General features: G+C 39.3%; 7 protein-coding genes across 10 annotated transcripts; 3 read left to right on the top strand and 4 right to left on the bottom strand.

The window, feature by feature from the left end:
• Positions 1–9,649: 9,649 nt before the first annotated feature.
• Positions 9,650–20,347, bottom strand: LOC131949286 (cyclic nucleotide-binding domain-containing protein 1-like). Its single transcript, XM_059311110.1, has 14 exons — positions 20,143–20,347; positions 19,148–19,226; positions 18,828–18,944; positions 18,035–18,081; positions 17,572–17,734; positions 17,255–17,403; positions 16,939–17,078; positions 16,741–16,796; positions 16,504–16,582; positions 16,210–16,342; positions 15,894–16,003; positions 15,435–15,585; positions 14,691–14,758; positions 9,650–9,959 (listed from the first exon to the last, which is right to left on the bottom strand). The coding sequence occupies exons 1-14, from the start codon at positions 20,228–20,230 to the stop codon at positions 9,831–9,833; spliced, it is 1,509 nt and encodes a 502-aa protein (XP_059167093.1). The 5' UTR covers positions 20,231–20,347; the 3' UTR covers positions 9,650–9,830.
• A 3,458-nt stretch (positions 20,348–23,805) lies between these two features.
• Positions 23,806–27,799, top strand: LOC131949297 (cytochrome P450 3A16). Its single transcript, XM_059311118.1, has 4 exons — positions 23,806–24,004; positions 24,764–24,976; positions 25,310–25,981; positions 26,132–27,799. The coding sequence occupies exons 2-4, from the start codon at positions 24,767–24,769 to the stop codon at positions 26,729–26,731; spliced, it is 1,482 nt and encodes a 493-aa protein (XP_059167101.1). The 5' UTR covers positions 23,806–24,004; positions 24,764–24,766; the 3' UTR covers positions 26,732–27,799.
• Positions 27,800–36,769: 8,970 nt separating this feature from the next.
• On the top strand, positions 36,770–47,085 carry LOC131949324 (cytochrome P450 3A11). 2 transcript variants are annotated; one of them, XM_059311169.1, is made up of 4 exons: positions 36,770–36,990; positions 45,073–45,296; positions 45,575–46,246; positions 46,380–47,085. In XM_059311169.1, exons 2-4 carry the CDS (start codon positions 45,084–45,086, stop codon positions 46,986–46,988), a joined length of 1,494 nt encoding a protein of 497 aa, XP_059167152.1. In that variant the 5' UTR covers positions 36,770–36,990; positions 45,073–45,083; the 3' UTR covers positions 46,989–47,085. The 2 variants fall into 2 exon arrangements, with proteins under 2 accessions (XP_059167152.1, XP_059167143.1); XM_059311160.1 differs by lacking the exon at positions 36,770–36,990 and adding an exon at positions 43,556–43,756.
• Positions 47,086–47,096: 11 nt separating this feature from the next.
• LOC131949307 (interleukin-31 receptor subunit alpha) lies at positions 47,097–64,711 on the bottom strand. 3 transcript variants are annotated; one of them, XM_059311147.1, is made up of 16 exons: positions 64,508–64,711; positions 59,123–59,285; positions 58,535–58,681; positions 57,354–57,509; positions 54,860–54,983; positions 54,520–54,671; positions 53,626–53,774; positions 53,321–53,480; positions 52,784–53,089; positions 52,282–52,424; positions 51,863–52,031; positions 51,614–51,745; positions 51,215–51,376; positions 51,041–51,116; positions 50,500–50,563; positions 47,097–49,869 (listed from the first exon to the last, which is right to left on the bottom strand). In XM_059311147.1, exons 2-16 carry the CDS (start codon positions 59,220–59,222, stop codon positions 49,408–49,410), a joined length of 2,502 nt encoding a protein of 833 aa, XP_059167130.1. In that variant the 5' UTR covers positions 59,223–59,285; positions 64,508–64,711; the 3' UTR covers positions 47,097–49,407. The 3 variants fall into 3 exon arrangements, with proteins under 3 accessions (XP_059167130.1, XP_059167112.1, XP_059167122.1); XM_059311129.1 differs by having other exon boundaries at positions 51,041–51,119; XM_059311139.1 differs by lacking the exon at positions 64,508–64,711 and adding an exon at positions 60,592–61,037 and having other exon boundaries at positions 51,041–51,119.
• A 551-nt stretch (positions 64,712–65,262) lies between these two features.
• On the bottom strand, positions 65,263–86,262 carry LOC131948961 (uncharacterized). Its single transcript, XM_059310701.1, has 11 exons — positions 86,011–86,262; positions 84,622–84,779; positions 82,756–82,918; positions 82,136–82,224; positions 80,803–81,007; positions 80,285–80,448; positions 72,532–72,688; positions 68,783–68,953; positions 67,523–67,660; positions 65,854–65,941; positions 65,263–65,696 (listed from the first exon to the last, which is right to left on the bottom strand). Exons 1-11 carry the CDS (start codon positions 86,240–86,242, stop codon positions 65,672–65,674), a joined length of 1,590 nt encoding a protein of 529 aa, XP_059166684.1. The 5' UTR covers positions 86,243–86,262; the 3' UTR covers positions 65,263–65,671.
• A 1,032-nt stretch (positions 86,263–87,294) lies between these two features.
• On the bottom strand, positions 87,295–89,748 carry LOC131949077 (uncharacterized). The gene is made up of 4 exons (XM_059310844.1): positions 89,632–89,748; positions 89,296–89,396; positions 88,591–88,860; positions 87,295–87,446 (listed from the first exon to the last, which is right to left on the bottom strand). The coding sequence occupies exons 2-4, from the start codon at positions 89,366–89,368 to the stop codon at positions 87,295–87,297; spliced, it is 495 nt and encodes a 164-aa protein (XP_059166827.1). The 5' UTR covers positions 89,369–89,396; positions 89,632–89,748.
• A 17,085-nt stretch (positions 89,749–106,833) lies between these two features.
• On the top strand, positions 106,834–109,610 carry LOC131949438 (cadmium-metallothionein). The gene is made up of 3 exons (XM_059311348.1): positions 106,834–106,989; positions 108,079–108,186; positions 109,078–109,610. The coding sequence occupies exons 1-3, from the start codon at positions 106,977–106,979 to the stop codon at positions 109,155–109,157; spliced, it is 201 nt and encodes a 66-aa protein (XP_059167331.1). The 5' UTR covers positions 106,834–106,976; the 3' UTR covers positions 109,158–109,610.
• The last annotated feature ends 4,591 nt before the right edge of the window (positions 109,611–114,201 follow it).

Here is a 114,201-nt window from a genome sequence, read left to right on the forward strand (position 1 = left end):
TCATGTCCTCACATGGTGGGCTGGTCATGTCCTCATATGGTGGGCTGGTCATGTCCTCTGGTCATGTCCTCACATGGTGGGCTGGTCATGTCCTCACATGGTGGGCTGGTCATGTCCTAATATGGTGGGCTGGTCATGTCCTCTGGTCATGTCCTCACATGGTGGGCTGGTCATGTCCTCATATGGTGGGCTGGTCATGTCCTCACATGGTGGGCTGGTCATGTCCTCACATGGTGGGCTGGTCATGTCCTCTGGTCATGTTCTCACATGGTGGGCTGGTCATGTCCTCACATGGTGGGCTGGTCATGTCCTCACATGGTGGGCTGGTCATGTCCTAATATGGTGGGCTGGTCATGTCCTCTGGTCATGTTCTCACATGGTGGGCTGGTCATGTCCTCACATGGTGGGCTGGTCATGTCCTCACATGGTGGGCTGGTCATGTCCTCACATGGTGGGCTGGTCATGTCCTCACATGGTGGGCTGGTCATGTCCTCACATGGTGGGCTGGTCATGTCCTCACATGGTGGGCTGGTCATGTCCTCACATGGTGGGCTGGTCATGTCCTCACATGGTGGGCTGATCATGTCCTCACATGGTGGGCTGGTCATGTTCTCACATGGTGGGCTGGTCATGTTCTCACATGGTGGGCTGGTCATGTCCTCACATGGTGGGCTGGTCATGTCCTCACATGGTGGGCTGGTCATGTCCTCACATGGTGGGCTGATCATGTCCTCACATGGTGGGCTGGTCATGTTCTCACATGGTGGGCTGGTCATGTCCTCACATGGTGGGCTGGTCATGTCCTCACATGGTGGGCTGGTCATGTCCTCACATGGTGGGCTGGTCATGTCCTCACATGGTGGGCTGGTCATGTCCTCACATGGTGGGCTGGTCATGTCCTCACATGGTGGGCTGGTCATGTCCTCACATGGTGGGCTGATCATGTCCTCACATGGTGGGCTGGTCATGTTCTCACATGGTGGGCTGGTCATGTTCTCATATGGTGGGCTGGTCATGTCCTCACATGGTGGGCTGGTCATGTCCTCACATGGTGGGCTGGTCATGTCCTCACATGGTGGGCTGATCATGTCCTCACATGGTGGGCTGGTCATGTTCTCACATGGTGGGCTGGTCATGTCCTCACATGGTGGGCTGGTCATGTCCTCACATGGTGGGCTGGTCATGTCCTCACATGGTGGGCTGGTCATGTCCTCACATGGTGGGCTGATCATGTCCTCACATGGTGGGCTGGTCATGTTCTCACATGGTGGGCTGGTCATGTTCTCACATGGTGGGCTGGTCATGTCCTCACATGGTGGGCTGGTCATGTCCTCACATGGTGGGCTGGTCATGTCCTCACATGGTGGGCTGATCATGTCCTCACATGGTGGGCTGGTCATGTTCTCACATGGTGGGCTGGTCATGTCCTCACATGGTGGGCTGGTCATGTCCTCACATGGTGGGCTGGTCATGTCCTCACATGGTGGGCTGGTCATGTCCTCACATGGTGGGCTGGTCATGTCCTCACATGGTGGGCTGGTCATGTCCTCACATGGTGGGCTGGTCATGTCCTCACATGGTGGGCTGGTCATGTGGGCTGGTCATGTCCTCACATGGTGGGCTGATCATGTCCTCACATGGTGGGCTGGTCATGTTCTCACATGGTGGGCTGGTCATGTCCTCACAAGGTGGGCTGGTCATGTGGGCTGGTCATGTCCTCACATGTTGGGCTGGTCATGTCCTCACATGGTGGGCTGGTCATGTGGGCTGGTCATGTCCTCATATGGTGGGCTGGTCATGTCCTCACATGGTGGGCTGGTCATGTCCTCACATGGTGGGCTGGTCATGTCCTCACATGTTGGGCTGGTCATGTCCTCACATGGTGGGCTGGTCATGTCCTCACATGGTGGGCTGGTCATGTCCTCACATGGTGGGCTGGTCATGTGGGCTGGTCATGTCCTCACATGGTGGGCTGGTCATGTTCTCACATGGTGGGCTGGTCATGTTCTCACATGGTGGGCTGGTCATGTCCTCACATGGTGGGCTGGTCATGTCCTCACATTGTGGGCTGGTCATGTCCTCACATGGTGGGCTGGTCATGTCCTCTGGTCATGACCTCATATGGTGGGCTGGTCATGTCCTCACATGGTGGGCTGGTCATGTCCTCACATGGTGGGCTGGTCATGTCCTCTGGTCATGACCTCATATGGTGGGCTGGTCACCAACATATGCTTACTAGTTGTGCAGTTTATATCAACATATTTTGGTCCCATATCCTAAGACAACATTGCAGGTGAATCCTTTTAAATTATATAAAAATAGGACTTCACTAACACATTCTTTTCAAAAATAGTAACGTATTATTTTTAACTGTTAACTCTGAAAAATTAAAGAATAATATGTCTGTGTTTTACAGACTGAGGGGACTGAGTGGTCTAGCCAATCCTTAAGTCTCGCGTTCGAATCCGGGTTGACGTCAGTAGACCGTCCCTGAGTCCACCCAACTCTGATGGGTACTACCTCACGTTAGGGAGAGTAACGGCGGCTGGCCATAGCGCTGACCACACTATCGCTTCATATGCCGAGGTCACAGAAACAAGTGAACTCTACGTCAGGTTTGAAAAGGGAACTTTTTACTTTACATCACAGTACCTAGATACTACTAGCTTTTTTGTAGTACAAGATGTTTGTGTATTACCGTTACATAGATACTACTTACTTATTTGTAGTACAAGATGTATGTGTATTACATCACAGTACATAGAAGCTACCATCGTTATTTGTAGTACAAGACGTGAATTTGTATAATAAAGACAAACACTGAGATAATAAAACTAAGATATAAACAGAAAAATAGAACAATGTTAACAGAGTCAGGTCTAAATATTGACACGTACTCTGTTGGGAACTAAACTTTATACAACATTGACAACTCACTCTACATGACTGACGGCTCTCAATTGTTGACCACTGACATCAGATGACTGACGGCTCTCTTGACCACTGACATCAGATGACTGACGGCTCTCTTGACCACTGACATCAGATGACTGACGACTCTCATTTGTTGACCACTGACATCAGATGACTGACGGCTCTCATTTGTTGACCACTGACATCAGATGACTGACGGCTCTCATTTGTTGACCACTGACATCAGATGACTGACGGCTCTCATTTGTTGACCATTGACATCACATGACTGACGGCTCTCATTTGTTGACCACTGACATCAGATGACTGACGGCTCTCATTTGTTGACCACTGACATCAGATGACTGACGGCTCTCATTTGTTGACCACTGCTATCAGATGACTGACGGCTCTCATTTGTTGACCACTGACATCACATGACTGACGGCTCTCATTTGTTGACCACTGACATCAGATGACTGACGGCTCTCATTTGTTGACCACTGCTATCAGATGACTGACGGCTCTCATTTGTTGACCACTGACATCACATGACTGACGGCTCTCATTTGTTGACCACTGACATCAGATGACTGACGGCTCTCATTTGTTGACCACTGACATCAGATGACTGACGGCTCTCATTTGTTGACCACTGACATCACATGACTGACGGCTCTCATTTGTTGACCACTGACATCAGATGACTGACGCTTCTCATTTGTTGACCACTGACATCACATCACTGACGGCTCTCATTTGTTGACCACTGACATCACATGACTGACGGCTCTCATTTGTTGACCACTGACATCAGATGACTGACGCTTCTCATTTGTTGACCACTGACATCACATCACTGACGGCTCTCATTTGTTGACCATTGACATCACATGACTGACGGCTCTCATTTGTTGACCACTGACATCAGATGACTGACGGCTATCATTTGTTGACCATTGACATCAGATGTCCACTGAAACTGATAAAATGAACACGACAAAGCACGAAAATACATTTAAACACGGAAAATGTTTTACCCCGTATAACATTTCCATTTACCTCTCAAATAACATTGCTAGCCTAAACTACTCCTCCCCCTCCCATCTCCCAAACACACCACGCCTACAACAAAAATGACTTTTTAAATCAATAAAACTGTAATAATCAATGTGTTAGCATCTTAATTTACACTCAAATTTTTGGTAGTTTAAACCAAAAAGGGTCTATATATATATAATTCTCTTCATGGATGCCATAGAAAACGCCAAGCTGTGAGCGCGCCTAGCAGCTCCTTCTCTTCCTCTCACGGATCAAAGTATCTGACCCACAACTACAATCTAAGAAGTAAGGTTTGTAATTCAATACGATTGTACAACTACAATCTAAGAAGTAAGGTTTGTAATTCAATACGATTGTACAACTACAATCTAAGAAGTAAGGTTTGTAATTCAATACGATTGTACAACTACAATCTAAGAAGTAAGGTTTGTAATTCAATACGATTGTACAACTGCAATCTAAGAAGTAAGGTTTGTAATTCAATACGATTGTACAACTGCAATCTAAGAAGTAAGGTTTGTAATTCAATACGATTGTACAACTGCAATCTAAGAAGTAAGCTTTGTAATTCAATACGATTGTACAACTACAATCTAAGAAGTAAGATTTGTAATTCAATACGATTGTACAACTGCAATCTAAGAAGTAAGGTTTGTAATTCAATACGATTGTACAACTGCAATCTAAGAAGTAAGGTTTGTAATTCAATACGATTGTACAACTGCAATCTAAGAAGTAAGGTATGTAATTCAATACGATCGTACAAATGTAATCTAAGAAGTAAGGTGTGTAATTCAATACGATCGTACAAATGTAATCTAAGAAGTAAGGTATGTAATTCAATACGATTGTACAACTACAATCTAAGAAGTAAGGTATGTAATTCAATACGCTTGTACAAATACAAAATAATGTAATTGCCGGACGTAGTCAAATAATTTACTAACACTTATTTCCAATCCCTACATCTGTGTTAGGCCACGTTAAAAAATTCGCACGGTATATAACAAATGTATAATCTTCGGCATTTCGGTTGATTAGAACTCTAGTTATTTAAATAACATTTCTGGCATCACAGCTGTAGAGACGCAGGTTGTTTACAGTAGCGTTCAGTGTGAAGACTTACACTGTACAAACTGTAGGGGGAAGTAGAGAAAAAATTCATTTTAAAAACTTCAATTAGGACAAAAGATTTTACAAAACTGTACTGATACCCACACATAGTTCCATATAGTACAACTGGTGAAACAAAAAAGTATCCTAGGTGATAAGATACTGGTAGCAGCACTAATGTGTGTTTTTTTCTATATAGCATTGGTCACTGTGTTACCGCAAACGTGAAGTGGTCGCTTTTATTTAAAAGAATTGACCAATTTTCGCCAACAATTATTTAAGTTTTGTAATAGTTATGTGGCAAGTCGTATTTTTACCAACTAACTGAAAAGTTAACTTGATATCGGATCAAATCTTCATTATGACTGCAAATTAAATGACTGAAGAGCTTTTAGAGAATTCAGACTTTGTAGTGCCCGTTTTCTGAAAGCTAATTAAAGAAATAGGAATGTGCGTGTATAATTTATAATATCGTGTCAAGGTTAAAATATACAAGAAGAAATATCGGAAATAGGAGATTTTAAAATGATAAACTAGACTAAACACATGAGTATAGCTATTTATAACATATCTACTTTTTAAATGATGTCGGTACATCACAGTACAAAGTTGCTACCAGTATTTGTTGTACAAGATGTCTGTACATCACAGTACAAAGATGTCTGTACACCACAGTACACAGATGTTACCATAATTTGTTGTACAAGATATGTCTGTACACCACAGTACAAAAATGTCTGTACACCATAGTACAAAGATGTATGTACACCACAGTACAAAAATGTCTGTACACCAGAGTACAAAGATGTCTGTACACCAGAGTACAAAGATGTCTGTACACCAGAGTACAAAGATGTCTGTACACCACTGTACAAAGATGTCTGTACACCACAGTACAAAGATGTCTGTACACCACAGTACAAAGATGTCTGTACATCACAGTACAAAGATGTCTGTACGTCACAGTACACAGATGTTACCATAATTTGTTGTACAAGATATGTTTGTACACCACAGTACAAAAGATGTCTGTACACCACAGTACAAAAGATGTATGTACACCACAGTAAATGATGTCTGTACACCACAATACAAGATGTCTGTACATCACAGTACAAAGATGTCTGTATACCACAGTACACAGATGTTACCATAATTTGTTGTACAAGATATGTCTGTACACCACAGTACAAAGATGTCTGTACATCACAGTACAAGATGTCTGTACACCACAGTACAAAGATGTCTGTACACCACAGTACAAAGATGTCTGTACACCACAGTACAAAGATGTCTGTACATCACAGTACAAAGATGTCTGTACACCACAGTACAAAAGATGTCTGTACATCACAGTACAAGATGTCTGTACATCACAGTACAAAGATGTCTGTACATCACAGTACACAGATGTTACCATAATTTGTTGAACAAGATATGTTTGTACACCACAGTACAAAAGATGTCTGTACACCACAGTACAAAGATGTATGTACACCACAGTAAAATGATGTCTGTACACCACAATACAAGATGTCTGTACATCACAGTACAAAGATGTCTGTACACCACAGTACACAGATGTTACCATAATTTGTTGTACAAGATATGTCTGTACACCACAGTACAAAGATGTCTGAAAATCACAGTACAAGATGTCTGTACACCACAGTACAAAGATTTCTGTACACCATAGTACAAAGATGTATGTACACCAGTGTACAAAGATGTCTGTACACCACTGTACACAGATGCCTGTACACCACAGTACAAAGATGTCTGTACACCACAGTACAAAGATGTCTGTACACCACAGTACAAAGATGTCTGTACATCACAGTACAAAGATGTCTGTACACCACAGTACAAAGATGTCTGTACACCACAGTACAAAGATGTCTGTACACCACAGTACAAAGATGTCTGTACACCACAGTACAAAAGATGTCTGTACATCACAGTACAAGATGTCTGTACATCACAGTACAAAGATATCTGTACATCACAGTACACAGATGTTACCATAATTTGTTGTACAAGATGTTTGTACACCACAGTACAAAAGATGTATGTACACCACAGTAAAAAGATGTCTGTACACCACAATACAAGATGTCTGTACATCACAGTACAAAGATGTCTGTACACCACAGTACACAGATGTTACCATAATTTGTTGTACAGGATATGTCTGTACACCACAGTACAAAAATGTCTGTACACCATAGTACAAAGATGTATGTACACCACAGTACAAAAATGTCTGTACACCAGAGTACAAAGATGTCTGTACACCAGAGTACAAAGATGTCTGTACACCACTGTACACAGATGCCTGTACACCACAGTACAAAGATGTCTGTACACCACAGTACAAAGATGTATGTACACCACAGTAAAAAGATGTCTGTACACCACAATACAAGATGTCTGTACATCACAGTACAAAGATGTCTGTACACCACAGTACACAGATGTTACCATAATTTGTTGTACAAGATGTTTGTACACCACAGTACAAAAGATGTATGTACACCACAGTACAAAGATGTCTGTACACCATAGTACAAAGATGTATGTACACCACAGTACAAAGATGTCTGTACACCACTGTACACAGATGCCTGTACACCACAGTACAAAGATGTCTGTACACCACAGTACAAAGATGTCTGTACACCACAGTACAAAGATGTCTATACATCACAGTACAAAGATGTCTGTACACCACAGTACAAAGATGTATGTACACCACAGTACAAAGATGTCTGTACATCACAGTACAAAGATGTCTGTACACCACAGTACAAAAGATGTCTGTACATCACAGTACAAGATGTCTGTACATCACAGTACAAAGATGTCTGTACATCACAGTACACAGATGTTACCATAATTTGTTGTACAAGATGTTTGTACACCACAGTACAAAAGATGTCTGTACACCACAGTACAAAGATGTATGTACACCACAGTAAAAAGATGTTTGTACACCACAATACAAGATGTCTGTACATCACAGTACAAAGATGTCTGTACACCACAGTACACAGATGTTACCATAATTTGTTGTACAAGATATGTATGTACACCACAGTACAAAGATGTCAGTACACCACAGTACAAAGATGTATGTACACCACAGTACACAGATGTTACCATTATTTGATATACAAGATTTATCTCTACACCACAGTAGTAATTGAACAAGTTTCCGTTTTAAAAATTCTAACAAACCAAAGGAAACAAACCCTATGTAAATGCTCCTGGTATTTTTTCTCCCTTTTCATATTTATAAAATTACTCTAGATGAGAAAAATTATACAACTATATTTAAACGATGCTACTTATCTTACTGTGGTTTATTTTTTGTGTGTAAACTTGTTGTAAGTTGATGTAAACTTGTTGTAACTTGATATAAACTTAACGGATACAAACTGTTGTAGGCTGGTAACGTCCACAATGGCTGATGTAAAAATGACGTGAACACGAATTCACTGGTTTAAAAAAAAACATCGTAGGCCAAGGGAGTTATCCCCTTGTTGTTTACATACAAACTTATTGCCTAATTGCCTTTTTATAATCTATGCAGTCTGCCAAAAATAATAAGGCAGTTTAACACAAGAATGTTTCTGTTACAAACAGAATACATTCCTTCATTGAGAAAGGCCAGACGATTCGAGAGTTTTTGTAATAATAATAATAATAATAATAAGTGATATTATTATACACTGGCATTGCGCTCTTTGTCACTAGTGTATTGTATGAGTGCCCCCCCCCCATCAATGTAGCGAGTAGCACCAGTGTTTCTTCCAGACTTTTTCTCCGGGGGCGGGGGCGGACTAAAATTACCGGGGGGAGAGTTGCGCACACTGTTAAAAGTATATATTTTCTATATAAATTTCATTTCGTTCGGGGGGTAGACTTTCTTCTGGAGGGGGGGCGGAAACGCCAGCCCCCCCAGCCCCCCCCCCCCCCCACCCCGAAGATGCCTGGAAGGAACTTTGAGTGGCACGTGTTTTCCCAAAAGGGGGTGAGGCGTGTCCCAATAAGCGGGGGTGTATCACCCCCACATCAGCGGATGGGGCTGTCCACCTATCTATTGGTGTGGTATGTTCCTCCCTCAGTGGGCATGTCCACCTATCTATTGGTGTGGTATGTTCCTCCCTCAGTGGGCATGTCCACCTATCTATTGGTGTGGTATGTTCTTCCCTCAGTGGGCGTGTCCACCTATCTATTGGTGTGGTATGTTCTTCCCTCAGTGGGCATGTCCACCTATCTATTGGTGTGGTATGTTCTTCCCTCAGTGGGCATGTCCACCTATCTATTATTGGAGCATGTTCCCTTATCAGGCGATGATGACAAGGGTTGGACATGTCCATCCCATTAGTCGGTGAGGGACGTGTCTCCCCCCCCCCCCCCCCCCCCAAAAAAAAAAACCATCAATGTCTTGGGCAGTTGTATTCTTTACCAACTGACCACGCCATAGCTTAACCTGCTTACTTTAAGGATAAGTTTCCTTTACATTTGATTCAGCAAAGTGATTGCACACAAAAAATAATAATGTTGACAATAATATTTTGGTTTTATTTACAGATCCTTACAACACAGTCAATACAACACACTGTTATTTTTGTAACATTGACCTTAGGCTAGAAATTGTTTACATTACTCTGGGATCACATTGAAAACTTGTATCATTCCAACCAATACAAAAAGCCTAGCCAGTATAAAACAGTTGATCACTTGGCCCACTTCCCAAAGCCTGGCCGAATCCCTCGTGTGTTTATTACATCAAGAACTTGTGCGTGCTTGAACTCGTTCCATTCTCTCTTTAACTCCTGCTCCAGATACTCATTCTGGATATCCTCCTGGTTGAGAGTAAATATTTTATACAAGCTTGTTTACACTGAACTAGGTAGCACTGATCACATGTGTAGCCTACAACACTAAACTAGGTAGCACTGATCACATGTGTAGCCTACAACACTAAACTAGGTAGCACTGATACCATGTGTAGGCTACAACAGTAAACTAGGTAGCACTGATACCATGTATAGGCTACAACACTAAACTAGGTAGCACTCATCATGGCCACAACACTAAACTAGGTAGCACTGATACCATGTGTAGCCTACAACACTAAACTAGGTAGCACTGATACCATGTGTAGGCTACAACACTAAACTAGGTAGCACTGATACCATGTGAAGCTTACAACACTAAACTAGGTAGCACTGATACCATGTGTAGGCTACACCACTAAACTAGGTAGCACTGATACCATGTGTAGGCTACAACACTAAACTAGGTAGCACTGATACCATGTGTAGGCTACAACACTAAACTAGGTAGCACTGATACCATGTGTAGCCAACAACACTAAACTAGGTAGCACTGATACCATGTGTAGCCTACAACACTAAACTAGGTAGCACTGATCATGGCTACAACACTAAACTAGGTAGCACTGATACCATGTGTAGCCTATAACACTAAACTAGGTAGCACTGATACCATGTATATGCAACAACACTAAACTAGGTAGCACTGATACCATGTGTAGGAAACAACACTAAACTAGGTAGCACTGATACCATGTGTAGGCTACAACACTAAACTAGGTAGCACTGATACCATGTGTAGGCTACAACACTAAACTAGGTAGCACTGATACCATGTGTAGCCTATAACACTAAACTAGGTAGCACTGATACCATGTGTAGGCTACACCACTAAACTAGGTAGCACTGATACCATGTGTAGGCTACAACACTAAACTAGGTAGCACTGATACCATGTGTAGGCTACAACACTAAACTAGGTAGCACTGATACCATGTGTAGGCTACAACACTAAACTAGGTAGCACTGATACCATGTGTGGGCAACAACACTAAACTAGGTAGCACTGATACCATGTGTAGGCTACAACAGTAAACTAGGTAGCACTGATCATGGCTACAACACTAAACTAGGTAGCACTGATACCATGTGTAGCCTACAACACTAAAATAGATAGCACTGATACCATGTGTAGGCTACAACACTAAACTAGGTAGCACTGATACCATGTGTAGGCTACACCACTAAACTAGGTAGCACTGATCATGGCTACAACACTAAACTAGGTAGCACTGATACCATGTGTAGCCTACAACACTAAAATAGATAGCACTGATACCATGTGTAGGCTACACCACTAAACTAGGTAGCACTGATACCATGTGTAGGCTACAACACTAAACTAGGTAGCACTGATACCATGTGTAGGCTACAACACTAAACTAGGTAGCACTGATACCATGTGTAGCCTACAACACTAAAATAGATAGCACTGATACCATGTGTAGGCTACAACACTAAACTAGGTAGCACTGATACCATGTGTAGCCTACAACACTAAAATAGATAGCACTGATACCATGTGTAGCCTACAACACTAAACTAGGTAGCACTGATACCATGTGTAGGCTACAACACTAAACTAGGTAGCACTGATACCATGTGTAGGCTACAACAGTAAACTAGGTAGCACTGATACCATGTATAGGCTACAACACTAAACTAGGTAGCACTCATCATGGCCACAACACTAAACTAGGTAGCACTGATACCATGTGTAGCCTACAACACTAAACTAGGTAGCACTGATACCATGTGTAGGCTACAACACTAAACTAGGTAGCACTGATACCATGTGAAGCTTACAACACTAAACTAGGTAGCACTGATACCATGTGTAGGCTACACCACTAAACTAGGTAGCACTGATACCATGTGTAGGCTACAACACTAAACTAGGTAGCACTGATACCATGTGTAGGCTACAACACTAAACTAGGTAGCACTGATACCATGTGTAGCCAACAACACTAAACTAGGTAGCACTGATACCATGTGTAGCCTACAACACTAAACTAGGTAGCACTGATCATGGCTACAACACTAAACTAGGTAGCACTGATACCATGTGTAGCCTATAACACTAAACTAGGTAGCACTGATACCATGTATATGCAACAACACTAAACTAGGTAGCACTGATACCATGTGTAGGAAACAACACTAAACTAGGTAGCACTGATACCATGTGTAGGCTACAACACTAAACTAGGTAGCACTGATACCATGTGTAGGCTACAACACTAAACTAGGTAGCACTGATACCATGTGTAGCCTATAACACTAAACTAGGTAGCACTGATACCATGTGTAGGCTACACCACTAAACTAGGTAGCACTGATACCATGTGTAGGCTACAACACTAAACTAGGTAGCACTGATACCATGTGTAGGCTACAACACTAAACTAGGTAGCACTGATACCATGTGTAGGCTACAACACTAAACTAGGTAGCACTGATACCATGTGTGGGCAACAACACTAAACTAGGTAGCACTGATACCATGTGTAGGCTACAACAGTAAACTAGGTAGCACTGATCATGGCTACAACACTAAACTAGGTAGCACTGATACCATGTGTAGCCTACAACACTAAAATAGATAGCACTGATACCATGTGTAGGCTACAACACTAAACTAGGTAGCACTGATACCATGTGTAGGCTACACCACTAAACTAGGTAGCACTGATCATGGCTACAACACTAAACTAGGTAGCACTGATACCATGTGTAGCCTACAACACTAAAATAGATAGCACTGATACCATGTGTAGGCTACACCACTAAACTAGGTAGCACTGATACCATGTGTAGGCTACAACACTAAACTAGGTAGCACTGATACCATGTGTAGGCTACAACACTAAACTAGGTAGCACTGATACCATGTGTAGCCTACAACACTAAAATAGATAGCACTGATACCATGTGTAGGCTACAACACTAAACTAGGTAGCACTGATACCATGTGTAGCCTACAACACTAAAATAGATAGCACTGATACCATGTGTAGCCTACAACACTAAACTAGGTAGCACTGATACCATGTGTAGGCTACAACACTAAACTAGGTAGCACTGATACCATGTGTGGGCAACAACACTAAACTAGGTAGCACTGATACCATGTGTAGGCTACAACAGTAAACTAGGTAGCACTGATCATGGCTACAACACTAAAATAGGTAGCACTGATACCATGTGTAGCCTACAACACTAAAATAGATAGCACTGATACCATGTGTAGGCTACAACACTAAACTAGGTAGCACTGATACCATGTGTAGGCTACACCACTAAACTAGGTAGCACTGATCATGGCTACAACACTAAACTAGGTAGCACTGATACCATGTGTAGCCTACAACACTAAAATAGATAGCACTGATACCATGTGTAGGATACAACACTAAACTAGGTAGCACTGATACCATGTGTAGGCTACAACACTAAACTAGGTAGCACTGATACCATGTGTAGGCTACAACACTAAACTAGGTAGCACTGATACCATGTGTAGCCTACATTACTAAAATAGATAGCACTTATACCATGTGTAGGCTACAACACTAAACTAGGTAGCACTGATACCATGTGTAGCCTACAACACTAAAATAGATAGCACTGATACCATGTGTAGGCTACAACACTAAACTAGGTAGCACTGATACCATGTGTAGCCTACAACACTAAAATAGATAGCACTGATACCATGTGTAGGCTACAACACTAAACTAGGTAGCACTGATACCATGTGTAGCCTACAACACTAAAATAGATAGCACTGATACCATGTGTAGCCTACAACACTAAACTAGGTAGCACTGATACCATGTGTAGGCTACAACACTAAAATAGATAGCACTGATACCATGTGTAGCCTACAACACTAAACTAGGTAGCACTGATACCATGTGTAGGCTACAACACTAAACTAGGTAGCACTGATACCATGTGTAGGCTACAACACTAAACTAGGTAGCACTGATACCATGTGTAGGCTACAACACTAAACTAGGTAGCACTGATACCATGTGTAGGCTACAACACTAAAATAGATAGCACTGATACCATGTGTAGCCTACAACACTAAACTAGGTAGCACTGATACCATGTGTAGGCTACAACACTAAACTAGGTAGCACTGATACCATGTGTAGGCTACAACACTAAACTAGGTAGCACTGATACCATGTGTAGGCTACAACACTAAACTAGGTAGCACTGATACCATGTGTAGGCTACAACACTAAACTAGGTAGCACTGATACCATGTGTAGGCTACAACACTAAACAAGGTAGCACTGATACCATGTGTAGGCTACAACGTTGTACATGACTGTTCACTTGTGTACTAGACTAAACAGCATTGATGACATGTACTGCACTAAACAGTTAACTTTGTTTTATGATCATTTTGATTAAATCATGTCATTGTAAGTTTGTTTTAGTTAGAGACTTTCTGGTTAAAGTAAACTATAGGCCCTGTTAAGTTAGTTTTGTTTCATGACCTATAGACTTTCTGAATAAATCATATCAATGTTGGTCTTTAATCACCATAGACTTTCTGCTTAAATCATATCACAGTTAGTTTTGTTTAATGAGTTATTGACTTTTGGATTAGATCATATCAAATTTAGTTGTTTTATCACTTTAGACTTTCTGTCCTAAAAAGAAATGTGTTTTATATACCTTGGTGAGGTCTCCATATGTTTTTTTATTGGACTGTCTCAACAACTGTTTTGTTACTTCATCCAGCTCTAGGGGTTTAATGGATAGAATAAAGTAAACAATTTTAGGACAGTTCAGTTCAGGAAACATTACAACAACACACTAGTACAAAATGTATTTAATCAATAACAAAGTGCATCCAACCCATGACTATATGATGACTTCTTAACAAATTGGAGTTATATCCACATCCTAGTTACAGATCAAATATCTTGTTTCCATCCGTCCTAAAATTTCTACTAAAATGTCTTTGTAGCATTACTTATACCACTATGGCACAACCATCAATTATATAAACTCTAAACTTTGATGTTGTATATTGTCATCATTTCCCAGTTGTGCCCAAATATCTGCCTCAGAGACCTCAGCCTATGATAGTGTGGTCAGCACCATGCCAAGCCACCTTTGTTTACTAAACGTATGTTAGGCACCCATCAGAGCTCAGTGGACTCAGGGATTTTGAACTTGGATTTGAACTCAGTTAGCAGTCTAGCTCTCTACCGCTAGGCCAGGCTGTCCCTGATGTTGAATATGTGTATCAGAAATCCTCAGTTCTCACTCTTATAGCATAAGTACTAATTTTTTTATTTTATTAATAAAAATTGGAAGATATGTGTCAAATTACAAAAGATTTATAATAGTTGTATGACTTATAGGATTAAATCGAAATGAATAAACTTGACAGTAAAAATAATTGCAACTTACTATTTAATTTTTCTGGTCTTATAACACCTAGTTGTAGTTTAGTTGCTGTTACAATTGAACACGTGATTGGCTCATCTAAAAGTAAACTTATTTCAGCAAATGAATTGTAGGGACCCAACTTTCCCATTACTACCTGTTTGGTGCGTTTTTCCTAAAAGAAAACAAATGGTGTCTTTTTATATATGTAATAGGCTATATTTATGTGTCTAGGTTATTTTGGATGAACATAAAGCTAATAGAATATGCCATAACTAAATGACAGTTTATTATACTGGTTTTGAAAGTCAAATCAAACAAAAGTAGGTAAGTAGAAAATGAATTGGGATGTAAACAATAAATATAACATTTGAATTGGCAGCAGGGAGTCACCAAGATGATTATTTTAGACTAGTTATTTGAAAAAAATAATTGCAGGTAGAAGTTTAGAAATCTCTTTGACTGTAACGAGCATGGACAAACCTTCTTTCCATTTTTGAATGTGTGTAGAACTTCAATCTGCCTCAATACATGACACTCCCCACTCAAGATGAAGCCAATAAATGGAGATTTATAGCCCTCACTCATCAGAACTGAAATTGAGAGGAATACTAGAGTAAATACTTTTAGATATGGATGCATTTTTCTAAATTCTAACAAGAAATTTTTTTTCATATTTTCACACAAAAAATGATGGATATCAAAGTGGATTTCCAATAATATGTTGTGTTTTTAAGGATAAAAACAATGTATGCAAGTGTTTCAAACTTTTATATTGAAGAGCTTATAGATATATCACCAGTGTTGGGAGGGTAGGTCATCCATTCAATGGTCTCAGCTAATGAGGTCAAAGGTTGTTTGGGCCACTTCATGTACTGCTCACAAGAGAGTAGCAAGTTCATCTTCTCCTTATGCTCACGCTGTTGAATTTGCTGAAAAATGTGTCACATTCACTGTTAGGTATTGCTTAGACAGAACTAAACTCATAATATGGACAACTGGTGTAAACAAAAGCCGTGTATATTGACTTGATTCACTTTATTCATGTCTTAATTAGTTTCTTAAGCTTAAAAAATAGAGTAATTAAGTTTACCTCTTTGACACGCTTGTAATCATTAGTAGTAATCTTAAGGAACTCACAATTACATTCAGCTGTAACCACACTCAGTTCTCTGAAGTAAGTCCGAGCAATGATTTTTTAAAATCATTAAATAATTTTAATGCAAGGCTATCTTATGTTACCAATATTTAACAGTGAGTAGGAAAAAATTCAAAGCTTTTGAAACATTATGTTATTGAGATGGTAAGTCAGTAATTTATCTTTACTTACGGTATGTAAGCATCATCTAAAGATAACCAAGTACCAAAGAAGTCACCAACTGAAAGCTGAACATCACAAAAAAACAACTATCATTGTATATAGTTAATTATCTTAACAGGCTTATATTTGTAAAATAAAATTCTTTAAAAAATTAATTGTTATTAAATTGCAATCAAATACTAAATGGTTGTGTATTTTGTTTTATACCTTTTTAGGCTTTGTAGTAGAGTTAACAGTAGATTGAAAATGAGGGCTGCCAAAACCTTCACTGTCAGCAATCAGATATGGTGTAAACTGGGCCAAAACTGATCCTTTCAGAATCATGTGAATTCCTGTTTTACCATACACTGGAGGAAAAAACTAACATATTTAATCAACTATATTGGTAAAAAAAAAAGGTGTTTACATTACCTACTGTATCTAAAACTTTAAAGATATTACTAGAATGAGGATAGTAAACTTGAACCAAATAATTCTGACAAGAGTGAAATAAGTGAGCTGACTAAACAAAAAACTTCATCACCTGCAAAATTTTCTTCATTCCATGTTTCCAGCTGAGCCAGCACTGACAACTCTTTCAACACTGGAGCCTCAACATTCTCTTTGAAAAAGTCAAATGTTTTCAATATAGAGTAGATTTTCTCATTTTCAGCAGCATTTCTTTCAAAAGGGCTGAAAAATGAAGTTATAAAAGTAAAAATTTACTTTTGGTTAATTAACTTAAATTTTATTGTCGATTTACAATAATTTTCTCCTATATAATTAGATGGACATTTTCTTAAGAAATTAATATAACTAGTTGATGACAATAAAGTAGCCTATTTGTTGTAGGCATCTTACTATTTCTTTAAGAGCTGACGTAATGTTCTGATATTTTCTTCCTGAACAGCTTTTGTGTTTTCTGTTTTCTTCACTTTGTGAACAAGAGGTAGGTAGTCCTTGATGTTGTGTGTGTACACGTCTTCAGCTGGCAGCTTTCTATCCAGTATCTCACTTGAACTGCCTAGAGAAATTATAATTAAATCTTCAGTTTTTACTGAATAGGCCAACCAACAAAAGAAGCTTAATCTGAAGATGAACATAAATGCTCCTAGTTAAAATCTCAAACAGATGAAAAAAGCAATAAATAGTTTAAGTCATAAGGTCAGCAGAAATTAGTTCTATGACTGAAACAATAAAAATAGAATAAACTAACTTTCTGTTAAAAAACCTTTACATTTTCAAAGTATGTCTTCTCATTTCTAACACTGAGTTCAAACAGTGTTTTAACCTAAAACTAGTTAAGAACAACTACAATGCTTACTTCTCACAGCAAGATTACTTAGATTTGATAATGATCCAGATTGAGTCCTAGTTTAAAATTTAATAAAAACAACATGTCATTGTTTGAAAATTTAAAAACGAAAAAAAAAAAATTTCTAAATATTTGTCTAAAAATACTTTTTTAGCGCAATTTCCATTCTGGAGAATTGCGTTTATTAACTCGTCATTTCTGGGAATGGATGGATGGATGAATGAATGTATGGATGAATGTGTGTCCGGGCTTTAAGTCGTATCTCCTCCTCAACGAAGCAATATCGATGACTGGTTCCAAAAGCAATTATGTTAAGCAAGTTACGAGAATGAGCATAGGCCATAAAAATTCCGGGTTTCTTTCATGTATTTCCCGGAAAAGCCAAAAAACCTCAAAAAAATTCAGTTTTTGGCCCATATCTCGGCAATCAGACCACTTAGCGACTTGAAACATGTACCAATCGATTCCTGCCATAATTTAGAACAATATTGCCGAAGAAAGTTTTCAAAAATATCCTCTCGTTCGGTCACAAATTTTAAAATTACATAAACACCTACAAACCGATCGTTCTTCTAGCTTGAACGCACCCCAGCAATATACGTCAGAGCTATTTTTAGATAACATAAGGAAATTGCGCATAAATGTCACTAGACTTTTTTATTAACTTGTTTATAAAAGAGATCAGGTAAAACAGTAAAAATAAAACATTTTTTTTTTAAATTAGAGATTTTAAAAGATTTTTCTAGATTATATAAATTATTAATTACAGAAATTATAAAAATATAATCATGACTATTTATACTCATTCTCAATAGCTTTTGGGATGTGATATCCTGTTCTCTTTGGTTTTTGTACAAACATATGTTTGTAATTTTGCATGAATATCTCATGAGCTTCTTTAGTTGACTCAGCTTTGTCTCTGTTAAAAAAATAAAATTCCAATTAAAAACTTATCTTCCACATGAAGAATATAGCAATTATTATAGGCCTGCTATTCTTTTATTTGTTATATTTTATATATATCTTAAAAACTGAGAAAACTATGGATAGTTTATCTAGTTAAAGAAGAGTAGCCATCTGCATTGATCTATACACAAACAGATTTAATCACAAAAAGTCTACCTTGACTTCAAGCCATCTATATCACACAGTTTAGTCAGCCAGTCATAATTTATGGTGGGAGCCTCTATTTGCTCTGGAACTGTTAAATCAATTATTTAGTACATAATCACATTTAACACTATGTTTCAATATGCAAAAACGTCTACTAGACTGCAAAAGTAAACTTTTCCAATCATTTGTAGCATGAACATTGTTTCAACAAAAGTTATGCAATGGATCTGATATAGAATCCAGTTATCCATTTAGCTTATTTAGTTGAATACTTTTAGGGCATTGATTAGCCTTTGTTTAGTTTATGCTATCAACCCTAACCCAAAGGCTCTGGTCTAATCTCAGTGTGTAATTTCTGTGCCTCAGGCTGAATAGAGAGGTCTGGCTAAAATCTTCAGACAAAAACTGTCCAAATAGCGTAGGCGTAATGTCTTAAATAAACTGGTTACTTTTTTTAAAAATATATGGTTTCTCATATAAGATTCCTCATCAAATTTAAAACTGAAAAGCAAGATTCTTCCAGTTTTTTCATATTATTTCATATTTATTTTTTCATATTATTTCATATTTTCAATAAAAAAAAAATATTTTATAATATTCTATTTGAGAAGTCAACACTTTAAAACATCACATTCATCACTTATTGAAAAAAATTTGTACATATAAATTAGGCCTATTAGAAATCCATTTTTATATTTTCTTTTTAAAGACATCAGGGCATAGTAGCCTTCTCACACTGACCACATTATTACTATACTATAAGTTTAATTTGATTTGAATTATTTAATTATGGTCCCGTCCCGTTCCCCCACCCCCCCCCCCCCCCCACAGGACTCATCTGGCATATCATTCCTGTCAGTGCACAAGACACATTGATGATTGGGCACAGTTTTTTTTTAATGCCCTCAGCCATATATTGAGGAAAAGTAAAATGGATGCCTACCCTAACTAGTCTAGTAACTATAACTAACTAAGACTAAAGTAAAAGTTTTAGGTAAAATTACTTTTGTTTCTGATATCTTGAGTTCCTTTTATATTCCATAATGGCCTATGTTTGGCAAGGTTTTTGTCATGCTTTACAGCTACAGACATAGTCTTAACTTTTGAACAGAACCTACTAGAAAATTAAATAATAGGCCTAATAAATAATAAATGTTGAAATGTAAACAAATTTAAAACGACGCCATCTTGTTTATACAAAGCGTTGTCCAGGACAGCACTCTATAAACTTATTACCGAAAACGTACGCAATGCGCCTAGAGACATTTTAATACCAAGGACATAGGCCTATATTTACATTATATGTTCTAGATCTAGACCCCCGTCCTTTTTAAAACACAACTATTAAGTAGGATGGGATAAATTAATTGAAAGCAACTAACTTGATTATAAATAATAAGTTAAAAATTCATATTCATTTCTTAAAGAAAATCATGTTACCATTCGCACCATGTCCATATTAGGCCTAGATCTATATACCTGAAAAAGATCTATAAAATGGGACTTTTTTGCTTTGCTTACATGAATGATTACACTGCCGAGATGAAGAAATAGATATGCACGCATGTGGGAAGATGAAGTAGAGTTCACGTGTATGCTCAACAGCCTTATTGTTCGCAACAACCATCAGAACTGGTTGGACTCTACCCCGACTTCTTGTTTAGCAGCAACGCCAGTGGCGTAGCTAGGATTTTCGGGCCATTAATGCAAAAATTATCAGTTTCGTCAGCCGTTAGACCACAAAGGACAGCAAAGAAATCGACTCAAACTTATGAGGGGGTGGGGGGGGGTGGGGGGGGGGGAAATAATATAAATATCCTGTACATTTTGTATTTATACGTCCTGATTGTGTATTTATATTATATTATATTATTATGTTGGCCTACTACTCCGTGGTTTTTTAAAAAGTTACAGGCGTACAGTTAAGTTGTTGTTTTGTTTTTTAAGTTACCAAACACAGTAACGTAACAAGGCGGGTCAGGCAACATTTAGTCTTGACACGATGACAAAGCATTGAATAATTTACTGTCAAAACTAAGTTGTATCCAGCTAAAATAATAAAAGATTACTGATCGAGTGGTGAAACTCCACCTAAAATGCTAAACTGTTGAGGCGATGGGATGACACCTTTAGTAAACATGTAGGGTAACACCCGAGCTTTTGACGCCTCTAACCAAGCACAATTTTTTTAAAATGCTCATGATTTATTTAGATCTTCTTTTAATTTTGCAAAATGATTAATATAAAGTTCCTTTAGATCCATTTTAGCCGCTTCTGTATGTTCGATTCTTAGGATGGCCAAGTTATTGACCCAATGGGCGTATCTACAATTTGTTCCATAACAAATTAACAGCACCTAAATGAGCAAATAATGAGATTTAAAAATTCCATCTTAGACATCAAAATCTCCTTCCCGATCACCGTGGCATGTTAAAGAATATCTATACTCAACTAGCGTGCCCGTCCGCGTTGCTGCTCTCTTGTGATCTAGTCCAACATACCAGGGCAACGAACTATTTGTGGTGCTCATGTGGAAACCCCGGGGTCAAACGGTTATATGAGAGCCGGGGCACCGGCTGATGCGCCTTTTGCCATTTGACAGCTGAATCAAGTAGTAACGCTGACCCGCTGCGCCGGAAACCTAATCAAAGACCCCAGGTGCAAAGATAACCGCTGGGAAACTCTGGGTGGCAAACCGTCCCAACTTACTCCGAAATAAAATAAAATTTTAATGTCAGAAACCTTCCCAAAAGACAGATTTTCTTTCAGGCACCTTTTCAAAAATATGTCTATAAAACAATATTACCCTAATTTCTTACGATTATATCAAAACCAAAAACTTATAGTGTTAGCGGCATGTTGATGAAAGATTAATTAGACCAACAAATGAAATTTTATTAAAGAAAAAGTAGTAGAAAAAATTAGACTAAAGTTGGACTTTTATTTTTATGAAAATACTGTCCACGGTTGTTATTTTTTTTTTCAATGGCTCAATTGTTATCATGGATGTTTAGTCGGAAGGAATTTAAAGAGGGCAGATAGGTGCGAGGTGCAGCTCTGTGGGGATGGAGAATTTCCCAGTCAGCTGATTCCAATTTAACAAAAAAGTCAAAGTTCAAGTTTATTTGTAGGCTAATTTTCTGAGTGGCTCACATGACAATGCGACAACTGCCTGTACATTAAGCAGTGATTCTTCTTGTCTTTTTTTCCGCGGGGCACTTGATATTTTCGGGGAAGGGACAACATTTCCCGGGGAGGGGGACACTGGTAAAAGTATGTTTTCTATATAAATTCATTTCGTTCGGGGGGGGGGGGGTACACTGGTAAAATTATGTTTTCTATATAACTTCATTTCGTTCGCGGGAGGGGGGTAGAGTTTCTTCATGGGGAGGGGGGGGGGGGGCTGGAAGAAACTCTGACAGTAAGAATAGGCTGGAGGGCCTTTTTGGAAGTTTTAATTATTTCTATAGTAGAAAATAAGCTAGATTTCCGTTGTTGTTGTTGTTGTTGTTTTTTAAATTATTTATATAAAACAAATATTAAAATTCCATTGTGAAAGTTTTGATGTTCTAAAAATGAAAAAGTGCTCCTGTTTTCCAGGGCCCCTGTGCCTTGCTTTAGTTAGCTTTATAGTAGCTACGCCACTGAGCAATGCGCTCTACTACCCATATAAATATAATATAGCATACAGACCGAGCTCGTAGCAGATAAGAGAATTTTAAGTATGTATTACTGTGTTTATTATAATAAACAGTTTCTATTGAAACAGCTCACACGTGATACGCTTCAACACCCAAAACTAACGACACAATCGCGCAGCGCAGAAAGTTATGGGCTATATAATTTGAATACTGGTTACCAGTTCCTTCTTCAAAAGCCTACTTGACAGCTGCTATTGTTTTGTTTGCCCACGAACTTGGTTCGGCCTTAAGAATGATCAAATTATAAAATATAGCATACTATTGGCAAATTCAAACGATTCCCATGTATAAGCATATAAGATAAAATTAAACTGAATCAAACCATGAAATCATGGTTATCACTAGTCTGCAGGCTACTTTCTGACTTTAGGCAATAATTCGGTTTAAAAGTTCTTTACATGCAAATGAAATGAGATAACAATAATAGCATTTGTTTTGAGTAGGTTTACATTATATTGGAAAGAAAAATCACACAACGTAGTAGGCCTAAAAGTGCGACATCTTGTCTTAATCCAATAGCACGTTTCTCCTCTTTGCCATTTTTATTAATTCGTAAATGTTGTTACACTTCATTTTTTTAAAAATAACATTTAATTTAAATATTTTTTATAAGTGTGGGGCTTCTATTAGGAAGAAACGTATAGAAAGACGAAGGCTATTTTGTCCATGTCAACAGTAATGATCGGATTCATCTTCGCAAACCCTGTCAATGTCAGTTGAAACAAATAATAATGGGAATCACATTAATTTAGAGAAAATAATTATTTAAGCCTTCATCTTCTACGATTACTATATCATTTAATTAAGTACGGCTACCCTAAGAAGACGTATGAATAAACTGACCAAACTACTAAATAATAGATAATGATTCGTTTGGGGACCGTTGACGTGGGTTTTTTTTTCAGATACCAAATAGATCTAGTATCTGTAACATCGTCCTTTGGTCTATATTTCTATAGTGTTACATTGTGAATTATTGGTTGTGTACACTGGCAGTGGGCCAAGATGTGACTTTAAAAAGATCCTGTGACTCTCCACTCCATGAAACACGGTGTTAAAAACCACCGTTAAGAACAGAACCTACTGAAGCGTGTCGCCTGAACCAGAAGAAGCTTCGACAGAGGGTCCAACACAACATCACTTAGAATCTACAATAAACCATAAAGTACGTATACAGCTTTTTCAAAAATAAATTAGCATGCAACTAGAATGTGAAAGTGATTTTCGATATTTATAATAACAGGCTATATTGTTACGAGTTATAAACGTTATTAACTGAAGTATTTATTGAAACATGTAATATATTTTATTAATGATCATGGGCACATAAGCACAAATAAAACCCTAATTATCCAATGACCATAGAATATTAATATTCATTGTATAACAATAATACTCGGCAACACAATTTTTTGTACAAATAATAACAATAGCGTATCAGAGTCACAACATTCAAGACTAAACTTCGCTTACATCTTCATTGCCAGCAAATGCATAGCCTTTTTAGTGTGTTAACTCAGAAATGTATTTAAAAAAAAAGAGAAAAATAAGAAGAAAAAAAAAGAAAAATTGGCAGATTTTGCAAAAAAAAAACAATTTATAAAAAATAAAGAGAATCAACGACAATTTTATATAACATTCTTGTATATAACCACCATTACCACAATATTCCATTTAAACACGATTTAACAATTTGATGGACCACCTCTTTACCCACTTCATGTTGTATGTGCACGACCCCTTAAACATGTATTGCTCTTATCATGAATGGGTCTGCAAGTTTAAGTTTCATTTAAAATAACGTATTTAAAAATGTTATCCTTGAATTCGTAGAGGTTCTATTTTCCAATGATTTCTTAAACGACTTAATGCAGTGTACTTATATTCAATCATTAACAAAATGGTATTGTCTTTAACTTTTCAGAAAATGCTGACAACTCTAGCAATAATTGCCGCCATATTGGCCCTGCTGGCTTACATGTTTGTACGTTACATGTCAGCCACACACAACACGTTTAAAAAGATGGGAATAGACAACCCCGCACCCAACCCCATCATAGGGAACTTTGGGAATGTATTCAAATATGGTATTTTTGAAGTACAGAAAGTTTTCTACAATCAATACATTGATAAAAAGGTAAGATTGGGAGTTTGAAAATATTATGAAATATATTTTAATTTTTGTTCACTGAAATTTCCTTCGACCAAAGTAACCACATGCACTAAGGTAAATGTATTATAGCTGTGCCTTCTGTGTGTTAAAAAATAGTTGAAAGACATGTTAGATTTTAATGTAATTATGGTTACAAGAGGGGGGGGGGGACTTTCTTGTAGCAATTTTTGTCTTTACCCTAAAGAAATCCACATTTAAAATCATATCTGAATTGGGATAATGAGTATTAAAATATAATATATTGCTGCCTCCTATATTAATTGTTTGAACATGAATATTTATTGCAATGTTCCTCAGGTGTACGGATGGTACGACTCTAGAAGGCCAACTATGATCGTCAAAGATCTTGATATGGTCAAAGATATATTTGTCAAAAATTTCAATTGTTTCGTTGATCGCCATTCTCTATTTGAGGTTGATCCACCTTTTAGCGATAATCTGCTCAACCTAAAGGGCGAGCACTGGAAACATGTCAGAAACATCGTGACCCCAACTTTCAGTTCAAGCAGACTCAAGAAAATGGCGCATCATATTGAAAGAAATACGAAGATAATGTTAGAAAATCTCCAGGCTCTACAAGAATCTGGCACAGAAGTTGAGGCTAGAGATTTTTTATCTGCTTTCACTCTTGACGTCATTGCCAGCACTGGCTTTGGGTTAGAGATTAACACACTCAAAAACCCAAACAATCCTTTTGCAACTGAGGCCAAAAAAGTAATTAATCCAAACCCTCTACTGTTTAGTTTAATATTACTGATTCCCTCTCTAACCAAATTATTTTCACGGCTTGGCCTCTCAATACTACCACAAAAATCCCTCCAATATTTCGTCAAAGTTGTGGAGGCGGCAATAGAGGAAAGAAAGAGAGACGGATTAGAAGGGAAAGTCAACGATTTTCTAGATCTGGTAATGAACGCCGAGAAAGAAACCGGAGAACCTCACAAAGAATTGACAAGATCAGAACTTTATGTAAGAAAATGTTTTGAATTTTCTATGTTAATTTACTGATGCTTATTTTTACGTGTGTACTGGTTTACGTAACACTTTATTCAAATATAGAACAATGAGAGCTATACAAATAATAAACGACATTTTAATAATATTATTTTCTACTTTTAGGGCCAAGCTCTAATTTTTATCTTTGCCGGGTACGACACTGTTTCCACGGTATTGTCCTTCACCTTGTTCTTCATCGCCATGCACCCAGACTGCTGCAAACGTGTGCAGGAAGAGATAGACGAAAAATGTGGTCAAACCTCACCAAATTACGATAACGTCCAGTCGCTGGCATACCTAGACATGTGCATCAACGAATCGATTCGACTGGCGCCACCAGCGTTTTTAATCAACCGCGTCTGTGTGAAGGATACGGAGGTCCAAGGTGTGAAGTTCCCTAAGGACATGGTCGTTGCCGTCCCTGTCTACGCTATCCACACCGACCCGGAAATCTGGCCGGAACCGGACAAATTTGACCCAAAGAGATTTACGCCAGAAAACAAAGAATCTCGCCATCCATATGCGCATCTTCCTTTCGGCCAAGGGCCAAGAAATTGTATTGGCATGAGGCTGGCTCTCCTGGAGATAAAAATAGCCTTAGCTACAATCTTTCAGAAGTTTACCCCAACACGCTGTAGTAAATCTGTGTACCCGATCCAGCTGAGTAAAATGGGAGTTAGAGCAAATGATGGCTTATGGATCAAGTTCGCTGCCAGAAAATGAAATAAAAACTAACGTCTTTTTTTGACTGATGAAAAAGCATCAGTTTTGACGGATGTAAAAACGTCGGTTTTACCGATGTAAATACATCAGTTTTGACTGATGTAAAACATCACTTTTGACTGAGGTAAAAACATCAGTTTAGACTGATGTTTTACAGATGATTTCTTAAAAATCGGATTTCTTTTTTTACGATTACTTAAATTAATATTTTGTGATATGTTGCAGTAGTAGTTTTCATAAAATTGTTTAAATTACTCGAGTAGGTTTTATTGTGACTATAGTTTAATTGTAGTATGATTTCTGCTCTCATCAAATACGTTAGGCAACAACACGATACAAAGTTTATACTGTAAAACTGAAATAAATATTTATAGCTTTAAAATGTAATTCTTACAAATATCCCTAGGTTTTAGAGTGTTCAAATATATGTACATTAGATGTATTTTACTTTCTTCTCAGCACGTTAGCAAAAGTTGGTGTCACCAAATGGGTTCGCATGCTTGTATGGTGATTGTCACTAGACAAAACATCATTGTTATACTGTAGTGTCTCCACGTGTATAAGTCACCAAATGGAATGTAGAATGTCATGTTGGTATGGGATGTGTCTCCATGTAGATGTCATGTTGGTATGGGATGTGTCACCATGTAGAATGTCATGTTGTTATGGGATGTGTCACCATTTAATTACGACAACCCTTAAGTACTGTAAACAAATCAACGTGTTGGCTGTACATGGCAACTTACTTCATAACTGTTAGCTCGTCTTACTTTAGCCCTGTCATCACATCATTATGTATCTGTTCACCAGCTGTTGGATATATGAATTGATGTTCATACACAGTAATATGCGGCGTGATCTAACACTGTAACATCTTTATAAAGTTAAATGCACGAGTTGAGGTCCCAGGCTGGGCGGCTGGCAACTTTAGTGCAACAAATCTGTTTGCTATCTGCCTAAAGAGCGTTGTCAAACCAGCTATGCTCGCAGGAGAGCTATTCTATTTTGCCTATTCAGTATTGAAAGAGTTGATAGGTTTTAGCTTTTTGGTGCCCTGTCAAAACGGCCCGGGACAAAACGGCCCCGTCAAAACGGCCCCGTTAATACGACCCCGTCAAATCGACTCCCGACAAACCGACCCCGTCAAAATAGCCCCGTCAAAAGGGCCCCGACTTATTGGCTCCCGTCAAATGGGCTCCCGTCATATTGACTTGCGACATATAGGCTCCCGACAAATGGGCTCCCGATATTTAGGCTCCCGACAAATGGACTCCCGACATATTAACCCCTGACAAATAGGCTCAGGACATATTGGCTCCCGACAAAGCGGCTCCCGACATATTGGCTCCCGACATAAGGGCTAAAGACAAATGGGCTCCCGGCAAATGGGCTCACGACATTTTGGCTCCCGGCAATTGGGCTCCCGACATATAGGCTTTTGACAAAATGACTCCCGACATATTGGCTCCAGAAAAATGAATTATATGACCACTATTGGCATAAAAGTAACCATTGTGTCCTACCTCCAATACCACCATAACCTCTTTTTAATGCCCGAATGAAATTATTTTTTCATGAATCAACATTAATTCACAAACAAATCGAGCCCTTAAGGGCATGGGCGGGTGTACTTTTCGTCATAAATCCACTAAATCATCGATTTCCCACTTTTACTTGATCTATACAGAATAACCATCGTTGAATCTAAAAATGACATTGTTATGACCCTAAAAACAGTATTTAATTATGAAAAACCGGGTTCAATGTAGTGTGTACATGGTCTTTTGTTTAATTTTTTGGTAAAAAAAGCAATTTTTCGACCTAGAAAAGTACTATTAGGCTTCGCGGAAACCTAATGTGTTTCATATCAATGGAAAGGCCGTGACCTCCTTTCTTTATTTGTTCTAAAATTAAATGACCAATCAAAATACATATTTTAATGTGATTATTTTTCTACGTCATAAAGTTGTTTATTTTACTCAGTCGGGTTTTTCCGGTATGCAAATTTTTGACCTCAATTTTTTCATTGGCATACGACGGCGGAAGCTAGTTAGCGATTGGTCGTTTCGCTTCGGGAGTAAACATTCCCTTAGTTTCAGCGCGTTGCTAAGTTTGATCTAGTTTTGTTTCTCTAAGCTTCTGTAAAATACTTACATTATTTTAACATATAATTATTTCAATTAAATATACTATTAACAGTTTAGATTAGTTTGTGTGAATTATCATAAGCAGTGAGACGATTTAATTTGTTTCTCTTTCGATAATGCGTAGAACAAAATACTCGCTAAAAATAGATACACACATCTAACTAATTTACTAAAGCTAGGGCTCGTCCGAATGCAACTGATTGCAGCTACCTCTACTAAATCTAGCACTATTCAGACAAGCACTGGTGCAGATGTAATATGCACATTTACTAAGAAACTGCGGCAATGTAAGACACAGTTTTTACAGACAGAAGAAAGCACTGTTACATCTAGTACTAGTAGTACTAATTGTAAACCACAGCCATGCAGAATTATTGTCGACTGTGATTTGCTTCTTGATGTTATCAATATATCTCCTCGCACACTGTGATGTAGTGGCTACTATTGATGAAAAAAGTGTAAAGGGTTTGCTTCAAGCATGGTGTGGCAGTAATAAAAATGTTGTAAACCGTAAGTATACAACTGCAAAAGAATCCAGAACAAGGCCTTTCACAATAAACAAAGACGTCTTATCATAATTGGCTTTAGACATGAGACCATGCAAAATATACTGCTGTTTCTGTGATAGCATAATTCAATTTTGGGCCCAGGCATGCTATGGCATTGCTGTCAAAAGAAGGAAACCATAGTCGAAGACTCAGTGAAGACGCGAAAAAAGACGCCATGACAACAGCTTTACTACAACTCTAGGTAAAACAAACAGCGCCAGAAAAAAAGAAAACTAACAGCCGAACAAGCTCAGAAGGAATATATTCAGCAGCACCATACTTCAGGCTATAAATGTGGTCGATTTTAGTGACATACAGCGATAAATGTTCATTTTTTGCAACTTTTTGTTAGTTTTTTGCGTTTTTCTCAGTTTGATGTTTTTATGTACAATTGTTGAAATAACTTTGTTAATAATTATCAGAACTGAACTAAATTTGCTCCAGTTACTCTTTATATATGTTCAAAGAAAACTGATAGAACACTTTTGGAATTTTTGTAAAAAAAAAAATTTTGTTGTTGAAATAGTGAAAAAATTGGACGAAATAATGAAATTTTTACAGTAATGTTTTTAAAAAAAAAGTAAAAAAAAAACTATTTTCTTTTTTGAAAATGTAATCTATCAGAAGTCTTAAACACATGTGTCTGCAGACTATATTAAGTTTTCATGAAATTTGAACAAACCATTTTTGAGTTATTTCCATTTAAAAATCGTCAATAAAATCCAATATGGCCGCCGTCACCATGGCAACGGAAGATTTAAAAAATTAAAAAAAATATTTTTATGCTTAACTCTTTGAGTTATAACTATTAGCCAAGTATTACATCTTTAGACTCGGAAATAAGGAAGTAGGTACTCATCACCCGCCCATGCCCTTAACAGCTAAATTCTACCAATTCTAAAGTTTTGATAATGTTTAATTTACAACAGAAAAGATCTGTTGCTTAAAAGCGAGCACAGAAGTGTAAATGTATGATATACATGATGTTAACATGATAACAGCATTTTGTTTTGATAACCTACAAGCACAGTGGCGTAGCGAGGTCGGGTGTCACCCGGTGCAGCACTTAATGGTGTCACCCCCCCCCCCCCCACAGAGGCGTTGCGACCCTTCCCGGGGACAAACTTTCAAGTTTTCGATTTGCACCCCCCCCCACCCAAACTTTCGATTTGCACCCCCACCCCCTCAACTTTTTCTCTATATATTTTGCTATTTTTTGCCTTTGTGTCACCCCCCTATATGGTGTCACCCGGTGCGGTCCGCACCCCCCGCCCCCCCCCCCCTCGCTACGCCCCTGTACAAGCATATTGCAGTTAGGAAGGCACAGCGTGGACCCTTCTCCCCACACAATGAGTTGGAACAGCCTATAACCGACTCAATTATGAATGTTATAGATAGATGACCCTTAAATTAAAACATACTATATTTTATAATAGATAAACTAATATAAAAATAAGGCCTGCCGAACAAGAGATGCATACGTTGTATTACATAAGAGTGTTGGATAAGCTAAATCTAAAGAATATTGATGAAGGGGTCCCACTGGCAGATGTCATATTCAATGAGACCGCTTTGCCGGGAGACTTAGTCTCTACAGAAACGGTATTGTCAGTGCAGGGGCGTAGCTAGGATTTTTGGGCCCCTATGCAAAAATTATCAGTGGGCCCCTTCGTCAGCCGTTAGGCCAGTGGCGTCGCTAGGTCGGGTCTCACCCGGTGCGGCACTTCGTATTGTCACCCCCTCCCAGGAAACAATGCACATATATATATATATATATATATATATATATATATATATATATATATATATATATATATATATATATATATATATATATATATATATGTGTGTGTGTGTGTGTGTGTGTGTCGGCCTACATAGGCCTAAAATTTATATATATGCCACATACTGGTACACGTACGTGTTTAAGCTTTAATCACTGCTGACTTAATAGTAACGATGTTTATCTACAGTCTGTTTATAATACAGTTGGATGTAGCATTGTTTTCTTTATAGTTTACGTTTACGTCGTGGTGTCACACCCCCCCCTCCCCCCCTCTTGATATAATTTTCGATTTGTACTTAGAAGACTATTTAACTTTAACTAATGGATCTGGAAAATGGCATTTCATTCTATAAATTTTACAATTTTTTGCCTTTGGTGTCACCCCCCCCCCTAAATGGTGTCACCCGTTGCGGTCTGCACCCCCCGCCTCGCCTTCGCTACGCCTCTTCGTTAGGCTACAGAGGAGTTAAACGAAGAGATCAACTTCTACTTACGATGGATATTTTTTAATATATAAATATTCTGAAGGCAACATTTTATATTTTATATGTCCTGATTTTGTATTTATACTATATTATTATGCTTGCCTACTACTGCTAAAAAGTTTATTTATAGGCTGATTCTCTCAATGTCTTGCACGACAAAGTGATATAGCCTGTAGTGTTATTATAACGATTGGGCTCTGTTTGACCCACAAACACTGAATCCCACTGCCGAAACACTCCCCCCCCCCTTTTAACCTTTTTCTTTTTTAAAATTATTTATATGTAACAAATATTAAAATTCCATTGTAAAAGTTTTAATTTTTTATGAGGGAAAAGGGCCCCTATGTGCCTTGGGCCCCCATGCCTTGCTTACGCTAGCTTTACGGTAGCTACGCCACTGTGTCAGTGGTCCTTTTGTCTGGAGCCAAATTGACAGGAGCCTTTTTGTCGGGAGCCAAAATGACGCTAGCCTATTTGTCGGGAGTCGTAATGACGGGGGCCGTTTTGTGGAGAAACTAAATGGCGGGAGCCTATTTGTCGGTAGTCGTAATGACGGGGGCCGTTTTGTGGAAAAAACTAAATGACGGGAGCCTAATTGTCGGGAGCCAAAATGACGGGAGCCTATTTGTCAGGAGCCTTATTGACTGGAGCCCTTTTGTCGGGAGCCTATATAACGGGAGCCTATTTGTCGGTAGCCTAAATGACGGGAGCCTATTTGTCGGGAGCCTATATGACGGGGTCCATATGTCGCTGGCCCTTTTGACGGGGCCGATTTGACGGGGTCGTTTTGACGGGGTCGTTTTGTCGGGGTCGTTTTGACGGGGCCGTTTCGTCATTGGCCGAATTGACGCCGCACGAGCTTTTTGTAACCCGATAATCTAATAATTTTCTTTCTATACCATGATTAACAATTGGCACATAGTGAGTGTGTAATGCACCTATTTACAACACATTTTTAGGCTATTATTGAATGAATACAGAACAAAAATGATTACATAATGTAAAATGATAATGTAATCAGAACCTTTATATTTACTGTTGTATTTTATATGTTAAACCATTTCTGCTTTGCTAAAGGATTAAAGTTGTTTCAATTAAACAGTTTTTGGACATGATGCATCATTTAGAATAATAATATCTTAGCTAATGTTGTTTAGACCCTAGAGCAAACCAAACTCTCCACTCAGCTGTAGGCTCTCATAAATCCGAAGACTTGGTCGCTGTCAGCGTTTTACCACCCATTAGTAGCACTATGCTGACTTTGTCTCTCCTAGAAGAGTGGCTGCCCCCAGCTAACGAGCCTCATCTGCCAAAAGGTTCGAACTCGAGACTTTACCGGCTCCACTACGCCGACCCCAGATCTCTAACGTGTAATATTTTCCCTCCCAATGTTTGCTCGTGAAAGGTTACTACACCAGAAAGGAAGATATTTTCCCTCCCCAATGTTTACTAGTGAAATGTTACTACACCAGAAAGGAAGATATTTTCCCTCCCAATGTTTACTAGTGAAAGGTTACTACACCAGAAGGGAAGATATTTTCCCTCCCAATGTTTACTAGTAAAAGGTTACTACACCAGAAGGAAAGATATTTTCCCTCCCAGTGTTTATTAGTGAAAGGTTACTACACCAGAAAGGAAGATATGGGAGGCTACTTCAGAGAATGTATACAGGCCTCCATACTATTTAATACACAATTTTATATTACACAGTACCATTGCAATGGGCAACGATAGCGTTCGATCGATATTATCTGATATTCTAGGGGAGATTATGGACCAAAGTGCTAACACACCCCATATTTGGTGCTTTATGTGTCTGTTATCACGTATGCCTGCCGATCTAAAATTATGGGTCTATAACACAAGTTTTACTATGGCCATTTTCGAATGATTTATTATTTTTACTTCTGTTTCAGTCTAGACCAGAGCACATTCCTTTTGGTATGGGCGACAGTTTCCACTTACGTGTCGTAAATGTATTTTACTATTCCCAAGACTTGACCTAGTCTTGTTTAAGTCTTAAGTTTTTAAATGCTTTTCACAAGATCAAGCTCGCTAGGTTGTTTTGGTCTGTATTAATCGTTAAAATTCGACGCAACCAGATAGAAGGTTTCCTATATTACATTTCAAAAGAGGTGCTAACCTTTAAGCTACAATAAAGTAATTTAAGCCAAAATCTGATTTTTCTTCATTCAGTTCATGTAAAACAGACACTTTTACATCAAGATGTGTAAGTGCATTGAGTTCACCAATCAGCCAACATGTGAGTCAACAACTATAAATACACTAGGGTCACAGGTTCATCCAAACACCAACCAATGGCAACACAGCTAACTGTAACTCCGTGTTCCTGGACCCAGTTCCTAGTAAACGTCGAGTTCGCATACATTCAACGATATAACTCTACCATAAAAGGTCAAACACTTAAGATACTTTTCAGTTTTTGTATATTTTTATTTTAAAGGCATTAAAAAAATAAACATAAAAGAGAAATATTTGGCATATTCTCTTCCAGAGAATTCAGCTTAAAAACAAAAGGCTATCACCAGATGCCGTTCTTGTACAGTTTTTGAAGTTTTTGTACAGTTCAAATAATTTAGAATTGTTTAGTTGTATTTCTTTGTTACTATTTAAATAAAACAGTGTGATTATCAAATGTTTTTAACATTTTTCAAATTAAATAAATAAATAAAATAAAAATACATTTTCATCGACTTCATAGTTAAGTATCAATAGACCATACACATCCTTTAAAATAACAAGTTTTTAAATTTCATTGTAAATATTTTAACCCCCACCACGACACCCCCCCCCCCCCACCCACCCACCTACGCTAATTTCCACTAAGTGTAACTTAGAGTATTGGTGGGTGTTTTTTTTTTAACCAGAGATTAAGTGTAACTTTGCGTTTTTTGGCCTATTTTTATTTTACTACTGCAAAAGAGATTTGATTAGGAACAAAGATTCAACATTTAATTTTCTATCTTAGTTTATAGGAATTGTAAGTTAATATATAAGTTTCATAGTGTAAAAGTAGGCCTACAATGTTTATTCTTTCCATTATGATAATAATTAATTATTGTCGTTGTTACTATGGTTTTATCAACTACTCATACACAAGACAAGACGGCCTATTTTAGTGTGTAGATAGAATGCTACTGTTTGTCTGACAACAATCCGTCACAGGCAGCAAAACAATAATAAATATAAGTTTTGTAGAGGCTGATTTTTCTTCAGATCTATTTAGCTCTTTTTATTTTAGCTCTGTTCTATCTTCATCTCTTTCATTCTAATATTTACCAACTGTTGAAACGTAATAGATAATACAATTCAGATCATAAAAACCCGCGTTTCCATTACTGATAAAATTAGAATAGAATGTAATTAAGTAGTAAAACGGACAATGGTTAAAAACAAAACATCGGGTCCTTATACAGGCCATTATTTATTTATTTTTTTGTCGCGAGACCGGAGCGGGACAAATTGAGCTTTAGTATAGACTATATGGCTCTCACACTCTGATTAGGTCTGCTGTTTTGAGGCTGCTCGAAGATTTCCTAAAAAACCTTACCCACGGGTAATAATTAGATACTTAAACCTTTTCAACTTCATGGAGAAAAAAAATGTAGTCACAATTTACAAAGCATTTCAAATGAGTGATAGAGGATAAGATACATTTGTTTCTGTACATAATACATAATACCTCAGTAAAACCTTTATATAACATTATATTCAGCATTTAAAAAATAGACCAACCAGCGCCATTCACACACACACAAAACCAACCAATGCCACTCAAAAATAGACCAGGTGTTATAGCGCACAATCAGTGAAAGGAAACGATGGCCCTCCCTGCTGCCTACCCCCCACCCCTAACTCTAACATCGTATGGACCTGTAAAAATCAAGCCGCGAGCGGGTATATGGGTAGCGCGCAGGCGCGATAAGGTTATTGGATTGTTTACTGGCCTAAATATTAGCGAGTTGCGCAGCTTGCGCCGTGACCTTTGTTGCCATGGTAATCATGGCTGTACCTTGAACCTAAATTCCATGTTTCCGGTTGACCATTGCTAATTAAGGCCGTGTCGCTTAAGGCTCTACCACAGCACACCTGATCTACGCATGTCGCCGTGCGCATCTTTGTTTAAACCTCAAGAGGATTTAGATTCAAAGCCTATTTTAATTTTTGGATCTCGTTTATTATCTTACAGAGGAGCAATGTGCTGAAATATAAGGTAAGAGTCTATAAATAATAAAGTACTTAATATTTAGAAATAGATGCCTAAATGTTGAAAATAGTAATAATTGGGTATTGTAAAATTAACCTATATTTTAAAATTACGATTTCAATGGTCCGCAAGCCTAGGAAGGCTGGCCGCGAGAGAGCCTTAATTTCGCGCCAAATTTCCTGTGATTCTTACGTTATTAAAATATTGCATTACTTGATATCTATGATATTAGTATTAGCCTACTAATATTAATAATTTAGAATTTAGATTAAGTAGCCTACATTTACCAAATTATTACGGTTGATTAGGACAATTAGGTCTAGATCTAGACTCTACATTAATTTCATTTTAAGATTTTTACACAAGTAGACCTGGATCTAGAATTCTAGATAGCCTAATAAATTCTGGATTTAGAAAAACGAATCCAGATTACTAGATTCTAGATCTAGATCTATTGATCTATAGTAACTAGATCTAGATCTAGATCTAGATCAGACTAGATTTAGATCTAGTAAAAAGTAAAAAATAATCTAGCTTTAGTTAGGCCTAGATCTAGTTTAATTAATTCTAGATCTAGAATCTAGATCTAATTTAATTAATCTAATAGGGCCAACACTAATTTTTATTTAGATCTAGATTCTAGAATCTAGATAAGTTAAATTAATTTATAGGGCCTAAGTGTTCATCTAATTATGCATTAAGTACTAAGTTAAGTAGGCCTAATATAAGTAGTATTAAGTAGGCCTAGGCCTATACCATTTCAGTAATTACTAATTAGCCTATTTATTTTAATGCAGTACATTTAGATAGCGAGTTGCGCAGCTTGCGCCGTGACCTTTGTTGCCATGGTAATCATGGCTGTACCTTGAACCTAAATTCCATGTTTCCGGTTGACCATTGCTAATTAAGGCCGTGTCGCTTAAGGCTCTACCACAGCACACCTGATCTACGCATGTCGCCGTGCGCATCTTTGTTTAAACCTCAAGAGGATTTAGATTCAAAGCCTATTTTAATTTTTGGATCTCGTTTATTATCTTACAGAGGAGCAATGTGCTGAAATATAAGGTAAGAGTCTATAAATAATAAAGTACTTAATATTTAGAAATAGATGCCTAAATGTTGAAAATAGTAATAATTGGGTATTGTAAAATTAACCTATATTTTAAAATTACGATTTCAATGGTCCGCAAGCCTAGGAAGGCTGGCCGCGAGAGAGCCTTAATTTCGCGCCAAATTTCCTGTGATTCTTACGTTATTAAAATATTGCATTACTTGATATCTATGATATTAGTATTAGCCTACTAATATTAATAATTTAGAATTTAGATTAAGTAGCCTACATTTACCAAATTATTACGGTTGATTAGGACAATTAGGTCTAGATCTAGACTCTACATTAATTTCATTTTAAGATTTTTACACAAGTAGACCTGGATCTAGAATTCTAGATAGCCTAATAAATTCTGGATTTAGAAAAACGAATCCAGATTACTAGATTCTAGATCTAGATCTATTGATCTATAGTAACTAGATCTAGATCTAGATCTAGATCAGACTAGATTTAGATCTAGTAAAAAGTAAAAAATAATCTAGCTTTAGTTAGGCCTAGATCTAGTTTAATTAATTCTAGATCTAGAATCTAGATCTAATTTAATTAATCTAATAGGGCCAACACTAATTTTTATTTAGATCTAGATTCTAGAATCTAGATAAGTTAAATTAATTTATAGGGCCTAAGTGTTCATCTAATTATGCATTAAGTACTAAGTTAAGTAGGCCTAATATAAGTAGTATTAAGTAGGCCTAGGCCTATACCATTTCAGTAATTACTAATTAGCCTATTTATTTTAATGCAGTACATTTAGATGAACATAATCATTTAATCATTATGTTTGATTAGGACTCTACATTAATTTTTTAGTTATATTTTTACACGTTTTCAGTTACAGCAATGTTTTTATTTTTGCCGAAACTATTCTTAGATTCTATTTCATACAAGTACTAGTCTAGATCTAGAACTTGTAAAAATAGTGAGACATTGTTAAATGGTTAAGAATAGATTTAGACTAGTTCAGGTATAATTCTCCATCAAGTAGGCCTATATATTTAAATTAATATAGGGCCTAGGCCTATGTATATATCTATAACTTAATAACTAGGCCTATATAATTTTATAAAGCCCTATGCCCTTAGACCTCTTTATTAAGGACAATTTTAGTACTTGATAATTTTATTAATATTAATTTATTTCTAGACTTGTGTGCCTACAACTTGGGTTAATTTGTTTTCTTTGTACATCTTATTTACTTATAGGCAAGACCAACAATGTGTAAAGAGGATTGCTAATGCAATCAGAAACTTGATGGCTGAGATAAAGCGGCTGAGGAGAACAGAGGCTTGTGACTGGAATAGGTTGGTGGAACTTGTGTACAGCCCTTTCTATGTTCAACCAATGTCTCAGGTGGAAGTACATTTAGTAAGTATGGAGACTGAATTTATTTTTAATTTTTAAATTTATTTTATTTACTTTGCAATATGTTGTGCTAGATATATATTTTGTGAAATGGTCTGCTAAATTCTAATTCCATTTGCCCTTCTCTTTTCAGGTAGTTTTCATGGAGAATGATGTGGCTGCTGGGACATAACTTAAGTCTACATTCAACTGCTTGCAGATCTCAAGAAGCCTGGGGTTCTCGTGCAGCGCCGCAAGCACTCAGGCTGATTGGGAAGTTAATTTCTGGTCCTTCGATAAAGCTCAGTTACAAGACCGCAATGTGGCGATCAAATGTACTCTGTTTCTTAAAGTCATGGAAGCGTTGTTGACTTCTACTGAACCTTTCTTGGTGCGACAGCTGGAGAGGTATCTGATGGGAAATCTGATTGGTGTTCAGCTGACTCATAAGTGGGAGCAAGGTGATCAGGGTGTGTCGCAATACAGTGGAAGGACTATTAAAAGGCTGCCAGCAACAAAATAAAAGTCTGCTCTTTACACCATAAGCTACTGGGCAGAGGATGAGGATAATGCTGAGGATTTCAGTCATCTGGCAGAATCACTGGTTGTTAACTTTGTAGGAGTCTTGTTTTTCTTTCTGAATAATAGCTTATCAGAATTTCAGAGTACTTCTTTCATTTTTAGTATACAAATGAGCTTTATTTTTTAAACATTAGTGTTTTTGTAAATTGTTACTGAAAAAATGATTGCTGTGAATTGTAAACTTATTTTGAAAACTAATACTAACAATGTTTATAATTAAGTTTAGTTTTCATAGTGTAAAAAAAAATACATTTTAATTAATTACTTAACTTATTTTTCAGGGTAATTGAAATCAGCTAGATAATCCTAGAATCAGTAGTTAATGTGCTTCAAAAATGTTGGTCCAAACTAATTTATCACACAAGTACTAACGCTTTTTAAAATATATTTTTTTCCTCAGATGTGCTAATTGTATCTAAAGATTAATTATAATTGATACTTAAGAAAATTGTTTTAACACTAAGAGACTAAAGTGGTCCAAGAAGTTTTTCGACACCTATTTTTTTTTTCCAGCATACATTCAATGAATGGGTTAGATTTACTAGTAATTATACTTTAAACCAATATTTTAATGTTTATTCCTTGATAATTAATACTACTTTTCTTCTTAAGAGATCTTAATGAGACGAGGCTGATTTCTTGTACTGTAGATTTGTTTCTTCACACTAATTATGATTATGTAACTTTTTTACAGTACTGTGTTGGTCGTAGATTATACAAGGGCTAAATTGAGGTTGTCACTATGTAGTTTATTTCTTTGCTCTGATAAACATATTTTTAAATTAGTGCAAACAATCTTTTTTTTTACTTTGCCATTCTCCTAAATGTTTCTATCTTATTAGACAAAATTAAAATTCATGTGGTAATCTGATTACTGTATTTTAATACTGTGTTTCTCACATTCTAATAATTTACATTGCATAGTTTAGTAGTAATAAACACTGGTACACACTTTGAAAGCTGTTTTCTTTTTATTTTGTTCTATAATTTTATTATGGCCTCCTAATATAGACACGGAATATCAAGTAAGTGGGGGGGGGGGGGGGGCTGAGAGAGAAAGTAAAGGCAACCAATTGCTACTTCCATTTATCATGAAGTGTGTGTATGTATGTACTCTACTCTACTTCATCTACCCAAGTAATATCGTTCATTACAATTAGATATAAAGAACGTGTGCAGTAATATGTGCTTATGCATTTCTATTATACAATAATAGTAGTAACAGTATTAAATAATAATAAATCGATTTACAATAACTAGATCTAGTTTAGTTTAAACCTAGATCTACATTATTTTTTTTTACACGGAGTAATAAGTCAATAATAATATATGAATGGCATTAAATTACTCATTCAAATCACATCCAGTCCAGTATAATAACTTAGACTTTAAGCTTGATTATAATTTTTTAGTTTTTAAAAAAATGCGAATCCCGAATGATGCAATAAAATTATAATTTTTTAATTTTTCGAAAAATGCGAATCCGTGATGATGCAATGAAAAAACCATCGGTGCCAACTTTTTTGCTTATGTAACATTGACTTGAATGACGAAGGTCTAAGCTGTTTTAGCCACGCCCACAAATTTTTAAAAGGCCATATCTTAGCTCCTAATTAAGCTAGAGACACAAAATTGGTATCAATGTGTAGGGAAAAAAATCCTGTTTTTTTGTGGTATAATTGTACTTGAAATTAGTGGAGTTTAAAAATTACGAGCAACAGCCTATAAATATCAAGGCTACCATCTGTTCCGGTTTGGGGCAGTTAAAAGTAAATATGCCAGTTTTTAATGGAAATTTAGAACAAGAATGTGCCAAAGAAGTTTATCAACTATCAAATATTTGCAAAATGGCGTTTAGGCCCTAGTATAAATGCCATGAAAAAACAGACCGCTAATAACAAAATGCTTTAGCACTGTTACAATTGTCAGTATAGTAGAACATTAAATATTGAATTTGTTACAAGAAATAAATAGATAATTAATATCTTATGCCAGTTTTTAATGGAAATTTAGAACAAGAATGTGCCAAAGAAGATCAACTATCAAATATTTGCAAAATGGCGTTTAGGCCCTAGTATAAATGCCATGAAAAAACAGACCGCTAATAACAAAATGCTTTAGCACTGTTGCAATTGTCAGTATAGTAGAACATTAAATATTGAATTTGTTACAAGAAATAAATAGATAATTAATATCTTATGCCAATAAATCTCAATATGACTTTTTTTTACCCATCCCTACATTCTACAGGCCCCCCTTTATTCTATAAATAAAATTCAGTGTCATAGAATGGTCGTAAAAACAAATAGGACCATTATTAAAATATGTACCGTTCACTATCACGTCAGCCGATGCACACACTTTGTCGTGGTGTGATCACAGCTTGCCTTGAGGACCCTCACAGCTTCACAAGAGGAAGGATCGCTTGCAGGCCCAACCAAGCCGGACATGTTAGGTGCTAGACAACAGGTGCATCATCCTACCCTGTCAATTTAAAAAACGCCTGTCACAGAAACTGAAGAAAATAGGCAATACCAAAAAAACAGTGTCAGAGAAAAGTACAGAGATTCCTAAAATATATTTGTGAAGCTGTGGGGTGGATGTCAAAAAAATCCTGCAATGCCGACCAATGAAAAATAAAACATTTTCCTATCAGAAGGTATCATTAGAGTTATGTAAACATAAGAGCTGGGAAACTAACAAGAGAGGCAGGAGACCGTGACAACGACGATGCTAAAGATGCTAATGATGTATGATCCATTATCAAGGAATTATATTTTTAAAGGAAATCTGTGCCTTAAGCAGTTCTACAGATCAAGAATAGAACTAGTCCTGTGTTTTTGCTAAAATGTATATACGGGACATATAACACGACAATGGCTCTTTTTTTTTTCTAATGAAGGGCTTGGGCCAGCTTTACTTCTGTTCCACTCAGGTCTATCTGCTATCTCCAACGTCTGAACAATTCCAGTTGCTGTGTGTCTGTCCCGTCTACATCTATCTCACCCTGCCGTTTGGTCTTTTCCCTTTTCTGGTTTGGTTATATTCAGTGTTTGTTTTTCTCCGGGGAGGGGGGGGGGGGGGCATTTTATATTGGGGGGGGGAGAGTCTAAATTTTCCTGGGGGGGGGGGCGACAGACACCGGTAAAAGTATATATTGTGTATATAAACGAGATTTCGTTCGGTGGGGCGGCGGTAGACTTTCTTCGGCTGGGTGTGTGTGTGGGGGGGGGGGGGGGCAAAGAGGTGCCTGGAAGAAACTCTAGTTATATCTCTTCTTTGTTTGATAATCTTTCTAGACAATCTAGCAGTTGTAGGTTTCCTTTTTGAATTTCTGCCACGGTTTTTGCAAGTTTCATAAATCATTTGGTTGGTTTGAAATCTTCGTCCATTATCTTTATGAGTCGGTCAATATATATATTCCGTACGCCGGTAATTTCGTGACCTAACTAAAGCGGTACTAAAATTTTCGTTTCACACACCCGCACATACACACAAACACGAACATGGGAAGATATCTAAAATAGGTTTTCCCAACTAAAATGTGTTTAAAGCTGCATGCTAATTTTCAGTTTAAAAATAATGTTTTCAAATACAAAATTGATCACATAAACAGACTGATATCTAAAACAGAGTAATGAATGCCAAGAGGCGATAATATTACTATAAAGGGGTCATCCATAAATGACGTCACGCTTTTTTGGACGATTTTTATCTCCCCCCCCCCTTCCCTCCGTCACACGTCGTCACAAAAAGCCAAACCCTCCCCCCTATAATGACGTCACACCTCAGCCTACACCCCCCCCCCCCCTCAAAATTGGTGTAAGAACTCTGTCAACATAAAGTATTTTGATAATTTCCTATTACAATTTATTAAACTCGTTTTCTAAAACTTGACATAACGGCTAAAACTCGTTTTCGAACATTGCTTTCTCATAATGAAAATAAAATGACGTCACATCATCTGACCGCCCCTCCCCCTCATCACACACCGTCACAAAACTACGGACCCCCCTCCCCCCATGAGTGTGACGTCATTTATGGACGACCCCTAAGACGGGTCTATACCATTACCAAACGACTGTCTATAATTATTGATGATAAAGAAAAATAAAGATGTTCTTTTCCGCAAGGTTAGGGTGTAATGCCAAATTACTTTCATTGAATCAAAGAACACATTTTTTAATAGGCTTAAGTAAGCAGACATCTAACGATTTAATGTGTTGTGTAGTGCCGTAAAAAATGTCTATTTTTATGCGAATCTTAATCTAAATACGTTCAATCAACTGGACGAAGAAAAATATTTTTTCATGCTTTCCCCTTTCACCGGATTGATTTTGCGTTACTTGCATTTCGTGACCTACTTAGATTTGTTTTGCAAAAAGAATAATTTTCTTATGCTAGCTTACGATTTAAGAATGACACACAGGGGTTATTGAATCGAAACTACGACAAGGTAAACACAGGCCAGTGGATGATAAGCAATTTACAAGATGTAAAGAGACTAAAAAAATTTGAGCCAAATAAGAATGTCAACAAATCTATGACAAATATTTAACATTTTTATCTGACCTCCTAAAAAAAGTAATGCCAAAGTACGAGCTAGCTTTGTGTTAAAAGTCTATCAGGCCGTGCAGATTTTTTATGCTGATGTTGCCAGCTGCGTGCAAGTGAAAGCAGCGAACTAAGAATACACTATTTATTTCTATTTTTCTTGTAGTTCTATTGCTATTGGGGTTTTGAAAGGAAAATACTAAATAAATCGTGAACATTTGTGTAAAATAGCTTTTGTAATTGGTAATTACATTTCTTTAGTTATTATTGTTTTTAAATTTAGTCCATTTTATCAATAATATTTGTATTTTTGCTAGTAATAATGATACTAACGATTAGTATTATTACTAATGTAATCTAATCAAATGTATTTCAAAAATGAAAGATTTAATACTGAAGCGTGTACATAAGAAAAGCTTAAATCTATTAGCCTACAACACGCTTTTAAATGCACCAAAATATGAAAGTAATAAGTTTTCTTTTCTTAATGCATTTTATTTAAGTGCTCTTAAAATTTGAAAATAAACAGTAGGCCTAATAAATAAACACCAGTTGATTTGACAAACTTATTGTGTCTTAATGAACTCCTCTTTTAGTATTGAATGTTTTAATGTTTAAACAGTGGCGTCGCTAGGTTGGGTGTCACCCAGTGCGGCATTTTATGGTGGCCCCATCCCCACCAAGAAACAAAGTATATATATATATATATATATATATATATATATATATATATATATATATATATATATATATGTGTGTGTGTGTGTGTGTTTGTCTGTCAGCCTACATAGGCCTATAATTTAAATGTATGCCACACATGCGTACATGTATGTGTATAAGCTTTAATCACTACAGACTTAATAGTAACGATGTTTATCTATAGTTTGTTAATGATATAGTAGGATGTAGCATTGTTGTCTCTATAGTTAGTACGTTTACGTCATGGTGTCACCTCCACCCTCTTGTAATAATTGTCGATTTGAACGACTATTTAACTTTAATTAATTATAAATGGAACTGGCAAAAAGCATTTTTCTTCTGTACATTTTGCAATATTTTGCCATGGTGTCACCCCCCCCCCCCCTATACAGTGTCACCCAGTGCGGTCTGCACACCTGCCCGCCCTCGCAACGCGTCTGTGTTTCAATTATTTTTTAATGACTGATGTCAAGTTAAGCAAACACAAAAAAATTCTGTTCTTTATAAATTTAACTCAGTTCCAAACAATTTCTATTTACATAACAGGCTAATGCAGTGTGCAATTCACACTAAAGTTCCTACTGAATTCACCAAGACAAATGGAGAATTTTAGTTTTGAGATGGAGCAATCTATAGTTTATTATGACATACACTTAATCTTAATGCTTGACTTAAGTAGTCAATCCTGAAAAATGTAGATGCAGATAGTCCAAAAACTTCACTGTCATCTGTAAATGCATTAAATCATATAGATCTATATCTGTGCAAAGTAATGTAACCGGTATTATAATTATATTATCATTTGAATAATTATTCTATTTCTATTTTGTAAAGAATATTCTGACATTTCCCCTTGACAGTGTTCACAAGAATGGATGCTCTCTCTATACTACTTGTCATCATCGTGATCGTCCTGGCTCTGATCTGTATGATCAAAGTAACAGGACCAGACCACAGCAGCTTTCAAAAAATGGGCATAGCCACACCTCCTCCATCTTGGCTCCTTGGTAATTTCATGCTTGATATAAAACATGGAATTTTTGAAGTGCAGAGGATCTTTTATAAACAATTTCAAGATAAAAAGGTAAATGTTGTAAATTTTAGTAAACAAAGCACAAAATTATGGATGTTTTTTCAACAGGCCTTTAAAAGTTGTAAGATCAAATACTAGTGAAGTAGAGAATTACTCTAGCATTCAACAAGTGTTGAAATCAAGTGTACACAATACACTTTTTAGTTAATTAACCTACTTGAAATAATGATTTTTGTATTGTCAATTTAAATAAATGTTAATCACTGATTAATAGAGTATTTTCTCATTTCATATATACATGATTAAAACAACTTGCCTTATTGCTTTAGGTGTATGGCTGGTATGGCTGTAGAACTCAAGTTATGATTGCCAGAGATCCGGATATTATTAAAGAGATTCTTGTGAAAAATTTCAACAACTTTGTTGATCGGAATGATTTCTTCTCTGTTGAATCTCCTTTAAAAGAGAGCATACTCTTTCTTAAAGGGGAGCATTGGAAACAAGTGAGAAAACTAGTTAGTCCAACTTTCAGCTCCAGTCGTATCAAAGTTATGTCCCATCATATTGAACGCAATGCCAAGATACTGCTAGAACACATCCATACACTACAGGAGTCAGGCCAGGAGGTTGAGCTGAGAGAGTTTATTTCAGCGTTTACCTTAGATGTGATAGCCAGCACAGCTTTTGGTCTAGATCTCAATACACTTAAAAATCCAAACTCTAGGTTTGCTACTGAAGCTTACAAGATCCTGAACCCCAACCCAGTGCTTTTTTCATTTGCTTTTATGTCCCCATTTTTGGGAAGGCTTTTTTCAAAAATGGGTTTACCATTTTTCCCCAAAAAATCCATGGATTATTTTGCACAAGTAGTGGATACAGCTATAGAAGAAAGGAAAAGAGATGGACTTAATGGCAAAGTAAATGACTTCCTTGATCTGATCATGAATGCTGAAAAAACTGATGTTGAACAAGAAAAAGAACTTACAAGAGTTGAAATACATGTATGTTAACTGTTTAACATAACCTGTTTTTAGTTATATTACATTTAAATACCTCAGAAGCTTATAGTTTAGTCAATGTAATAAGTATTATTAAATAGCAATTGTTAATTGTTGTAACTATTTTTACTTTCAGGGCCAGTCACTAATTTTTATTCTTGGTGGCTATGATTCACTGGCAGCAAGTTTATCCTTCACCTTGTTTCTCCTGGCAATACATCCTGAAATTTGCCAGAAAGTCCTAGACCAGATAGATGAAAAATGTGGACAAAAATTACCAAGTTATGAAACTGTCCAGGAATTAACCTATCTTGAAATGTGTACCAATGAAACTTTGAGGATGTTTCCAACAGGCGTCTTCTTAAACAGAAATGCCATTGATGACATAAATATTCAAGGCATTCATATCCCTAAAGGTATGACAGTGATGATTCCAGTGTATGCATTGCACACTGACCCCGACATTTGGCCGGAACCCGACAAATTTATCCCAGAAAGGTTTACACCAGAGAACAAAGAATCCAGACACCCTTATACCTATTTGCCTTTTGGTCAGGGTCCAAGAGGCTGTGTTGGAATGCGACTGGCACAGCTGGAGTTGAAGATCACCTTGGCAACAATCTTACAGTCCTATGTCCCAGTGAGGTGCACCAAGTCTGTGTACCCTGTTACTATAACCAAATTTCAGCTGAAGGCAAAGGATGGCTTGTGGGTGAAATTTGAATCTAGAAAAAAAGCTGCATGAAAATATGCAGTGAGGGAATATTAAAAAGAAAAAGCTGCACTGCTGAGCTGCTTAATTCATTTCTTAAACATTAGAGCCATACTTGTATTGTTTATATTAGATTTGCTGTAACAGATTAAAAATACAAATATTTTTAGTTATGTATGTTAATTGCTGCCAAGTTAGACTTACAAAAATATATATCTTGTATATTTAATCACTTTGTATTTTCAATATAACCATTATTATTAATCTAGTACTGCTTTAGTAAAATTGTGGTGTTGTATCTGCTTTAATTCTGCTGTACAATACAATATTTACATAACAATATAACTAAACTTTTTACACAATAATCTAAATAATCTTTTTACATAATAATATAAATAAACATTTTACATAATAGTCTAAACATGTAATTGACTTAAATATATTGTAGAAATAAGCTTCTTTTTTCTATATTGTGTTTGTTATTGTAGAAAATATAATTATAATAATCGGTATATCTTTTGGCCTTCAAGTCACTCTCAGTGATATCATATAGCACATCTTACATTGTGTATTAGTGGAACACAATAACAATAGTAAACACCAAGAAATAAACATGAGATGGTGTTTTCATCTTCATTAGTAAAAGCAAATATTTTATTATATAAATAAAAAATGGAGAATGTTTTTGATAATCACACAGACTTTTGATGATGTCTCCAACTTATGGCACTGTTCATTAGTTTATCTGAGGATCTGTAAATCTTTGCTATAATATGTATTAATTAAACCATTTTAATATTGATTCTGTGTCATTATTATTCATGCTTTACTTTACTACTTTAGTGGGCTAAGCCTATAGATTTTTTATATTTTCAATCATGAGATTTAAACATTAGAAATATTGTACAGAAACAATTTTAAAAATTTAAACAATTGTTATAATTTTAAAAATATATTATCTATAAGGAAGAATATAAAATATACATTTCTAACTGATATTTTTAAAAAATTAAAAGTTCATTTCAATGCATTAAAACAATCAAAGCAATGCAATATTTAAAAAATTAAAAACACTGCGAAATTTTTTACTTTGTAAAGTATTTAATATAAATAGTTAATGAACATCTGTAGAGAAAAAAATCTATTAACATCAAAAGAAATGTTTTTACACAAAAACTCTAGTTCAACATACATACAGTACCATAATGAGATCAATGGGCCCATACTTCACCTTATATATTAATTGTTTGAAAAAACATAGTAATAATAACAATGACTGGTAAATGAATATGAAACCATGTGTTATTTGCATTAATAATAACACACATAACAATGTAATAAATAATCAAAATGGATTTATGCAAACTGTCACCCTGTATACCTGAGGTTCGGTTGAGATTAGTAAAATGTGGTGGAAATAAATAAGATGTGGCTGAGATTAGTGAGATGTGGCTGAGATTAGTGAGATGTGGCTGAGATTAGTGAGATGTGGTGGAGATTTAAGAGATGAGGCCAAGATTAATGAGATGTGGCCAAGATTAATGAGATGTGGTCATACTGTTGTGGCTGAAATTGGTGATGGGAAATGTGGCTTTGCAGGGTGTAAGTTCAAGAATTCAAAACCAATTTGATTTTCTGTGCTAGTGAACTCTCAGTTGCCTAGGTATTGTGTGGCAAATGATTTTCTTTTAAATATTGACACTATTAACATTTGTTAACTAACATTAAGCTATAGCCTAACCAACTTTTTTTTTAAATTACACCTAAGCACCTGGCTTTCAATAGAAGGGAAAATACAGTGTCCAGCCACCTTTACTTTCCCTGAGCTCAGTTAGATACCCATGTAGCTAAGTGGAATTCCAAACTCAAAGACTTTCAAGCAGCCCAGCCCTCTACCAGCATGGCTAAGCCATCTCATGTACACAAATTATTATTAAACAGCAAATTATAAACAAGCTGCCAGAAAGCAAAACCACCAGCAGGTTTGAGCCCTTAATTTGTAATCAAAATAATGATAAATTTACCTTAAAATACCTTTAAATGCTAGAAGGGGCTGGATAATCCCTTAATTATAAAGATAATGATACTACCACCAAACAGGCTATTTCAATAATTCTTTTTAAAAGAATAAATTCTAATACTAACAACAAAATGTATTATATTCTTATGAGCTATTTCAATAATTAATTTAAAAAATTATTGCATCACAATTAATATATAGGTATTTAAGTTACTACATGCAAATAAATTATATTCAAGCTTGATAAAGTTAAATCTTTTAAAATCAGTCTTGTCATTGAAGACAGGAGAATAGTTTTCTCACTTTAGTTTTAATTGAATTCAAAAACTGCAAACTCATAACAACCTTGAAGACATAGTTGGCCTCTAACTTAGGTGAAACAATGAATTCAATAAAACTGCTGGACTCTGTGTCTTTCAGAATGTTTCTTCCTTATTTTAACATTTTGCAATAAGAATCACAACTACTTGCACTAGTAGCAGCACTGTCATGTGAATTATTTCCACTTCTATTTTGAAGATCATCATTACCCCTTGACATATCTCCACTGCTGCTGTTCTTCATCCCTTCTCTACTACTGTTAACTTCAATGTTACGTTTGTTATCATTAGATGTGACATTGCTGTTTTCTTGTGAATTGACTACTATTTCCGAAGGTGCATTTTGGGAACTTATGCCACTTTCATTGTTTTCTAGTCCTGCATGAACATTAGACCCTATCAAAACTGTGTTGTCTGCAGAAGACGAACCTTTGCTGGCTACACTGTGGTCAAGGCTACAGTCATCAGAAGACCTTGTGTTATCCAAAGATTTAAGTAAAGGTTTCATTGAACTTTCACCTTCATTGGAAGAAGCTGATGAGCTTTTTATTTTAAAACTTTTCATAAAGTCATCCTGCAACACAAATTTGTATTTGTCAAATTCAATACACTGCCAAATCCTTATAAAGAAAAATATATTTCTTCAAATTTTAAGAACAAATGAGTAAGATAAATAATAAATATATTCCAATCCTACAAAAAATTGAGTGGATCTTCTGAGATAAATAATTTTATGGCCACAAAGTATCTACAACAGGAAATTGTTAATGTATAAAAAAAAAGTTCCATTCCCACAAAGAGTTTTGTCATTAAATATGTATGTCATTCATCTAAATCTGCTCTTTTTCTTTGCAATAAATTAAATTAGTATGTTCTTAAATTGAAAAATATTCAACAATTAACTATATTAATTTTCTTTTAAAATGCAGCCACTTCTTCCAACAAATGATTGAAAAACAATGAAAACTCAATAAAACATTAACTTTCAATAGGCCTAAACATGTAGAAATAACTGTTTTATCAGGCTTAAACTATTTAAAATTTTAGAAATCCAGTAAACAAAACTATTAATAGCACTTATTATTTTCTTAGAATTTCAGAGACCTTTTGTTTAAACTTAAATATTTTGTATAGCCCACTAAATAGAGATACATGGCCTGGTCTTGATTTAATCTTAATAATATATAATTTAATTAAGAATTACCTCAGGGCTTAAGCTGGTTGTATTAAACCTTTTCATCACTTTCTTTTTCCTTATATAACAAACCCTATAGATAAATAAATGTATAGTTATATTAATCTGACCTGCATCTTTTTTCTCTGTAATTAAAGCAGATATTTGTGTGTAGGCTGGTTTTTGGGTGGGCCTATACGTGTGGAGTTAAAATGGCCAATGACAAAAAGGCCCCATCAAACCACCCCGATATAAGAGCCCTGTCAAATCTATCCCATCAAAAGGCTATTTTGACTAGGTCATTTTGTCAGGGTCGATTTGTCGGGGTAATGTTGACTGGCCGCTTTGACTGTGTACCTGGCCTATACTATAAAGACATATCAATCACATCCTTCACACTCAATCACATCCTTCACACGATGATTCTATAGGTTTACATAGTTTTACTACTGATAAATGAGAACTATTCTTTATTTAAATTTACTCATTACACCTGCCAAAATTTTAAAAGTTTGTCATGTATCATTTATAAACTAGCTAACATAAAAGATTTGTAAAAATGTATTCTTACCTTACAACACATGCAAATAAAATTAGAGGAGCAATTACCAGACATATACAAATAACAATCCACCACATGTTGACTTCTGCTGAAAGAAAATTCAAAACATTTTAAAAGGATTTTAAATATAAACTACTGTATAGGCTTAGATTCTAATTACATTCTACAAACTCCTTTATTTACCTTCAGATATTAATGGATCCTGACACTCGATATTTGCTAGCTGTGATTCTCCATAGCCAGCTGAAGTAAAGGCTGTGACATTTACAAAAATCCTATCAGATGCCAAAAGCCTGCATGAGTACTCAAGCACTGTATTGCTAACATTTACAGATTTTTTCTGGCCTGCAAATCAAATTTTGATCAGCACTGAACTTACAATAATAGCCAGCATGAGAATTATGAATAATAATTTTACCAAATTAGTAATGGAGCAACAGTAAAAATGAACAGAAGGGGCATTTTATTTGATCATTTGACATGAAGCAGTCTGACAAGTTTCCTAAATGCAGACTGCATTTGACTTTATTTTAATTCGACTAAGACAAAGTTTTATCTAGTTTTAAACAAGTTTTGTTTTACCTGAACATGTACTACCCTTAGTAGATGGACAAAATTCAATATGAAATCCCTTGATATACCCAGCTGTACATTCTTCTGTATTCCTCCTTATCAGCTTTTGCTCACTGAAAATCCAGTATGGTTGTTTGGGTCCTAAACATCAAATATATATAAGAATATATGGATAATGTAAAGATGAAGTATTTTGTATTTGAATTTCTTTTTTAAAAAAATCTATTAAAAAATAACCAACAAGAAAGATGTGTTTACCCTGATAATATTCATAGATGCATCTAGCCCAGGAGATTCCTCTGCTCACTACATTTCCATTCCTTACAACACTTTGGCTGATGCCTATTTTAACATCTCTTCCAAACCTACTGTTGACAGTTATCTCCAAGGAAGATTCATTGCTAGATAAAATTTGCCATTCCACCAGCTGTGCAACAATATTCAATCACAAGTCGAGAAATTATTGGTTAATTTATACAGAACTTTTATAAATAATAAAAAACTAATTAGTCGTATAAAACAAGGGAAATCTTTAAGTGACACATCTTAAATTTCAGGAAACAATAGGTTTCAATTGATTTGTTTTCAAACAATTTCGGGTTCAGAAACTATTGATTTCCTCAACTGGCTTTACATAATAAAAGAATTTAGGAACTAGACAAAAAATTTGACTTTACCTGACAGTTATTGGAGCACCAAATGATGGTGTAGCTTGTAGACTGAAAGTCATTACCAGATGTCAACTTATCATCTGTCCAGTGCAGGTAATAAGTAAACTCATTCTTTCTCTCAACAACGAATTTCACTGAGTTATTTGGCACTGGATGAAAAAATAAAAAGTTATAAATAATTATTTATAATTTATATTTATATATATATATATATAAATTTAAATATATATATATATATTATATATATTTTTAAATTTAAATATATACATATAAATATATTTATAAATTTAAATATATATATACATATATTTATAAATTTAAATATATATATATATATATATATATATATATATATATATATATATATATATATATATATATATAAATTTATATATTTATATATATATTTATATATATATGTCTGTGTGTGTGATTTAGCAAATACACAGCTGGGAATAGGACAAAGTGGAACATAAGATTTTATTATTATTGTAAAATTAATTCTCACTCAGGATGTTAGATGGTATGATCAAGTCTGAACAATTTTTTGAAAATCCCTTCTGTGTGTAAGCCTGAAGACAAAATTGTAGACTCTGGTTTGCTGGCAATTGTGATTTAGAGAATTCCACCCAGTTGTTCGTGGTTGTTTTATTAATAGAGAGATTTCTTTCTGAAATGCTGTAATTTACATTGCCATTTTTTAATTCTTCTTCTAATTCTTTCCAAACCAATGTGTAGCAATCTTCAAGTCTTTCCCAAGAACACTTGCTTTCATAATAACAGCCGATACATATTTTAGGAGCTGATGATGGCACTAAAAATGAAAAGAAAATTTAAATATTATAGATGCATAAAAATTGTTAACCGACAACAATAACAAAACTTTATATTATGATATATGTATGTTTCATATAGGAAGTTAAATTACTCAGGTAGTAAGAATAAAAAAAAAATATTTCTGATAATTATCAAAGATATTGCAAAAATGGTTTTTAATTTTTAAAGATATATTTGTTTTCTTCTATTAAATATTTATCTAGCTCACCATCTTCAGTAGTAGTAAATGTGTTTGATGTCAAATCACTTGGAAATCCTTTTTTATTCAAAGGATGAACTGTCAAATTGACAGTGTATTTTGAGAAAGGTTTCAGGTTACAGAGAATTGTACTATATCGACTTTCCTTTGCATTAATTCCAGTGTAATTCTAAAAAACAGTTCATTTATAAATTATTTCAACAAATAAATCCATATACTTCAAACATAAAGCAAAAAGTATTAACATATATTGCAAAATGAAAACAAACAAAATATGTTTTTTCAAGGATACTATTTTCTCTGGACAACCACACCTTTATAGAAAAACCTGTTTGCCATTGTGTTTTGTGTTCATACATGTAGGTAAAATTCATGGGCATGCCACTAGGATGGTTCCAGGATAATTCAGTACATGTACTGTTGACTGGTCTTGCCTTGAGGTTAGTTACAGGTGTTGGCTTGACTGAAGAAAACAATACTGTATTTTAGTAGCCACATATCACTACTGGTTTTAGATTCAGTCTAATGGCCTTAAAATAGCTGACTAAATATTATCAACATAAATGAACATGGGTCTCATCTGTATGCAGTAACTGTGTCTATAACATCACAGTTTGGAGGGTTGACACATTATTGTAGGTGTAATTCAACAACACCAATGCAGGAGTTTTCTTTAGGTATTGAACACATCTACAGTAATTAAGAGCTGAACATATATAAAGTACCTTAAAGTCTTCCAACCTAAGCTGTACTAGTACCACAAAGAAAAAATGTAATCACTCAAGCTAATCGAATTTCTTTTGGTATTGTACGCTACAGTTGTAACAGTTGCTATCATGTTTGTTGCTTCTAAACTTTTTTTTTGTTGATATTTCAAGAATGATGACAAAAGTTTGTCAGAAAGCTCATTTATAGTTGGTCTTTCCAACTGCACACATTGGTAACCCATGTTTCTTATACTATCTTCTCAGTCATTTTTCCAGGTTTCACTTGGTTAGTGTGTAATCCTTTTATTTCCACATTTCGTTCATCAAATTTCCCTTAAATGTCTTTAAGAAGAAGGTAAATTTGTAAACGTATGTAGTGTATAGGCTTTCAAGATCATCAAATTTACAAACAACACTAGCTAATTAAGACATACATAAATAAAATCCATCCACTCATTGCATTATAAAATGATAGAATCATCCAATTACAATGAATCTTACCCAAATCACTTGGATCAATTTCTCTTTTAAACACTGCTGTTTTGTTTCTATGTTTGACTTCAACCTTTATTTGCACTGGACGATCACTAAAGCCTTTACTGAACCATGATGTTTTTTCTGGAACATCATGAGTGGACCAATTTGTATTATACCTGTAAAAGTAATAATGATACTGTATTGTTTAAATTAAAAATTTTAATATTTGAAAATAATCATAAACAGATGGAAATGTATACAATTTTAATTAGTTTGCAATATACTTAATTACTATAAACTATTTTTAAATCCATTAATTAAAATAAAACAATGAATTTTTATACAAATGCTTTAAGAAACATACTTAAATGACAGGGAAACATTTAATAATTCATTATATTTGTATGAAACGCCAAGACTCCAGTTGCATACCAACATTTCTCGGTTTAAATAGTAGCAAGAAAAGTTTTCAATCATTTTTGGCACAGCTGTAGATAAGAAGATAAAGGGATGATAGTTAAAAAAAAAAACACACCTAAAAGAACGGCTTAAATATTATATATATATATATATATATATATATATATATATATATATAAATACATATAAATAAATAAATAAATAAATAAATATATATATATATATATATATATATATATATATATATATATATATATATATATATATATATATATATATATAAGTGGGGGGGGGGGGGTGGGGGTGGGGGGGGGGGGCCAAAAAAACTTTTTGTGGGATGGCTCTTTTTTCTAGTTCCGCCACTGATTAAATTCAGTAAAATTTTAATAAAATTGTTTTCAATTTTTCAAACATTTGTATAATAGGCCGAATTGGCGACTTCAATTTGGGCCATAATATCGATGGTATAGAAGACAAACGCAGTATGTCCAAAAAAAAACATAATCTCCAGAAAAATTAGTTTGTAAATCTCATTCCAATATTAAAATAGTGCAAAATATTATGTTTAAACATTCATAAAATATTTGCATTTTACTTTTCTGACATTGTACTTAAGTGTTCTTGTAGCTTGTATTATTTACAGTATCAGTATCAATTTACATCGATTTGATCTAAAAAGTGGACATACTGTATTTGTCCTCTATACCTTGATATTTGTTTCCATTTTCGCAGCGTGTTTAACAGCGGTGCAAAGCGGTACCCTTTAATGTCTGTAAAGATTGTTATATTTTAAAAAGTTTAAATTCTAGTAAATCTCTTTATTTACTAATTTGGCCTACTGTTTGCGGTTTCAGTGTTAGTTTGTGTATTTTAGGTTCCTTGATTATACCTTTCAACAAGATTTGATATTAGTGTTCAGTTTAGGACTTGAGTTGTTATATTGGTATGGTAGACTTTAAGGTTAGTTTCAACTAGTGATTATTAAAGTTGGCACCCCGGCAGGGTAGCAATATGACGCCCTAGGCTACCCAATGAGCACTATGACACATACGTTCATTTCAAAGAGTGCGATGTACTATGGATTCGATGAGCTGTTATAATCGTTCATTAAATCGAGTCAGGAGCGTCACCCAGCACCTCGACAGGTGGGCAATTTGGCGTTTATAACATGTCTAATAATAAAAAGATGAAAATAATGTTTCATTATCTTCATCTGTTTTTTTTTTACGTGATCTTATCGGAAAGTGAGATCACGAGTCTAAAATACACCATTAGTAAAATAAACAGGCTGAGTCAGTAATTTTGCTCTATATTAGGGAACAGAAAAATACACTGTTATGGACATTATTAATGGATGACTATAATATAATTAGCACATTTTTAACTAATGCTATTTGATTGAGGGAAAAGGGGGTAATGTTACAAATGGCTTTAGAGTATTAAAAGGTTACGAGAGTATCAGTGTTTTGAAAGGTTTTGAATGAATAAAAGACGGTGAGTTTACGACACTGTAAGCACGAATGCGACGTTTTCGTACTGGGGAGGGGTAGGGCAATCTTTGTCTTATCGTACTTAGGAGAAGATACAACGGGCTACTACAATCGCTCACAAAATCGAATAGGGTGCCTTGAGACGCCTATGCATGTGTATGATTTGGTGTCATGTTCATTTTGCAAATTACGTTTTAAAAAACATAAAGTGCACACAAAAAAACCCCAGAAAATTTTTAAGAATTTAAAAAAGTAATTTCACCCTAAATTTATTATCCTTTAGAATAAAAAAAATGAGTTTTATCTTAAAAAGTCTGTACAATTTACTTCCTTTTACATGGTATTAAAAATTAAAATTACATTTAATAATTCAAATATGAGTTAGTGTTGTGTCTATGTTTTGTGTTTATGCTTATGTTTGTTGATGTAGTGAGGGTTTATGGTTATGTTTGTGACTGTGTTTATGTGTTGTTTTTTAAGGCTTAGAAGTGCTTGGAGAGAGGGTTTATGTCTATGTCTCTTTTCGATTATGTTTATGTCTGTGGTTTTGGTTGTGGTTGGGTGTGGTTAGGGTTCTGTTAAGAGTTAGGTTTAGTTTAGGGTTATTTATAATTTTTCAAAATGTCGTTATTCGCTTATCTTATAATAAATATAGTTATAGAAATTAATTGGAAACTTAATACATTTCCCAAAAGCTGATCGCCGGGTATATGATGCTTAATAAACACACGAGACCCGGCCCTTAACAGATGTGTTTTTCACGAAAGCTAGTGCGGAGCCTGGCCGGGACGGCTAGTACACAGCAGATTCTAGTACTAGATACCTAGTACTAGATCTAGTAGTACTAGTCCTAGTCTTAGTCTTAGCATTTGGGTCTCTAAAGATGATTGATTAATTATAGTTCATAAGTAATGTCTAAATCAAAAATTCAAAATTTTAATAACTTACTGTCAACCTTAAGAACTTGCCAAGCAACAACATAAGAGTTGGACTTATTGTCACACTTTATACAGTAGTACTTCCCATCATCGTCAAATGTGACATTTGGACGAACTAACTGTATAAATTTTCCCTCGCTTCTCTTGGTTATCTCTTTAGCAAACTCTGAAATCGTAAGAGCTCCAACTAAACTTGTGCGTGTTGGAAGACTTACGCGAGACATGTATTTTGTGTTGTATAAAAACCTTGTGTTTGAGTTTATCGTCCCCCCCCCCCTCACCCACTCCGCTATGTTTAAGTTGCCCCTCCCCGCAATGTCTTGTAAGAAAACCTTGTGTTCCATTTGATCGCCCCCCACCCCGCAATGTCTTGTAAGAAAACCTTGTGTTCCATTTGATCGCCCCCCACCCCGCAATGTGTTGTAAGAAAACCTTGTGTTCCATTTGATCGCCCCCCACCCCGCAATGTGTTGTAAGAAAACCTTTTGTTTATGTTGCCCCCCCCCCCACCCCGCAACAATATCTTTTATGAAAATCTTGTGTTTAAGTTGCCCCCCCCCCCCCCCGCACGCGCAATATCTTGTATGAAAAACCTTTTGTTTGACTTGATCAATCGCCCTCCACAATAGTGAATTAGTACATACACAATGCTTGGAAAAGTCACATTTTTTAGCAGTGACCACCCCCCCACCTACCAAGAGAACCCGATTACGCCACTGAATTCAACTATTATGACCAGCCTCCCCTCCCCCACATACACATACCCAGAGAACTTGATTATGCCACTGAATTCAACTATTGTGACCAGCCCCTCTCCCCCCACCCACCAGAGAACCTGGTTACGCCTCTAATTCAACTATTGTGACCAGCCCCTCTCCCCCCACCCACCAGAGAACCTGGTTACGCCTCTAATTCAACTATTGTGACCAGCCCCTCTCCCCCACCCACCACCCACCAGAGAACCTGGTTACGCCTCTAATTCAACTATTGTGACCAGCCCCTCTCCCCCACCCACCAGAGAACCTGGTTACGCCTCTAATTCAACTATTGTGACCAGGCCCTCTCCCCCCCCCCACCCACCAGAGAACCTGGTTACGCCTCTAATTCAACTATTTTGACCAGCCCCTCTCCCCCCACCCACCAAAGAACCTGGTTACGCCTCTAATTCAACTATTGACTTCTATTGCTTACCATCAACTGGACATCCGGGTGTATGGTCACCTCCCTTGTCTTTGACAAAGTACAAAACCGAGTTGTTTGTCCAGCTATCACTGGTAAAATCACAGGTTAAACTCATCGTCTCGCCAACAAAAAAGAATGGATCATTGGGCAGAACCTCTGAGAACAAAAGATTATTTTTGCCGTTGGTGATCAAACAATAGGCTCTTGTCGAATAGCCTCTTGTGCTTACACTTTATTAAATTTATAGGCTATGCGTCGTTACTCTTTCTTTTTAAATTAATTTTAAAAAAAAGAAGTTAACATTAAAGTTAATTTGCTAAAACAAAACACACATTTTAGTCAAATTTGGCTAGAACTTGAAAAACTTAAATTTTAGTTACTTTTGTAGAAGGTTAATTTTACATTATAATTATTATTTAAGTTTAAAAATTTATTTTAGAACATTAAGATTACTAATAATTTAATAGCAAGGATATTTAGTACATTCATTCAAACACACCTACACATAGACAAATAGGTCTACTTAAAAACTACAAACATGTATGCATAGATAGGCTATATAATACATAGATATAGGCTACGTGTGTGTAAACCTACGTGCATCGTCATTGAATAGAAGTCCTTTGCCCAGGGATAAAAGTGTCATCACAAATAAGAAGAGGTTTGAGAATCTCCTCACGATTAGCCCTACAGCCATCTTCTAGTGAGTGCCGGTCACATATTCAGAAAGCCGTAAATCTGGCCTGGAACTGTCCTAAGTCTTAAAATATAAAATTGTGAAAATCAGTGGAGGTCAAATTCCGCGGAGTGTGGACAGTCGAATCACAGAAGGAAACAAGCTTTCCTGATATAAAATCGTTCTAGTTAAAATGTCTAAATTTCGGACAGGTTAGTTCAGAAGATGGATCAAAGTACACACAAATAAGATCCTGTCATTCGAGCATTAAAACAATTACAACATGAGAATAGAGTCATTGTCCTAACATCGAGTCATTATCCTAACCGAGTCATTGAGTCCTAACATCGAGTCATTGAGTCCTAACATCGAGTCATTGAGTCCTAACATCGAGTCTATTGAGTCCTAACATCGAGTCATTATCCTAACATCGAGTCATTGAGTCCTTACATCGAGTCATTATCCTAACATCGAGTCATTGAGTCCTTACATCGAGTCATTGAGTCCTAACATCGAGTCATTGAGTCCTAACATCGAGTCTATTGAGTCCTAACATCGAGTCATTGAGTCCTAACATCGAGTCATTGAGTCCTAACAACGAGTCTATTGAGTCCTAACATCGAGTCATTATCCTAACATCGAGTCATTGTCCTAACATCGAGTCATTGAGTCCTTACATCGAGTCATTATCCTAACATCGAGTCATTGAGTCCTTACATCGAGTCATTGAGTCCTAACATCGAGTCATTGAGTCCTAACATCGAGTCTATTGAGTCCTAACATCGAGTCATTGAGTCCTAACATCGAGTCATTGAGTCCTAACAACGAGTCATTGAGTCCTAACATCGAGTCATTGAGTCCTAACATCGAGTCATTGAGTCCTAACATCGAGTCATTGAGTCTTAACATCGAGTCCATTGTCCTAACATCGAGTCATTGAGTCCTAACATCGAGTCATTGAGTCCTAACATCGAGTCATTGAGTCCTAACATCGAGTCATTGAGTCATAACATCGAGTCACTGTCCTAACATCGAGTCATTGAGTCCTTACATCAAGTCATTGAGTCCTAACATCGATTCATTGAGTCCTAACATCGAGTCATTGAGTCCTAACATCGAGTCTATTGAGTCCTAACATAGAGTCACTGAGTCCTAACATCGAGTCATTGAGTCCTAACATCGAGTCATTGAGTCATAACATCGAGTCCATTGAGTCCTAACATTGAGTCATTGAGTCTTAACATCGAGTCCATTGTCCTAACATCGAGTCCATTGAGTCCTAACATCGAGTCTATTGAGTCCTAACATCGAGTCATTGAGTCCTAACATCGAGTCATTGAGTCCTAACATCGAGTCATTGAGTCCTAACATCGAGTCATTGAGTCCTAACATCAAGTATCTTGAGAGATCTTGTCACAGGATGTCTGAATGATACACAGTGAGGATTGCTTAATCCACTGCACACTTCTTGAAACAAGGAAGAAAATATTTTTCTATCAGAAATTCTCTCGCGTGTGACACCAGACTACATGATTTCGTCAACCATGCTGCATGCTGTGAACTCTATTGTGTTGGTCATGCATGGTTAGTACACCTGAAAACAAGATCAAGTATTCCGCAATTCTTGTTCTGCCCAACTACAGATCACTTTATGATCTTAGTATGGTGTAGTCTTTAGAATTGGCTTGCACATTCAGGAACTTGTTTCTGACACATTAACGTGTGCCATACTCAAATTTTTGTCCGCACATGTAGACAGTCTACAGTCTAAAAATAACCCCTGTCAGCTGACATGACATGCATTGTGTTGTCATTTCATGAATTGAAAGTTGTCACACAACTGAAAGCTCAAATGTCCCTTTCTGTCCACTTAAATGTCACACAACTGTCAACTTTAATGTCACACAACTGTCAATTTTAATGTCACACAACCGTCAACTTTAATGTCACGCAACTGTCAATTTTAATGTCACACAACAGTCAATTTTAATGTCACACAACCGTCAATTTTAATGTCACAGAACAGTCAATTTTAATGTCACACAACTGTCAACTTTAATGTCACACAACCGTCAATTTTAATGTCACACAACTGTCAATTTTAATGTCCCACAACCATCAATTTTAATGTCACATAACAGTCAATTTTAATGTCACACAACTGTCATTTTTAATGTCACACAACCATCAACTTTAATGTCACACAAAGGTCAACTTTAATGTCACACAACCGTAAACTTTAATGTCACACAAAGGTCAACTTTAATGTCCCACAACCATCAACTTTAATGTCACACAACCATCAATTTTAATGTCCCACAACCGTCAACTTTAATGTCACACAACCATCAATTTTAATGTCCCACAACCGTCAACTTTAATGTCACACTACAGTCAATTTTAATGTCCCACAACCGTCAACTTTAATGTCCCACAACCGTCAACTTTAATGTCACACAACCATCAATTTTAATATCACACAACCGTCAACTTTAACTTTAATGTCACACAACCGTCAACTTTAATGTCACACAACCATCAATTTTAATATCACACAACCGTCAACTTTAACTTTAATGTCACACAACCGTCAACTGTAATATCACACAACCATCAATTTTAATGTCACACAACGGTCAAATTTAATGTCACACAACCGTCAACTGGATAAAAACGTTTCTCCAGGTATACTATATGTTTCACATATTTGACTATTACTGGCAGTATCGTCCTTGATTGACTAGCTTGTTATGTTTCTAGATCAGACTCCAGGGTGCTAGCGAATTTCTGTATTTACAGTTATGGTGGTTGTTCATATGTACAATGTAGGTTACTGTGTGTGTAAGTGTGTATGTTTGTGTGATGCGGTTTAGTAAAATAACATCTGAAATAATTTGTAAAAATTGGTCATAACCATAGATAGGCCCAGTGTTTCTTTCAGACTTATTTCTCCGGGGGTGCACTTGAAATTTTCGGGGGGGGGGGGGCGGACTAAAATTACCGGGGGGGGGGGGGGGGGGGAGAGGGCCGACCCTGTTAAAAGTATATATTTCCTATATAAATTCAATTTCATTCGGGGAGGGAGGGGGCGGAGCCTCCCCGAAGATATGCCTGGAAGAAACTCTGGATAGGCCTAGGGTTTTATAACCTCCATTATGTAATCTGACTTTAAACCATTTTCTTAAAGTTCCCGTTATGCTTCTTCTTGTGATTCAAAAAGCCATATTTAAACGAAATTCAACAAAGCCAACAAGAGTGTGATTGAAGACAGAGAACCTACAGTCTAACGAATTCTGATACATCCAGAACAGACGTTTGTATTCCCGAGATTTTGTTTTTCATTTTCCAAGTAAAGTATTTATCTAAGAACACAAACACATCTCATTTGTTAGCCGGCCTAGAAGTTTACTTTAGTCACACGAAGGCTAACGAGAACTGTCCTATTACTTTTAAAAGTTTTCCCATAGATTTAACATGTCCTCAACCACCTCTTCACAACGGGCCGTGTGTTAGTGTCTACCCCCCCCCCCCCCCGTTAACACACTTGATCTAGTGACAAGGCACCGACAAACTTTTCGATAACAATCGTAGCACACACATACACGTTGGGGCTTTATCACTCGAATATCCTGTTGGTTTCATACTGACTCTATCACACAGTAGGACATCATGTTGGTCCTATACTGACTCTATCACACAATAGGACATCATGTTGGTCCTATACTGACTCTATCACACAATAGTACATCATGTTGGTCCTATACTGACTCTAGCACACAGACATCATGTTGGTCCTATACTGACTCTATCACACTGTAGGACATCATGTTGGTCCTATACTGACTCACACAGAAATCATGTTGGTCCTATACTTACTATATCACACTGTAGGACATCATGTTGGTCCTATACTGACTCTATCACACAGAAATCATGTTGGTCCTATACTTACTATATCACACTGTAGGACATTATGTTGGTCCTATACTTACTCTATCACACAGAAATCATGTTGGTCCTATACTTACTATATCACACAGAAATCATGTTGGTCCTATACTTACTATATCACACTGTAGGACATTATGTTGGTCCTATACTGACTCTAGCACACAGACATCATGTTGGTCCTATACTGACTCTAGCACACAGACATCTTGTTGGTCCTATACTGACTCTATCACACAGTAGGACATCATGTTGGTCCTATACTGACTCTAGCACACAGACATCATGTTGGTCCTATACTGACTCTATCACACAGTAGGACATCATGTTGGTCCTATACTGACTCTAGCACACAGACATCATGTTGGTCCTATACTGACTCTATCACACAGTAGGACATCATGTTGGTCCTATACTGACTCTATCACACAGAAATCATGTTGGTCCTATATTTACTATATCACACTGTAGGACATCATGTTGGTCCTATACTGACTCTAGCACACAGACATCATGTTGGTTCTATACTGACTCTAGCACACAGACATCATGTTGGTCCTATACTGACTCTATCACACAGTAGGACATCATGTTAGTTCTATCTTGTTATGCAACAACTGTTTATAAACATGCAATACTTGTAATTCATTTTTTAAACAGATATTGGATTATAAAAATAAAACCCGATTAACACATGCATTAATTTGCAAACAAAAAATGATTTAAAAACCTGATTTTAAACGACTTAGCTAACATTATGTAACCTTTTTTTTTGCCGTAGATCTTTCCCTAATTTATTTTCACTGACAGTGGCATAAAGAACACAAGGTTGAGAGAATTAACGCTTGTAAAATAAAGTATCAACCACAATGTAAGTTTAATTCTCCAATTTTACATCACGCGTTTCAATAGTCTAATGAACACATCTATTGAATCTTGCTTGGACTTCTATTTCATTCGTGTCGTAGATTTCTAATAAGTTCAAGGGACGTCCCCACCCAACTATAACTACTATTATAAGCTGGTAAGTATATTTTTATGTTTGGAAAATTTTCTACTGCGCATTAGGGTCTATGAACTTTTCTAGGAAAGACGTTTTAAAATAAAGTGAAAAACATGTTGTTATACTCTCCCTAATGTTTTATGAATAACCTATATCATTTATACAACCCATCTGATCTCTAGCAGTGTATATCCTTTTGGCCTACTTTCAGTTATACGAGCATTTATTTAAGATATGTAGGCCAATAGGTTTATTTACCTCGGACAAAGAATGATTTACCTAACGAATTGCTAGATGACAGTAGGCCTACATGTGGTATAACAATTTAAAAAAAAAAATATTATTATTAACAAACCTTTAAATTGGGTCCATTTAAAAACAACCTTCCTCCAACTATGAGTCTCTTTCCTGGTCTGTTTTGATTTAAACCCGATAATGAAACAGCTATTTGAGTTCCTGTTAAGGCAGTCGAGCCACGTAAGGTGTGTTGGTGTCAGGTAACTTCACATTTCATGCACCAGCTATTGACAGGCAATGTCTGCCTAGCGACAAGCTAAAACGGGGTGACGCTATGTCTAATTGGTCTTGTGAATAAAACATACAGCAAACGGGTTATGGGCTGATATGACACTGTGTCAGATTTTGTAGATGGAAGTAGGCACTGGTCGAGGTAGAGAGCATTGTTAAAACATTCGGGCACACAGATTCAATCGTTGGGTGACAGAGTGAAGAAACGTCTAAAACTCAACGACTAAATGTTGTCCACTGGCGGAATGAGACATCCCCCCCCCGAATATATATATATATATATATATATATATATATATATATGTGGGGTTCTGCAGTAACGCCACTGCTGTTGTCCTCTGTCAAAATCTTTTCCTCTTTTCATTCATTGTTACTTATAGAATTTGAGTAATTGGCGACAACTCGTTTAAAGTGAAACTAGAATAATAAATCAGTTTTCTCCCTTTGCATTGGGTGCAAAATTCATCGTAAAACGTAAACAGAAAAAAAAAACAGACACGTATAATGTGCACAGGATACAGATCTAGGTGCTAATTGACACAACATTAAGTATACAGTATTCAGGCCTGAGTGCTAAGTCACACACAATTTTATTTAATAGCGAACAAAGTAATTAAATATTTCATCAAAGGTTGCCCTCATTCAAGCATTAGGTCCAATTACATCTATCATAAATCTCTAGAAAACTGGACATCTGACCATCTAGGTCTCCTAGAAAACTGGACATCTGACCGTCTAGGTCTCCTAGATAACTGGACATCTGACCATCTAGGTCTCCTAGATAACTGGACATCTGACCATCTAGGTCTCCTAGATAACTGGACATCTGACCATCTAGGTCTCCTAGATAACTGGACATCTGACCATCTAGGTCTCCTAGATAACTGGACATCTGATCATCTAGGTCTCCTAGATAACTGGACATCTGACCATCTAGGTCTCCTAGATAACTGGACATCTGACCATCTATATCTCCTAGATAACTGGCAGTTTAGTGGACCGTTGAACACATGTACCTAAAAATAAACAATGTTGAATCCGCGATAACTTTATTCCGACAGTAAATGTTCTCTGATTATTATAAACTTTAGAATATAAAACACGACTTAGATAATTTGTAAGTATTGTATTTTAACTTGATATTTCACATTTTTTCTGAGCTGATCAACTTACCATAAGAAACATCCTACACACATTGTAATCATCGCCACTACCGGGAAAATAAAAGGAATAAGAACTGCAAATTTGTTGATCTTACCAGCTGTAGATGGACATTTGACAAGATAATCAAGGGTTGATGATAGACAGAAGACATGAGTTGACCACTGGCTAATGACACGAGTTGACCACAGCATAGAGACATGAGTTGACCACTGCCTAAAGACACGAGTTGACCACAGACTAAAGACACGAGTTGACTACTGGCTAAAGACACGAGTTGACCACAGACTAAAGACGCGTGTTGACCACAAACTAAAGACACGAGTTGACCACAGACTAAAGACACGAGTTGACCACTGGCTAATGACACGAGTTGACCACAGACTAAAGACACGAGTTGACCACAGACTAAAGACACGAGTTGACCACAGACTAAAGACACGAGTTGACCACAGACTAAAGACACGAGTTGACCACTGGCTAATGACACGAGTTGACCACAGACTAATGACACGAGTTGACCACAGACTAAAGACACGAGTTGACCACTGGCTAATGACACGAGTTGACCACTGGCTAATGACACGAGTTGACCACAGACTAAAGACGCGTGTTGACCACAAACTAAAGACACGAGTTGACCACAGACTAAAGACACGAGTTGACCACAGCATAAAGACATGAGTTGACCACTGGCTAATGACACGAGTTGACCACAGACTAAAGACACGAGTTGACCACTGGCTAAAGACACGAGTTGACCACAGACTAAAGACACGAGTTGACCACTGGCTAAAGACACGAGTTGACCACTGACTAAAGACACGAGTTGACCACAGACTAAAGACACGAGTTGACCACTGGCTAAAGACACGAATTGACCACAGACTAAAGACACGAGTTGACTACAGACTAAAGACACGAGTTGACCACTGGCTAAAGACACGAGTTGACCACAGGCTAAAGACACGAGTTGACCACTGGCTAAAGACACGAATTGACCACAGACTTAAGATACGAGTTGACCACAGACTAAAGACACGAGTTGACTACAGACTAAAGACACGAGTTGACTACAGACTAAAGACACGAGTTGACCACTGGCTAAAAACACGAGTTGACCACAGACTAAAGACACGAGTTGACCACTGGCTGAAGACACGAGTTGACCACTGGCTAAAGACACGAGTTGACCACTGGCTAAAGACACGAGTTGACCACTGGCTAAAGACACGAGTTGACCACAGACTAAACACACGAGTTGACCACAGACTAAAGACACGAGTTGACCACTGGCTAAAAACACGAGTTGACCACTGGCTAAAGACACGAGTTGACCACTGGCTAAAAACACGAGTTGACCACTGGCTAATGACACGAGTTGACCACAGACTAAAGACACGAGTTGACCACTGGCTAATGACACGAGTTGACCACAGACTAAAGACACGAGTTGACCACATACTAAAGACACGAGTTGACCACTGGCTAATGACACGAGTTGACCACAGTCTAAAGACACGAGTTGACCACTGGCTAATGACACGAGTTAACCACAGACTAAAGACACGAGTTGACCACTGGCTAAAGGCACGAGTTGACCACAGACTAAAGACACGAGTTGACCACAGACTAAAGACACGAGTTGACCACAGAGAACAGCCAATGTTTATTCACTTACCTCGAGTTAAAGCTGTCTGTGGGTCAGAAAACGGACTTTTGGTAAAATTAGTGACGGCTCTAATGTAGACCAGGTACAACGTGGCGTCGTCTAGGTCGAGGACGTTATAGTTGTTGTGGCTGGAACTAACTTGATACACTACAGACAAATTGGATGGAACCAACTTGATACACTACAGACACATTGGATGGAACCAACTTGATACACTACAGACACATTGGATGGAACCAACTTGATACACTACAGACACATTGGATGGAACCAACTTGATACACTACAGACACATAGGATGGAACCAACTTGATACACTACAGACAAATTGGATGGAACCAACTTGATACACTACAGACACATTGGATGGAACCAACTTGATACACTACAGACACATAGGATGGAACCAACTTGATACACTACAGACAAATTGGATGGAACCAACTTGATACACTACAGACACATTGGATGGAACCAATTTGATACACTACAGACACATTGGATGGAACCAACTTGATACACTACAGACACATTGGATGGAACCAACTTGATACACTACAGACACATTGGATGGAACCAACTTGATACACTACAGACACATTGGATGGAACCAACTTAATACACTACAGACACATTGGATGGAACCAACTTGATACACTACAGACACATTGGATGGAACCAACTTGATACACTACAGACACATTGGATGGAACCAACTTGATACCCTACAGACACATTGGATGGAACCAACTTGATACACTACAGACACATTGGATGGAACCAACTTGATACACTACAGACACATTGGATGGAACCAACTTGATACACTACAGACACATTGGATGGAACCAACTTGATACACTACAGACACATTGGATGGAACCAACTTAATACACTACAGACACATTGGATGGAACCAACTTGATACAGACACATTGGATGGAACCAACTTGATACACTACAGACACATTGGATGGAACCAACTTGATACACTACAGACACATTGGATGGAACCAACTTAATACACTACAGACACATTGGATGGAACCAACTTGATACAGACACATTGGATGGAGCCAACTTGATACACTACAGACACATTGGATGGAACCAACTTAATACACTACAGACACATTGGATGGAACCAACTTGATACACTACAGACACATTGGATGGAACCAACTTGATACAGACACATTGGATGGAACCAACTTGATACACTACAGACACATTGGATGGGACCAACTAGTGACGTCAAACGTGACTTACGTGTGCAGTTGGTGTCGGGGAAAATATCTTGCTGCAGACGACAGACGGAGATCTCGTAGTATCTGATGAAGACTTTTGTCTCCCTGCTGCACTGACTCGACTCCCAGATGACGGTTATAGAACCGTAGGACTGACCCGACACGACGCTCACTTTGGTGGGCTTTTCTGGAACTGAGGTCACGTCATATAGACAGTTTTAGGGTTTCCTGATAACTTTTCTAGAACTACGTTCACGTGATATAGACAGTTCTGAGATGTCCTAATCACTTTTCTGAACTTAAAAGATTACCGCTGAATGAATGAAATGACAACGATCATAAACTTCAATCAACTAGACCAGGGGTCGACAACCTTTTGAGACGGAAGAGCCAAATGATGCAATTTACAAAAATTTACCAGTGTTTAAAGAGCCACTAACATTTTCTTTCAATATTTAGGATTAGGTGTATATATATATATATATATATATATATATATATATATATATATATATATATATATGTTACGGTCAAAACCCGAAGTCGGCCAATGCTAGGATTGGCCGGCCAATCCGCGCATTGGCCAATATCGCCTCCCATAGGTCGGCCAAAGTCCAAAACTTTGCTTCATTTCGGCCTTTGGCCGGCCAATCCGCAGACTGGCCATTGTGGACCGGCCAAAGTCTGAAATAGCTCTTGATTTCGGCCTTTGGCCGGCCAGTCCGCGGACTGGCCATGGTGGACCGGCCAAAGTCTTAATTAGAAGATCATGAGCAGATTTTTTTTTTTTTTATGCCGGTAGGATCATGAAATTAAGTCTTTATTGATTATTAATTAAAGTAAATGACAGAAACATTCAAATTTTGTATTGTACTATAGTCTCAATCAATCAATATTATCATTTGTTACAACAAGTTGAACTTTTATGGCATTTAGAATTACATAGCAGCTTGTTATTTTTACACTTGCAGCGATTTGTTGTACACTTGGTTGTGCAATTGCAGCGAGTGTAGCCTTGGCCCCCAGTCAATGATTGTGAAGATGCGATGAAGATGCGATGGTTCGAAGTGATTTCTCCTCAGTGCCAACTGACGACAATAAGAGCAGTTTTTCGTGAAGAATTGAAAACTCACTTCTAGCATACAGTTGTTTTAGAACACCATGTTCGGTTCCTAATTTGTAGAAACCGCCCTCGACGCTCATGACAACTGCAATCACGCTTCGGGGATCACCGCGACCTCTGTCAACATCTGGAACACGGATGTGTACATTGTCACCCACTTCACCATCTTTAAATTTTGTATTTGACGTTTTAAGCATCTTAGCACCTTGAGTTTGCAAGCCAGTATGAGCTGCTGACCTGTGTTCCATGATGTCTTGTTTGTTGTGACACAATCTGCAGGTAATGTTCCCTCCGTACCCTTCGTCTGCTTCATTGGGTACTCCACAAATAGCATGGACATCTTTGCCACAGGATCCACAAGAATGAGCTGCACTACAATGTTTTTCACAAACTATACAGAATCTGTTGGCCACATTATTGTCACGCAACTGGTCTGGACGTTCCGCCACGGCAGTAGATGTGTGAGCTGAGGATGTAGTTGCATTTATGGCAACCTCCATTTCTTGTTCAATGTTCTCAAGATCTTCCTCAGTAGCTATTTTATTGAGAGCCTCTCTTAGTAGATTTGAATTGCTAAGTCCCACTTTTGCTTTGCATCCAAACAAGGCTTCGTATGGTGATTGTTGGATTCCTTGATGAAAAGAACGATTTTTCATAAATTTAATGAATTTGAGACTCTCAGCCCAATGAGCTGATTCATTTGTTTACATCCATGTCATCATCATGTTTTGAACATCTAGGAACGCGGAAAAGTCTTTTGAACGTTCCGTCTTGTTGCACGTGGTCGGTGACGCCGACTGTCTTTTGTTCTTTGATGATTGTCTCACCTCGTCATCATGGAGGAGGCTGTCACATACAGTTGTAGCCCATATATTAAACTAACATGGATTTACATTTTTTTTTTCTTTTGACAGCCATCTGCTATGTCTGTCTCCTGGTCTGACGGCCCATGTCGCCTTGCATATAGAATGCTATACAAACAAGAGCTAAACAATACGTTACTCACAATGAAACCGCACCCAGAATAATTAAAACGCGATTACAACTTAGTCTAGATACAACATTGGCCAGGACATCCCGGCCAATGCGCGCATTGGCCGGCCAATGTACAAAATACGCTGTCAAGTTTAAGTACTTCGGACTTTGGCCAGTACGTCCCGGCCAGTGCGCGCATTGGCCGGCCAATGTACGAAATACGATCTTAGTTCTAAGTTCTTCGGGCTTTGGCCAAGAGAGCCGGCCAATCCGCGCATTGGCCGGCCAATCCGGGGTTTGGCCGCACTTCGGGCTTTGACCGTAACATATATATATATATATATATATATATATATATATATATATATATATATATATATATATATATATATATATATATATATATATATATATATATAATTTAAATAAATAGATTTAAATATGAAATAATATTTATTCATATTTTTAAAAAATACACGTTTCGCACAAAACATATTATAGTATTTTAGCTAGCTCTTCTAGAATAATAAAATTAGTAATCATTCAATATAACCATAATCATTGAATTTTTACATTAGTTACCTTGCATGCCGTTTGAAAGTTTTTTAAAATCTGGCTCATAACTTCTTGTTTTAGGAAGTTTCGAGCACGCCGCTAGATTTTTATGAGTTAGTTGGCTTCTTACTTAACTTTCATTATATTCATGTAAGAGATCTCTTGTTAGCACAAATATGTTGACCTAAAGATCGTCAGCACTCCAGAATATCAACTTCTCCACGTTACTGTACCATTCTGCAAATCTATTCCATGCCTCAACTCGCGATATTTCTTTTAGAGCTGTCCAGTTGTGCAGCGTACATGTTTTACTGAACCTTCAACTATTTTTACATGCTCTTGAGTTCTGTGAATTTTCCGCTCCACAAATGAGTCGTTTTCAAATCCTTTGAAGCGAACCAGCATCAATTCCAAATAGCTCAAAATTAATATAATTTGTTTTTGTGTTGAGAGAGTCTACTATGAACGTCCGAGTACTTGAATTTGTTTTGAATTGCTCAAATCTCTCAGTGAATCCATCCTTCCTTTTGTTTGTTGTAATGCTGAAGCAATTCGTGCTAATAATGATTTTTTTTTTTAAATCAAGTAATTTACCGCTCTCCGTGTCTTCAACAAAAAAACGTAATTTTTTTCGAAACATCCACTTCTCAGGCAAGGCATAGGCTGAGTTTTCCATTCCTTGCAGTTTACATTTAGCTCGTTTAGTTTCTTTGTGATATCCACCATGAAGTTGAATGTTGCAATTCGGGATGATCAGTTTAATAGGAAGTACATTAAAAATATGGAGTACATAAATATTCTAATAGAATAGCGAGTGTTTATTGTTTATGTTTATGATTATATAATTCATTACCAAGTGTTGCAGAACTATATTTTTATGAGTTTTGAAAATAAAATAAAATAATTATTAATATTTGTGCGAGCCGAAAGTTGCCGATTCCAGAACTAGACAATAGACAGTGTTAAGTTGCTAAGTATAACGACAGTCACATTAGTATAAGTTACTAGAAATTAGAACGTGCTAATGCTAGATAAATCAAATGACAATTGCATTGGTACAAGATTCTAGACAAAAGACAACTTGCAAATGCTAGGTAAAACGACAAAAGCATTGGTACCAGTTTCAGGACGATAGACGCAGTTGGTCCACGTGATGCCATGTTTTCTGCCATCGATGTGCTCCAGTGCGTACCCAAACAGATTCTCTGACACGCTCAGGTCGGTTACATTCAGCAGACTGACTGTGGCGGGTATTTTAAAGATCAGCTGATCGTTCTGAGGTAAAGTGGAAATATATGAGCAGGTCAGACTAGTTATTCTAAAGGTTAGTGGGCCAGACTAGTTATTTTAAAGGTTGGTGGGCCAGACTAGTTATTCTAAAGGTTGGTGGGCCACACTAGTTATTTTAAAGGTTGGTGGGCCAGACGAGTTATTCTAAAGGTTGGTGGACCAGACTAGTTATTCTAAAGGTTGGTGGGCCAGACTAGTTATTCTAAAGGTTGGTGGGCCACACTAGTTATTCTAAAGGTTGGTGGGCCAGACTAGTTATTCTAAAGGTTGGTGGACCAGACTAGTTATTCTAAAGGTTGGTGGGCCAGACTAGTTATTCTAAAGGTTGGTGGGCCACACTAGTTATTCTAAAGGTTGGTGGGCCAGACTAGTTATTCTAAAGGTTGGTGGACCAGACTAGTTATTCTAAAGGTTGGTGGGCCAGACTAGTTATTCTAAAGGTTGGTTGACCAGACTAGTTATTCTAAAGGTTGGTGGGCCAGACTAGTTATTCTAAAGGTTGGTGGGCCACACTAGTTATTCTAAAGGTTGGTGGGCCAGACTAGTTATTCTAAAGGTTGGTGGGCCACACTAGTTATTCTAAAGGTTGGTGGGCCAGACTAGTTATTCTAAAGGTTGGTGGGCCAGACTAGTTATTCTAAAGGTTGGTGGGCCAGACTAGTTATTCTCGAGGTTGGTGGACCAGACTAGTTATTCTAAAGGTTGGTGGGCCAGACTAGTTATTCTAAAGGTTGGTGGGCCAGACTAGTTATTCTAAAGGTTGGTGGGCCACACTAGTTATTCTAAAGGTTGGTGGACCAGACTAGTTATTCTAAAGGTTGGTGAGTCAGAATAGTTATTCTAAAGGTTGGTGAGTCAGAGTAGTTATTCTAAAGGTTGGTGGGCCAGATTAGTTATTCTCGAGGTTGGTGGACCAGACTAGTTATTCTAAAGGTTGGTGGGCCAGACTAGTTATTCTAAAGGTTGGTGGGCCAGACTAGTTATTCTAAAGGTTGGTGGGCCAGATTAGTTATTCTAAAGGTTGGTGGGCTAGACTAGTTATTCTAAAGGTTGGTGGGCCAGATTAGTTATTCTAAAGGTTGGTGGGCCAGACTAGTTATTCTAAAGGTTGGTGGGCCAGACTAGTTATTCTAAAGGTTGGTGAGTCAGAGTAGTTATTCTAAAGGTTAGTGGGCCAGACTAGTTATTCTAAAGGTTGGTGAGTCAGAGTAGTTATTCTAAAGGTTGGTGGGCCAGACTAGTTATTCTAAAGGTTGGTGGGCCAGACTAGTTATTCTAAAGGTTGGTGGGACAGATATGCAGGTTGATAGTGGAGGCGGGTAGTGCAGGTGGATAGTGGAGGCGGGTAGTGCAGGTGGATAGTGGAGGCGGGTAGTGGAGGTTGATAGTGGAGGCGGATAGTGCATGTGGATAGTGCAGGTGGATAGTGGAGGTTGATAGTGGAGGTGGATAGTGCAGGTGGATAGTGCAGGTGGATAGTGGAGGTTGATAGTGGAGGCGGGTAGTGGAGGTTGATAGTGGAGGTGGGTAGTGCAGGTGGATAGTGCAGGTGGATAGTGCAGGTGGATAATGGAGGTTGATAGTGGAGGCGGGTAGTGCAGGTGGATAGTGCAGGTGGATAGTGCAGGTCGATAGTGGAGGTGGATAGTGGAGGTGGGTAGTGCAGCTGGATAGTGCAGATGAATAGTGGAGGTTGATAATGGAGGCGGGTAGTGCAGATGGATATGGCAGGTGGATTGTTGAGGTGAATAGTGGAGGTTGATAGTGGAGGCGGGTAGTGCAGGAGGATAGTAGAGGCGGGTAGTGGAGGTGGATAGTACAGTTGGATAGTGGAGGCGGGTAGTGGAGGTTGATAGTGGAGGCGGGTAGTGCAGGTGGATATGGCAGGTGGATTGTTGAGGTGAATAGTGGAGGTTGATAGTGGAGGCGGGTAGTGCAGGTTGATAGTGCAGGTGGATAGTGCAGGTGGATAGTGGAGGCGGGTAGTGCAGGTGGATAGTGGAGGCGGGTAGTGGAGGTTGATAGTGGAGGCGGATAGTGCATGTGGATAGTGCAGGTGAATAGTGGAGGTTGATAGTGGAGGCGGGTACTGCAGGTGGATAGTGGAGTCGGGTACTGCAGGTGGATAGTGGAGGCGGGTAGTGCAGGTAGATAGTGGAGGCGGGTAGTGGAGGTTGATAGTGGAGGCGGGTAGTGGAGGTTGATAGTGGAGGCGGGTAGTGGAGGTTGATAGTGGAGGCGGGTAGTGCAGGTGGATAGTGCAGGTGAATAGTGGAGGTTGATAGTGTAGGCGGGTAGTGGAGGTTGATAGTGGAGGCGGGTAGTGCAGGTGGATAGTGCAGGTGAATAGTGGAGGTTGATAGTGTAGGCGGGTAGTGGAGGTTGATAGTGGAGGCGGGTAGTGCAGGTGGATAGTGCAGATGAATAGTGGAGGTTGATAGTGTAGGCGGGTAGTGGAGGTTGATAGTGGAGGCGGGTAGTGCAGGTGGATAGTGCAGGTGAATAGTGGAGGTTGATAGTGGAGGCGGGTAGTGCAGGTGGATAGTGGAGGCGGCTTCTGCAGGTGGATAGTTGAGGCGGGTACTGCAGGTGGATAGTGGAGGCGGGTAGTGCAGGTGGACAGTGCAGGTGGATAGCGCAGGTGGATAGTGAAGGTTGATAGTGGGGGCGGGTAGTGCAGGTGGATAGTGGAGGTTGATAGTGGAGGTTGATAGTGGAGGCGGGTAGTGCAGGTGGATAGTGGAGGTTGATAGTGGAGGTTGATAGTGGAGGCGGGTAGTGCAGGTGGATAGTGCAGGTGAATAGTGGAGGTTGATAGTGGAGGCGGGTAGTGGAGGTTGATAGTGGAGGCGGGTAGTGCAGGTGGATAGTGCAGGTGGATAGTGGAGGTTGATAGTGGAGGCGGGTAGTGCAGGTGGATAGTGGAGGCGGGTAGTGGAGGTTGATAGTGGAGGTGGGTAGTGCAGGTGGATAGTGCAGGTGGATAGTGCAGGTGGATAATGGAGGTTGATAGTGGAGGCGGGTAGTGGAGGTTGATAGTGGAGGCGGGTAGTGCAGGTGGATAGTGCAGGTGAATAGTGGAGGTTGATAGTGTAGGCGGGTAGTGGAGGTTGATAGTGGAGGCGGGTAGTGCAGGTGGATAGTGGAGGCGGGTAGTGGAGGTTGATAGTGGAGGTGGATAGTGCAGGTGGATAGTGCAGGTGGATAGTGGAGGCGGGTAGTGCAGGTGGATAGTGGAGGCGGGTAGTGGAGGTTGATAGTGGAGGCGGATAGTGCATGTGGATAGTGCAGGTGAATAGTGGAGGTTGATAGTGGAGGCGGGTAGTGCAGGTGGATAGTGGAGTCGGGTACTGCAGGTGGATAGTGGAGGCGGGTAGTGCAGGTGAATAGTGGAGGTCGATAGTGGAGGCGGGTAGTGGAGGTTGATAGTGGAGGCGGGTAGTGCAGGTGAATAGTGGAGGTCGATAGTGGAGGCGGGTAGTGGAGGTTGATAGTGGAGGTTGATAGTGGAGGCGGGTAGTGCAGGTGGATAGTGCAGGTGAATAGTGGAGGTTGATAGTGGAGGCGGGTAGTGGAGGTTGATAGTGGAGGCGGGTAGTGCAGGTGGATAGTGCAGGTGGATAGTGGAGGTTGATAGTGGAGGCGGGTAGTGCAGGTGGATAGTGGAGGCGGGTAGTGGAGGTTGATAGTGGAGGTGGGTAGTGCAGGTGGATAGTGCAGGTGGATAGTGCAGGTGGATAATGGAGGTTGATAGTGGAGGCGGGTAGTGCAGGTGCATAGTGCAGGTGGATAGTGCAGGTCGATAGTGGAGGTTGATAGTGGAGGCGGGTAGTGCAGGTGGATATGGCAGGTGGATTGCAAAGGTGAATAGTGGAGGTTGATAGTGGAGGCGGGTAGTGGAGGTTGATAGTGGAGGCGGGTAGTGCAGCTGGATAGTGCAGATGAATAGTGGAGGTTGATAGTGGAGGCGGGTAGTGGAGGTTGATAGTGGAGGCGGGTAGTGCAGGTGGATAGTGCAGATGAATAGTGGAGGTTGATAGTGGAGGCGGGTAGTGCAGGTGGATATGGCAGGTGGATTGTAAAGGTGAATAGTGGAGGTTGATAGTGGAGGCGGGTAGTGCAGGAGGATAGTAGAGGCGGGTAGTGGAGGTTGATAGTGGAGGCGAAGAGTGCAGGTGGATAGTGGAGGCGGGTAGTGCAGGTTGATAGTGTAGGCGGGTAGTGGAGGTTGATAGTGGAGGTGGATAGTGCAGGTGGATAGTGCAGGTGGATAGTGGAGGTTGATAGTGGAGGCGGGTAGTGCAGGTGGATAGTGCAGGTGGATAGTGCAGGTGGATAGTGGAGGTTGATAGTGGAGGCGGGTAGTGCAGGTGGATAGTGGAGGCGGGTAGTGGAGGTTGATAGTGGAGGTGGATAGTGCAGGTGGATAGTGCAGGTGGATAGTGGAGGCGGGTAGTGCAGGTGGATAGTGGAGGCGGGTAGTGGAGGTTGATAGTGGAGGCGGATAGTGCATGTGGATAGTGCAGGTGAATAGTGGAGGTTGATAGTGGAGGCGGGTAGTGCAGGTGGATAGTGGAGTCGGGTACTGCAGGTGGATAGTGGAGGCGGGTAGTGCAGGTGAATAGTGGAGGTCGATAGTGGAGGCGGGTAGTGGAGGTTGATAGTGGAGGCGGGTAGTGCAGGTGAATAGTGGAGGTCGATAGTGGAGGCGGGTAGTGGAGGTTGATAGTGGAGGCGGGTAGTGGAGGTTGATAGTGGAGGCGGGTAGTGCAGGTGAATAGTGGAGGTCGATAGTGGAGGCGGGTAGTGGAGGTTGATAGTGGAGGCGGGTAGTGCAGGTGAATAGTGGAGGTCGATAGTGGAGGCGGGTAGTGGAGGTTGATAGTGGAGGCGGGTAGTGCAGGTGGATAGTGGAGGCGGGTACTGCAGGTGGACAGTGCAGGTGGATAGCGCAGGTGGATAGTGCAGGTGGATAGTGGAGGTTGATAGTGGGGGTGGGTAGTGCAGGTGGATAGTGGAGGTTGATAGTGGAGGTTGATAGTGGAGGCGGGTAGTGCAGGTGGATAGTGCAGGTGAATAGTGGAGGTTGATAGTGGAGGCGGGTAGTGGAGGTTGATAGTGGAGGCGGGTAGTGCAGGTGGATAGTGCAGGTGAATAGTGGAGGTTGATAGTGGAGGCGGGTAGTGGAGGTTGATAGTGGAGGCGGGTAGTGCAGGTGAATAGTGGAGGTTGATAGTGGAGGCGGGTAGTGCAGGAGGATAGTAGAGGCGGGTAGTGGAGGTTGATAGTGGAGGCGGGTAGTGCAGGTGGATAGTGCAGGTGGATAGTGCAGGTGGATAGTGGAGGCGGGTAGTGCAGGTGGATAGTGGAGGCGGGTAGTGGAGGTTGATAGTGGAGGCGGATAGTGCATGTGGATAGTGCAGGTGAATAGTGGAGGTTGATAGTGGAGGCGGGTAGTGCAGGTGGATAGTGGAGTCGGGTACTGCAGGTGGATAGTGGAGGCGGGTAGTGGAGGTGGATAGTGGAGTCGGGTACTGCAGGTGGATAGTGGAGGCGGGTAGTGGAGGTTGATAGTGGAGGCGGGTAGTGCAGGTGAATAGTGGAGGTTGATAGTGGAGGCGGGTAGTGGAGGTTGATAGTGGAGGCGGGTAGTGCAGATGGATAGTGCAGGTGAATAGTGGAGGTTGATAGTGGAGGCGGGTAGTGGAGGTTGATACTGGAGGTGGGTAGTGCAGGTGAATAGTGGAGGTTGATAGTGGAGGCGGGTAGTGGAGGTTGATAGTGGAGGCGGGTAGTGCAGGTGGATAGTGCAGGTGAATAGTGGAGGTTGATAGTGGAGGCGGGTAGTGGAGGTTGATAGTGGAGGCGGGTAGTGCAGGTGAATAGTGGAGGTTGATAGTGGAGGCGGGTAGTGGAGGTTGATAGTGGAGGCGGGTAGTGCAGATGGATAGTGCAGGTGAATAGTGGAGGTTGATAGTGGAGGCGGGTAGTGGAGGTTGATAGTGGAGGCGGGTAGTGCAGGTGGATAGTGCAGGTGAATAGTGGAGGTTGATAGTGGGAGGCGGGTAGTGCAGGCGGAGAAATGTGTGAAATCTCTATACTACTAAAACTCAAGTTTGTTTACATGTTTGAATATTTATTTGCTTTTTTGTTTGTCTTATTGGCTACCGGAGAGAATCTGCTCTATATGTAGAGCTGTAAAATACTATGTAGGTAGAGAACAACTTTTGTTTTCAGACAAACTGTTAATTTATTGATTAGATTCACCACATTAATTTTAAAAGTTTCAAACAGTGGCATTACTTTGACTGAATAGTGACGTCACATGATTTGTTTACTTTTTACATCAACAATGGCGGCTTCTATCGAAGAAGATTGTGTTCCCATTCCAATGTTTAACGCGTTCTAAAGCTAATTTTCTGTCGGCTATAAATTTAACAATACGTCTGTTTGCTAAATATATTACGTTCCAACACTTATATCAATTATCAACTGTCTTTTTCATTTAGTTTTACAATAAATTTCTCTAAATCTACAGATCAGCTGGCGAAGGAAGAAAAAGTTTTCAATCTAAATCTAGATCTAGATCTAGATCTAGTCTAGATCTAGACTCAACGTAGACTCTAGATCTAATTTCTACATCTAAATCCAGATTTAACGTAAATTCTACATCTAGAATCTAGAACTAGAATCATAATATACTAAACTATTTCAGGCCTTAATTATTTTATATAAATCTTTGTTTGTTTAGCTATGCAATTTGCTAATTTAAGATACAATTTAATTTGAAATAATTCTAGATCTAGATCTAATTCTAGGGCTGCTTCGCGTAGATTCTTACGCCGCTTAGAAGTAAAATATATAAGTTATTAACTTCTCATGAGTACGAACTTAGATAGCTAAGAGGTTAGCACATTATGTTACCATGCGGGTGGCATGGGTTCTTGACATGTCAGCGTATTTTTTTTTTTTGTTTTTTTGTTTTTTATTTTTTTGTTTTTAGTTGTGAATGATAATGTTGCTTTTGCCGATTGGAACTTAGCGGGATACAGGGAAGGTGAAGTAGAGTTCACCTCTTTCTTTGTCCTCAGTATATAACGTGCATAGTATGGTCAGAGCCATGCTCAGCCGGAATCTTTTTTTTTTTAAAGATAAAACATGTTGTCTGAGACTTGGCGGAACACTGGGCAGGTGAAGTAGTGTTGGGTAGGTGTAAAGTTCAGCTGTAACGACAGCATATGAAGAGATAGTGTGGTCAGACCCACGCTCAGCCAAAATCTGTGTTTTCACAGACAAAAACATGTCTGAGTTGGGAGGACACTGGGCAGGTGAAGTAGAGTTGCCCTGTTTTTGTGACCTCAGCATATGAAAAGATTATGCTCAGACGAAGTCAGTGTTTTTAAAAGACAAAAATGTCTGAGGTGTGACGCCTTTTGGAATGTGGGGTCTGGTTATTTTGTGATGATTAGTGACATACGCGATGTCATTTATGGATGATCCCCGAAACCCACAGTTATCTAACTAGATAACGGGTAGTCTAGTATTATTTAAAAATGATTAAAATAAGATTATATCACTTACAGAACATGTTTTAGGTAAATAAAACTCTTGACATATATAGATGACAATCGTTACACTGCTAAGGTAGGTCCCATCCCACATGACTAGGATATTCTTTGTGTTTATTGAAACTTTCGGATCGAAGTCTTCTTCCACTCTGAAATCTATTTCTCTTGTCTCTAATTCTATCAATAGAAAGATATAATTACATCATTTTTTTTTCTTTGGTAAGCTTTTACAAGGATATATACCTTACGGCACCACATTAAAACTTCTGTATGGTCAACATACACACACACACACGCACTCACTCACACACACATACACACACACACATATGTGTGTATATATATATATATATATATATATATATATATATATATATATATATATATATATATATATATGTAGCCAATATGACAGTTGTGTATAGTCAATATGTAAGATGTGTCCAGTCAAGTATTCAACGTATTATCTGAGACGTAAAATAAAGTCCAGCGTCCTGATTGGTCGACTATAGAAAATACATGACAACGTACCATTTTTCTCTTCCGGTATGAGTATATTAGATGGTGTTAGAGACTCGCCCAGGTTGGTTAGTGAGTAGATTTCGATGGTGTGTTGCATGAGGCAGTTGGCATTCCTCTGGAAATATCTCAACTCAGGACTCAAGAAGGTGGTTGTGTGACCCCAAGAAACTTTGAAGCCTAACAACTCCACACCCTCGCCATAAGAGGGGGGCGTCTGGTAGTAGACACATCAGACAAAGATGGAGGGAAATGTTCATTTTAACTTTGTTTCAACAATTAAACTCATTTTAATAACACATTTTAAATTCAATGACAGAACTAAATTATACAAACTTGCTTTCTTTAATAAGAGAGTTTTTATTGAATGTTACGAATGAAAATATTTAAACTTGCCAATAGAACTTGCCAGTACACCGTGAGAACAACGTACTTGCCAGTACACCGTAACAACAACTTACTTGCCAGTAAACCGTAAAACCAACTTACTTGCCAGTACACCGTAAGAACAACTTACTTGCCAGTACACCATGAAACCAATTTGCCAGTACACCGTAAGAACAACTTGCCAGTACACCGTAAGAACAACTTACTTGCCAGTACACCGTAAGAACAACTTACTTGCCAGTACACCGTAAGAACAACTTACTTCCCAGTACACCGTAAGCACAACTTACTTGCCAGTACACCCTAAGAACAACTTACTTGCCAGTACACCGTAACAACAACTTGCCAGTACACCGTAAGAACAACTTCCTTGCCAGTACACCGTAAGAACAACTTACTTGCCAGTACACCGTAAGAACAACTTACTTGCCAGTACACCGTAAAACCAACTTGCCAGTACACCGTAAGAACAACTTACTTGCCAGTACACCATAAGAACAACTTGCCAGTACACCGTAAGAACAACTTACTTGCCAGTACACCGTAAGAACAACTTGCTTGCCAGTACACCATAAAACCAACTTGCCAGTACACCGTCAGAACAACTTGCCAGTACACCGTAAGAACAACTTGCCAGTACACCGTAAGAACAACTTACTTGCAAGTACACCGTAAGAACAACTTACTTGCCAGTACACCGTAAGAACAACTTACTTGCCAGTACACCGTAAGAACAACTTGCCAGTACACCGTAAGAACAACTTACTTGCCAGTACACCGTAAGAACAACTTACTTGCTAGTACACCGTAAGCACAACTTACTTGCCAGTACACCCTAAGAACAACTTACTTGCCAGTACACCGTAAGAACAACTAACTTGTCAGTACACCGTAAGAACAACCTACTTGCCAGTACACCGTAAGAACAACTTGCCAGTACACCGTAAGAACAACTTACTTGCCAGTACACCGTCACGTCCCTGCTATTTGCGTCACACAGCTCAGTGTGGTAGCTAGTTTCATCCAGTGGTGGACCGCTTGTTGGAACTGTGAATTGGGGGGGGGGGGGGGGAATAATACCCTGGTTAAAGTTTGACAGTTCAAAATGAGGTTTAATGGTACACTCACTACTATTTTGGGTCGTGATATTAACTTTAACCTAGCTATACTCACTACTATTTTGTGTTGTGATATTTACAGTAGCATAGCTATACTCACTACTATTTTGTGTTGTCATATCAACAGTAACATAGCTATACTCACTACTATTTTGTGTTGTGATATCAACAGTAACCTAGCTATACTCACTACTATTTTGGGCTGTGATATTAACTTTAACCAAGCTATACTCACTACTATTTTGTGTTGTGATATTTACAGTAGCATAGCTATACTCACTACTATTTTGTGTTGTCATATCAACAGTAACATAACAAAACTCACTACTATTTTGGGCTGTGTTATCAACAGTAACATAACAAAACTCACTACTATTTTAGGTCGTGATATCAACAGTAACCTAGCTATACTCACTACTTTTTTGTGTTGTCATATCAACAGTAACCTAGCTATACTCACTACTATTTTGTGTTGTGAAATCAACTGTCGCCCAATCACTCCACGTGCTGAGGGTGTCACCAGACAAGCGCAGGTAAACTTTGTACTCACGGTACGGCTTGACCAGACACACCTGTACCTTCTCGCCAGACTTGGGGTAAGGTTTAGCTTTAACCATAGCATTCTGTCGGTCATAATTAAGGTAGGTTTAGCTTTAACCATAGCATTCTGTCGGTCATAATTAAGGTAGGTTTAGCTTTAACCGTAGCATTCCGTCGGTCATAATTAAGGTAGGTTTAGCTTTAACCGTAGCATTCCGTCGGTCATAATTAAGGTAGGTTTAGCTTTAACTATAGCATTCTGTCGGTCATAATTAAGCTAGGTTTAGCTTTAACCGTAGCATTCCGTCGGTCATAATTAAGGTAGGTTTAGCTTTAACCGTAGCATTCCGTCGGTCATAATTAAGGTAGGTTTAGCTTTAACCACAGCATTCTGTCGGTCATAGTTAAGGTAGGTTTAGCTTTAACCATAGCATTCTGTCGGTCGTAATTAAGGTAGGTTTAGCTTTAACCATAGCATTCTGTCGGTCGTAATTAAGGTAGGTTTAGCTTTAACCATAGCATTCTGTCGGTCACAATTAAGGTAGGTTTAGCTTTAACCGTAGCATTCTGTCGGTCACAATTAAGGTAGGTTTAGCTTTAACCATAGCATTCTGTCGGTCGTAATTAAGGTAGGTTTAGCTTTAACTATAGCATTCTGTCGGTCGTAATTAAGGTAGGTTTAGCTTTAACCGTAGCATTCTGTCGGTCATAATTAAGGTAGGTTTAGCTTTAACCGTAGCATTCCGTCGGTCATAATTAAGGTAGGTTTAGCTTTAACCGTAGCATTCCGTCGGTCATAACTAAGGTAGGTTTAGCTTTAACCACAGCATTCTGTCGGTCATAATTAAGGTAGGTTTAGCTTTAACCACAGCATTCTGTCGGTCATAATTAAGGTAGGTTTAGCTTTAACCGTAGCATTCCGTCGGTCATAATTAAGGTAGGTTTAGCTTTAACCGTAGCATTCCGTCGGTCATAATTAAGGTAGGTTTAGCTTTAACCATAGCATTCTTTCTGTTATAATTATGGTAGGTTTAGCTATATAATGCTTGTCGCGTGTCTAATTTTGGCATTATTTTCCCAGGAAGTCAGTAGGAAAAACTTGTAGGGAAAACTTGTAGGAAGAACTTGTAGGAAAAACTTGTAGGAAAAACTTGTAGGAAAAACTTGTAGGAAAAAATTGTAGGAAAAAGTTGTAAGAAAAACTTATAGGAAAAACTTGTAGGAAAAACTTGTAGGAAAAACTTGTAGGAAAAACTTGTAGGAAAAACTTGTAGGAAAAACTTGTAGGAAAAACTTGTAGGGAAAACTTGTAGGAAAAACTTGTAGGAAAAAATTGTAGGAAAAACTTGTAGGAAAAAATTGTAGGAAAAACTTGTAGGGAAAACTTGTAGGAAAAACTTGTAGGGAAAACTTGTAGGAAAAAATTGTAGGAAAAACTTGTAGGAAAAACTTGTAGGGAAAACTTGTAGGAAAAACTTGTAGGAAAAACTTGTAGGAAAAAATTGTAGGAAAACTTGTAGGAAAAACTTGTAGGAAAAAATTGTAGGAAAAACTTGTAGGAAAAAATTGTAGGAAAAACTTGTAGGGAAAACTTGTAGGAAAAACTTGTAGGAAAAACTTGTAGGAAAAAATTGTAGGAAAACTTGGAGGAAAAACTTGTAGGAAAAACTTGTAGGAAAAACTTGTAGGAAAACTTGGAGGAAAAACTTGTAGCTTCCTTAACGACCACATCATTTTGACTTTAACAACCACAAGAAGTAAAATGGTTTCAACGTTTCAAACTTACGCTCACGACCTTTGACCCATTGCCATCTCTGACATCCACTTGATATTTTTTCTCACACATGGAGCAGTTGCTGAAAACCTGAGGTTCGCTCCACGACACGTTGATGCAACCCGCATTAACCCGCACTGCCGTTACATTCTCTGGCGGTCCGGGTTTAGCTGCAATGGTCAAAACATGTAGCCTCACATGTAGCCTCACATGTAGCCTCACATGTAGCCTGACATGTAGCCTTACATGTAGCCTCACATGTAGCCTCAAATGTAGCCTCACATGTAGCCTCACATGTAGCCTGACATGTAGCCTGACATGTAGCCTGACATGTAGCCTCACATGTAGCCTCACATGTAGCCTCACATGTAGCCTGACATGTAGCCTGACATGTAGCCTCACATGTAGCCTCACATGTAGCCTCACATGTAGCCTCACATGTAGCCTGACATGTAGCCTCACATGTAGCCTCACATGTAGCCTTACATGTAAACTATAAATGTAGCCTTGCATGTAGCCTCACATGTAGCCTCACATGTAGCCTCACATGTAGCCTCACATGTAGCCTCACATCCTCACATGTAGCCTCACATGTAGCCTGACATGTAGCCTGACATGTAGCCTCACATAAAGCCTTACATGTAGCCTCGCATGTAGACTGACATGTAGCCTGACATGTAGCCTGACATGTAGCCACACATGTAGCCTCACATGTAGCCTCACATGTAGCCTCACATGTAGCCTCACATGTAGTCTCACATCCTCACATGTAGCCTTACATGTAGCCTCACATGTAGCCTCACATGTAGCCTGACATGTAGCCTTACATGTAGCCTCACATGTAACTATACATGTAGCCTCGCATGTAGCCTTACATCCTAACATGTTGCCTCACATGTAGCCTTACATGTAGCCTCACATGTAGCCTTACATGTAGCCTTACACTTTGGGAATATTTGAGCTCTTCATCCCGTGAGAACAAATAGCTTTATTATGTTATAAAGCCTGCACAAATATGTCCCGCTTTATTCTATAATAATACCAGATTACACAAAGAGATATTAAGGCTACAAGTCGAATATAAAACCACATTTTATAGCTTTTATTAAGCTCAACGATGCTTTCACTAGGTTCGACAAATACACAATCATACATCAATGCTTTCATTAAGATCTACAAAAACACCCAAACAGTAATATTGTCCCACCAATACAAAGTGAGCTCCTTGCTTGTAGGCCTATATCAATTAGACCTTCTCTGTGTTTACAAGTAAACTTATACACATTTGAACAAAGCATAGAACAATTTAGGAGTTAATATATAACTAGAGCATATGTACTTGAATCAGCATAGAGCAAGTTCCTATTTGAACCCGCATTAACCAATCAACGAGTTCCTTACTTTTCTCCCTGACCTTCATCTGGTAAAACATGGTGGCATTCAAGTTGACCATGTCTAAGACCATCGACTCCTTTGGTCGGTTCATCCAGGCTGTATGGAAAACTGTAATCCTAAAACTAATCCACACATGTCCGGCGTAATCCTCTGGTCCGATGACACAGGTGGTTTTGTTTTGTTGTGTGCACGGATAGAATGGTGACATTGTGGTGGCATTCAAACAGTTGGGTGACATGGTGGTGACATTCAAACAGTTGGGTGACATGGTGGTGATATTCAAACAGTTGGGTGACATTGTGGTGACATTGAAACAGTTGTGTGACCTAGTGGTGACATTCAAACAGTTTGGTGACCTAATGGTTACATTCAAACTGTTTGGTGACCTAATGGTGACATTCAAACAGTTTGGTGATCTGGTGGTGACATTCAAACAGTTTGGTGACCTAATGGTGACATTAAAACAGTTTGGTGACCTAGTGTTGACATTCAAACAGTTTGGTGACCTAATGGTGACATTAAAACAGTTTGGTGACCTAATGGTGACATTCAAACAGTTTTATGACATGGTAGTCACATTCAAACAGTTTGGTGACCTAGTGGTGACATTCAAACAGTTTGGTGATCTGGTGGTGACATTCAAACAGTTTGGTGACCTAATGGTGACATTAAAACAGTTTAGTGACCTAGTGGTGACATTCAAACAGTTTGATGACCTAGTGGTGACATTCAAACAGTTTGGTGACCTAGTGGTGATATTAAAACAGTTTGGTGACCTAATGGTGACATTCAAACAGTTTTATGACATGGTAGTCACATTCAAACAGTTTGGTGACCTAGTGGTGACATTCAAACAGTTTGGTGATCTGGTGGTGACATTTAAACAGTTTGGTGACCTAATGGTGACATTAAAACAGTTTAGTGACCTAGTGGTGACATTCAAACAGTTTGATGACCTAGTGGTGACATTCAAACAGTTTGGTGACCTAGTGGTGATATTAAAACAGTTTGGTGACCTAATGGTGACATTCAAACAGTTTTATGACATGGTAGTCACATTCAAACAGTTTGGTGACCTAATGGTGACATAAAAACAGTTTGGTGACCTAGTGGTGACATTCAAACAGTTAGGTGACATGGTGGTGACATTCAAACATTTTGGTGACCTAGTGGTGACATTCAAACAGTTTGGGGATATGGTGATACAATAGAAATTTAGTGACCCTATGATAAAAGTTTTGTCGACAAAAGGAAAATGAATGATTTGCTTATTTTTGCCCAACTGGCAAGCTACCGGTCAGTGATGACGTCATGGGGTAGCCATTCCACCTCCACACTGACCGCCCTCTCGTCCTTGTAGCTGCTACCCAGGGTCCACCTGAGAACAACACAGTCCATGTAGTTGTACACGGCCTCTGTGATGGTGACGTTGTGCAGCGGTCCTGTAGGTCAGATCGGTCATTCTAGCATGGCATTCAAACATTCTAGCATGGCATTCAAACATTCTAGCATAGCATTCAAACATTCTAGCATAACATTTAAACATTCTAGCATAGCATTCAAACATTCTAGCATGGCATTCAAACATTCTAGCATGGCATTCAAACATTCTAGCATAACATTCAAACATTCTAGAGTGGCATTAAAACATTCTAGCATGGCATTCAAACATTCTAGCATGGCATTCAAACATTCTAGCATGGCATTTAATCATTCTAGCATGGCATTCAAACATTCTAGCATGGCATTCAAACATTCTAGCATGGCATTCAAACATTCTAGCATGGCATTCAAACATTCTAGCATGGCATTCAAACATTCTAGCATGGCATTCAAACATTCTAGCATGGCATTCAAACATTCTAGCATGGCATTCAAACATTCAAGCATAGCATTCAAACATTCTAGCATGGCATTCAAACATTCTAGCATGGCATTCAAACATTCTAGCATGGCATTCAAACATTCTAGCATGGCATTCAAACATTCTAGCATGGCATTCAAACATTCTAGCATGGCATACAAACATTCTAGCATGGCATTCAAACATTCTAGCATGGCATTCAAACATTCTAGCATGGCATTCAAACATTCTAGCATGGCATTCAAACATTCTAGCATGGCATTCAAACATTCTAGCATGGCATTCAAACATTCTAGCATGGCATTCAAACATTCTAGCATGGCATTCAAACATTCTAGCATGGCATTCAAACATTCTAGCAAAACATTCAAACATTCTAGCATGGCATTCAAACATTCTAGCAAAACATTCAAACATTCTAGCATGGCATTTAATATAATACGTTTAATATAAAAACATGTCTAACGGTTAACATAAAAAAAATGTCTAACGGTCAATATTAAAACTGTCTTACGGTCAGCATAAAAAATGTCTTACGGTCAGCATAAAAAATGTCTTACGGTCAGCATAAAAAATGTCTTACGGTCAGCATAAAAAATGTCTTACGGTCAGCATAAAAAATGTCTAACGGTCAATATTAAAAATGTCTTACGGTCAGCATAAAAATGTATTACGGTCAGCATAAAAAATGTCTTACGTTCAGCATAAAAAAAATGTCTTACGTTCAACATAAAGAAACGTAGATGCCAGTCTCGATGAGCCTGAGTGACAAACCAGCTGATTGACAGTACCCAGCTCATCAGAAATGTTGACGGATGCAGCTGCCGTCATGTTGTCTAAAACCATCGGCTTGCTGATGAGGTGGGTGAGGTCATTGCCCTGACAGGTCAGATTAAACTGGAGGTCACGTGTCCTGACGACGTCATACAACAACTTGCACCTGACTTCCAATCGCTCGCCCACAAAGACCAACGCGTTTTCTGGTCGGATAACTGGGTCCAAGATATCAGAAGTTGTGGCATTTATTGACAGACTGACAAATGGACAGATGGATAGATATACAGATGGACAGATGGACAGATGGACAAATGGACAGATGGACACATGGACACATGGAAAAATGGACAGTTGGACAGATGGACAAGTGGACAGAAGGAAAACATGACATACGGACAGATGAACAGATGGACAAAAGGACAGACGCACAGATGGACAGATGGATAAATGGGCCGATGGACAGACGGAAAGACGGACAGAGGGGCAGACGGACAGATGAACTGATGGACTGATGGACGGACAGATGGGCAGATGGATTGACGGATAGGCGGACAGACAGACGGATAGAAGGAAAGATGGTTAGACAGATAGACAGACGGAAGGACATACGAATTGACGGACAGACGGACGGCGAAAAATTATTTGAATACCTGCAGATTGACTTGTTATTTTTCCACTGACCAAGTCAAGAAAAACAAGACAAGATATAGGGAAACACCGCATAGTTTGAGTTGTGTAACACAGCCACACTCTGAAAATCATTAGGTCACACTAATAATATGCCAGTATATCATTTTTTTAAACTTGGTATTTTCTGAACGCGTTTACACTTGCGACATGTAGATTGTAGATCTTTACTAGTAGAATAGATCTAGATTCTAGTTCTAGGCCTATATTAACTAGAAAAAATGCTGCTGTTAGATATCTAGATCTGTTAGGTTTATTTGTACAATGTTACTATACTTATGGAAGTCTGCCAAACTTACAATCAAATATAGAGATAGACTCCAACTTGGTCTCTATGGTAGATCTATCATTTAATGATTTTATGATTTAAAGTAGTGAAAAGTATGGGATCTAGGTGTCCGCAGAGCAACAGCTTTTAAAAACATTTTATAGGAATGCAGCAGGGCATTCACATGCGATGAAAGTCAGTGCAGGAAATGTATCGTTAGTGCGCAATAAAAGTTTGAGATCTCCTTAAGGACGTGCATAGCAGGTGTCTTGGACTGCCGGTGGCCGGGCCTGTGGGCCACAGGTTCGGTGCTATAATAGGCCTAGTAGTTCTTTGACTTATGGATTATTTTTTAAACTTTTACGGCCCCGAGTGAGGACTTGACTATTTGACCATTGATGCCCAGTCGTGTACTATTTATCTAGGACTTTACCATTTGGCAATGTCCGACCATTGATGCCCAGTAGTGTACTATTCATCTAGGACTTTACCATTTGACCATGTCCCCACATTACGTTTATTAAAGACGTGGATTTTAGATTAGAGTCCTAATAAAAGAGTTAATTACTAGACTGAGTGCATTCATAAGGTTCGTCGAATTAATTAGTCATATGTTTGCTCTAATTGTTTATTCGTATTTGTAAATTGACCTTCAAGTTTCGGCCATCTGGACTGAATGGGGAAAAAATGCGCCATAAAAATTACAATCTGACGGGTCGTTTTATTTTCTAGGCCACTTGAAGAGAGAAGTCCACCCAGGGACCGACAGTGTGTAGAAATGTCAGACTTGAGTTCATAAACAGCATATCCATGTACAGATACACACTTTAATTTCAGATTACTAGAAAGAAGGAAGAAAACATACATAACAAAACATTATTTATCTTCACGCTTTGAACTGCTCTACTAGAAGAAAGTGAAAAGATTGCTTTAGCCGTTAAGTAAAAAGGTGATATTTAGCATGCGATATTTTAAGCTATCACAGCCAGTGAAAGTGTTTTTTTTCTTCAAGCTAAAAGCGTGTTATTGTAAGGGAAATAGCTCTACAATTTACATTAACTATGTAATCCATAGTTGTTTCCCTTTGCATGCTTTCTCAATTGGTATCAGCTGCTGCTTGTGTGCCAACTATCTATATATATAATCCTCTTCTGGGAGTCGCTAGAAAACAAGCTGTAAGTGCGCTCCCTACCACCCCACCCCTACATGGTCTAGTGAGCTGTGGTTCACGCTAAATGTTTACATTCGTAGAGTCGGGTTTAGTGACGGCTATTAGGGGCAGGTAATTTAGTTTGAAACGATTTTAAACTTAGAGGAGGTAACCAAGAGGAGGCTGCTTTCACTAGGGGGGGGGGTGTAGGGTAGGGGTTGGGGGAAAGGAGGGTGGGGGTTGTATCGTTCTTAACGACCTACTGATAGTGTTTTAAAGAAAATATTTTCAATGGTAGTATTGGCACTGTCGAATTCACAAATTATGAATTACTGAAAAGTAGAAAATAAAACAACTAAATAGCGGCATATGATATGCCGCGGGTCGGCTCGTAAAGTTATAATGTACTTAAGATCCAACGTGGAATAGCTAATCAGGTATTAACCAAATGGATTAACCTTTGAGAAGCTTGCGTGTAATAGTGGGTGAAATTGTTCCCTTTACCAAACCTGCAGGTAACATTGTGTCCTTTACCGAACGCGCGGGTAGATTTGTATCATACCTGCGTGTAAAAATGATCCTTGACTGACAGTTTACAGTCGATTAATTGCTTTAGAATATCGTTTATGTTATACTAACCTTAAAACTGTATATGTAATTACATTTAGAATAGACAATTCTGACGCACTGTACATTCTAACCTTTATATACGTTTATAGAGCAAACCCTACAGAACTTTGGTGTAGCGCAAGCTAAACCCTACAGAACTGTGGTGTAGCACAAGCTAAACCCTACAGAACTTTGGTGTAGCCCAAGCTAAACCCTACAGAACTTTGGTCTAGCCAAAGCTAAACCCTACAAAACTTTGGTCTAGCCAAAGCTAAACCCTGCAAAACTTTGGTGTAGCCCAAGCTAAACCATACAAAACTTTGGTGTAGCACAAGCTAAACTCTCTCACGCTTTTCTGGTCAAGTTAAACCAACTCTCCTCCCTGGTTAAACCCATATTTCTGTACCGGTTAAACCTACCATACCGCCTACGTTGTCATACGCCTACAGCTGACACGTATACTACTAAGTTCGGTGTCGTCTGCAAAGAATGGAGCAAAGTATCTAATCGTGTTATTGTTGTTGTGATAATGTTATCTTAAGGGTGAAGGTCACGGGGTAAGATTGGCTTGAGTCATGCGCGGATGAACCATGGTGGTCCATGTGCAGATAGATAAAACTTGGGTCTAACAATCCTTAAATCTAAAAACCTGGGTCTAACAATCCTTAAATCTAAAAACCTGGGTCTAACAATCCTTAAATCTAAATACCTGTGTCTAACAATCCTTAAATCTAAAAACCTGGGTCTAACAATCCTTACATCTACAAACCTGAGTCTAACAATCCTTATATCTACTAACCTGGGTCTAACAATCCTTACATCTACAGTACTACACCATTCGCTCTTTCAGTAGACCATACATCCAATTTTATACTCAGTCACCTTCATTTTTAAAAGACAAGATAAAATACGGCTATATACTTAGAATAAAACATGGCTACAAAAGAAAATGTTTACAGACAAAATCTTTACAGTAGAAAATCTTTACAGTAGAAAATCTTCACAGTAGAACCGTAGAATATATTTACTGTAGAATATCTTTACAGTAGCATATCTTTACAGAAAAACATCTTTACAGTACAATATCTTTACAGTATAGCATCTTTACAACATAATATCTTTTCCATAGAACATTTTAAAAGTAGAATATCTGTATTTAAACTAAATCGTTACTGTCGAACATGTTTACAGTAGAATATCTTTACCTATAAGCGTTGTTACAGTAGAGCTCTGTACTATAGAGCTAGGCTGCTGACCCGTAAGTCTCAAGTTCGAATCCGGGTTCAAGTCACTAAGACCACCCAGCTTTGATGGGTGCCTAACTCACCTTAGTGCTGACCACACTATCTCTTCAAATGCCGAGGTCCCTGTAACAAATTAACTCTACTTCATCTGCCCCATGTGTCTTGGGTACGAACGGGAAAAGATGATGAAGATCTCTACTATAGATCATTGTATCATATCTTTGTTATAAAATATCTTAATCAATAAACACATTTACAGTCGTTGAAGTCAAATTGTCAGTAAACAAAACAGCTTGAGACTACAGGAAACCTTACAAATTATTCTCCAAATATTTTTTGTATACAATCAACAGGAACATGCTAGGTAATGAGTCATGCAATTATTCCCGTCATTCAAATCTTTCTATCGACACTTGGACTATTTTAAGATGCTGTTTTGATCTGTCACCCATCGTGTGGAGTGAAACTGTGTTGTGAATGAGCCAGTCTCCCTTTTATACTTCACACCTTGTGGGAATAAATTTGAATAAAATTAATACTATAGTTGAGAATATAAAAAAATGATCGTGAAAAACTAAATCAAATATACAGAAGCGTGATTGAAAACAAAGCGATTTTTTTAAAAACAATGTACCACTTCATTTTAGAGACCCAACTTAAATAAGCTTTATATTTTTCCTTTAAAAATAATTTTATTGAAATAAAAAATCATTTTCTTTATTCTAAATGGCGACACCAGTAGTATTTCATACAGCAACTGTTAATATTTAAAAATCTAATTAGAAATCTTATAATGTCCATGTTACATAAGAGAAATCTAATATAATATAAAATCTAATATAAATGTCCATGTTGCATTACACAAATCAACTAATGTCCATGTCACAATACACAAATTAAATAATGTTCTAATTACATTACAAAAACTTAATTACGTCTATGTTACATTACAAAAATCGAATAATGTCCATGTGACATTACAACAATCGAATAATGTCCATGTTACTCTACATTTTCATCGAAATCAGCCTACGTGTTGAGATTAAAACAAATATGCTCGTTAGAGATGGGTACAATTCTGTTCGCAAATCTGACCAATGACTAAGTACGAAACATTAATCATGAGGAACTAAGTTAAGTAAAAGCTTGTAAAATATAAACAGATAAGCTCACTACAAATTAAGGTTTAAGAAGAAGCGAATGTTAATAATACAATGCAAATGATATACTGAAAATTTTGGTGTTTTTTTTTTGCACACAGAATTACTGCCCGTTCTTTGAGCCTTTTCTTTTTTCATATTGGCCGTTAAAATATCAGTTACGAAAATATTTGATTATTTAAAAAAAAAAACAACTAAAACATAATTTGTAGAAAAAAACATAAGTAAACACAGGTGTATTGATATGACTAAACATAATATGCGGACTGAAATAATACTACGTAAATGTAAGACTTTTTACTTTCATTAGCGCTTTGTCCAAATAATGTACTTCATGATATACATTTTTATATTATTAAAATTAAATTTTTGGTTAGTAAAAGAACTTCATCAGCTTAGTTGAACAATCTGGACATTTGAAGTTCTCAGGATGAACAATCTGGACATTTGAAGTTCTCAGGATGAACAAGCTGGCCATTTGAAGTTCTCAGGATCCACATACAGCCAGAAGACGTCTCGAACGTGCATGTGGTCAAAGCAAGTTAAACCGCGGGGCCTTGATAGAGTCACAATCAAATCGTCATATTAAAATATCGTAGGCTCTAACTATGAAGGCTCTAGGACCTGACTGTCAATATGGTAGGTGAAGCAGAGATGTTCTGTATCACTGACAGCGGCACGTGATTGAATCATGTGGTCAGCTCGATGTCCAGCAGCCTTTACTCCCCTTTAGATCGTGTAGACAGGGACATCCTATAAACCCAGGTGTAGAGATCATGTGCTCAGCTCTATGTCCAGCAGCCTTTAGATCGTGCCGTGTGGACAGGGACATCCTATAAACCCAGGTGTAGAGATCATGTGGTCAGCTCTATGTCCAGCAGCCTTTACTCCCCTTTAGATCGTGTGGACAGGGACATCCTATAAACCCAGGTGTAATGATCATGTGGTCAGCTCTATGTCCAGCAGCCTTTACTCCCCTTTAGATCGTGTAGACAGGGACATCCTATAAACCCAGGTGTAAAGATCATGTGGTCAGCTCTATGTCCAGCAGCCTTTAGATCGTGCCGTGTGGACAGGGACATCCTATAAACCCAGGTGTAGAGATCATGTGGTCAGCTCTATGTCCAGCAGTCTTTACTCCCCTTTAGATCGAGCTGTGTGGACAGGGACATCCTATAAACCCAGGTGTAGAGATCATGTGGTCAGCTCTATGTCCAGCAGCCTTTACTCCCCTTTAGATCGTGTGGACAGGGACATCCTATAAACCCAGGTGTAGAGATCATGTGGTCAGCTCTATGTCCAGCAGCCTTTACTCCCCTTTAGATCGTGTTGTGTGGACAGGGACATCCTATAAACCCAGGTGTAGAGATCATGTGGTCAGCTCTATGTCCAGCAGCCTTTACTCCCCTTTAGATCGTGTGGACAGGGACATCCTATAAACCCAGGTGTAAAGATCATGTGGTCAGCTCTATGTCCAGCAGCCTTTACTCCCCTTTAGATCGTGTTGTGTGGACAGGGACATCCTATAAACCCAGGTGTAGTGATCATGTGGTCAGCTCTATGTCCAGCAGCCTTTAGATCGTGCCGTGTGGACAGGGACATCCTATAAACCCAGGTGTAGAGATCATGTGGTCAGCTCTATGTCCAGCAGCCTTTACTCCCCTTTAGATCGTGTTGTGTGGACAGGGACATCCTATAAACCCAGGTGTAATGATCATGTGGTCAGCTCTATGTCCAGCAGCCTTTACTCCCCTTTAGATCGTGTAGACAGGGACATCCTATAAACCCAGGTGTAGAGATCATGTGGTCAGCTCTATGTCCAGCAGCCTTTACTCCCCTTTAGATCGTGTTGTGTGGACAGGAACATCCTATAAACCCAGGTGTAGTGATCATGTGGTCAGCTCTATGTCCAGCAGCCTTTACTCCCCTTTAGATCGTGCTGTGTGGACAGGGACATCCTATAAACCCAGGTGTAGAGATCATGTGGTCAGCTCTATGTCCAGCAGCCTTTACTCCCCTTTAGATCGTGTAGACAGGGACATCCTATAAACCCAGGTGTACAGATCATGTGGTCAGCTCTATGTCCAGCAGCCTTTAGATCGTGCCGTGTGGACAGGGACATCCTATAAACCCAGGTGTAAAGATCATGTGGTCAGCTCTATGTCCAGCAGCCTTTACTCCCCTTTAGATCGTGTAGACAGGGACATCCTATAAACCCAGGTGTAGTGATCATGTGGTCAGCTCTATGTCCAGCAGCCTTTAGATCGTGCCGTGTGGACAGGGACATCCTATAAACCCAGGTGTAGAGATCATGTGGTCAGCTCTATGTCCAGCAGCCTTTAGATCGTGCCGTGTGGACAGGGACATCCTATAAACCCAGGTGTAAAGATCATGTGGTCAGCTCTATGTCCAGCAGCCTTTACTCCCCTTTAGATCGTGTGGACAGGGACATCCTATAAACCCAGGTGTAGAGATCATGTGGTCAGCTCTATGTCCAGCAGCCTTTACTCCCCTTTAGATCGTGTAGACAGGGACATCCTATAAACCCAGGTGTAATGATCATGTGGTCAGCTCTATGTCCAGCAGCCTTTACTCCCCTTTAGATCGTGTAGACAGGGACATCCTATAAACCCAGGTGTAAAGATCATGTGGTCAGCTCTATGTCCAGCAGCCTTTACTCCCCTTTAGATCGAGCATGTGGACAGGGACATCCTATAAACCCAGGTGTAGAGATCATGTGGTCAGCTCTATGTCCAGCAGCCTTTACTCCCCTTTAGATCGTGTAGACAGGGACATCCTATAAACCCAGGTGTAGAGATCATGTGGTCAGCTCTATGTCCAGCAGCCTTTACTCCCCTTTAGATCGTGTTGTGTGGACAGGGACATCCTATAAACCCAGGTGTAGAGATCATGTGGTCAGCTCTATGTCCAGCAGCCTTTACTCCCCTTTAGATCGTGTAGACAGGGACATCCTATAAACCCAGGTGTAATGATCATGTGGTCAGCTCTATGTCCAGCAGCCTTTACTCCCCTTTAGATCGTGTAGACAGGGACATCCTATAAACCCAGGTGTAAAGATCATGTGGTCAGCTCTATGTCCAGCAGCCTTTACTCCCCTTTAGATCGTGTAGACAGGGACATCCTATAAACCCAGGTGTAATGATCATGTGGTCAGCTCTATGTCCAGCAGCCTTTACTCCCCTTTAGATCGTGTAGACAGGGACATCCTATAAACCCAGGTGTAAAGATCATGTGGTCAGCTCTATGTCCAGCAGCCTTTACTCCCCTTTAGATCGTGTAGACAGGGACATCCTATAAACCCAGGTGTAATGATCATGTGGTCAGCTCTATGTCCAGCAGCCTTTACTCCCCTTTAGATCGTGTAGACAGGGACATCCTATAAACCCAGGTGTAGAGATCATGTGGTCAGCTCTATGTCCAGCAGCCTTTACTCCCCTTTAGATCGTGTGGACAGGGACATCCTATAAACCCAGGTGTAAAGATCATGTGGTCAGCTCTATGTCCAGCAGCCTTTACTCCCCTTTAGATCGTGTGGACAGGGACATCCTATAAACCCAGGTGTAGAGATCATGTGGTCAGCTCTATGTCCAGCAGCCTTTACTCCCCTTTAGATCGTGTTGTGTGGACAGGGACATCCTATAAACCCAGGTGTAGAGATCATGTGGTCAGCTCTATGTCCAGCAGCCTTTACTCCCCTTTAGATCGTGTAGACAGGGACATCCTATAAACCCAGGTGTAATGATCATGTGGTCAGCTCTATGTCCAGCAGCCTTTACTCCCCTTTAGATCGTGTAGACAGGGACATCCTATAAACCCAGGTGTAAAGATCATGTGGTCAGCTCTATGTCCAGCAGCCTTTACTCCCCTTTAGATCGTGTAGACAGGGACATCCTATAAACCCAGGTGTAAAGATCATGTGGTCAGCTCTATGTCCAGCAGCCTTTACTCCCCTTTAGATCGTGTGGACAGGGACATCCTATAAACCCAGGTGTAGAGATCATGTGGTCAGCTCTATGTCCAGCAGCCTTTACTCCCCTTTAGATCGAGCATGTGGACAGGGACATCCTATAAACCCAGGTGTAGAGATCATGTGGTCAGCTCTATGTCCAGCAGCCTTTACTCCCCTTTAGATCGTGTAGACAGGGACATCCTATAAACCCAGGTGTAGAGATCATGTGGTCAGCTCTATGTCCAGCAGCCTTTACTCCCCTTTAGATCGTGTAGACAGGGACATCCTATAAACCCAGGTGTAATGATCATGTGGTCAGCTCTATGTCCAGCAGCCTTTACTCCCCTTTAGATCGTGTAGACAGGGACATCCTATAAACCCAGGTGTAATGATCATGTGGTCAGCTCTATGTCCAGCAGCCTTTACTCCCCTTTAGATCGTGCTGTGTGGACAGGGACATCCTATAAACCCAGGTGTAATGATCATGTGGTCAGCTCTATGTCCAGCAGCCTTTACTCCCCTTTAGATCGTGCTGTGTGGACAGGGACATCCTATAAACCCAGGTGTAGAGATCATGTGGTCAGCTCTATGTCCAGCAGCCTTTACTCCCCTTTAGATCGTGTGGACAGGGACATCCTATAAACCCAGGTGTAGAGATCATGTGGTCAGCTCTATGTCCAGCAGCCTTTACTCCCCTTTAGATCGTGTAGACAGGGACATCTTATGAACGCGAGCCACAGATCGGAATTCGAGATTTTCGGTTAACAATCTGAATTAATTTGCTGTTGCTTTCTGTAACAGTAATGTTATACTTCCGTAGTTATCAACTCGATCAGACAAGCGATTAGACTCACTGATTATAATTTAATTGATTACAATCTAATTGATTAAATACCATGAATTGTTTTAGATTTTTTTATTATTTTACTTCTGGAAACAAAATGGCTCTCAAAATTATTAAATATTTATTTTTAATTAACTGATGCATAATTGGCACTTTTTAAAATGTTTCCAGTGTCATACAACCATCCCCTCCCCCCCCCCCCACATATACATACTTATACGCCACAACAAGTTTGTTGATTACAAGTCAAGGTTCCACCTATCTAAGTACGTGCCTGTAGTAATGTTTTGGTTGTAAATTCGATTCGATCTTTAGCCCATCTTTTGTGTGATACCAAGATAGTTCACACACATTAGATTAGATATGTTCACAATGCATAAAGCCATGTTATATCCTACCAAAACTGTTTGGTGATGCAGCAAAAAGCTCTCCATATTGGACATTAGAATTAGACGGGAGAGCAGTGTCACAGTGTCACGCTGTATGTAAATGGTTCACGTCAAGGTTTTTAAACATCTTTTCACGAAACCAATAATTTTCAAATCTTAGAACAGCAGGCGGTTTATTGTTGTATGGCACTTTCTAAAGACTTGCACTAAAACCATTGTCTCACTCTCTCACTTTCTAAAGACTTGCAATAAAAACATTGTCTCACTCTCTCACTTTCTAAAGACTTGCAATAAAACCATTGTCTCACTCTCTCACTTTCTAAAGACTTGCAATAAAACCATTGTCTCACTCTCTCACTTTCTAAAGACTTGCAATAAAACCATTGTGTCACTCTCTCACTTTCTAAAGACTTGCAATAAAACCATTGTCTCACTCTCTCACTTTCTAAAGACTTGCAATAAAAACATTGTGTCACTCTCTCACTTTCTAAAGACTTGCAATAAAACCATTGTCTCACTCTCTCACTTTCTAAAGACTTGCAATAAAACCATTGTGTCACTCTCTCACTTTCTAAAGACTTGCACTAAAACCATTGTGTCACTCTCTCACTTTCTAAAGACTTGCAATAAAAACATTGTCTCACTCTCTCATCTTAGCCAAAATATATACAGAAAAATTCAGGACTCTGGCCTTCAACAACTCTACCAAGTTGATAGTGAATTTGCTCTCAAGCTCAGAATGCTACCTGCGTTGGCTTTTGTTTCCATTGAACATATGAGTTCTGCCTTTGAAAAATTATTGGAAATTTTCCCCCAAGAAGCAATGCCAATTGCAGACTATTTCGAGGACTACTATATTGGCAGACCACAACAAACAACTCAGTTGAAGGCTGGCACAGAAGTTTCCTCTCGAATATGGAATGCTGCCACCCAAATATTTGGAAATTCATTGACTTTATTAAAAAGGAACAATCGCTTCAACAGGTTTATTGTACACAGATTAATTCAGATCACTGTTTACCAAAACAGGAAAAAATATATATTGATAGCAGCGCTCGAATTTTATCTGTTGTTAAACATTTTAATGAGTCCACCATTATTGAGTATTTGCGAGGCATCGCTCACAATCTGTCTTTTTAAAGTTATAATAAAAATAAAAGAGTTTTTTTTTCTAATGTTTGTTTTGTATTTATATATTAATTTTGGTTCTCATCATCTTTGGTTTTTCCTAATATAAACCTCAATTGGGGGTTTTTGTCTAGGGGGTTTATATCGCGGGGGGGGGGGGGTTTGTCCAGGAGGTTTATATCAAGGGGGGAGGGGGGGTTTGTCCAGGGGGTTTATATCGAGGGGGTTTTTGTCCAGGGGGGTTCATGTCGCGGGGGGTTTATTTCCAGGAGGTTTATGTCGAACGAGATGGAATTTATATAGTAAACATATACTTTTACTAGTGTCCGCCCCCCCCCCCCCCACCGGAAATATCAAGTGCCCCCCCCCCCCTCCCGGAGAAAAAAGTCTGGAAGAAACACTGCATATAAATATTTTAAAGCCAGTTCCTGTGCTTGACGGAATTCGCTAATGATAACGTTACTCGAATGGTATTCACCTTTGTAAATAAACAAAAAATCGCTATTAGGTCTACGTGAAGTTCTGAATGAAATTTGTGTATGTATTTTGTTCTGTTTGGGCGGTAATTTACACCGACCTAGTTGGAAGAAAGCTAACACCAAAAGTGTCAGACAAGCCGCGGCTTATCAGAGGTTGACAAGACAAGACCGGTCAACTGATGCAACATGTCCTCAGACCTCTGATGTTCTGACCTTCAACTAGTTTCATCGCGGGGCTCATCTGGTTCGTGTGTCTGTGTGTCTGTGTGTGAGAATGTCTGTGTCTGTGTCTGTGTTTCTGTGTGTCTGTGTGTGTCTGTGTGTTTGTGTGTCTGTGTGTGTTGTTATGTGTGTGTTTGTATGTATGTTTGTGTTTGTATATATGTGTGTTTATGTTTGTGTGTGTGTGTGTGTGTGTGTGTGTGTGTGTGTTCTGGCTAGAATTTGAGATCAGCAAATTATGAAGATGGTTTGTCCACAAATCTAGAAAATGACCAAATGACCAAGCTCTCTGTATGGTTCTTCCTTACCAAACTGTGGGGGTGGGGAAGGGTGCAGTCCTAACTGTTGATACCGTTACAACACCATGTGACACCCGACCTAGTGACGCCATTGTGTGGCATCATTTGACATTTGTCAGCAAGGGCAACTAATCAGTTAGTCTTCTGGTGAGGCCGTAGCGCTAATAGTTTCTTGAATGCCGATTGGTGCAACAAAATCTCTCAATTTTTTTAACGGACAGCTTGGCCCATTTTCTTCTTTAATTTCTTTGAGTTCTTTGATAAAATGTATACACACCGATTGACTTTTTAAGTGTGTACACTTTGTCTTTTGTACTATGAAAGATGTTTCGCGATGGTTTTATGTATGTGTAAGATATGTACACTGTTTTTCTCTAACGTAATCTGTTCAATGTTTCAATTGTGTCTACTGGTTTTCTCAACACTACTACAGCTGCTTTATTTCCAAGTCAATTTCCGTATGTTCACGTGACCTGACAGTTTGCTGTTGACTACAATTGTGATTACACATGGGCACAGTTGGCCAGTTTTACTTTACATCAAAATTACCCTGGGGTCAGAAGCGTAGCGACCCTTCCCGGCGCCGGGGAACACTTTCGATTTGCACTCCCCCCCCCCTCAAACTTTCGATTTGCACCCCTCTCAATTTTTTTATTTGCACCCCCCCCCCTCAAGCTTTCAATTTATTTCTCCACCCCATTTTGGCGCCCCTAAGGTCGGCGCCCGGGGACATATGTCCCCCCCCCCGCCCCCCTCGCTACGCCTCTGCCTGGGGTTGATTACACATGGGGCCAGTTGGCCAGTTCTGCTTTACATCAACTTTACACTAGGGTTGCAAGTTTTACCCATAAGCATACACTACAAAACTTTAAGCACAAACAAGATTTTAAACCACTAAACATACCCAATCCACGACATAAACAGCAGGTCAAGTTATTTTTACTTTTTTTATCTATTATTTTATTATATTCCCCCCCCCTCTCCCACACACAACGGATGTCTATTTGTGACTGAAGAACATGGGCATTACTGCAATACAAACCGGGATTTCTAGTGTAGATTTGGCCGCAAGTTTTCCACCACTGTTATAAATCGTGTACAAATAAAGCAATAAACGTTTGGACATCTTGATAGCCTCCCTTGGTCACGTGTCTTTAAAAAAATCTTTGGGAATGACACGTAGCCACGTAACGAAGGAGAATATTTTGTCGAGTGTGTACCAAATCTAAATCTTTAACCCCTCCATTCCCCCCATTGATACCCATCAGTTCTCTAGATTTCATCTCTAAAGCAGCATAGACCCAATAACTGTCACATCAGGCACTATGCCCCACCACTAATGTGCCACACTATGCCCCACCACTAATGTGTCACACTATGCCCCACCACTAATGTGCCCCACCACTAATGTGTCACACTATGCCCCACCACTAATGTGCCCCACCACTAATGTGCCCCACCACTAATGGCAACACTATGCCCCACCACTAATGTGCCCCACCACTAATGTGCCACGCTATGCCCCACCACTAATGTGTCACACTATGCCCCACCACTAATGTGCCCCACCACTAATGTGCCCCACCACTAATGTGCCACACTATGCCCCACCACTAATGTGCCACACTATGCCCCACCACTAATGTGCCACACTATGCCCCACCACTAATATGCCCCACCACTAATGTGCCCCACCACTAATGTGTCACACTATGCCCCACCACTAATGTGCCACACTATGCCCCAACATGAATGTGCCCCACCACTAATGTGCCCCACCACTAATGTGCCCCACCACTATTGTGCCACACTATGCCCCACCACTAATGTGCCCCACCACTAATGGCAACACTATGCCCCACCACTAATGTGCCCCACCACTATTGTGCCACACCATGCCCCACCACTAATGTGCCCCACCACTAATGGCCACGCTATGCCCCACCACTAATGTGCCCCAACAGTATGTGCCCCACCACTAATGTGCCACACTATACCTCACCACTAATGGCCACGCTATGCCCCACCACTAATGTGCCCCAACAGTATGTGCCCCACCACTAATGGCCACACTATGCCCCACCACTAATGTGCCACACTATGCCCCACCACTAATCTGCCCCACTACTAATGTGCCCCACCACTAATGTGCCACACTATGCCCCACCACTAATGTGCCCCACCACTAATGTGCCCCACCACTAATGTGCCACACTATGCCCCACCACTAATGTGCCCCACCACTAATGGCAACACTATGCCCCACCACTAATGTGCCCCACCACTAATGTGCCCCACCAGTAATGTGCCACACTATGCCCCACCACTAATATGCCCCACCACTAATGTGTCACACTGTGCCCTACCACTAATGTGCCACACTATGCCCCACCACTAATGTGCCCCACCACTAATGTGCCCCACCACTAATGTGTCACACTATGCCCCACCACTAATGTGCCACACTATGCCCCACCACTAATGGCCACATTATGTGCCCCACGGTGGCCCCACCACCAATGTGCCACACTATGCTCCACCACTAATGTGCCCCACCACTAATGGCCACACTATGCCCCACCACTAATGTGCCCCACCATTATGTGCCCCACCACTAATGTGCCACACTATGCCCCACCACTAATGTGCCCCACCACTAATGGCCACACTATGCCCCACCACTAATGTGCCCCACCATTATGTGCCCCACCACTAATGTGCCACACTATGCCCCACCACTAATGTGCCCCACCACTAATGGCCACACTATGCCCCACCACTAATGTGCCCCACCATTATGTGCCCCACCACTAATGTGCCACACTATGCCCCACCACTAATGTGCCCCACCACTAATGTGCCACACTATGCCCCACCACTAATGTACCCCACCATTAATGTGCCCCACTATGCCCCACCACTAATGTGCCACACTATGCCCCACCACTAATGTGCCACACTATGCCCCACCACTAATGTGCCCCACCACTAATGTGCCCCCCCACCACTGTGCCAAACTATGCCCCACCACTAATGTGCCCTACCAGTATTGTGCCACACTCTGCCCCACCACTAATGTGCCACACTATGCCCCACCACTAATGTGCCACACTATGCCCCACCACTAATGTGCCCCACCACTAATGTGCCCCACCACTATTGTGCCCCACCACTAATATGCCCCACCACTAATGTGCCACACTATGCCCCACCACTAATGTGCCCCACCAGTATTGTGCCACACTATGCCCCACCACTAATGTGCCCCACCACTAATGTGCCCCACCACTAATGTGTCACACTATGCCCCACCACTAATGTGTCACACTATGCCCCACCACTAATGTGCCCCACCAGTATTGTGCCACACTATGCCCCACCACTAATGTGCCCCACCACTAATGTGCCCCACCACTAATGTGCCCCACCATTATTTGCCCCACCACTAATGTGCCAAACCATTAATGTGCCCCACTATGCCCCACCACTAATGTGTCACACTATGCCCCACCACTAATGTGCCCCACCAGTATTGTGCCACACTATGCCCCACCACTAATGTGCCCCACCACTAATGTGCCCCACCACTAATGTGCCCCACCATTATTTGCCCTACCACTAATGTGCCCCACCATTAATGTGCCCCACTATGCCCCACCACTAATGTGTCACACTATGCCCCACCACTAATGTGTCACACTATGCCCCACCACTAATGTGCCCCACCAGTATTGTGCCACACTATGCCCCACCACTAATGTGCCCCACCACTAATGTGCCCCACCACTAATGTGCCCCACCACTAATGTGCCCCACCATTATTTGCCCCACTATGCCCCACCACTAATGTGCGACACTATGCCCCACCACTATTGTGTCACACTATGCCCCACCACTAATGTGCCCCACCAGTATTGTGCCACACTATGCCCCACCACTAATGTGCCCCACCACTAATGTGCCCCACCACTAATGTGCCCCACCACTAATGTGCCCCACCATTATTTGCCCCACTATGCCCCACCACTAATGTGCGACACTATGCCCCACCACTATTGTGCCACACTATGCCCCACCACTAATGTGCCCCACCAGTAATGTGCCACACTATGCCCCACCACTAATCTGCCCCACTACTAATGTGCCCCACCAGTAATGTGCCACACTATGCCCCACCACTTATGTTCCCCACCACTAATGTGCCACACTATGCCCCACCACTAATGTTCCCCACCACTAATGTGCCACACTATGCCCCACCACTAATGTGCCACACTATGCCCCACCACTAATATGCCCCACCACTAATGTGCCCCACCACTAATGTGCCCCACCACTAATGTGCCCCACTATGCCCCACCACTAAGTTACATATCACCACGGCCTAGTCTATTAATGTCCCACAACGTCCAGTTGAAGTGGACACCAAAGTTTGTGGTCACGTGGTTTGTGTTATCACAAGTAAACAAGATTATCACGTGTGGAAAGCTCCACACGACGTAGTTACAAGATTTCAGCTGACACAAAATCTTCGCTCAAATTTGACGTGTGCAAAGAATTGATGGCTTTTCTAGCACTAAAACAATGGTTCTAAAACTAAATACTCAATTGTGACTGAGAATTGTACTTTATTTTGTATTGCGTTTCATCTATTTATTATACAAGTTACATATGAATGTATTGATTGTTAAACTAATGATTGATACAAATTGTGGGATCATTGCATTAGAAATGTTTTTCCGGGAGGGGGGGGGGGGTGATCAGACACTGGGTAAAGTATATTTTCTATGTAAAATGCATCTTTTTTTATTATTACGTACGGTGGAGGGGGGGGGGGGCGGTTGATTTTTATTTTTTCCCACTTCAAATTGTAAGCCTACAAATATCGTCAACATTGAATACAGTATGGCTATACCGAGAAGGATCGAAAAAGTTTAACTAAAATAGAAATAAAGAAATGGTCGATATATTTGACATAGCTGGCTGTAGGCAAGAATGGTCAATATATGCAGTGGCGTAGCTGGGGGGGGGGGGCGGGTGCGGACCGCACCGGATGACACCATTGAGGGGGTGACACCAAGGCAAAAAATAGTAAAATATATAGAGAAAATTATAATTCCTTTTAATTAAGTGATTAATTCGAGTGTTAAATAGTCTTTTAAGAGCAAATTTGACAAATCCCGACAAGGGCGGAAGGAGGAGGGTGCAATCAAAAGTTTGAGGGGGGGGGGGGGGGTGCAAATCGAAAATTGAAAGTTTGTCACCCAACCTAGCTACGCCAGTGAATATATGGCTGGCTGTAGATAAGCGACTGCTAGCTTGAGGGTTATAAAAATCCACCTATGAGTAGGTGCTCGACATGTGAAGACGTGTGTTGCATGAATAAATATTTTACAGATAAAAAAAAAGATTTTTAAAAAATGCTGGTTTTAATTTAAAATAGTTTTAACACACTTGTATCCCAACACATTGATGTGGGAGAAAAATGTTCTCTAGTTGAACAACAAGATAATCACTGAATGACCTCCCACGCTAAAGTCATTTAATTACACATCCTATTATCTACGATTAACCCGCACAATCATCTCCATCCACCCCTCCCCAATCACCATCACAACCACCCCCCTCCCCCTTATCAGTCCCAAATCACTTTTCCGTATCACTTGACTCTTATGACAAAATTTTCTAGAAGGTCGAAAAATCGTTAAACCGTGTGCAACAGTTATCTAGGTCAGCAATGAGACAACAAGAGTGCCGTGTGCAGCGTGATTTACATTATAAATAAACACGGTCCAGTAGGCTCGCTACTACAATTCACTTCGAGAGAATACGAAGATTTTGATTGCTAATTACTTGACCACATTTCTCTAACTCTAGTCAGAATGAGCGGAAAAGGTAAGCACGTTTTTGTACTTTGGTAGAATTAGACCTAAATTGTATACATTCATTTATTACGTTTTCTTGTATTCAGCAACCCCCTGGGTGAAAGGGCTATTGTATGCATATTGTAAACACAAATCACTGTTCGTGTTATGATCAAATAGGTTTTAGATCTAGGGTCTAAATTATAACCGCCAAATGGCCAATATTAAATTACTTTATTTTCAACACAGTATGAATTGTGCCAGATCTCTATGTTAATTTGTCGGTTGATGTGATTTATATTACGCACATGTAAGCTTTTCTATCATACCTGATTGAAATATTTTTGTATTCCGCTCACATCGATACCACCTTAATTGTGCACCGTCAGTCTGATGAGTGTATGCTGTATCCTAGCTCCTCTCTCTCAACACATTTCATTACTTATCTGTTTCACCCTCTATGTTTCCCCAAAGTAGCACCCTTTTTGGTTCCCCAAAGTAGCACCGCTATGGTTCCCCAAAGTAGCACCCTCTATGGTTCCCCAAAGTAACAACCTCTATGGTTCCCCAAAGTAGCACCCTTTTTGGTTCCCCAAAGTAGCACCGCTATGGTTCCCCAAAGTAGCACCCTCTATGGTTCCCCAAAGTAACAACCTCTATGGTTCCCCAAAGTAGCACCCTTTTTGGTTCCCCAAAGTAACAACCTCTATGGTTCCCCAAAGTAGCACCCTCTATGGTTCCCCAAAGTAGCACCCTCTATGGTTCCCCAAAGTAGCACCCGCTATGGTTCCTTCAGAAGTTGGATCCCCACAAGTCTCCTATAATGGTGCTCAACCTGTGTGCTAATCACGTGTTGTCCACTCAACCTGTGAGCTAATCACGTGTTGTCCACCTGTGTGCTAATCACGTGTTGTCCACCTGTGTGCTAATCACGTGTTGTCCACTCAACTTGTGTGCTAATCACGTGTTGTCCACCTGTGTGCTAATCACGTGTTGTCCACTCAACCTCTGTGCTAATCACGTGTTGTCCACTCAACCTCTGTGCTAATCACGTGTTGTCCACCTGTGTACTAATCACGTGTTGTCCACCTGTGTGCTAATCACGTGATATCTCCCACAGGACCAAATTGCACCGAGGCCTGCACTGGCGAACAATGCACCTGTGGCGACAGCTGCAAGTGTGGCGAGGGCTGCAACTGTCCCAGCTGTAAAACCTGCAAGTGTGAAGGTAGGTAACACCTGCTGTTGGCAGGTGGTGTTATATTGTAGGCAGGTGGTGTTATATTGTAGGCAGGTGGTGTTATATTGTAGGCAGGTGGTGTTATATTGTAGGCAGGTGGTGTTATATTAGCTGTTGGCAGGTGGTGTTATATTGTTGGCAGGTGGTGTTATATTGTAGGCAGGTGGTGTTATATTGTAGGCAGGTGGTGTTATATTGTTGGCAGGTGGTGTTATATTGTAGGCAGGTGGTGTTATATTGTAGGCAGGTGGTGTTATATTAGCTGTTGGCAGGTGGTGTTATATTGTTGGCATGTGGTGTTATATTGTTGGCAGGTGGTGTTATATTGTAGGCAGGTGGTGTTATATTAGCTGTTGGCAGGTGGTGTTATATTAGCTGTTGGCAGGTGGTGTTATATTAGCTGTTGGCAGTGGTGTTATATTAGCTGGTGGCAGGTGGTGTTATATTAGCTGTTGGCAGGTGGTGTTATATTAGCTGTTGGCAGGTGGTGTTATATTAGCTGTTGGCAGGTGGTGTTATATTGTTGACAGGTGGTGTTATATTGTTGACAGGTGGTGTTATATTGTTGGCAGGTGGTGTTATATTAGCTATTGGCAGGTGGTGTTATATTGTCGGCAGGTGGTGTTATATTAGCTGTTGGCTGGTGATGTTATATTAACTGTTGATAGGTGGTGTTATATTATCTGTTGACAGGTGGTAATATATTAGCTGTTGGCCTGAGGTGTTATATTAACTGTTGGCTGGTGGTAATATATTAGCTGCAGACAAACCGTTTGTATCAGCTAAAAATATTTGCCCCCGTACATGAAGCTATAGATACAGTATAGTGTAGACCCATTTAAATCATTACAAACTGACTGTATTGTGTTTTTGTTGCAGACAATGCTTGCAAGTGTGGTGAGGGCTGCACTGGACCAAGCACATGCAAATGTGAAAGCTCTGATTGTGCATGCAAGTAAAAGATGAAAATAGACATGATGATGACAGGATTGTAGACTGACTTGAACAAATGACAACCTAAGCACACGAATGCAACAAGAACAGCACAGGTGGTAGATCTGATTGAAGGCTTCAGATGATGTCGTCTTGAATGACAACTCCAGAGACTTGATTCTCACAGATCACATTTCCATTTGTGTTGTTCTCTTTTATGTACACTGATATTATTTTATTCATTTTAACGGAAGAGAGATAACTCTAGAAATGTATTTTCTTTTTTGGACTATTTCCCTTGGCTTTAAACAAAAAATTAAAAACTGGTTTAATTTTTTTTCTTCAAATTTCACTCAAATTCAAATGTAAATAGAAAATATATCACATACTCATTTCTGGCGTGAAGATTGGCATGAATGTGTTGAATGGACTGTTTAATTGAACGTTTATACATGACTTATTAAAGACTTGAATCTAAACATTCTAGTTGTCATTTGTTGTAATTACATTTTACTCTAGAATCTATGAGTTGGCACATTTTACCCATTTGGGTGAAAGAAACTCCAACATCAACTGTCAACTTGCTGATTGCTCATGGATGCACGAAGGCTACAGAAGCAAATCTAGAAAGAAAAATAGTCGGAGTCAAAGGGAAAATAGTCGCCTTACATGCTGAGACTGATATTTGTGTTGGGGGGTATAGCGAGAAGAATAAAAACATAGCTTGCACAGTTTTTGTCCTGATAACCACACGTACCTACCACACACCACAGATCCTGACAACCACACGTACTTACATAACAGATCCTGACACCCACACGTACCTACATGACAGATCCTGACAACCACACGTACTTACATAACAGATCCTGACACCCACACGTACCTACATGAAAAATCCTGACAACCACACGTACCTACATAACAGATCCTGACAACCACACGTACCTACATAACAGATCCTGACAACCACACGTACCTACATAACAGATCCTGACAACCACACGTACCTACATAACAGATCCTGACAACCACACGTACCTACATGACAGATCCTGACAACCACACATACCTACAACACATAAGAGATCCTGACAACCACACGTACCTACATGACAGATCCTGACAACCACACGTACCTACATGACAGATCCTGACAACCACACATACCTACAACACATAACAGATCCTGACAACCACACGTACCTACATAACAGATCCTGACAACCACACGTACCTACATAACAGATCCTGACAACCACACATACCTACAACACATAACAGATCCTGACAACCACACGTACCTACATAACAGATCCTGACAACCACACGTACCTACATAACAGATCCTGACAACCACACATACCTACAACACATAAGAGATCCTGACAACCACACGTACCTACATGACAGATCCTGACAACCACACGTACCTACATAACAGATCCTGACAACCACACGTACCTACCACACATAACAGATCCTGACAACCACACGTACCTACATGAGAGATCCTGACAACCACACGTACCTACATGACAGATCCTGACAACCACACGTACCTACATAACAGATCCTGACAACCACACGTACCTACATGACAGATCCTGACAACCACACGTACCTACATGACAGATCCTGACAACCACACGTACCTACATGACAGATCCTGACAACCACACGTACCTACATGACAGACCTGACAACCACACGTACCTACATGACAGATCCTGACAACCACACGTACCTACCACACATGACAGATCCTAACTCTAATAGAATACATTTAAAGATCCTAACTTACAGAATACTTTAAAAGATCATAACTCTTGCAGAATAAATTAAAAGATCATAACTAACAAAATTCTTTGAAAGATCCTAACTAGCAGAATGCATTAATAGATCATACTTCTGGCGGAATACCTTAAAATCATATCTCTAGAAGAATACATTAAGATCTTAACTCTAGCTGAATACTTTAAGATCTTAACTCTAGCTGAATACATTAAGATCTTAACTCTAGCTGAATTCTTTAAGATCTTAACTCTAGCTGAATACTTTAAGATCTTAACTCTAGTTGAATACTTTAAGATCTTAACTCTAGCTGAATACTTTAAGATAGAAACTCTAGCTGAATACATTAAGATCTTTACTCTAGCTGAATACTTTAAGATCTTAACTCTAGCTGAATACTTTAAGATCTTAACTCTAGCTGAATACATTAAGATCTTAACTCTAGCTGCATACTTTAAGATCTTAACTCTAGCTGAATACTTTAAGATCTTTACTCTAGCTGAATACATTAAGATCTTAACTCTAGCTGAATACTTTAAGATCTTATCTCTAGCTGAATACTTTAAGATCTTAACTCTAGCTGAATACTTTAAGATCTAAAATCTAGCTGAATACTTTATTATCTTAACTCTAGCTGAATGCTTTAAGATCTTAAATCTAGCTGAATACTTTAAGATCTGAACTCTAGCTGAATGCTTTAATGCTTTAAGATCTTAACTCTAGCTGAATACTTTAAGATCTTAACTCTAGCTGAATGCTTTAATGCTTTAAGATCTTAACTCTAGCTAAATACTTTAAGATCTTAACTCTAGCTGAATGCTTTAATGCTTTAAGATCTTAACTCTAGCTAAATACTTTAAGATCTGAACTCTAGCTGAATACTTTAAGATTTTATATCTAGCTGAATACTTTAAGATTTTATATCTAGCTGAATACTTTAAGATCTTTACCAGAATACGGTGCTTGACATTATTGATCGCTAAAACATGAAGCCCTAAATTCTAGCACTTCGCCATCTTCGATGGTGGAACAGATACAATTTATCTTGAACAGTTCTGGAAGATTGGCTATGAAAGGTTGGGGAGGGGGGAGTAAGATGGAGTGAGAGTCAATCGGTGAGAGTGTTAAATTGTGGGGGGTCAGGTGGGGTGGGGGAGTGTTAAATTGTGGGGGGTCAGGTGGGGTGGGGGAGTGTTAAATTGTGGGAGACTCAGGTGGGGTGGGGGAGTGTTAAATTGTGGGAGGGTCAGGTGGGGTGGGGGAGTGTTAAATTGTGGGAGACTCAGGTGGGGTGGGGGAGTGTTAAATTGTGGGAGACTCAGGTGGGGTGGGGGAGTGTTAAATTGTGGGAGGGTCAGGTGGGGTGGGGGAGTGTTAAATTGTGGGAGACTCAGGTGGGGTGGGGGAGTGTTAAATTGTGGGAGGGTCAGGTGGGGTGGGGGAGTGTTAAATTGTGGGAGCCTCAGGTGGGGTGGGGGAGTGTTAAATTGTGGGAGGGTCAGGTGGGGTGGAGGAGTGTAAAATTGTGGGAGGGTCAGGTGGGGGCGGGGAGTGTTAAATTGTGGGAGGGTCAGGTGGGGGCGGGGAGTGTTAAATTGTGGGAGGGTCAGGTGGGGGGGAGTGTTAAATTGTGGGAGACTCAGGTGGGGTGGGGGAGTGTTAAATTGTGGGAGACTCAGGTGGGGTGGGGGAGTGTTAAATTGTGGGAGACTCAGGTGGGGTGGGGGAGTGTTAAATTGTGGGAGACTCAGGTGGGGTGGGGGAGTGTTAAATTGTGGGAGACTCAGGTGGGGGCGGGGAGTGTTAAATTGTGGGAGGGTCAGGTGGGGGCGGGGGAGTGTTAAATTGTGGGAGGGTCAGGTGGGGGGGAGTGTTAAATTGTGGGAGGGTCAGGTGGGGGGGAGTGTTAAATTGTGGGAGACTCAGGTGGGGTGGGGGAGTGTTAAATTGTGGGAGGGTCAGGTGGGGGCGGGGAGTGTTAAATTGTGGGAGGGTCAGGTGGGGGCGGGGAGTGTTAAATTGTGGGAGGGTCAGGTGGGGGGGAGTGTTAAATTGTGGGAGACTCAGGTGGGGTGGGGGAGTGTTAAATTGTGGGAGACTCAGGTGGGGTGGGGGAGTGTTAAATTGTGGGAGACTCAGGTGGGGTGGGGGAGTGTTAAATTGTGGGAGGGTCAGGTGGGGGCGGGGGAGTGTTAAATTGTGGGAGGGTCAGGTGGGGGCGGGGAGTGTTAAATTGTGGGAGGGTCAGGTGGGGGGGAGTGTTAAATTGTGGGAGACTCAGGTGGGGTGGGGGAGTGTTAAATTGTGGGAGACTCAGGTGGGGTGGGGGAGTGTTAAATTGTGGGAGACTCAGGTGGGGTGGGGGAGTGTTAAATTGTGGGAGACTCAGGTGGGGTGGGGGAGTGTTAAATTGTGGGAGACTCAGGTGGGGGCGGGGAGTGTTAAATTGTGGGAGGGTCAGGTGGGGGGGAGTGTTAAATTGTGGGAGGGTCAGGTGGGGTGGGGGAGTGTTAAATTGTGGGAGACTCAGGTGGGGTGGGGGAGTGTTAAATTGTGGGAGGGTCAGGTTGGGTGGGGGAGTGTTAAATTGTGGGAGGGTCAGGTGGGGTGGGGGAGTGTTAAATTGTGGGAGACTCAGGTGGGGTGGGGGAGTGTTAAATTGTGGGAGGGTCAGGTGGGGTGGGGGAGTGTTAAATTGTGGGAGGGTCAGGTGGGGGGAGTGTTAAATTGTGGGAGGGTCAGGTGGGGTGGGGGAGTGTTAAATTGTGGGAGGGTCAGGTGGGGTGGAGGAGTGTTAAATTGTGGGAGGGTCAAGTGGGGGGAGTGTTAAATTGTGGGAGGGTCAGGTGGGGTGGGGGAGTGTTAAATTGTGGGAGGGTCAGGTGGGGTGGGGGAGTGTTAAATTGTGGGAGACTCAGGTGGGGTGGGGGAGTGTTAAATTGTGGGAGGGTCAGGTGGGGTGGGGGAGTGTTAAATTGTGGGAGGGTCAGGTGGGGTGGGGGAGTGTTAAATTGTGGGAGGGTCAGGTGGGGTGGGGGAGTGTTAAATTGTGGGAGGGTCAGGTGGGGTGGGGGAGTGTTAAATTGTGGGAGCCTCAGGTGGGGTGGGGGAGTGTTAAATTGTGGGAGGGTCAGGTGGGGGGGAGTGTAAAATTGTGGGAGACTCAGGTGGGGTGGGGGAGTGTTAAATTGTGGGAGACTCAGGTGGGGTGGGGGAGTGTAAAATTGTGGGAGGGTCAGGTGGGGGGGAGTGTAAAATTGTGGGAGACTCAGGTGG

Source organism: Physella acuta, unplaced genomic scaffold (assembly GCF_028476545.2).
Source record: "Physella acuta isolate Inbredline_101_S28 unplaced genomic scaffold, ASM2847654v3 ptg000061l, whole genome shotgun sequence".
NCBI lineage: Eukaryota > Metazoa > Mollusca > Gastropoda > Physidae > Physella > Physella acuta.

Excerpts from the sequence above, each read along its gene's own strand:
- LOC131949286 (XM_059311110.1), bottom strand. The coding sequence starts at position 20,230 with ATGTCTGTAGCTGTAAAGCATGACAAAAACCTTGCCAAACATAGGCCA. Across the intron at positions 16,583-16,740 it reads TTAGATGATGCTTACATACC|AGAACTGAGTGTGGTTACAG; the intron begins GTAAGTAAAGAT and ends GACTTACTTCAG. Across the intron at positions 9,960-14,690 it reads CATATGGAGACCTCACCAAG|GAGGATATCCAGAATGAGTA; the intron begins GTATATAAAACA and ends ACTCTCAACCAG.
- LOC131949297 (XM_059311118.1), top strand. The coding sequence starts at position 24,767 with ATGCTGACAACTCTAGCAATAATTGCCGCCATATTGGCCCTGCTGGCT. Across the intron at positions 24,977-25,309 it reads ATCAATACATTGATAAAAAG|GTGTACGGATGGTACGACTC; the intron begins GTAAGATTGGGA and ends AATGTTCCTCAG. Across the intron at positions 25,982-26,131 it reads TGACAAGATCAGAACTTTAT|GGCCAAGCTCTAATTTTTAT; the intron begins GTAAGAAAATGT and ends TTCTACTTTTAG.
- LOC131949324 (XM_059311169.1), top strand. The coding sequence starts at position 45,084 with ATGGATGCTCTCTCTATACTACTTGTCATCATCGTGATCGTCCTGGCT. Across the intron at positions 45,297-45,574 it reads AACAATTTCAAGATAAAAAG|GTGTATGGCTGGTATGGCTG; the intron begins GTAAATGTTGTA and ends TTATTGCTTTAG. Across the intron at positions 46,247-46,379 it reads TTACAAGAGTTGAAATACAT|GGCCAGTCACTAATTTTTAT; the intron begins GTATGTTAACTG and ends TTTTACTTTCAG.
- LOC131949307 (XM_059311129.1), bottom strand. The coding sequence starts at position 59,222 with ATGGCTGTAGGGCTAATCGTGAGGAGATTCTCAAACCTCTTCTTATTT. Across the intron at positions 58,682-59,122 it reads TCTATTCAATGACGATGCAC|AGGTTCTGCCCAATGATCCA; the intron begins GTAGGTTTACAC and ends TTTTGTTCTCAG. Across the intron at positions 53,481-53,625 it reads AAACAGGTTTTTCTATAAAG|AATTACACTGGAATTAATGC; the intron begins GTGTGGTTGTCC and ends ACTGTTTTTTAG.
- LOC131948961 (XM_059310701.1), bottom strand. The coding sequence starts at position 86,242 with ATGTCACCCAACTGTTTGAATGCCACCACAATGTCACCATTCTATCCG. Across the intron at positions 81,008-82,135 it reads ACGTGACGGTGTACTGGCAA|ACGCCCCCCTCTTATGGCGA; the intron begins GTAAGTTGTTCT and ends GTCTACTACCAG. Across the intron at positions 65,942-67,522 it reads ACAGACAGCTTTAACTCGAG|CTGGTAAGATCAACAAATTT; the intron begins GTAAGTGAATAA and ends GTCCATCTACAG.
- LOC131949077 (XM_059310844.1), bottom strand. The coding sequence starts at position 89,368 with ATGCGGTGTTTCCCTATATCTTGTCTTGTTTTTCTTGACTTGGTCAGT. Across the intron at positions 88,861-89,295 it reads AATAACAAGTCAATCTGCAG|TTATCCGACCAGAAAACGCG; the intron begins GTATTCAAATAA and ends TCTTGGACCCAG. Across the intron at positions 87,447-88,590 it reads TACGTTTCTTTATGTTGAAC|GACCGCTGCACAACGTCACC; the intron begins GTAAGACATTTT and ends TCTGACCTACAG.
- LOC131949438 (XM_059311348.1), top strand. Across the intron at positions 108,187-109,077 it reads TAAAACCTGCAAGTGTGAAG|ACAATGCTTGCAAGTGTGGT; the intron begins GTAGGTAACACC and ends TTTTTGTTGCAG.